General features: G+C 38.8%; 1 protein-coding gene and 1 pseudogene across 1 annotated transcript; one reads left to right on the top strand and one right to left on the bottom strand.

The window, feature by feature from the left end:
* The first annotated feature begins 9,776 nt into the window (after positions 1–9,776).
* On the top strand, positions 9,777–89,223 carry MRC1 (mannose receptor C-type 1). The gene is made up of 30 exons (XM_037150736.2): positions 9,777–10,023; positions 20,487–20,888; positions 24,014–24,187; positions 27,999–28,163; positions 32,793–32,906; positions 35,584–35,730; positions 39,796–39,978; positions 43,026–43,183; positions 44,120–44,230; positions 50,395–50,510; positions 52,502–52,650; positions 54,585–54,784; positions 57,232–57,359; positions 57,958–58,045; positions 59,267–59,411; positions 60,761–60,802; positions 62,053–62,216; positions 65,168–65,235; positions 66,544–66,644; positions 67,321–67,463; positions 67,830–67,944; positions 70,894–71,060; positions 73,314–73,416; positions 76,138–76,370; positions 79,171–79,336; positions 80,144–80,293; positions 85,327–85,440; positions 85,966–86,130; positions 87,355–87,396; positions 88,274–89,223. Exons 1-30 carry the CDS (start codon positions 9,963–9,965, stop codon positions 88,522–88,524), a joined length of 4,365 nt encoding a protein of 1,454 aa, XP_037006631.2. The 5' UTR covers positions 9,777–9,962; the 3' UTR covers positions 88,525–89,223.
* On the bottom strand, positions 57,434–57,531 carry LOC119053254 (uncharacterized; annotated as a pseudogene).
* Positions 89,224–106,729: the final 17,506 nt, after the last annotated feature.

Genomic DNA, 106,729 nt, shown 5'->3' on the forward strand with positions numbered 1-106,729 from the left:
TTAAAGAGTATTACAAGAATTAAAGAGCTAAAATTGATTTTTGGAAAATACACCTGGATTTATTCAATAGTTTTTAGATTATACTTTTCAAAAATCTGAATTGTAGTTTTAGGGTCCCCTTCAAACAAGGAATTATGTTCTCCATTCCACTGTGATAAGTGACTTTTATGTATTAATTGAATTAAACATAAAAAGGAATAATGTTTACCAGATATTTGGCTCAATTTAAGGCTTAGCTCTTTCATTAGAACTGAAGTACTAACATAAAGATTACTGTAATAAAGTCAAGGTACATAAGTAATACCTAGATAAAAGTTTATGATAGAAAGCTATAATTCAAGGTATAAATGTCAAGGCAAAAGAGTATTTCTGGAATTTGGTACCATCATAAAAATAATCACACACACGCCCTGTTTAAAATTAGTTGAAGTTACAAATGTAACAGCAAATACATGAGTTTGTGTCTTTGTGATTTGATATAATGGATATCTTGATGTAAATAATGAGATACATAACTTTGTAGTTTGCCTTCACTATGTTGGAATATTCTTTATTATTCATACTAGGGGCTCTTCACTTTAGATGAGTTTTCAGATGCTAAAAAGATTTGTGAGAGACTTCTGTGTGCAGAGTAATGTTTCACAGAGCCAGTCTCTTCACTGCTCTTTGGGAACGAACAGGTTAAGACTGGATAACTGAGCTGGCTGCCACCCTGCTCTCCACCAAAGCTCCTGGTCACTGTTCCTGCTTAATGGTTTTCCCTCACACTGTCAGAGGTCTATCTGCACCTGAAAAACCCTTAGCTTCTGGCTTTATCACTTTGGGCAAGTTCTTTGACTACTGTAAACCCTAGTTTCCACATCTAAAAGATGAGCATAATAATAGTACTTTGATAGGCTTAAAGAATACTTTAATAGGTTGAGAGAGTTAAATGAGGTAGGGGATGGTTTCTTCACAAAGTCTGATAAACAATAGTAACTTGATAAATGCTAAGTATTTTAAGTGTACCAAATCAAAGAAAGACTAGTAGATAAATGCATTGTTTAATTTTCCTATTGTATTCTTTTTTAAAATTTATTCTTCGAAATTTTTATTGTATTTTTCCATTACCATTTAGTCCCCTTATACTCTTGTTTCCCTGCCACAGTCACCCCAATGTTGTCTGTGTCCATGAGTCCTTTTTCCTTCTTGCTCAATCCCTCCACCGCCTACCCTCCCCACCTTAGTTTGCATCCTGCTCTCTATGAGTTTTTCTCTATTTTGCTTGCTAGTTCAGTTTGTTCATTAGATCCACATATGAGTGAAATCATATGGTATTTGTCTTTCCCAGACTGGCTTATTTCACTTAGTACAATGCTCTCCAGGTCCATCCACACTATTGCAAAGGGTAAAACTTTCCTCCTTTTTATGGCCAAGTAGTATTTTTTTGTGTAAATACTCCAGAGTTGCCTTATCCACTCATTCACTGATGGATGCTTGAGCTGATTCCATGTCTTGTTGGTTGTATATAATGCTGCAATGAACAAAAGGGTGCTTACGTTCTTTTAAATTAGTATTTTGGGTTCCTTTGCATATATTCCTAGAAGTGGGATCACTGGGTCAAAAGTTAGATCTTTTAAAAATTTTTGAGGAAATTCCATACTGGTTTCCACAGTGGTTGCACCAGTCTGCATTCCCACCAACAGTTCACTAGAGTTCCCCTTCTTTACATTCTCACCTGTACTAGGTATTTCTACATTTATTGATGATAGTCATTCTCACAGGTATGAGGTATCTCATTGCTGTTTTAATTTGCATTTTTCTGATGACAAGTGACATTGAGCATTTTTTCATATGTCTGTTGGCCATCTATATGTCCTCTTTGGAGAAATGTCTATTCTGGTCCTTTGCCCATTTTTAATTGGTTTGTTTATTTTTGGGGTGTTGAGTTTTATAAGTTCTTTATACATTTTAGATATTAACCCCTTATCAGCTGTATCAGAGAATATGCTCTTCCATTGTGTGAACTGTCTTTTTATTTTGCTGACATTGTCCTTTGCTGTGCAAAACCTTTTTAGTTTGACATAGTCCCATTGGTTTATTTTTTCATTTGTTTCTCTTGCCTAGAGATATATCTGATAAAATATTACTATGAGCTATGTCCAAGATTTTGCTGCCCATGTTTTCTTCTAGGACTTTTATGGTTTGGGGTCTAACATTTAAGTGTTTGATCCATTTTGAAGTTTTTTTTTGTGTGTGGTCTAATTTCATTTTCCTGCGCATAAAGACATTTGATAAAATTCTGCACATATTTATGATAAAAACTCTCAGCACAGTGGGAATAGAGTGAATATACCTGAGCGTAATAAAGGCCATATATGACAAATCCAGTGGTAGCATCATATTCAATGGGAAAAACACTTTTTAGTTTTTCCTTAACATTGGGAGCAAGACAGAGATGTCCGCTTTCACCTCTCTTATTCAACACGGTACTGGAAGTGCAAGCCACAGTAATCAGATAAGAAGAAATGAAAGGCATCCAAACTGGAAGGAAAGAAGTAAAACTGTCTTTATTTGCAGATGACATGATTCTGTACATAGAGAATCCCAAAGATTCCACCAAGATAAATGGTGGAATCTATTAGAACTGATAAATGAATTCAGCAAAGTAGCAGGATTCAAAATTACTACCCAGAAATCAGCAGCCTTTTTATATGCCAAAATGAACTATCAGATAGGGTAATTAAGAAAACAATCCCATTTACAATTGCTTCAAAAAGAATAAAATACCTAGGCATAAACCTAACCAAAGAGATAAAAGATCTGTGCTCGGAAAATTATGAGACACTGAAGAAAGCAACTGAAGAGGAAATGAACGAGTGGAAGCACGTACTGTGTTCACAGACTAGAAGAATTAACACCTTTAAAATGTCCATACTACCCAAAACAATCTATAGATTCAACACAATTCCTATCCAGATGCCAACAGCATATTTCACAGAACATGAATAAGTATTTCAAAAATTTATATGGAACCACAAAGGCCCCACATAGCACAGTGATCCTGAGGAAGAACAAAGTTGGAGGAATCGTGTTACCCAGTAATATCAGTCTAGGGCCAAAGTACTCAAAACAGCCTGGTGCTGGCATGAACACAGGCACATTGCCATGTGGGATCGAATAAGCCCAGAGATAGTCCCACATCTTTATAGTCAATTAACATTTGACAGAGGAAGTAAGCACATACAATGGGTTAAAGATAGTTCATTCACAAATGGTCTGCGAAAATTGGACAGATATGTCCTGTTGTATTCTTTCATGTTCCTGATTACCCTCAAAAATAATAATTTGAACCATTGAATTTGTAAAAAAAAGAATATGTACAATTTAAGTTTACCTGAGACTAATTTTTTAGCAAGTATTATTATGTTCAGAAATGAGAAATATACTGAATGTAAAGATTAATGTGAGTGTTTACTAATTAGGCACTTGAATGTTCCCTATGAGTTCTCATAGAATCCTATTATAGTACTTTATTAAGACTTTCATTGTAAGTTTACTTTTCTGAGTTGTCCAGGCATTTTTATTTGTTTTTATTTTCATTTATTTATTTAATTATTGTTCAAGTATAGTTTTCTGTCTTTTACCCCACCTCCCTCCCATTTCCACCCCCCCTTAGTTGTGTCCCTGTGTCCTTTATACTAGTTCCTGTAAATCCTTCCCCTTTTTCCCCTGAAATTCCCTCCCCTCTCCCCTCTGGTCACTGTCCCCCTGTTTTGTATTTCAGTGTCTTTGGTTATATTTTGCTTGCTTGTTTGTTTTTTTGTTTAGGTTCCTGTTAAAGGTGAGATCATATGGTATTTGTCTTTCACCGCCTGGCTTATTTCACTCAGCATAATGCTTTCCAGTTCCGTCCATGCTGTTGCAAAGGGTAGGAGCTCCTTCTTTCTTTCTGTTGCATAGAGTTCCATTGTGTATATGTACCATAATTTTTGGATCATTCAAAGCCCTGTGGTTATCTTGTTTAACAATGTATCTTTGTCTTCATTTATCAATCTAACAAATTTATAATACCTAACTCTAAGAATGTTAATACAAATAATTTCTTTTAAATTATGAAATAATTTTTATTAAGAATGTAAAACCAAGTAGTTGATTTATAATATTCCTAAATGTGAAAATATATTACATAAATTTATATTTACCTTTATTGCAATATGTAGTATGAACAGTGCTCATACTGAAAAGCATTATTTACTTAAATTTTGTATCTTATATTTGTGAATGTGTTGATATTTTGGGAAGTTTGAACATTTTATACAAATAATAAGCATATACAAAAGATCCCATGTAAGAGGGAAATTATTATCTAATTTAATACTTTATTTAAGAGTATACACATGTTTATAATAGTCAAGTCTGTAGTATGTAATAGAAATTGCAGCAAATTATACTAATGAAACAGTTAAAGTTATATGGTGTGTTATTAAAAGTTATATTATTAAAATTATATTGCAATTTTCATAGCTTCTAATATCTGTTGATACTAAAGCCCGTATCAGCCTTGAGTCGTTTTGAAAAGCTTACTTTTCATCCTGATCTGGTGGCTGAGTTGGTAGGAGCATCGTCCCATACACCAGAAGGTTGCAGGTTCGATGTCTGGTCAGGAACATACCTAGGTGGCAGGTTCAATCCCTCATCAGGGAGCGTATGGGAGGGAACCAATCAATATTTGTCTTACACATTAATGTTTCTATCTCTGTGTGTCTCTCTGAAATCAATTGACATGTCCTCAGGTGAGGATTTAAAACATTATTAAAAATGAAACTGCCTTAGGACCCAGGAATGACACTTTTGGGAATTTATACAAAGAAATCTGAAACACTATTTCAAAAGAATATATGCACCCCTATGTTTATGGCAGGATTATTGACAATAGCCAAGACTTGGAAGCAAGCCAAGTATTCATCAGTAGATGAATGGATTAAGACGCAGTGGTATATTTACACAATGGAATACTACTCTGTGATGAAAAACAAGATCTTACCTGCTGAAATACCATGACTGGACCTGAAGGACATATGGTAAGTAAAATAAACCAGTCCAAGAAAGACAGGTACCACATGATTTCACTCATACATGGACCCTAATGAACAAAATAAACTAACAAACAAAATAGAAACAGAGTTGAAACAGAGTCACTCTGGGTTCTGTTGCCTGCTGCCAAAAAAAACCCTGACTCTCAATGCCAGACTCTTAAGAAAAGGACAGAAAGTTTTTACTCAAAAATGGCAGAATCCTGCCATTAAATCCCAGTCCCTTTAGGAAAAAAAAAACACTCATAATTACACAGTCCTGCCTCCCCTTGGCAAACCAGGTCGGCCAGGGCTATCATGTCTCAGGAAAAAAGAAATAGAAGCCTATAGCTTAGCTGGGCAGATTCCCATCTGTATTCTAGCTTCTTCCAGTCATCCCTTCTCAGCTATAGGCTCTGGCTCTTGATCCAAAACCACATGGCACTTCCTTGTGCTGGGCTTCTGGGGGGTCCGGCATCCTTTCAAACCACATGGCCAAGATCACTTCCAAGCTGCATGGTTAAGTGAGCAAAGGCTGCCCCACACTTGGGATTAAATCCATACTTACGGATCTTCCTCTGTGTCCCATTTCTGACTCCTCCCACAAAGGGTTACACCTGCCAGTGCTCTGGTTTCTTCTGCCTTTCTTGGCTGCCCTTGTTAGTCTGGGCAAGTGTGACCTTGTGATGTAGGAACCGCCTCCAAGCCGCTGTCATGCCCACCTCACTGGCTCCAAGTGTGGCAGGTACAGCCCCTTAACATCACTAAAACTCAAATTTTCTTGCATTAAATTGTAATGTTAATGAGTTTTTAAGAAATGCATTTTTTCCCTCTGCAATGTATTTTTTAAAAAAGGATTTAGCTACCTTAGAGAATATGTTTTTAAGAACATTTGAGTGGATAAATAGAAAGTTTATACTCTAAATTGCTAAAATTTATAGTTAACATTACATATTTGTTGTAGATGCTGATTTTTTGTGTCTTGATTTCTATCTGTGAAGTTTTCAGATCACAAAATATATTTTTAATTTTACTCTTAAAGTTTTTTCAATTATTAAATGCATCAAATAACATTCTAATGAAATTATTTTGTAAAGTTAAATAAGTATAGTATAAAGTTGTATACCACGCCAAACAAAACACAAAATTGATTACGAAACTGCAAAATTCACAAGCCCTTCAGAAAGCGCACACACCTATGTAGTAGATTACAATAAATCTAAATATATTATCTGAAAAGATTTACAATCAGGGCCAAATTTTAGATAAATGATCTGACACAAAGGTCTCTGACTACTGTGAGGTCATTGTTTTCTATTAAAATTGCTAACACTCACAGGCGTTTTGGTATATTACAGTAAGGGTTGGGAGATGTGAGGAATAAGAGCATGAAAGACAGGTTCCATCTTCTGTGTTTTTAAATGTTTACTCAGCTGCTTCATTGTATCTTCTTTCTTCTGAGTCAAAATTATCTTGACACCATTTGTGCAAATTCACACATAAAAAAATAGGCTTGCTTGAGAGAAGCAATTCTGTACCCATCACCAGTTCACCAGTTTTAAATGATAGAATTTGTTGAGCTGATTTTCTTAGAATTACTTCAGAATAAAGGATCCACTAAGTTCATCTTAGTATGGAATTGAGTGGGTGTGTGGTGATGATGTTTGCGAAAGAGAATGTCTAGGAGGAAATGAAATAGTTCAGTAATTGTCTTGCAAATTAAAAAAAATGAAGGTTTTCTTTATTTTATAGATGCTTCTTTAGCTTAAAGAAAATACTAGTTAGGCACAACCATCATCATTAATGACGAAGCAAAAGCCGGAACCAAAACATAGCGAAAGAATATAAAGAAGATGGTAAGAGCTGAATTTTATTTTTATTGTGGTAAAATACACATAGTGTAAAACTTACCATTTTAAACATTTTTACATGCACAATTCAGTGGGTTTAAGTATTTCACAATATTGTGTAACTATCATCATTATCTGTTTTCAGAACATTTTATTATTCCGAACAGAAATTCTGTACCTATTAAGCAATAACGTTCATTCCCCCTTCCCCCACCAGTTCCTGGCAACCTCTATTCTGTCTCTAAGAATTTGCCTATTCTATATACATCATATAAATGGAATCATAAAAAGTTGTTCTTTTGTGTCTGGATTCTCTCACTTAGCATTATGCTTTTAAGGTTGTGCACGTTGAAGCAGGCAGCAGAATTCCTTTTGGTAGCTAAATAGTATTACGTTATACATACACACACACATGCATGTACACACATTGCTTATCCATTCATGGGCTGATAGACACTTGGGTTACTTCTGTCTTTTGGTTACTATGAATAAATGCTGCTATGAACAAATATCTGGTATTCAAATATCTGTTTGGGTCTCTGTTTTCACTTCTTTGGGGTACATACTTTCAAGGGGAATTGCTGGATCATATGGCAATTCTAGGTTTAAATTTCTGTGGAGGTTCCAGACCATTTTCCACAGTAGCTACACTGTTTTATATTCCCATAAACAACGAGCAAGGGTTGTTTTGTTGCAATGCACTATTTTGCTGTTGCTGCTGCCAAGTTGAACTTCTTTATATATTATGGATATTAACTCCTTATCAGTTATATGAGTAACAAATATTTTCTCCCATTCTGTGGGTTGTTTTTTCATTCTTTTGATAGTGGCCTTTGATGCACAGGGTTTTTATCATAATTTTTATGAAGCCCAATTTATCTATTTTTTCCTTTGTTGCCTGTGATTTTGGTGTCATATCAAAAAAATTCATTACCAAATTTAATCTCATGAAAATTTTTCCTGATGATTTTTCTAAAAGTTTTATAGTTTCAGGTCTTCTAGAACACACAGCTCTGATAGTGGGAGGACGAGGTTTTTATTGTCCCCTCTGTGTCCAGCAAGCTGCCCCCAAAACTTACTCTACCACCCCACTGCTACTTGCCACAAAGTTGGGGAAAGGAAGACGGTAGCCACTAGCACAAGGGAAAGGTTGAGCATCACTAGAATTTCCCAGCCTCTGCACCAGGCTCCCCATTGGATGCTCCCAGTTTTCTACTGGAGTCCAGAGTGCAAAGTAGGTAGTTCAGGCCGTTCCTGTCAGTTCAATAGCTGTTTAGGGGCAATGAACTGGCTGCCACTTTTCTAGCCTGATAAACCTTAATTTCAGTAAAGTCAAGGTCATGGTGTAAAATTTGGGGGAGATAGTTGGCTTTCTTTTGCTTAAGGCCACGGATTTTACCTTTGATTCTAGTTAGCCGTATGGCACATTTATATAATACAAAGAAACCCAGAATGTGACTGTAGAGAAAACTCAATGAAATTTGATTTGCTTCTGAAATTGATATAAATCCAAATTAGGCCAAACTTTTTGAATTATTATTACTTATTTACCTTTAGAAGCCATAAATGGCATATTCAAAATTCATTTTTTTATGTTAAATCACTGAAGCAATGTTTTAGAAACATTTTTGTTTCAAGTGTTCTGTTTTGTAACCAGCCTTTTTGTCTGTTGAGCATAGGCTGAATGGAAAAGAAACAATTTGTCCTGTGCCCTACATTTTCACTATCTTTTGTCATCCTGTCAAAATCATCTTAAATTTTGAGTGTTAAGAACGACAATGACAACAACAAAACAAACCAGCGAGCTGGTTATAATCCACTTCTTAGTAGGAAACAAATGTATACCTTTATCATAAAGATAGTAGATCTTGGAGCTTTTCCACCTGATGATGAACTAGTCCTTAACATTTAAAAAAATACATTTCCAGCAGCTTCTTTCTAATTGCTAACATTTCTCACGTTCTGTCATGGGTCAGCTAGTTACCATAGCTCATTCAAAATGTCCGTAAGTCATGTTTTACTTCTGAAAAATAAAAAAAAAATAGATGTTTAGGAATTAATATTGTGCTTATGATAGATTTGTTGCCATTTTTTTAAAGAGAGAAAGAATTTCACCTGCCATGTAATGAATGTCTCTTTTTGATCAAAAGAGATTTCCCCCTCGCAGGAGGACTCATTCAAGGGAGAAGAGGAGGACAGTGCGTGAGGCCGGGCAGCAAAGCTTTACTGCAGACCCTTTGTTGGAGCTTTCTCTGGCCTTCTCCAGAACTTTCAGGAGAAAGACTTCTGGAGCTTTCTCTCTCCCAGCATTACGGTAATGCCCTCAGCTCTGAGCCTCTTGTTCACAGTTCTCCTGGCTAAAGGAACAAAGCTCCGTGTGCCCAGTTTCTTATGAAGCCTTCAAAGAAAAAGAGATCCCCTAAAAAGCACTGATTATGGAAAACAAGGGGGATGGATTCCAGCCATTAAGAACATGTTTCTGCCATAAACTGTCTTGTTTGGCGCCTGCCATTTCTGTCTCTGGAGAGCGGGGTTGCCTGCTCTGTCCCTGTGTCCAGGGACCCTGGGCTCAGCTGCGTCCTAGAGGGAACCTCAGCCATCTGACCCAGGTAATGGCCTCCAGCTGGCTCTCCACACAGCCCCCGTCGGAAAAGGCTGTGAGACCTAAAGCTGTTTCACTTCTGCCCTGCTCCTCCTCCTCCTCCTCCACCATCACCCTCTGCCCTCTCCCTTCTCCCCTTGTGGTGACCCCTCTCCCACACATGCCCAGTTCTCCCCTTCCACCGTGTCTGCTCCTCTCAGAAGTTAGCTTACCCAGCAAAGTTGTAACTTTGAATTCCTGTTTTCTCCAACCTCCCTCATGTGACAGGATATCTCCTTATTGGAGGTTTTCCCTAATTTCAGAAGCCCTTTAAAAGCGAGGGCTTCCTCTACCGTTCTTTTCAGCAGGCTGCTCTGAGAGTGGAGCAGGGGAAGGGGTGATCCAGCGCCCTCCTTGTTTGGGTCCCTCCGTGGCCTCTCCTCTCCATCACTAGAGGGGAAGGATAAACTCTGGGCCATGAGGCTGTCTCTGCTCCTGACTTTCCTGTCTCTCACTCCAGTCGCTGTGCAGCTGTTGGGTAAGTCAGCTCTGGGGTGGAAGTTTTCCGACGGGGCACCCGGGGTTGATGGCACACCTTACTTTGGGGGGTCCTTGGTGAAGGATTCCTGGTGAAATCCTTGGTGAAGGACTTCAATCCCTGAGGTGAGGAGAACAGCAGAACTCCCCGAGCCAACCCCTCTGCAGGAACCCTGCAGCTTCTGCCTGGGCATGCCAGGCCCGGAGGCGGGGCGGGGCGGGGACCTGCCTCCCTGGGCCTGTCTCCCTTCGACCCCTCTCATCTCCCGTTGTTCCTCCCCTGCCCCACTCTCAGGGGCTCTTCTATGGTTTGTGCATTCCAGTTGTCACTTGCTAGTGTTTCTCTCTAACCCCCAACAAGTCTCTTCTGAGTGTGCGTGGCTGAAAGGGGGCAGCTCTGGTCTCTCTGCTCATTGTGGTCTAAGGGCAGGATCACCCTGGACCAACAGAAGCATTCCATGTGATTTTCACAACCTGTTTTTTTTCCTAGGAAACATTTTAATTATTCTTTGTTTTTACTGCTAGGAAATAGCAGCCCAAGTCATTCAAACTGATATATGTCTGTGTTTTGTCTTCTCTTTTGTTTCTTGTTTTTTGGAGACTGGTAACTTCTCATGAACATATTGAAGAGCTTTCAAATTATTTCAAAAACATCATTGAGTCTCTCTTTTCTTTTCTCTAGACCAGTGGTTTTCAGCCTTTTTCATCTCGTGGCACACATATACTACTGAAATATTGCAGCACACTCCAAAACATGTTTTTTTTGTTAATCTGATGAAAAACAGGTATAATTTTGATTCATTCACACTGATGGCTATTTTGTGTTGTCTCTTGTCCTTTTCTTCATTTGACAGTCTAAGGGAGAAGAGGTCAGTACACCTGACTAAGATAGTCAGGTATTGCACGTTTTACAACTTCGTGTGGCACATCAGTTAGAAGTTGCTCACCTAGACTTAACCTGATTAGATTTCAGAGTGAGAGTGACTGGAAGAACTTTAACTCGCAATTCTCTAGCTCTCTTTTTCCTTTCTCTCTTGTTCTGATCATAAAGGATCTTTGTTAAAGAATGCATATTCTTGTGATTCAAAACAAAATATTTTAAAAGAATTATATGCCTAATAAAAGTTGATACAAAAGTGTTTTTTAAATTGTTATTATAAAACACAAATAGACATTTAGAAGATATTTGTCATTTTAGAAAACGCAGGCTTTAAGGATTAAGAACAACTGTTTAAACTCACTGCCTAGATGTGTCCTTTTTCTGAAATTAATGTTAACTTTATATTCTTACTTCATCAGTTCTTTATTGTTTGGTAAAAAATATTAGAAAGCTCCCAGTTCTCTTTTGAGATGAAATAAGAAGGGTTTTGACTTCAAGTATTTGGTTCCCAATCCCTCTTCATTTCTCTCAAATCTGCAAACACCGACTGGCACTGCGCCAGTGGCTCTCCACGCCACTGCGGGGTGGGGGCAGGCGGGGGGGGGGGCAGGTGGTGGAGGGCACGGTAAGATGGGAGCTCCCATACAGTCGGGAAGCTTTTCAAGGAGAAAGGATCTGGTCACAGAAAATGTTCACTTGTACTAAGCATTGAGTAGTAGCGAGTATAAAAACACAAGCAAGGTCAGTATGGTTTGCACCTTGCCGGGAAGCCACTTATTTCTTTGGGCTTTGGTTTCTTTTGGGCTTCTGTGTACACCATGGGGAGCTTAATATTACCTGCCCCGACCCTTGCTGCAGAGATTCAATAAGTAAGTGTTTAGCACTTGCTATGGTCCATGGGAATGGCTTCATCAGTGTTAGCTAAAGCAGTGACTTTTTTTTCCATGTGGTAGTAAGTAATTGTCCAATAAAGTAGTCTATTAAGTATTTAAGGACAGGCTTCCCAAGAAACAATGCTGAAGTAAGATTCCTGGAGCCCGAGTAGATATTGCACCTCAGTCCTGGCTGCAAAGCTACTTACACCTCAACCAGCCGGTGATGCTGGAGGGGGAGCGGCTTCACCTGGAGGGAGAAGGCTGTAGCATGGGGCTAGACATCATCCCTGAGACCATCCAGAAAGTCTGTTTTGTGAGGTGGATTAATATGTTCCTTGGGGCCCTGCAGTTTAAAACTAGGAGCAGTGAAAATCTCCTAAGGGTGTGCTCCAGCAGAATAGTCTGCTTAGGGGAAAGGTCCCTGTCACAAAAGGTCCTCAGACACAAGCTGGATGACCTGTTCAAGGGCTGCGTCTGAGACCTGGACCCTAACTCAGCTCAGGGCAATGGAAACCTACGAGGCCACATTAGTGGTCACATTAAAAAATGTAAAAACAAATAGGTGACACTGGTTTTGTGAATATATTTTGTCTAGTCCAATACAGCCAACATATTTTTAGTCAACATTAAAAATTAAAATTTTAAAATCTGGGTGTGTTCTCTACTTACAGCACATCTCCAGTCACGCTGACCTCGTGTCTAGCGTGCTACGGACCCACGGGGCTGTGGATACCGTGTTGGGCAGCTCACATACAGCCCCTCATTTTCCTTAAACTGACTTAAGGCTTTGGGGGAAAAAGTGTTTCTCAGTTTGCTTAAAAAGTTTCCCCTCCTTGAGACAGCAGGACGCCTTGTTCTGATGGATGTCTTCCCCACAATAGACACAAATGTGCGAGAAGCAGGGAGGTGCTGCAGATTTGTTTAGTTAGAGAATGAAAAACAAAAATGTCGGTAAGGGAGCCCCTTTCAGTACTTTTGGGGGGAGCCTATAATTCATATTTTAGTTTTTCTTGACTTAAGTGGCACATGAGAAGGGGTGATGTCTGAATAAAAGCAGAACACCTGCTTAGTTAGCAGGAGATGCTAGGATGTATGAATGAATCTTCAGAACCCTTTATTAATTGAGAAAACCATGGAAAGGTCTCCCTTTTTCCTTGTGACGTATGTCTTTTCCACTCAGAACCTCTCTCCCGTGAGCATTCCTGTCACACCCAGGAGCCCAGGGTAACAGATGAGCCACCACCCTCCCTTCGGACCCTCCTTCTTGCCCTGCTATCCCTTCAGCAGGTGGAACTGTGTTCGGTGTCAATTTTAGATCTCAGAGGGGATACAATTAAATGAGAGATGCAGTGAAAGTTGCTTAGACACAGAGATTGGACCACAGCAGGGAAGTCTACCTCAAAATGGGTTAGTTTGGCTCGCTAGCAAGGTGTGTTGGTAAACATAACAATGGTTCTCAGAAGAAAAAACACATTGATGTGTGGCATTTACAGATTTCCATGGTGTAACAATCCCACCACGGTTGATTTCAGACAACCAATGTGACGCCGCTGAGGGCAGAGTTGGGAAAAGCTGCTCTCACTAGCCAGTGACTGTGAAGCAAAAAAAAAAAGAAATGGTGACTTTGATCTCTAGAGCAGTGGTGACATCTTACCTATTGGCTACTATCAAGCATTGTTGGATGAAACAAATTGTATGGTTAGGTTGGTCCCCAGAGGAAAACAGTGAAAATTAGATGGAACAGAAAGGAGAGTAGGAAGAAATAAACAGGGCCCTTTCAAAGAGAACTGAAACTGACATCAAAAGAAAAAAGAATTTGAAGACAAAGTCTTCCAATTACAAACCAAATAAAGGTCACAGGGCACTTTCAGATCCTTAATCAGATCCTCACAACAACCTCTTGAGGTGGAATGGGTGAGGTTACCACGCACTTTTTACTATGTGAGAAAACTGTTAGAAGTCAGCTAGCCAGGAAGAACCGAAGCTAATTCTTGACTGTGGCCTTCTGGCTCTGAGGCTAAGAAGTAGATATAATTTACCAGCTGGAGTGTGTTGATCAAGAAAGAAATAAATGTGCTTCAAAACTACGGCATGTCAAAGAAGGCCTTAGTCGCTTTATTTGTATCAATTGCCTAGAATTTTCACTTGGAGAAGGGAAGAGAAGGCTAACATTTGAGTGTTTTACTATCTGCAGATAATATGTGGTGCACTTTACATAAAAGATCTCATTTAGAAGCTCACAGCAACTCTATCAGAAAGCATCATGATCCCCATTTTACAGATGAGGAAATTGAGGCTAGCTTGATTAATTTAACTGAGGCAACATAGCTAGTAAATGGTGAAACCAGACTTTGATTCCAAGTTTGCTGACCCCGAAGAACATACTTTTCTACATTACATCATCTATGTCCTGAGGACGGAAACTCTGGGTCTCCGTTGTCTGTCCTTTGTCCCTCTGTCTGGGCTGCTGCAACAGCTCTCTGTTTTCTCTAGTCTCATCCGGCCCTGAACCATTTCACACTGTCTTCAATACTGATTTTCTCAAGATAGTGATAATAACGAACTAACATGTATCGAGCAATTTCTCTCGAGAGTGTCAGAACTGCTCTAAGCGCTTTATCTGGATGATCTCATGTGATTCTCACTTCCACCAGCAGGTCCTGTTATTTCACCTTTATTTTTCAGATGGGGAAAAGGAAGACCAGAGTTGTTTAGAAACTCGACTCAGGTCACACAGCTAGTGAAGAGTGAAGTTCTGGTTATGTCATGATCAGATTGACATGATACATAAAAATGAATTAATTAGTTAGCTTGGCTATGCATGGAAAAAGAAGGAGGGGTGTAGTGTCAGTTTATTACCTACAGGCTTTGTTGGCTTGTCTTAACATTGAAGGAGAAGCTGGTATTGTGAAGTTATAGACACAGGAAAGTAAGGAAGGGACAGAGCGTGCAGAGGCAGGAGGGGATGGAATCCAGGGCACGGGTGAGGGGATCAGCAGTCCGAGGGCGATCTGCTGAGACGGGCGTGAACGGACCCAGGAGGGGTGTACGTATTCAAATCTTTAGGGAGGAAGGCAGGATGCTGGCAGAGTTTCTTAATCCTGGCTTCTGTTTCTCTCTTTAAGGTCACTACCCATATGGTTTCATGTGGGTACCTCCCTAAATGCCCAAATGCAGTGACTTAAAATAGTAGGTTCTCTGAATATTCGATGAATAAAGGATTCAAGTGAAAAATAAAATAATTCTCAATTTTTCCTATAATATTTGGTTCAGTATTGCCAAACCTAAAACTGTGATCCTTGTCTACCCCCTCCCCCCAGTGCTTGGCATAGCTTTTTTTTGTATATACTTGGCACATGATAAATCTTTGTTTTTCACTTAATTTCAGTTCTTTGGGGACACATGTGTAGGTTTTATATTCACTGACAGGCTCATAGACAGATTTCTTGGTCTGTGTTGCTTAAGGTACTGACCTCTGACAATGACTTGAATGAAGTAGTTTATCTGGGAGGTGGTCCCAGATAACACTGGAAAAGGAGGGGGACAGTGAGACCACAAGGGAAGGCCCCGACATAGGGTGTGTTAGGGAGCCAGTTACCACGTAGACACTGGGAGCTGAGCCCTACTGGAGTGCTCTGGGTAGCGATGTTATAATATGTGCCTCAGTCATCCCGCCCGGGGTGTAAGGACCTACTTAGGATGTTATTCATCAATTCCCATCGATCCCTGGTGAAGGACTACTCTACTCCCAGGTGGCATTGGTTCTCTGACTCTTCTGGTCCCCACAGTGTGCAGGAATAGGGGACTCTGGTGGTCAGGCAACACCCCCAGGCCCTGTGCTGTGGTCCTGCCACTGGGGAGCAGGGCTGCATGCACTGAAACGGCAAAAGGCAAGAAGAAGTAAGTGGAAGTCAGACAGCATCTGCTAAAAAGCACCCACTGACTTTACTCTTATCAAGCTTCTTTATCTTCCAGGAGTTCTTTTCTTTTTTCATGTCAGCAATTTTATTTATTGATAATGGGGAAGGTCTAAAAATGTATGAGGGAATGTAGCATATCAGAGTTCTATATCTAAATAGTTATCTTTAATAACCTAGTTTTCTTTGGTAGTAAGTTTGGAAATTTAGTGACTTGCTCAATGTTATAGAGTAATTTAAAACTCATTAAAAAAATTCACACCCATGTTATTGGATATCAGTTATTTTTAACTGAGATATTGGATTGAAACACATTGTTTCTTCCCTCAGTGTAATTTGAGTTTTGATTTTCTGCTCTTCAATGAATGAAACACAGGAGAGTGTGAGTTCAGTGTGTCAGGGGACTCGTCTCCCGTTTTGTTTTCAGCATGGTACCCAGAATATATTTGCTGGAAAATAAGTGTGTGATGAGTAAGATAGATGTTAATCCAATTCTGTGAATGAGTTTCTGACGTGTATTAAAAAGCAGGAAACACACATTGGAGCCCACAAATGACACTGCAGGTAAATGAATGTGGCTATCCAACTGTTCTTGTTTGTTCAGCTTCTCTGCAATATTTCTATTGCAAAACAATTAGTATAAACAAAAAAGTAGACTATGGATACATATGTATAAAAGATTAGTGTGGTTTATAGTGGCAAAAATGCCACAAGCTGCTTTTCGTTCAAGTCCTGAATCAGTTTAAAAGGAAGAGGTGTGACATTTTAAACCAGCAACATTGCACAGAAACATGGTAAAAGCGGCACTGCAGGGTGACTCGTTGGGGGAAGAGTAACGTGCGAAGGTAGGACCATAAAAGGGTCATTTTACATTACCTTGTATTGTCTCATGAAGGCAGTATCACTCTTGCACTGCTTCCTAGGGTTAGAGATAAATAAATGAAGCAAGAATAGATGAGTTTGTGTTGAAATCGAAGCTTTTCATTTCCAATCATTCTTGTCATAAGCGTAAACATTTACAAATTGCTCTTCAGTACAAATGAACTTTCAGGGGGAAAAGAAATATTAAATAGACCCAGTATCCTTAATATATTATTAAAGAAAATAATATACCTGGCTTACTAGGGAAGATGCTTCAGATTTAATTCTTTCATTCATTCAACTATTATTTATTGAAAGGTTATTATGCCCCAAAAGGAGAGAATGCAGTACTGAACCAGAAAGATAATCTTTCTACTCACGGAATTTACATTCCAGTAGGGAGAAACAGATGAAATATAAGTAAATTTTTTAAAAGAATACATTTTAAGGCGGTTATGAATATTATATAGAAAATAAAAGTAAAAGTAGGATAATCTGCTTGCTAAGGAGTTAATACTTGAGCTGGGACTTTAATGAGAATTCTGTGGAGAGGGAACTTGAAATGTGACACTTCTACAGTGGAAACAAGCTGGAGGTGTTTGAGGAAGAGAGAGGCCTTGTGGCTGAAGGTGGGAAAGAGAGCAAGAGAGGGAGGAGGTTGGGGCAGAGGGACCTGGCTTGATCGTGCCCTCGTCAGTGAGCTGTGACGTGGAGGCTGGTTATTTTCTCCTAGGTGCATTGCTTTCTTTGATTATTCCATTTCAAAGAGAGAAAGACCAGAGGAAGACCACAGTGGGTTGGTCTAGGGTAGTGCCAGTGGATATGAAGAGAAAATAATGAATTAGGGTACATGCTTCTTAGTAGTCAGGCTTCTCCAGAGAAATAGAACTGATAAGATGTGTGTATGTGTGTGTGTATCTATCTATCTATTATCTATCTATCATCTATCATCTCTCAAGAGATAGTTATTTTAAGAAATTGGCTCATGCAGTCATGGAGGCTGGCAAGTCCAAAATCTACCAATGTAGACTAGCATACTGGAAGCTCAAGAAATAGTTGATATTTCAGTTCAAGTCCAAAAGCAGTCTAGAAGCAGAATTTTCTCTTTGTCAAAGACCTGTCTGTTTTCTCTGAAGGCCTTCAATGAATTGGATGAGGCCCACCCACGGTAGAAAGAATAATGTGCTTTACTCAAAGTCTACTGATATAAATCTTAATCTTATCGAAACTTCATGGCAACATATAGACTGGAGTTTAATCAAATATCTGTGCTATGACCTAGCCAAGTTGACACATAAAATTAACACAGGATATTTTGGAGTGGAGGAAAGAGTCTGCTTTTGTCCTAAGAAGTAAAGGAAAACTGAAGATGCAGGATGGCTCCTACATCTTTGGCTTCAGGATCTAGGGGGATGATGGTCCCATTAATAAGAAAGAGAAGACTGATGCTCATGAAATACCATCATATTTAGAGTAAAATTAAAATCAAACTACAGATGAAAATGAAGCATGTGGAATAAAAGTCAATTATGTATAAAAACTTCTGAAAGAAGAGCACTACTTGTACACAAAAACTTTCAAGCACCTTTTTTAAATGGCTAGTTACCAACTTGTTGGTTGACTAAATCTGGGCAATTAATAAGTGTTGAGTGCTTGACAATACAATGCAATGACTGAAGTGTGATGTGGAAGATATATTTATTGATGATGAGATGTTACTGAACAAAACTCTCTGAAAAGTGGAAGGGAATTCCAGATGGGAAAACAATAGGTGGAAGAGCAAACATGAATTAAATATAAAGGTAACATAGTCGAGCATGTGTATGTGTATGTATATATATATATGACAAAATTTCAGAATTTATTACCTTTTTGGATTAGATGAGTCTAGATTAGCATTTGTGTGTAGTAAATTACAGTAATTGTATTAAAACCTTTTCATTTTCTGATTTCTTGTGTTTTATTGTGAACAAAACACCATATTATTTAAAATTTAATTTTATTGCCAATGCAGAAAGGCACTCATTTTGTCAGGCTAGGAGAATGATTTTTCCATTGCTGTGCTGTAAAAACTGTCAAAACATGCGCTACCTGACTATTCAGTCAGGTGCACTGACCTCCTTTCCCTTAGGTTTTCAAATAAATAAATGACAACAGCCAACACAACAATAGCTATCTGATGTGAATGCCCCACCTCGGACCATAAACACAAAGGCCATATAATAGCATTGCATCGTATTGGTCACATTGCATAATAAGGTTGTGTCTCATTGGTTAATTCTTGGTACCAGGAAATCCTTATATACAAATAAGGGCACCTATTTTTTAAAACATCACTTTGGAGCAAAAAGGGTAGGTAATTACTATTTTTTTTTTTTTGTAAATCAAGATTGTACCGATTTTTCTTGCCAGATCATTAAAAATATATTTTTTGGTGTGCTGCAGAATTTTAGTAATTACTTTATGTGTGCCAGGAGATGGAACAGGTTGAAAATCTCTTTGCTTGGACATGGGCAGCAACAAAATCAGGCCACGCCTGGGCAGCAGGTCAGCTCTACGGGAGGAGACTCAGTCCTGCACTGCTTGTTGGGTTGACGCATGTCAAAGCCAAGGAAGCCAACAGAAGCAGATGTTCTGAATTCAGTCCTTTAAAAAAATTTGTTATTGCTGTTCAAGGATAGTTGTCTCCATTTTCCCACCACCACTTTCTCCCACCCCACCACTCCACCTCCTCCCCCCAATCCTCCCCCCTTGGGCTTTTGTCCTCTGGCAAAATTTCGCAAGAAGTGTTTAATTTACATTTATGGCACAAAATAAAGTAGTGTCTTTGATTTGTGTATTCTTAAAAAAAAGAACAACAAAAAAGCAGAACCTTAACATCAATTCAATTCTGATTTAAGGACAGAAATATGCTTACCAGATTCTTTTTCTTTCATTTTTTTTCTTTTTTGGCAAGAGGAAGTTGAGTTTTGCCAGCCAGCAGCTATATGTTATAAGCATAAACCATCTATACACAATTATTTAAGTCACCATCTCTAAATCACAAGCACAACGAAACAATTACTTGGGAAGTTAGCCATATTAATATTACTTTAGATGATATAAAAAAAGCATTTATTTAACCTGTACTTCAAACTTCATAATTTTTTATACTTTTAAATACATCATTGTATCTCTTTGCTGTACAATGGTGAGATTAAGTATGTCAATGAATTGAAATTAAAATCATATACAGATACTAACTTTTCTGTTTGTGGTAGGTCTCTAAGTTACCCTGGGCCATAAAGCAAAACATTGCTCTATTGCCCAGACTCAGAATACCCAGAAAGCATAGTTCACAAATTTGCTGGACATAAAGTAAAAATAAAATTTCCTAAAATAAAATTATTTTTTAAGTTATGAAAAAACACCCCTAATGTTATAATGAGAATAATTATGCATAAGTTTCATCCATCTCAAAGAGGGTAGGGGCGAGTCGAGCTTGAAAATTCTATTCCAAGATATACATGTATTTCATTTTATCACTTACTGTATTCATATCCAGATTTTCTTTTCTCTGATGGGTATTATTTCTTTTCCTGTTAGCTCTGGTTCATGTTTACTTCATTACAATTATTGTGCGCTTAAGACGGGCCTCTTCCTAATGCTCCTCACAGCCAACGGTTGCCAGCGGCTCTGTGCCGCACTCAACACCGCACTCAGCCCTGCCTGCCTTTCCTGCCTCAGGGATTCCCCGCAGGCAGCTGCGCCGGCTCACCCTGCGCCGGCTCACCCTGCACCGGCTCACGCAGAGCCAACCTCATCCCTCTTCCTGCCAAAAGTCTTCAGGGAAATGGAAATGTTGGGAACTTTTGACCCAAAATGTTGTCTTTGTCACATGTATCTGCTTAAACATCCTTTCTTGATTTCTTCTTCGTTTTTTTCTTGACAGACACTAGGCACTTTTTAATATATAATGAAGATCACAAGCGCTGCGTGGAAGCAATAAGCTCCAGTGCAGTCCAAACAGCAGTTTGCAACCCAGACACTGAAGCACAGAGATTCCGATGGGTGTCTGAGTCCCAGATCATGAGTATTGCCTTTAAATTATGCTTGGGGGTGCCATCAAAAACAGACTGGGTTGCTGTCACTCTGTATGACTGTGACTCGAAGAGTGAATTACAGAAATGGGAATGCAAAAATGACACACTTTTGGGGATCGAAGGAGAAGATTTATTTTTTAACTATGGCAACAGACAAGAAAAGAATATTATGCTTTACAAAGGATCAGGTTTGTGGAGCAGATGGAGAATCTATGGAACCACTGATGATTTATGTTCCAGAGGTTATGAAGGTAATAAGCATGATTTTTTTTTTACTTTTATGTCAATTTTTTCATTTTCTTAGTTGGAAACTAATTCCAGAAAATAAGCATATTCTTGTTTAGTCCCTACTAGAGGTGTTAATTGATTACTTTTGTGTTTTGAACTACTGTGTATCCTATGAGAACATGGCAGTGAGTAAATTTGGTAAAATGTCCTCAGTGATTAGCTATTTGTAATTAATGGGAAGACATTTTTTTAAACTTTAAGATTTTTTTGAACTATGGATTACAATTTTTAGAAATTAATTTTCACCATAGTCTTTGACTAAAAGCCTCCCACTGGACATTACACACTTGAGTAGTAAATGAATTTAACAATGTTTCTTTTCCTTTGGTTTTCCTTGTCCCGGAGAATTGACCCGTGGAACAATGTTCTTTACCAAGTCAGATTGTTTCAAATGGAACCTTGGCATCCTTGATAATTTGGGTTTCAGAATGTTCCTGATTAGTTACCTTATGTGTATTTGAAAAGTTGAGGGATTAATTTGCCATATTTAGTTGGCTATTTTATAAAATGGTAGTACTAGTGGGGCAGGAAATAATTTTACATATAGTTGGTTCCTTAAGCTTTTGAAGGTTGAATAAAAATCACAGTATTTATTCTCTTGGCCAAATTTCATTCTCTGGTGGCTGCACAGAAAAAAAAAAGACTAAACAAAAAGAAGAAGGAACTTGAAGCCCTTTAGAAAAGCCTCATGAGTCACATGGAGTTAAACCACATTCCAGGTTTGGACTCTTGGTTCCTGTGAAGCGTCATCTAGAATGACTCAAGATCAGAGGGAGTGCTTGTCTTTTGGGACAAGAGGTCACCTGCGAAGGCGAATCTAGCTATCATCACAAGTAGAGCCAAGCAGTTCAGATCTTTGTAAGGGGATAATTTATCAGCTTTCCATTTTTCTTCTATATAAAGAGGAGGGACAGTAGATAAGGAAGAATGAGAAGGAGGGTTCAGAAAGAAATTATCCTAAGGCACTTACTGAACACAACGTAGGTTTAAAAGTTACATGAGAGATGACCTATGTGGTATGATCTTTCAGGAGAAACTCGATGGGAAATTACTGAGTAGGATAGAGATGAACTAGACTGCACAGAGTTGAATTCCACAGATGGACAGTAGTCCTAACTGGGGGATTCAACAAGTCAGATTGGTGCTAAGACATCGGACTTCTTATTTTATTTTAAAAGACAGCACTGAGGTTCTGTAGTCCTCTCCCCTTTCTATTCTGTTTTCTTTGATAAAAATATGCATAGGGTTTAGGCTAGTGGTTTTCAAACTTCAATGTGCTTCAGAATCATCTGGAGAACTTGTTAAAATGCAGATTCCAAGGTCCCCATCCCAACCAGATTCTAAATTAGCACATTGGAGGAAGGGCCTGGGGTGGTTAGATGTAGATGCTCCATTGACCACACTTTGCATACTCTCCAACTCTCTCCCTGTACTTAAGATTTTCCTGGTAGAATGTCTAGCCCTTCAGAGTGATCTTGGAATCCATTTATTGGAATATGTATAAACACTGAGAAACAAGGCAGAGTGAGTACATGTTGAGTCTCTAAAGAAAACTGGCTGAGACCAGTGATTATTTTAGGATAACAGAGTCAGAGTTGTGGGCTTAGAAGGATCTCAGGGTTGTCTAGAGGTCTGGGCCACAAGAAGAAGAGTAAACTGACTGCAGTTCTGTGATTTGTCAGTGGAGGGGCTGGAGTGCAGCTTGGTTCTCAGGGCCAAGTCAGTGCTTTGTGAAGTAAGTCAAGTTAGTCCTGAAAAGGTCGTCTCTGACTGATATCTACAAACCCAGCACTGAAAACTCCTTGGCTAGTGAACAGGAGAACTAACCCTGAGGTTGTCTTCTCAGGTTTTCGTCATATGAAGGAACAGGTACCCCAGTGCATAAGAGTGGCATGATTATTTTTGAAACCAGCTTATTCCTTATATAATATGTGATTTGGAAAAACTAATTTTGTAGCTTAATGGGAAAAGGTCTAGAATCAAACCAGCTAATTGACAAAAAAGTAACTTTGAGGTATTTTAAGATAAGCTTGGTTTCTAAGAAGTACCATAGAAGTACTATGAATAAAGGGAAAGGAAAAGAAGTAAAAAAAAAACCCCAAAACCTCACATTTGTTTTACTCTTAAGATGTGTTAGGTGCTGTGCTCTGTGTTTTACATACTTTATATTATGTAAATAAATTTTAAGAACTTTCTAAAGTCATAGAATCTGCAAAACTTAGTTAAGAAAAAAGTATGCTTACCCAAGACCAATTCCACCAAATGCCAACTGGTAGAAGGAGGCTAAATGTTATAGAGTGTCATTGTCTGCCAAGGGGAACATCCCTGCAAAGATAGAAATTTTAAACATACTTGAGAATGAGGTGAGTAGTTTGGTTGTCCATGAAGATGGGAGCTTCTCGAATCCTTTTGGCTTAAGCTAAACCATAATGAACAATGATTTTATGTTTTTTCAATTTCCCTTTCTAGATGAACCCACAGCTTCTTATTTTGATCTGTTTGAATTCAGTTTTTAAAGGGAACAATATTGATTGTTAATGACATGTAATGGTTCTGAGTGATTTCCCTCCATGATGTGGATTAGAGTTATGCTCAAAATCCTACCCTTCCCCACAGCCATTGTCTAGGGACTCAAGTGGAGGCTGGCTTAGTAGGAAGTAACTGTAGGGGAGGTAAGTACTTATTGTGTTTTGGGTTACATAAGATAATGTTCAATCTAGAGAGTTCATAATTCTATACTTCCAACCATGAAGAGGGACGACCTCATCTCTCCTTTGGAGGCAATGCAGAAGTAAAAGCTGACGTCAGTTGAGCTAACTGCATTTTCCCTGCAGGAAGAAAGAGGAAATCTCTTCCCAAAGACAGCAGAAATTAAGTGGTGGTAGAGTCATTTCTCAGTACAGATTATTGTACATACCTAGCAAAGGCCAGGGTAGAGGGAGAAGAGAAATGAAAAGGAATCCCCTGCATGGGAACGTCAAGCGTGATCAGAAGAGTAAGACCAATTTTTTGGTATGGTTCTTACTGAACAGTCAGTGTGCAGAAGCACCACTTCAATTCTAAGTTCAAGTCAATCTTTTTCTTTTAGCCATGTACACACTACTGGGCAATGCCAATGGAGCAAGCTGTGTATTTCCATTCAAGTTTGAGAACAAGTGGTATGCGGATTGCACAAGTGTTGGGTCATCGGACGGATGGCTCTGGTGTGGAACCACTGCAGATTATGACACGGACAAGCTGTATGGCTACTGCCCACTGAAATGTAAGTGCCTTTACCATCGAGAAAAGTTCGGTGCATTTAGTATGGCAGTGTGGTGATAGCATCTTGCATTTATCTAGAACATTTTTCCCCAAGTTATTTCATATTTATTGTTGCATCATGGCCCACCACAAACCATTATAGATTCACTGCCCCTATTTTATAATGGAGAAAATCACTCACCCTAGCAGACTAGAACACAAATATTCTCTCGACACTGGGCTGCATCAAATAGCTCCTTTATTTTCACCAACTACTTTTCTTCAACTTCCGATTTTACTGTCAGTTATTTTCAAAGACTTTAGGGCAAGCAAATGATACTGTATCTAATTCAGTATATGCTTAATACTAGAGGTAAGCATGCCATTCCCCAACTGTCCAATGATGAACCCTTACTAAACTATAGATTAAGAAAACAACTTAAACAATGTCACAAGCATGTGGTTTGACGGAAAGAGACAGAGGGATATGAAGAGCTCCTGAATTTTGTACAAATACAATGAAAAGTACATCTCACTGTGAAAATGAAAGTAATGATACTCTTCTTAAACTTAATTAAGAAGAATGTTTAATTTAACACAGCAATGAGTCAAATGGAAGTGGGTTATTTCTATGCTTGAAGCATTTTTTAAAAGGAAAATTAAAGTAGTATAGCAGAAATGCAAAGTGGTGTTGCATTACATTGATGGGAAGGGGCCAGAGCATAAGAATTCTTGGTATTCTCAATATGCTCAAGAAGCTATAAAGAAAGAGAAAAAGCAGGTTTGGTTGGGATGCAGCAGAGGAGAGCATTGTGTTGGGAGGTGCTGATGGGGCTGAAGGAGGAAAAGCAAGGGTTCATCATTCTACTTTCCCTGTCACCCCACATCCTCTTCCTGCTGCCAGACACCCCTTTCCAGTTCTTCCCCCATAAGTGTCTTCTCTCCTGACCTCGTGCTGCTTCAGACTTTATGCATCAGAGCAGCTCCAAATTTCTGCTATGACCCAGAATTCTCCCCATTGCTGTCCTGTAAAGCGGCGGGTACAGAGGAAGCACACCAGATGTGGTCTGGGGTGATGGTGGGGCCATCTGAGCTTAAAAACAGCATTATTCAGAACTCAACTTTTGGGACAATACATCTACCCACAATCGCATTATGTAAAAACAGCCCAATTTATAAAACTATTTTAGTTTGTCAAGTGAAAGCTGGAATTTCAAGAATCATGTGTATTTATCTGTTTTGATTTATAGTCCACAAACATCTCAGAATTTTATTTGTCAGCTCCATGTATCATCATTATCTTCTGTGTTAGTCTCTATTCTGGGTGAAGACCAAACAAAACACACAGGGTCCCCGTGCACAGTGATGCTGCTCTCTCATTCTTGGGTGAGGGAAATATAGTCACCTCTCTTGTTAGCAACCTTTCAAGATTTGATTGCCGTGAAAAGTTTGTAGATATCTGATCTTTGTATTGGAAGGCAAAACTGAGCTATTTTTTCCTTAGGATAGAGCAATACTTGTTTTTCAGTGATTGGGGAGTGTCTTTCTCTTTTACTGAGTAGGAATTGTATTTTATTAGTCTGTTATTATTGAGTTTCTTAGGGGTATGGATTTCACAGCACCCTGGGCCTAAGTGGTATTGACAAAGGGGTTGTGGGCTGCAGGTATGAGTTAATCAATCATCAAATGGAGGACAAATAGCTGGTCATTAACCACAAAAAATAACCTCACCACTTAGGATGGGTATGTGTTGGAGGCATATCCTGAGTATGTTATAGAATAATCTTTAAGACCTGTTACTTGTAATTTATGTCTTCCAAATCAAATTACATATTTTTCCTATTAAATGTAAAAGGAAAATAATGTAGAAAACTTTAAAAATTGTTTGATTTCAACTTGTATTAAAATCTAACGAACAACATTTTATAATACATATCAGGCCTTTTATAAAGAGCTTTGCAATTTTCCAATCTATTTCATTTTCCTTGCTTTGTGTTCCTTTCAAAAGAACATTTTAATTTCATATTAGCCTTAAACAAACATTCACTATAGCAGGATGAGGTACCAGCTACTGACCTTGTAACACCTGATATATGTCCTTTGCATTGCTTATTATGTTTTCCCTGTGTTTAGACATTTATATTCAAGTATGATGAGAATAAAAAAGAAAAAAGAAAAACACTCCTTACTCTCAATTCTTCATAACTTTCAGCTTTACCTTTCAAGATTAGTTGTGCTGTTTTACTGTGAGAGTTTAAACAAGCTGAGGAGCTACATAGTCAGGAAACCTATACATTCAATGACAAATAGGTTTTAATACCTTGATTTAAAATGCAGTATACACTTTCTTTAAATGAAGAGAAGAGTCACATTGCATGTCCTTTTTTGGTCATTTATATTCCTTTCCTCTGTTCCTGGATAAAAAAATAATTCTCTCTTTTTTTATATCTCATACTTTTTTTTGCCATATTATATGCAAAAACTCTATGTCTCTAAAAATATTTTTTAAACCTTCTATCTTCAAGCAAACCTCAAACAGTCTCATCTGAATGATCTCCTGTGGAGAAGAATCCATTTGGACATTTAAACTAATAAAGTCTCAGACCATGCTAACTTAAGTTTAATATTACTAATTCAAATTTATTTTTTAATGTAAGCATATGTATTGATTTTATACTTAAAACATCTTAGATATTTAGAAGTTTCTGTACTGTTGCCTGAATGAAATTTTGACATACTTTTCTTCCTCTTTGATATGCCATGGGACCGCATGTTTCATATTATAGTTTGTGGTGTACGTGTGATAAAGGTCACTTCCTTGTCAGATTTAAAAAAGTCACAGCAGCATAGGCTATATGCTTTTAGAAAATGACCTAATTTCTTACCAAATGGAATACTTCTCAGAAAATGGAAGCAATTATATAATCCTTTCTCTCTTCCTTGCAAATACATGGAAAGATTATTATTCATATGAGTTATAAGTAGAATTTTATATTGTTAAAAAGACAAAAGAGAAATTCTCATGACATGAAGCTCACAATAATATTTTATTTGTTGATTGATTCTCCAAAGATAAGTCAAGTGCTATAACTAAAATTTATCTACCTATATTATTGGCCTTTCATAGAGTAGAATCAAGCCTATATTGGGAATCATAAAATAACATAAGGAAGCTAAAATATTTGATTTCTGTTCTGAAGGAAGGAAAACAAACAATCAGCATCTACTATGCCAGGAGATACCTACATTGAGTGTATTCTAGAGATGAGAAAGTGAGACTCCAAAAGCTAACAAATTAACTTAGCGCAAACCACTTGTGAGTGACAGGGCCAAGTGCAAGTCCAGATCAGTCCATCTGTGGAGTCTGTGACCTTCGCTCTAGCACCTGTGGCTGTGGTCTAAAACGACCAAATAGAATTTGCAGGCCAAAGTTACTTGCTATGAGAAAACATACACTTATTCTGTCTTCTCCCTTTACTTTTTTCTCGATTAAGGAAATTGGATAGGTATCTCTATTCTTCGTTCCTGTAATAGCCTCATTTCCCAACTCACCTGACCCCAAACGTGCCAATGGAAAAATAAGGAGATGGTGCCTCCTTTCTTTCTTTAGGCGTGTGGGAGGGATTGGATGTGGGTGAGCCTCTGAAGGCTTCCCCTTTTCACTTCAGAAGTGAAGAAAATCTCATAGGCACTTTAAAAATAAGTTAAAGGAGAAAAAAGGAATAGAAATATAAGGGCTGAGGCAATAATGTTTCTAGGATTGTTTGAAGAACATTGTTCTCTGAAAGTCTTTTCTAAACATAACAGCCAATTCCATTTGACTTCTTTTACAGTTGAGGGCAGTGAAAGCTTATGGAAAAAAGATCCCCTGACTGGCATTTCCTACCAGATAAACTCCAAATCTGCTTTAACTTGGCACCAGGCAAGGAAGAGCTGCCAACAGCAGAGTGCCGAACTCCTGAGCATCACAGAAATACATGAGCAAACATACCTGACAGGTAATGACATGAGAAGAAAGAATTGTAAGATCATGATTATTTTCTTTCTGTGCAGCTTAGCTTAAAAGCGGACAGCACAATTGCCTGTAGACATCATGTTAGGAGTCGGTCCCTCAGCAGATGTTATAACAAATTTGTATCTTGGAAAGAAACTGGGGTGGCAAATAGTTTTGGTCTCAAGAGCCAACTTTGTTCTAGCAGTTGTAACAGTTTCTAGGACCTGTGCCGATAAAGATTCATGGTGTTAATCTGAGCTCAGAGTAGAAGATGCCACAATTAATTAGTGATGAAATTCTTGGACATAAAACAGGTGTGCCATGCTGGTCAAATATTGAAGGTCTAACCCGAAGCCAAAGATCTTCTCTTTACATCACAACGTTCATGAAGATAAAATGAGATGCTGCCACCACAAGCAGGGACAAGTCAAGAGCTTCTCTGGCCCTGGCAGGTGTGGCTCACTTGATTGGAGTGTTGTCTGGTAACCAAAAGGACTGCCGGTGAGGGCGAGTTTGGTGCATGGTCCTCACGCATATCATTCCCAGTCCAGGTGCAAGCAATTGATATGGGACGCAAGCAATTGATGTTTCTCTTCCTTCCTTTGGTTCTAAAAACAATGAAATAAAATATCCTCGGGTAAGGATTTTTTTTAAGGGCTGCTCTGAAACGCAGTTCTTTTTGTTTCCTGTCTCTAGAACTCATACACTCTCTAAAGGTTTGCAGGTCTTATTGACACTCTTCCTACAGCATTGTGTTTATTTCTAAAGCTTCCGTGCTTAGAGGACTGTGAAGATTAAAAGAGCTAATGTTTGCTTGAAATGAAAGTATTTGTTTTAGCTTCCACAGTCCACACCTGGGGAACAGAGAGATTAGCACCAGAAAATGAGTGTGGGAGCAAAAGCATTCCCAATTCCTTGCCCCGGAGCACCCTCCTGCCCTCCACTTCACCCTGACACTGCTACTAGATTAATAGATCTCCTGTACTGTGACTGCCATGTTTGAAAACCCTTCGTGGCTGCTCCTGTCCTATCAAATATTTCACAAAACACCTTTGCCTGACATTCAATAACTCATCTGTCCACAGACAAAAGTTTTGAGTTCCTCACCCATGTATCATACTTTCTTGCCTTCACATCTTTTCCCAAGCCCCTTCTTGTACCTAGAATTTCACAAATTTTATACCATTGAAATGCAGTTATCCTTCATTTCCATCTGTTTCCCTTATTTGTTTACTGCTTTAGTGATAATTATTTACATATATGTCCCACTTCCCCTACAAGGGTATAAATATATTCATTTGTTATTTTTATTCATTCATTCATTTAACAAGATTGCTGACATCTGTGTGCAAGACATTTTGCTAGGTCCTAGTGACACAGTAGTGACCAAAGTCAGACATGTCCTGTCCACATGGAGCTTGAAGTTCAAGGGGGGAAACACATACAAACAAGAAACCAAACTGACAAATAAACACATATTATAGTAAGTGCCATGAAGAACACAAACTGAAGGCCATGTGGGGAACAGATTATGCAGGCAAATAGATAAAAATGAGGAATTCCTTGTGAATATTTTTGTTCCTGCCCCCGAAGAGCGTCACACAGAATCTTCCATTGGGGGGGGGGAGTCTTCAGTGAATCTTGCTGACAAATGATGATGGAGTACAATCAAAATAATTATTTAGCAGCCCAGACTTCTGTTTGGATAAGTGGTTAGCTTACAACAAGAGGACAGAAAGAGTGGTAGTTCTCAAATGTGAAGTAGCTTTTTAATCACCAGAGAACTTTGTTAGAGTGAAGATGCCCGGAAGCAAATCCTAGAGATGCTAGATTGTTAGGTGTGACATGTGGCCCAGGAATTTGCATATGATCCACCTCCCAGGTGATTCTAGGGCAAGTGGTTGGGGGACCAAACTTGGCAAAACACTACCTTACCACCTGCTTTATCAGCAATGCCTACAAATTCCACCTGACAAAACACCTGCAGCAGAGTGAAAGCATGAAGAGCATGGGTCGGAACCAGGTAGCCTGGGCTGCAGCACTGTGAATCTGGGGGACCTTGGTAGGGGTCACCTGAGAATATGCCTCAGTGACTCCATTTGTTAAAGAGTACAGTGTGTGTCAACCAATACAAGCATGTCCCCAGCCTTACTTCATTTTCTAGGTTTTCACTTTGTCCAACTCTCTTCAGATGATACTTACATCTACTGGCACACATTTCTCCCATGAGTTATTAGTTTTCAGTTGAACTTGAAGCTGTTTATTGCAATGTACTTTTGGTAGAAAAAGTGTGACATACATTTATTTAGCACAACTTTGTGAAATACATAACTGGGTAAGAAGTATTTTTCTATGCCTAGTCCATTTTTCAGGACTGAATTGTGAACTGCTCCACTGTAATGAAATAGTTCTTGCAATAGTTGAGCACCAAGCTTAACATTTATTTGTTGTCTCCTTTCAGTGTAGGCAGCAACTCGCCATTTTCGTGTGGTGGTTATTGAGGAGATTGAGCATAGAAAAGCAACCTGGCCTCATCATGTGTATTCATAAACTTGAAGATGAGATTATGCCTCAGTATGCTCAATAATTCTCTTTTGGGTGGGTTTTGGAGGTCTTTCTAATATTGGGACAAAGTATCAGAGTGGTTAATATTTATAACCATGTATAAAAATAAGGAGGAGAGGAGACAAAACTAAATTCATGTAGATGAACAAGGAAGAGAAAAGATGATTGAAGACAGCCCTGGTATTACTGTGCACACTCGCATGAGAGAAGAATCTATCAGAGGTAACAGGGTTTCAAATGGCTTTTTTTTTAAGGGAATTTGTTTTTGAGTTGTGTTATATTGACTCAGGGGTTTTACTTGTTTTCTGGCTTTCTGGAAGCCCCAGGACAGTACTCAAGTTACTTTTTAACTCTTCCCCAGTTGCACAGAGGGAAGCAGTGACTGGGGCAGGACCCCGGCTCTGAGCTCCAGCCTCATTTCCTGGCTCCGAGCTCCCTATCAGGCTCCAGTGGCAGGAAATGCTTCCCTAATCACCGAGGGCTATTGTGTCCTTCGGGGGGGCAAACAATCCCCAAGTGACTCAGAGGCTGAGTTCACCTCAGATTCTTATTTAAATCTTATCCAAGCCTACAGAATTTTAGTCAGCATATTTTGAATATTTCCGCTTTTCTGCAAGTCAACAATGTCATGTATTGGGGGAGAAGGTCTGATGAGGAATTTAAAAAGTAAAGCAGAATTTTGCTTTCTTGGAGGGAAGATATTCATGATATTTGGGATTTCTTGGGGTATATCAAGGAAAAATCTAGAAAGTCATGGTGTGAATGGGGATTATGGTCTACTCCATGTTGGGAAACATAACACTAAAATGAAAAAAAAAAGCACCCCTAGTAGTTACTCACGCTTTTAAGGTAAACTTTTTATATGAGGATTATGGAGTAAATATCATGTTTTAAAAATGTGTAAGCTTGGTTTATGACTCTGAGATCAAATTACCTGTCATTTATTGAACAGCTGCCTGTGTGAGATCTTGGCCCACACACATCTCCTAAATAAATATTATTGTCCTCACTTTATAGATGAGATAACAGATTAGGATAAGAAATTAGAAACTTGCCTAATGCATGTTCAGAAAATAGCTGAATTCAGTGCTGTCTTCTCACTCACTTTGCCTGGGTCTCACAAGCAACAAGTACGCAAGGACCTGGGGGTTCCCAAAGCACGAAGTGGAATCCTTAATGAAGCCAGCCCACAGCTCCTTGCTCCAGGGAACTCACTCCGAACTGGCCATCTGCTTTCACAGGATCTGCAGGGCGGATCTGCAGGGCTGGCTGCCTCTGCCCAAGCAGCCCATTCCTCTGCCACCCATTGCCATTTGCCATTTCTCACCCTTACTTCTGTTTCTAACTTCAAAATTGCTGGCACACTGTACTTAATTCTCAATTCCTGAATCAGATTTGTAACTACATATGTGCAGAACTGAAATAGGATATAGGAAGTGAAATTTGGCTTGCTGCTCTGATTGTTTTGTCCCTTTCCTTTGGTGCTGGCTGGAAAACAAATTGAACCTCAACAGAACAAAAATTACCAGAGTAATATTGGACATTAATGCATTCTTTGTTATAATGAAGTTCAAAAGTAGATATATAACCATTTCAAATAATACATGCAGAAAAATTAAGAGGTAAAATTTTAGGGGTGCGGAATCAGTGCTTCTATAGTAATGTTACAGAAAAATATTATAGTAAAAACACTTGATCTCATAGAATTATAAAAGCACGTCAGAGAAAAAAATTGTGGCTGATGCTTTGCTTTAAGTAATACATTTGACACAAAGTCTGAATTTCGTTTCTGAATCCCAATCTTTGCCAACCTGACTTCCACATGGAATAATAATAATAATAATAATAATAATAATGGCAGTAGCTTACATTTATTGTGCACATACTATGTGTCAGGTCCTATTGTAATAATTAATTTAATTCTTCAAAACAAGCCTAGGAGTACCTAAAGCAGATGAGGAGTGTGAAAGGATAGCTATTTCTCTTTAAAGAGCACTTAATTCTGGATTTAATTTCACTTTCTTTTCTGAGTGTGACTTTTGTTTCTGTTTTTGCTTTCACCGTGCAGGATTAACCAGTGCCTTGACCTCAGGACTCTGGATCGGACTGAACAGCCTGAGCGTGAACAGCGGGTGGCAGTGGAGCGAGGGCAGTCCCTTCCGGTACCTGAACTGGCTCCCAGGTAGGGCAGAGCTTGTCTGGGGCCGAGTTCCTCTGAATTTAATTTTTCTCTATACCACGGGGACCTTCCTCAACTCACATGTGGACCTCGAAGAGGAGCGTCGGGACACTGTCAAATGCAGTCCGCTTCTTAGCTTGATTTGGAATCTGCCAACCAGATTTGAATAAACTAAAACCATAAGGTTATACCAGCTTCCTGGGCTGAGGGCTTGTCAGGCAGGATTATCACACAAATCCATACAGGTCTCTGTTACAGCATATATTTTTAGAATGCCCTTGATTTGCTAGGTAGAAAACAATTGGGAATAACCAAGCGTTTCACAGCTTTGTTATTTTCTGGAGGACAGAATTACCTCTACATCATCATAACATTCTGGTAACAGAACAAAACAGGAGACTAAATAATTATTCCACATATACAGCAATTATTCAGAGAAAATGAAAAGGCCAATGATGACAAAAAAATTTCATCTTATTCACCATTACCAATCAGTGTTAGTAACTGCTTTGAGGCACTCAACTGAGTAAGGCTCTGAAACGCCCTCCCCACCCCCATACCAGCTTTGGTTTATTAAGAAAGAGTGGGAAGACATTGAATGATGTCTGCCATGTCCATGGGAAAGGAAGAACCTGTAAGTCACATCCTCATGTACCAGTTCTGCTATGGAAAACACCGACGTGCTGTTTTTCCCTATGATTCTATTTGTTTTTTCAAGCATGGAATGGTTTTTGCATTTGGTTTGTATAACCAAGCTCTCCATTTTTTATATTAGTAACATATGCTATTAAAAAAGGAAAAACCTCGGTAAGGTAATATTCAGAATAGATGCTGAGATATGAGGGGGTTTCTGGAGGCTGTATTTTGGTTTACACAGATGAGATTTCACTGCAGCCTCACCTTCAGTGCGTGGTGCCTGCCGCGTGGCCACTGGAGTCTTACCACTGCGTCCGCTCTGTTTTTCTCCTGCACACGGGCTGTAAACTTTGCTGCGAAAGAATCCAAGACGTGCTTTCTTATGGGTGGATCTGGTTATCTGCCTACTCACTAAGCCAAATTAAAGCGGACAATACCCGCTGGGGTCGATGAGATCACTAGACAACAATAATCATTTATGAGGGGATGAGTTTGTTCTTTTTCGTTGCTTAATTATTGTACAGTATTAAGCAAGGCAGGTCACTTTATTTACCACTCTTTTGGGGAGTGATGACTGTAATATTTAACCACTTGCATTCTAAGAGCTCAATGAGAAAATTTGGAAGTTAACTTCAATGAAGGTGATACATGGAATTGGGATAGTAATAAGAAAGAAAAAGAAATGACCTTCTTCAATAAATCTAATTCCTGAGAAGTAACTACAATTTGAATCACCTTATGAAACAAGAGAGTTTTTTCAAACTAAAATTAGAAACCTGAGGGATATTAGCATTTCCTATTGTATAAATGTTCAATCAAGCATTCAATTGAGTACTTATTACCACATTTATTTAAATATATTCACGTTTGAAGTGAGGTATTTGACACAAATGATTTGGGAGTGTGAATCAAATATATGTATGACTCTGGTAACCAGTTAAAGACAACTAGTTGATATGTTAAAGTTGGCAGTCATATTGTATCGATAAATGTATATAACATCATTAATTAGTTAATATAATAACCAATAGCTATAAAATTTATTATTGTTTCTTGGAAGTTTCTTTTTAGTATTGACACTGACACCTTATCTGTCAGTTCAGTTACATCGTGAGTTTGGCCACAATATCAACACATTTTAAAAACATACGCATCTTTACACTAACAGTTTTTTCTTTGTGTACTATTCAAGCAACTTTCAAAAACATTTGACACAGGCTTTCTGGAGCAGGTAACCTGCCTGCCATCGTACAGGAAGGGAGAGTGAGGTCCAGGTCCGGGCTATAGACATGTCCAGAGTCACGAAGCAGTCATTAACAAATGTGGCCCACTCTTTCTGTCTTCAGGTGTGAAATGGAACTAGCATATATCCAATGTGTTAGCAAAAGTGACTTTATCTGTTTTTTTAAATATTTCCCATAAAAATGGCGTGAGTGGTTAGCTGTTAAAAACATCTGTTGTAGGCTGAGTTGAAAACCTTGAGTCGGAGTTCCAGGTGCACTCAATCAGTAGTCCCTCCCCACGTTGCTGCTTCCAGTGTCCCTTCCCTGTTCTCCTGCCATGGTCTTTCTTTCTGTCTCTTTCTAATTGGAGAACGTATTCCCATCCACACCCCCACCCCCGTCTGGTCCTCGCAGTTAGCTTGGCTTAGTTTTCTTGGTAGGTATTAACGATATTTAATAGGGCTGGTTTTGGACATCACGTGTTGTTTGGTTAGGTGCCTCTCTGTTATACATAACCACCCAGTGTGGTGATTATGTTCAGGTTTTAAGGTCTAGCTTTATCATTTGATGTGAGAAAAAAGTTATTTCAAAGAAGTAGACCTGTATAATCAATATTGTAGGCATTGGAATAATCCAACAATAATAAAACAGTCACCCAATGTGGCTTTTGCTCTGTAATCAGTAAATATTTATTTGTGAATGTGTCAGAAAAGACAGAATGGGGACTCATTAAACCCAAAGAATGAAAATGTGAGCCTGAGGGGGATAGCTATTCGTAACACCTGTAATAGTTCCGCTTAATTTTTTTCTTTCCCCCAAAGGAAGTCCATCAGCAGAACCTGGGACAAGCTGTGTGTCACTAAATCCTGGGAAGAATGCTAAGTGGGAAAATCTGAAATGTGCTCAGAAACTAGGCTACATTTGTAAAAAGGGCAACACAACTTTGAATAACTTTGTTATTCCCTCAGGTAAGTGGTCTATTTGATCTGAAGTGTATAACATATAATAATTTAAAGATAAAGTTATAGCCCAGTCATAACTGTATGAAATGGCAGGCTTGGTACATAATTTATGGAGTAAGCTTAATGATATTCCTACAAAATTTCTTTTTGTTGGTTACTGCTCCTTGTCACTACCATTTCTTGAGTGTGGCGTGGTGTTCACACATGCGCAAAGCCTTTCACAGGACATCAGTGACATCATTTTATGCCCACAGCAGCCCTAGGAAGTAGGTACTATTATTCTCACATTCTAGATGAAGAAAAGAATATTCAAAGGCTACGTAATACCTGCATATGGGACAAACTGGCAGTCCAAGCTAAGAAAGACATATTTGAAAGAGAGTGTTTTTATGTCCTCACTATTTAGGGTCTGTCTGGGCTCTAATGCTATTCAAATGAAGTCTTCACAGAAATGGAATAAAATGTCCCAACAGTAGTAACTGAAATTTATATGTAAGCTAGACCCAAGAAAAGTATTCAATTATGCTCTCTATGATAATTTTACAGAAGAATTAATCTTAGTAAAGGCAAGACTGCATTCTTTCTACAAATGGGCAAAAAGCAAACAAACCACATTTATTTTCACTATCAGATATTTTTAGAGACACACTACTTCAAAGAAATTGATGGCCCTGACTAGTGTGGCCCAGTACATTGGGTGTCATCCTGCAAACCTAAAGGTCGCAGGTTTGATTCCCAGTCAGGGTACATGCCTGGGTTGCAGGCTGGGTGCCTGTTTGGGGGCTCACAGGAGAGAACCGGTTTGTCTTGCACATTGATGTTTCTCTTCCTCTCTTTCTCCCTGCCATCCCCTCTCTCTAAAAATAAATAAATAAAATCATAAAAAAAGAAACTTATGCACACACACACATATATATATATATATATATGGGTGTATATGTCTCAGGAAATTTGACAATGTGTCATCCTTAACTTTTTTCTCCCTGAATTTTAAAAGCAATTTTATTTATTTTAAAATATGACCGACATGGTCAGAAAGTCAGAAAGTACAAGTGATAAATAATAATATTTCCTTTCAACCTCCTCGCACTCCCAGATCTCCTCCCTGAATAACTGTTTCTGGATGTATATCCTTACCTATTTATTCTGTGAATATACAAACAAATATATTTACAATTATTTTTATCTGCTTCATACAAATAGAAGTATACTACATATATATTCTTGACTTTTTCACTTAACAATAATTTTGGACATCACTCTGTATAGCACATAAATAACTTCTGTGTAAGTTTTTATGACTGCAAAACAGCCATCACAGAGAGAGACCATAATATGTATTTTTGAAAAGTCCCCTATTAATGGACCTTTAGTTGACCTCCAATTTTTATTATTACAAACAATCCTATAGTGAATAACTTTATGCACATGTCATTTCATGCATGTGAAAATTCCTAGAAGTGAAGTTGCTGGATCAAAGAGTAGCTGTATTTGCAACTTTAGTGGATGGAGATATGGCCAAAGTCTCCAGCAAATGCAGAGGGGGTCCTGGTTATTGGGTTCAATCATACTTTACAGGCTCACCATGATGCTTATGGCTGCCTCAGGGAGACCTCAATCATTCTCGTATTTTATCTCCTTTATTGTTCCCATGGGAGAAATAGTATTATTCTTCGAATTGCCTCTTCGGAAAAGAGGAGAATAGTTGTTTTATAGTTTTCCTGGCATAGGAAGCAGAATTCTGTCACTTGGTCTTGTTACTTAGTTTCTCAGTTTTAGGTTCCTTATCTATGAAATGGGAATATTGATGCCCATTGTGGACCTTTGTTCATATTCCCAAGCACTTAATTGAATTATTCTTATTTCTCTGCTATTCCTCATCTTTTGTCACTTGCTAACCTTTCATTCCCTTTGGTTTTTGAACTTCTCTATACACTTCCTGGATTAGTCATTCTATCTCATCTATAAAGTCAAATAAATCAGATCTTGGAAAAGCATATCAGAGGTCAAATTACTCAGCACACATGAGTAGTGACCCCTTGGGTAAGAATTCCACCATGGACCCTGTTGGTCTTTGCAGCATTTCCCTCTTTGGCCATAACTCCCGGGTCCCTACAGCTGCGACGTCCAGTTTAATAGCCTCTTAACTGCATGGCCACTGAGCACATGAATGTGGCTAGTTCCATGAAAGTGTAAAATACGTACCAGACTTCTGAGACTCTGCATGCAAAAAAAAAGTAAAAAACCTCATTATTTATTTTTTTTATCAATCACATGCTAAAATGAATATTTTAGATAAATTGGGTTGAATAAAATAGATTACTAAAATGTATCTGCTTCTTTTTAGTTTTGTTTAACCCACAACTAGGGATTTATAATTGTGTATGTGGTCACATGGTGTACCGACTGGCAGGTCTGCTCTGGAGGGACAGACCATCCTTGGTGTCGCCCCCTGGCACTCTCCTTCGTGGCTTCTTTTCATGTTTTCGAGTATTTCAAAAGTTCACCCGCTCAGGTTTAGAAGTCCTGAGCATCCGCTGACATTATTTTCAGCTCCTTAGGAAACAAAACTACAATGTCCCACCAGAGGGCTCCAGAGTTATACTAACATTTTTTTGGTAACAACTGGACATGTGCAAATGTAAATTGCATTGAGGGAATTATGAAAATATTGTACTTTTCTATTACAATAGTGCAGTGTTTGGTCATTAGGACTACCTATTTACTGGAATGACTACTGTGCGCAGAATCCTGGGCTTAATTAAATAGCATGCTGCAGGCCATCAGAACCTTTAGGAGAAAATGAGACTAATATCTTAAACACGTATCAGTGGTGCCCTGTATAGAACTTTTACTAAGGCAGCACACTTACAAACACTTAATATCAAATTTAAATAGATAAACCAGCATTCATTTGGTGACATAATCCCTCTTTAAGCAAAGTATGATGCTAAGTTGCTATTTGAAATAGTATCAGTAAAATAATAATTATAAATTGCTGTATAATTTCAGTTCCTTTCTCAACCAACATTCACTGCACTCATACCATGTGCTAGGCCCTGTGCCAGTTCTGGGCATAGGGGGATGAATACAGTGAGTCTCTGCCTTCCAAGGTCATTACCTTCCCCAGCTCATTACCGTTATATTGTTGTAATGTATAATGAAGATTATGAAATTGGATGATAACTATTAGTAGCAATAATTAGAATATTTATTGGCCACTATTCCTAATTTGATTAAGTGGTCAATATGTGGCATTAGTAATTTATAGTCATGTTATCTCAAATGTTTCCTGGTTTAGAGCCTAGTGAGAACAGGTAGTTTAATATTAGTATTTGTATTACTGTTACTAGAAATGACTGGCATATCTGGATACTTTGGTTCATGTGCTGTGACTTGCCCAGTATGAATTGTGGCAATTTCAGGTTTTGCCTGAAAGACCTCTGAACCTCATCCCTGTGATAACATGACTTCACATGTCATGTCACCTTTTGGCAGTAAGTCACTGGGAGTGGCTTGGTTTGGAGGCTCAGGTGTCTCTCTCATTCTCCTAAGGTTTCGGGAGCCCCTCTGCCCTGACCCATCCCATTCCCTGCTGCAACACTCGTTTCTCATGCCTGCCCAGTAATCTTGCCCCTCCTCTGAGAAATGACTGGCTCCCTGACATCCACAGAAGGGAGATAAATTAAAATCTTTTAAGCAATGTATTGTATGTCAAACCTTTCATGTCTCCAGCCTTTACATAACATGTTTAGTACATGTTTGCTGGTGACAAAACACAGATAAAATCAGACAGTCTACTGTATCTTCATGTCGCCTGTTCTAAGTACAGTTTTTTGAAGAGATTTCTCATTTAGCTGTATTTTAAAATGAAAGATGCATTCACATACTTTCTAGTCTAAAAGCAAACACAATGTAGTGTTTTGCAAGTGCCAAGAAGTAGAAAATAATCTTACTTTTATTTGCCCATAACGATGAACTCTTTCCATATAGAGTGGTAGAAAATGAGGTTACAATTAAAAACCCAAAAACCTCCCTTTTAGATGATTTCCAAACTCTTTTTGTTTGTAGAAAGTGATGTGCCTACTAACTGCCCACATCAGTGGTGGCCATACACAGGTAACTGTTACAAGATTCACAGAGAGAAGAAAATCCAAGCAGACGCCGTGATTGCATGCAGGAAGGAAGGTGGCAACCTCGCCAGTATCCACACCATCGAGGAGTTCGACTTCATTATCTCCCAGCTGGGTTATGGTAAGAGTGCATCAGTAACAGGCTTGACTGCATCTTCCCCACCTGCCGCTCATGTCCAGAAAGTTTAGTCATCAACATTAAATGTAATAAATTCAAATTAATAATCAATTATCAATTTAATAATAAATATGTATCATCCCTAAAATGTAAAAATAGTATAGTTTTTAAAGAAGTTTGATCACTAAGATAATTTATTTTTCTTTCACTATGTAATCCATTTGGGATACTTTTAAAAATGTTATTTTTGTATATATATAGTCTATTCAGAGCAGCTACCTTAAACTTGTCATCAGTATTTCACTTTATTTTGTGGTTATTTGTGTGTGTGTGTGTTTTTAAAGCTATATTTTATTTCACAAGAAGTATGAAGCATTTCATACTTGGAATTTTTATTCTTTATTAAGCTAACTAATGCTTCTAGAATGCTGAGTGATGAAAGAAATGGTATATTTTATTGGTATAGTTAGATGTTGGCCCAATCTTTTAAAGAAATTTATATGTCCATTTAGATACATCATTCAAAAAGTGTATACAAAACATAGTAACTTAAATGATGTACCATTTTCAAAAATTGAAAGAAGTTTGTAAAAGAAATGTGGGTAGAATGAGTTGGGAATGCTGATATGAAGAGGACGGTAAGGAAGAAGCTGATGATAATGAGCCCTGCTTGGTACTTGCTGATTAAATGATGATCCTTTTCTGCTTCCACTGATGAGACTTTTGATGAGCTGCAGTTGCTCACTCCCAGCAAACAAAACAAGAGGAAATAGACAGTGGAGATGGTGGGGGCTGCTTCCTGTCACTGACTGACAACTGATAGGTGTGGGGGGGAAGGGGACGGAAAAGCAATTGACAAAGAGAACAATGGAATGGTGTCAGAGAAAGAGTTAAAAGATCCCCAGACACCACTAACTCCTGGCCCCTGTGCCAGATGGAATCCTTCCTCCTCTGCTTTCCTCGTTGAGCTTAGTAGCGGTGACAGTAGACTGTGCAGCCTCTAAACAATTTCTGTGTTATTCTATATTTACCTGGATGGTAATAATGTAATCAAAACTGATGCATTTGAGTAGAGTAATATCATGACATATAAGTTATAAGACTTATCATAGGAAATAAAATTTGCAAATGACTCTGTGGAAAACAGTTTAGTTAAGAGGCTGCAGGGGTATATGGAGGGAAGATAAATGTCTTCTTTATTCTGCAAAAAGTAAAATAAAGATGCTACAGCAGTAATGTGCAAATTTTGCTGTATTTTACGCAATAGAATATGAAATTAGGAGAATGTTATGTTTATTGCTATAGTTATTTTGGGAAGTTAGGTGATAAAGTTTGCTTTTATTCAATTTGAGAATTTATAAATTTTCACCAAGGAAACCTGTCCTCCTTTACTATTGAAAAGGATTTCTTTAAAACAATGAAAGTAATATTAATAAAAGTATAGTTAAAAAATTGAAAGAATTGTTTCTAATCAAAAGCCTAGGAAACCTTTTGTAGCTAGTGGAAATATCTTTTATGTCAACCATGGAAAGGTAGTGGATGAATGGGGAACTGCACACATAAATCATGACCCCATCAATTAAGACAGCTTCTGTAACTGATTTATAAAACTCAGCCTAACAACTTGACACTTACTTCTTATATGTTTTTAGAGGATCAAGATTGTGTTTCGGAATTACCAAAGCTAGAGGAAAAGAACAGTTTAATATGAAAACTGTTTATAGAAAAGTCTTAATACTTTATTGTATGTGTGGGACTGGAGAGTTAGGTTTTCATTAGTCTTGAAACTACATCCTTAGGGGATGGGTACGTGAGGTCATCTTGAAGCCTCTATTGGTAGCACAAAAAGATTATGATCTGCTAAATTCGGTGACAGGAAGAGGGATCATCCTGGCGACTGTCAGTCACGTTTTGTGGCACTGGAAACATCTGCAGGGGTTGGCGCCGGGCCAGTCGGGGACTTCTCCAAAAGCAGAGCTGAGTGACAGCTTGAGGAGGAAGGGGCAGAACTGTTAGGGAAATGCCTGTGCAGTGGGGCAGTTTTCTCATTTTCTGCTCTACAGAATCGTCTTTAAAATCCTTTGGCAGGTAATTCTATTTTAAACATAAATCAAGCATTCATGATGGAATTCACAGTAGCACAATTAAATAGATATTAAACTGTGTATTCTTTCATTTTTTTAAATTTGGTGTTGTATGTTTTCAGTTATAAAATCCCAGGCCTTCAACATTGTCCCATTTTAGTTAGGATATGTAGAATTTCAGAAGTATAACTACTGATCAAATCAATAATGAAAGTTATAGAATTTTAAAACAAAACAACCACATTTTGATTCTAGACCTGATAGTTTTTGTTTTAACCTATATTTGCTATCTGGGTTCTCCCAGTGTTTCATGGTGAAAATGATTCCAGATTCATTTATATTTATAGACTAATACACAGGTGCCAAAGGTTGGACCACAGCCCAGCCTTTTGGTTTATGTATCTTTTCACTGTGTAGCTAGGTCATTTTTACTCGATGACAACACAATCAGTAAAATAAAAGTGTTTTTTACATTTATTATTTTGAAACATAAATAACACTTAAATAGTAGTCAAACGGATTTATATATAAGTGCTGTCTTTCCAGTGTGGTGAGTGCAGTTGGTATGGTAGGTTATTGACCATAACAGCAACAATAACAACAGCAACGACAACAACAAAAGCTTCACAAGATAGAGAGTAATGATAGACTCACCTCAATTTCATTTTTGCAGCTCTCAGGAGATATAATTTGTAGTAGTACAGCAAAAGAATACAGTCGTATTCACAGTGGAAAGAGTACATTGCACAATTAGAGTAAAATTGACAACATGAAGTGCAGCCGGCATCTCAGCCTATAGCATGTAGGCCAGGTTAACACTCAAGAGGATGGTCCTTTATGATAGTTGCAGTGTTGATTGACTAGAACTATTGTTGAGAGCAGAGGGTCTTCCTTTCTTGATAACTTCCTGATCTTTGGAATGGAAACTTTGTGTGTAAGTTACTCCTGTGTCTTTCTTTTTGGTAGAGCCAAATGATGAGCTATGGATTGGCTTAAATGACAAGAAGATTCAAATGTTCTTTGAATGGAATGATGAGACCCCAGTAACATTTACCAAATGGCTCCGTGGAGAACCGAGCCATGAAAACAACAGGCAGGACGACTGTGTTGTGATGAAAGGCAAGGTGAGGGGTCATGAATGACTGACATCTAGCACAAGCTGCAGGGAACTTTTCCCACTTGTTAACATGGTTGTTTAGATTGTTTCTAGTCTGGGTTAATTGACACAGATCAGGCTTGAACCAAAATTCAGATTCAATTTCTTGAATCTCAATTGTTTAGCAAAGTCAAATCTTCAAGAGGCCCAGAAAAGAAACCAAGGGAAACTTTTAGGTCATGGCTGAAATTAACCAATCCCTAATACTATCGTTCCTACGTGGGTCCTAAATGGTGCTGTATGTACACACCGCTTGACAAATCAATTCTGAGCATTGGTTCTACTCAGCTTGTTGCTCTGAGTAGACCTAGTCAGAGCTACTCTGGGTCCCAAAGCCTGGAATCTGTGTTTGGAGAGCTACATTCATGTGTAGTGTTTTTGTTTTTTTGTTTTTGTTTTTTGGTTACATGGTGTCAAATATGAAAAGATCCCTCTAAACCACAGGTGGCAAACCCAAGGCCCGCTGGCCGAATCCATCCGGCCCTCCACCTTGTTTTATCCTGCCCAGCACCTTGTTTCCACCCGGTGGCAGCACTGAGCTTCTTGCCCCTAGTTAAGGAGCAGTTACATTTCTACAGTCCTAAAGTTACATTCAGCCCTTTGTAGGCAACCGGGAGGCTGACGTGGCCCCCGGTGAAAATGAGTTTGACACCCGTGCTAGACGGTGGGTCAGACAGCTAAGATATAAAAGCACAGGGGCTCCACTCTCACTTTACATCTTTGTAGTCAGAGTCCAATTTGCTGTTTACTGGTAAAACATCAATTTGCCTTTCCTTTACACGGATAGCACTTTCCCTAACAACCTCAAACTGTTGTTTTCCTTTTATGGGGCACAATTATAAGAAAATAGCATCAAAGTCCAACTACTGGTAAGCACTAAGTTTTTCCCCTTTGCTTTCCACAGGACGGGTACTGGGCAGATGAGACCTGTGAGCGGCCTCTTGGCTACATCTGTAAGATGAAGTCCCAAGCCCAAGGGCCAGGAATAGTGGAAGTAGACGCAGGCTGCAAGAAAGTGAGTACAGATTGACACAGTGATTTCAGATCAGCAATATTACATGATACCCTTCATTTTATTTTTGTCTGAGAAAGTACTTTATTACTGTCACAGATTGACAAAATTTTCACAGTTTTGTGTCCTTGTTCACCCCAGTGCCTCTTCAGGTGTTCTCGACAATTATTGTGGGTTGTTTGTGGTCAGTAGCTCCTTTCAGAATGTCATGGGAATTGGAGGAAAGAAAACAGGGAATAAAATGACCCAATGAGTGGAGCCTGGAGAGGGTAGTGAAGGCAGGACATGGGACAAGGTGTCACTGAGGTATTGGTCTGTGACCCTGTGGGTTGTCAAGGACATTTCCAGTAGATCACCTTATGTCGCAGATGGAGAACAATCTTTAGTCATTCTTCCATTTACAATGTTTCTGATGAGCCTCCTTCTGGTGGGGATTCCTCGCAGTAGATCCCTGCAATGAGAGGCGGGGGATCTAAACTCTAGCTGGTCGTAGCCAGCACTGACTCCTGCAAACTGAATGAGGCTGTGCACTCCTACTGTGCATCCACCTCACCTGCACAACAGTTAGTAATACTTCCCCGTGGGTCTTATGCTTCTTTGAGATTAAAGTATGTGATCTCTGTAAAACAATTTCTAAAAGCGAAAAGACACTACAAAATCCTGTGTGTAGGGTTATCATTTTCCTGTTTAATTGCTGAGTCGTCCATCTTCCGCTTTTTTCCTTTCTCACTTCTCTTGGACAAAAATAAAGTAGAAATATATTTTCTTTCCAAGAGTGTCATGTCATAATCAAATCATGGCAAATACTAACGGGCTGAGAATCCATGAAAGATAATTAGGAACAGCACAAATAAACCATAAAGAAATCTGGGGCAGATACAGAAAAAGTACAAGCTGCTAGAGATATAAATGATCTTAGCGATGGTGAAAATTCCACTTTTAATTTTTGCGTTCTGGAAGTTTCAGTTTAGAGAAGTGATAACTCTCTTAGAGTCACACAGGGGCAAGACTAGATTCCTGTCTTCTGTCCCCAGGTCACCGCACTTTCACTACTGGTTTTGTTCCCACTACACTTGGATATTGTGTGCCTGAACATATGCATGTGCAGGAGACTGTATTGTATATTATTGTATTTTTCTGTAAGCAAGAAACACTTTTTAAATTTTACTACTTCCATACAACCAATCAAAGTTACACATCCAGTCTACTAATTGTTACATCTGTAATCTGATATAGTTCAATTTAATCATTAGGATGGTAATAGAAAAATAGGAAAATATTTTAATAAAAAGCAACTGTTGAGTGCAATTATAATGCTCTCATTGATTTAAAGGATAAATGTTATATTCTTAATTAAATTGAAGAGGCAGCTGAAGCTCAGAGTTATTAAATAATTTGACCAGTTTGAAAACACCTGTTCTAGGCAATGATTTTTCTGAAAGAGCTTGGAAGACTAGAAAAAAATCCACTCACCAGCAAAGAGATATAAGATAGTGTCTTTTTTTTTTTGAGCGGGAGTCTGGGCCTGGGCCCTGGGTGGTTGGCGTAGGGGTCTTTTTGAGAATTCAGAGTGACAGGCCTGTTGCCATACTGAACTGGGATTCCGTTTTCAATTCATTGCTTACCTGCGTGGGAAATACTGGGCAAGAAATTCACATAAGGTGGTCCTGAGATGCTCGAGGTCCAGGATGGCTGACAGCAGCGATTGCGATTCTCCTTATTCAGAAGTCGCTTTTTCCAGGCTGACTGGGAATCCCAAGGATGAGTTCGAAATTCAGAAATATCAAGTACACCACCAGGAGGTTTAGATAGAGGAATTAATGGATATGATGTTAAATCGAGTGCATTTTAAAATGTTTATAGAAATAAAAGGTGTAATGACTCCATGGAACGGTCACCAAGTTTTGTTTGTAGTGTTTTATTATGATTCAATTCTAAATGTTTTTGGTTTCTTTGGCCCAAAAATGATTTAGAAGTGTGTGTGTGTGCCTGCGTCTGTGTGTACATTGATAGTGATGGGGGTTTTGTTTGTTTACTAGTTTCTAAAAAATTGGGAGGTACTATTGATTTTAATTTCCCTCCCTTGTGAACATATCAAGCTCTTTGTTGTTATTTGTTGAGATTGCCTTTGTGGTGTAGCTTGTAATTAGTTTTTGTAAATATTCCATATGTACTGGAACAGAATGACCTTTGACAGTTGGGTTCCCAGGTGTATATATGTTGACTAGATAAGATTTAGCAATTATATTATCTAGATATTTTATGTTCCTGATATTTTGTCTGCTGGACCAAATATTCTTCTTGTAGTTCTGCCAATTTTTGCTTTTACACTTTGATCTGTGTTATATGTTCTTGATAAATCAGTCCTTTAATTATATAATTACTTTATCATAAAATTATTTTTAAATAATATTGTTACAGAAGATATCTTTTTGCTTGGTATTTTCCCTAGAAGCTCTTTTCCAACTAATTACTTTTAATCATTGTATTTTAAGAATGGTTCTTATAAATATGTGTCTGCATTTATATCTTTAATCTAATTTGAGAAGCTCTGGCTTTTAACTGGCAAACATATGAGTTTAGATTTGTTTTACAGACTCTTATATTTGGATTAGTTTCTACAATCTTATTTTATACTTTGTTTTGTTGACCATTATGTTTTATTTCTTTTTCTCCTTTCCTGTACCCTATTGGTTCTATTAAATATCTTTATCCCATTTTCCCCTTCTCCACATTTGGAAATTATATGTTCTACTTCTACTGTTTAAATGGTTAACTTTATGTTTTTAACATGCATCTGACTTAAAGTTAAAGTTACTCAATATCTCTCTCTGCTTCCTGAACAAACTGAAGATTGTTATTCTATTTAAACATTTTTAAAAAGTTTAATCTTGAAAAAATGTTAGACTCACATAAAATTGACCAAAAAAGCACATAGAATTCCTCTCTGTCACCCAGTCTGCTTTCTCAAATGATAACTTCTTATCTAACTATTGTACATTTATCACAACCATATAACTGATGTGAATACAATACAATTAACTAAACTACAGATCTCATTCATATTCCAATATTTAACTTTCCACATCCAGTTAGTTATTTTTGCCATTGGTACAGGCACTTAGACATAGATTGACAAGACATTCATTTATTTGTTTGCTCAGAGCAGACTTTCAGCCCACTTGTTCCTTTTGGTTGTACATTCCTTCTTGCCAAAGTAAATCTTTCACGAGCTCTCTCACTGGTGATCTGGGAGATGAAAAACTGCTGTGTTTGTCTGAAAATGTCTTGAATTTATTCTTGCCTTGTGTAATAATTTAGATAGGTCATTTTAGAACTGTAGACTGACATTTTCTGATAGTCTTTATTTTATTTTCTCCTTTCCTTGAGTTTTGCCATTGGAATTCCTGTTAGAGAGTAATCCTCCCTTTTCAAAAAGTGGGGTAACTATATTTTCTGATCTTAAGATCTCATTGTCTTTGTCATTCTGCAGGCTTAGTAAATGTGTCAAGATTTGGACTGATTTTATTGTTTCAGTTTTATTACTAAATATGCCCCTTCATTCTGAGGACTTATACTTGTATTAATTCTTAAAAATTATTCATTGTTAATTTTATTTGGTGCTTCTGAAATATACTTTAAATTGATATTCTCATTCTATTTTTCAACCAACATGTCTTCTAACCTCTTTTCATATTTTAATTTCTCTGCTATATTTATCCAATTTGCTAATCATTCTAAAACCCTATTTTCTACATTTAATCTAGCCATTGTTTTTGAGAAATATTTCATTTTAATTTTTTTGTCTGTATTTTCTCCCCCCTCCTCCTCCCCCCTCCACATTCACCTCCCTCCCTTGCTTCCACCCTCCTCCTTGGTTTTGTCCATGTGTCCTTTATAGTAGTTCCTGAAAACCCTTCTCACTGTCCACTCCCCCCTCCCCTCTGGCTATTGTTAGATGGTTCTCATTTTCAATGACTATGGTTATATTTTGTTTGCTTTTTTCTTTTGTTGATTATGCTCCAGTTAAAGGTGAGATCATATGGTACTTGTCCCTCACCGCCTGCCTTATTTCACTTAGCATAATGCTCTCCGGTTCCATCCATACTGTTGCAAAGCGTATAAGTTCCTTCTTTCTTATGTGGTGAATGGCCATGGTGAACTATAATACTCTAGTTGCATTGTACAATGTAAGGAAGACGTTTGAATATGTCTACCTGAACTACATTTTGATTTTGTTAATCTTAATTTTTTTCTTAATAATCAGTTTGAAAGCCATCTGAAAAGTAAGGCTGCTTTTGTTTTTGTTTAGTTTGAATTTCTGAAATTTTGTTTATTTCAATTCTTTTAATCCTCACCAATAAATATTTTTAATGACTTTAGAGAGAAAGGAAAAGAGATAGAGAAAAACACTGACATAAGAGAGAAACACCAATCGGTTGGTTGCCTCCTATCCGTGACCCAGCTGGGGTCTGCCCCGCAGCCTCAGCACTGCCCTGACTGCAGCCCTTTGGTCCTGGGACTACGCTCTGACCACCGGAGCCATGTGTGCTGGGGCTGTTTTCAATTTCGAAGTTTAGTTTTTCACTTTATATTTTTCTTTCCTTGAAATTCTGTATTTTTGTGGGTTTTCAAATCCTCTCATTCTTTGTTCATAGCATTTTGATCCTTCATTATTGATTCCATTTCTTTTTAAGTCATTTTAAACATACTTATATATAAGTATTTATATATAAATATTAGAATATTTATATATTTTTCCAGATGTTTTATTATGTTAAATTATTAACTCTCACTTAACATGAGACATTTTCTCACAGGGTTTGTGGTTTTTGATTATAAGTTAGTCCCCAGCCCATCTCCACCCCAATTCTCAAATGCCATGGTCTCATGTGACCTGGGTTAGGAAGTATTTCTGTTGTGAGTTTTGCACTTTCTTCTCTGAGTGCCTAGGAGATTCTCTTTTTGTAGATCAAGTTTGTTTTCCCCACCTCCCTGTGGCCTCTCATACAGCATGAATAGTGTAAAGTCGGGGCTAGCACCCATCTGTGGCACAGACTTGGTATTTATTTTCAGATTTATTTTTCCCTGCTCCAAGAACCCCAGGCAGATGACAAATATCTCTGTTATTTCCCCATTCTGTGGGTAAGATTTTTTTGTTCTCTTTTCACAGGGGGCTACCTTTAATGGAGATTATTTTTGTGCAAGAATTTCAGTTCCATCTCCTGCCTCAGATAAACTGATAGTTAAGGTCCTAATCTGTGTGGACATTGAAGTCCCAGCCCCTAGACTCTGGTGCCTTAATCTAGGTTTGTTACACTCTAGACAACTCTCAGCTAGTGCATTCTCCAATTCAGCCTTTAGTTTGTTTGTTTGTTTGTTTCAAAGATTTTATTTACTTATTTTTAGAGAGAGGGGATGGGCAGGAGAAAGTGAGAAAAACATCAATGAGTGAGAGAAATATTGATTGGTCACCTTTCGCATTCCCCCCACCAGGGACCTGGCCCACAGCCTAGACCTGCACCCTGACAAGAATCTAACTAGTGACCTTTGGGTTTATAGGATGGCGCCCAACCCACCAAGCCACACCAGTGAGGACCCAGCTTTTAGTTTTCTACTACTTTCTTGTGCCTGGAGGTTTCCCCTTCTCCCTCTCAAACTCTAGCATGGATTTTTTGTTGTTATGTTTTGATTCAGCATTTCTATGTGTTTGAAGTGTAGGAGAGGGACCATGCCAAATCATATTGTCAGAAGTTTGATAGCTACTCTCCTATGACCAGATGATCAGCTTTATATCTGGCATCGACTACTGGCTTCAGGAAGCAACAAGCCCTGCTATTCTGCCTCTTATTTCCTGTGGTTCCCTATTCTGAAGTTGAAGTCTTCACCATTAGGTTTGGTTGCTTTGATAAATATTTCACAAATCATTTTGTTGGAGGAGAGAGAATGACAGCCCTCCACCTATTTTGTATCATGATTTGTCTTAGGAGGAATAAAACACTACCATTTCCTGTCTTCATATAAATGATTTTCATTGCATTTCAGATTATTCACATTTGTGTTCTGTTAGTTCTCTTCTTTATTAATTTGTGTTTCATGACGCAGGGATTATTAATATAATATTATCTAATACATATATGTGATAATCTGCTTGATAATACTAACAGGGCTGGAAAAGATATGGCTTCTACTGCTATATGATTGGACACACCCTTTCAACATTTGCAGAAGCAAACCAGACCTGTGTGAATGAGAAGGCTTACCTGACAACTGTGGCAGACAGGTATGAAACAATCTGAACTCTATTTGAAGATGTCAAATAATGAAACATTTTCAGAAAAGCCCAGGTATCAATGTGCTCTCTACTTCTGAGTGAATTACATGGGATCATGGGGTATGATTTGTAAACGCAGAAGATTAACAGACATATTCTTATTTGAATTCTTAAGTGTAAACATTATAAAATATTTTGTTACTTTTAGTACTAAATGCAATATTCAGAACTGTTTATTAATACTGTAGTATGGACATACCTTTTTCTGATATGTCCATTTTTTGAAGCAGGAAAAATAAGTAAAAAGTTTCAGCCGAAAAATTCTATTTTTGTCTTTACCACTTTTTTTCTACCAAAAAACAAGGCAGAAAGGTTTACTGAATATTTTATTCATTTTTCCCATTCTTCCTTTGTTTTTTCTTTTCTTTGCCAGGTTTACTAGCTTTATAGGTCAAGAAAATCATATGGAAAAAGAGAATTTTATGTAACTTTTGACATCTGGAGTCCCATTCATTTTTAAGATTTTAGTGTTTATTTATTTTTCTCTACTCTTTGCAAAGCTCTGGAATAAGCCCAGGAGAAGCTTAAAAGAAAATTTAAAATGTCCATATCATTTTCAGTGAAAAGTAAAATATTATTGAGTTGTAGTACAAGTCATATCCATTGGCCTCCCAAGGCAGACTCAATACAATGTAGAAGATGCTCTTGATATTAGAAACCCGTTGATAAAAATGAAGGATGTGCTGTCATTGGCACAGTCTTTACAAAAGGCCTTGTAGTTTAGCCCACATCCTTCTTTCATATACAGTTGAATGTCTAGTACATGGCATCACCCTGATATTATGCTAACATCTGACAATCAGAACACAGGTACTTTTATCTTGAGACACAGAGATGAGCTGCACATCTCTAAGTAAGGTGGGGATGCATCTGATCTGCACTGATATTGACCCCTTGGTCTACTGGAGCAGAGATTCCCATATGTTTTATAGTTTAGGTTTATTTTGTGTGTGTGTTTTTCATGATATTTATATTCAGGAGCTCACTAACTCTGTGGTTAAATTTGTTTTTTAGACTTTTAAGGGAAATTGAGTGCAGAACTTTGATTTTTGCGGGGAGCTTGTTCAGTTTAGGAAATGGAATTAGTCAGTCTAGGGTCAAACAAATGTTCTGTAATGGAAGCTTTCCCTGCATGTCCCTCTCTGCTCTCTCTGTATCACCCACCTCCCTTTGTTCCTGGAAACTTTGGGCACCACATGGCTTTTGCTCCATAGAGAGATTCTTGCCTACATTGTCATCTCATTGTCTGGTATTTGTCGATTAAGACAGACTTTGGTTCCTTTACTAGCCAAATTGTGTTATTACAATATTATGCCTGATACATAGATGAGATCCAAAGGGAGAGAAAATGTTTGAATTTGTAATTTTACTCCCAAATATTTCTAGAGATTGAATCCCGGCTTCTCTGTAATTCTTAATAATTTTCTGTTTCTGAGCATAGATATGAGAAAGCAATTGAGGAGGAAATTCACCCAGATTTTTCCATTTGTATCATTCTTGATAATACTATGACCTTTCAATTTACTTAACCAAGTATTGTGCAGAGCATTTGAAATATTTGAAAAATGGACTGATTTTTAAACAATGCATTTTAAAATGTTAGAGTTTTTTCTTTTTCATTTTCAGAATTCTCTTACATTTTGAGAATGGCAGAGAGGCTGGTGAGGAATAGGGAGAAATAGTTTGAGTATATTTAAATGATTTTGTTCACTCAGCTGTGTGATATCTTACCTTTGTAAGATCGATCACCTTTCCCTAGTGAGCATTTGCCTAATATAAATAACATAAACATAACAAAATATGTTTGAGTTACCAACGAAATCATAGGGCAAACATAGAAATGAGATACATTTTATGTTGATAATTAGAAATATTTATGTAGATATTTCTAAAATTTAGTTTAATTAGTTTTTAAATTTTTTATTATTATTGCTTTTTAGATATGAGCAAGCCTTTCTAACTAGTTATGTTGGATTGAGGCCTGAAAAATATTTTTGGATAGGACTTTCTGATGTACAAAACAAAGGGACCTTTCAGTGGACCATTGAGGAGCAGGTCCAGTTCACTCACTGGAACGCAGAAATGCCAGGTACGTGCAGAGCTTCGGTCTGAGCTTCGAATTCAGTGTGCACATCCGGTGGGCAAAGCCTGTCATTTCCTTATGTGCCTGTCCAAATGACTGTGTAAATTAACTGTGCTTTCAGTATTTTATATTCTGTTCTATTTCTGTTTTTCTTTTTTTTTTAATGTTCAACTAGTTTGTAATGGTCTAAGCAAATGAGGAAATCTGCGATTATTGATTACTGCTCTATTTGAAAAATGTTTATGAAATCCTGAATGGTTACAGATATCCCAAATGGTTAGCTTATTTCTGAAAGCTTAAAACCCTGCTAAAGGGATGTACAGCATTTTAATGCAACTATGAATAGAGATTAGTACGCTTGAGTTGGTAGTGGTTACCTGGACTCATTTCTGCATCTTGTATGTGCCACCTGCTTAGTCCTTGATATGTGTTGGGTTTTAGTTTATCCTCATGAGAAACTTTCAAGGTAAGTTTTAAGTGTCTTCATTTTAAAGACACAGGACTCAGAAGATTTAGGTGACCAGGAAACTTCAGACCATGACTTTGGACTAATCTGTGGAATTCCCAAATCTGTGCTGATTGCACCACCACCTGCCTCCCTCTAAATGCTGATTAGCTTCCCTAGTAAGTGGTTTCTGCAATAGACTCTCAAAGAGTCTTTGCCTTCTTTACACACTGATGGCATAGCATATGACCTTACTCAGTGTGACAACCCCTAGGGCAAAGAACTAAAGGAGAAATAATAGCTAAAGTTTATGAATATACTACTTACCCTAACAAGTCCTAATCTTCAGGAGTTCTTTTAATTTGTATTCTCACCTTACAATAAGGTAAACCGATCAGTAATTTGAACAATGTGATTCTTTTCTAATTATTGAATATTCTGAAAAATAGTAAGATTTCAGTTGATTTTTAGAGAACCGGCCAGTATATTAAGAGCCGAGTGCACACTTAAAAAATATTGATAGGAGTGGTCATAATTACTCCAGGACAAAGTCCGTAATTTTGCTGGTGGTATTCATTCAGCTGTAGGATATGGGGGAATTAATCCTGGAAAGTCCTTAGGGAATAGGAGTGTGGGAAACTGGAGCCATAGGGAGTCAGGTATCTTAATGAAAATGTTTTGGAAAAGACGTACCTCCCCAGAACTTTGAGAGTTACTCCAAACACTTAATGTTCTTTATGTTTTTATTGTATTTTTAACCGTCCTCTGCCCCAGCAATCACCACACTGTTGTCCGTGCCCATGACTCCTTTTTCCTTTTTGCTGCATCCCTGCCCCCCACCCAGAGCCATCAGCCTGCTCTTCATGAGTCTGTCTCTATTTTGCTTGTTAGTTCATTTGTTCATTAGATTTCACATATGAGTGAAATCATGGTATTTGTCATTCTCTGACTGTTTATTTCACATAGTGTATCACTCTCCAGGTCCATCCGTGCTGTTGCAAAAGGTAAACGAAAGGATAATAATAAAAGATGACCTCATCTCAGCAGAAGGAATTCTACTGTTTTCAAAGCTCTGTCTTAAGTAATTGCTATCTGTAATAATCAAAACTGTGAAACAGAATTATAAGCTATTGAGTTTGATATAGACTTCATTTTATTTTATGTACTTTTCTTACCCATGAAAAAATTCATTACAACTCTGTAAGGTAGGTAGGTAGTGATATTTGTATTTGAAGGTGAAGCAACAAGTTTAGGGTGATTGAATAACTAAACTAAATTTCTAGCTCAGGTATATCTCATTTTGAAGTCAACTTTAATGAAGCACAAAAAAGCACAAATAAATGGGTAAATGTCACAGGCTCTCTCCTCTGCATTTCTGCATCACATGCAGGTTTGACCACATGATTTGCCACTCAGGTTTGAACTGTCTCCTGTGAGCATGGCTGGCTGTCAGCAGCATCTGTTAAGTGAGTTTTGCTTTATGTGTTGAACACAGGGAGAAAACCAGGTTGTGTTGCCATGAAAACTGGGATTGCAGGGGGCTTGTGGGATGTTTTGAAATGTGAAGAAAAGGCAAAATTTGTGTGCAAATATTGGGCAGAAGGAGTAACGCGCCCTCCAGAGCCCACAACAACACCCGAACCCAAGTGTCCAGAGGATTGGGGCACCACCAGTAAATCAAGCTTGTGTTACAAGGTAAGTCACAATTGCAAAGCTAATACAGAACTTGGAGTATGTTCCAACCTAAAGAATCAGCTAAGAAATTGATACAAAATGAAACCAAAATCCACCATGCCCAAACTTCACCTGTAGAAATTCTGATTTTATCGATCTGGAAATGGGGACCTGGCATTGTTAATTTTTAAAGAGCTCCCCTCGGATGAAGGCTAATGACCAGCTGCACGTAGACCAACAACAATAGCCTTCAGCACACACACGGTTCACAGCAGCCTTTCTTCTCATGCTTTGCCTTCATCACTCACTTCTCTGCCTCTCTCCCCTCCTTCACGCTTTCTGGCCCTAGTCTGAGCTTTCATTTATTTCCATCTCAATGAAAATTTTTTACTCCCCCCTCATTCTTTCCCATTGCATCTCATTTTTGACCTGTTCTTAGAGATTTTTTTTTTAGTTAACTGAATTGGTAAATGAATCTGCAAAATGCCACATGGGTATCCTGAAGATAATGCTCCATTGTCCTGATGTAGCCCCTGCTTATTACGTCTCCAGGAGATGGAGCCGTTGCTGGGTGGGAAGGAGCACAGGGGGGTTCAGTGCCTTTTAAATGACTATTTGATATTCTGCTATTATTTTATACAATCCCAGGCTAGATTATACAGTTTCTCCTTATGCAAACAAGTTCACCCATACAACCAAACACCCCAATGAATTTATTTGAGCCTTTTTTCTCTTTGTCTTATAAGTCCTATTTTTTCTCGAGAAGGTTAGGTTTAGCCAAATGCAGAAATGTACTTATCTTAATTGATGATATTAGTCTCTAAAATTCCTCTCTCAGGACCTCTGTGATTTAATCCTCTGAATGGCATATGGCCGTGGCGTGCCTTCTAACACAGGCAGGGGTGATGAAGAACTTGAATTATCAGTGTGTGTCAGAATGACGTTGCTTAATCTTTTCTAATTTGAGGGGTATGGCTAGTTGGGTAGGAAACTCCCATTAACAGCAATAGAGACAGATGAATTGTCCAATCCAGATTACCTAGTCTGGGCTAAAAGCATAATGTATACATAAGAGAATGTATCGGGCTCAAAAAGGAGAGACTGTACATTAATTAACTGAGGACAAGCACAAAGATCAGGTATTGTTGACGGGAAACTTTTGCGCTGCCACCCAAACGTCAGGTTTATTTTATACACAGGTGTTCACTCAGAATGATAGGCTATGGAGATTTGTTGCAGGATTTAGAGAGAAACAGCAGAATTCTCCAGAGCAGGGGAGCAAACCTAGGTTTCAGGAAGTGTTATCCAGGTGTATGTTCAACAAATCTATAGATGTGCTTCACTGAGACATCTGTGGCTTTAGAGGTACTTGGGGTAGGGTTTGTTTGAAAATCTTTGTATAGATTAAGAAACGGGAGTTATTAATAAAATTCATCTAATAGGAAATTGATTCAATAAAATAAAATCTTATATCATGGTCTAGCAAGTTGAGGTAGTCATAAGAGTCTTTGGGTTACTTAAGTGGAAACTTGCTCAAGATACCATTGTCCGGAAAGCTCAAGTTAGGGGGTCAAGGTGAAGGTTGCCTTGGGTGGCGTGATGGCAGCTGGGCAGCCACAATCTGTTGGAAGCACATTCCTTTTTCCACGGGCCTTGGATGATAGGGCTATGACTCATGAAAAACAATGAATGAAAATCATGAAAGTGTGTGCAGACAATGAACTCCTAAGTTCTTTGCATACTGACAAGTGTTGCCCAGACCATCAATGGGTTCCATATTCACTGCAGTCCTCTGGGTAATGCGACATATTCCTTACGTTATTAACCTATTAAATCAAGTTTCGCTTATGGCCATCTTTTTAGATGCTCTGACAGGTGAGTGTCAGAGTATGTGCTGCAATCATTGTGAAAATATGCATCTGTAAGGAAAAAAGACAAAGCAGTTTTGAAGGACGTGACCAACGAAGTTCAACTGCTTTCAATTTAAGCAGTTGAAAAGCTGCCAGATGATTTATTGTTTAATCCCGACAGCATACCAATCTGCGGCACAGCCTTAGGGAAGCTGTTTTCCTTAAAACGCTCTCTATACATGTTTACTTCCTCTGTATCGGAAGTTTCTTCAATTTTTTCCATTTTAGTGCTACATTGCACACTTAACCAGATTAATCCTGTCTTTTATAATGAACCGTGTGCTTCACCCATATGCCTAAAGTTTCTAAGATTTTAATCTAATTTCTCCTGTGCTATCAAATAATTTTATTTTTTAAGTGTTCCCAACAAAATCACTCCCTAAATTTTGTTACCCAAATATTGGCTCATAAATTTTAACCAAAGGAATTAACATTATTTTGGGCCATTGCAATGTCTTGCTTTTTATTAAAAGAAAATCTCATCAAAAGTAGATAATTATTTCTCAAGTCAATAAGCTATTCAGTGTAAAATAACTTCTGAAACCACATCATTTTTAGCTGTTTACCAAAGGAGTACATGAGAAGAAAACATGGTTTGAAGCTCGAGATTTCTGTAGAGCTCTGGGTGGAGACCTAGCAAGTATCAATAATAAAGAGGAAAAGCAAACTATATGGCGATTAATAACGTGAGTATCTTCTTTAGATAATACTCCTTTTTTGGTCTACTTGGTGCTAATGATGTTGAGAAAAAAATTTTTTATGTCACACGGATTGTGTGTTGTCACAAGGATTGTGGGAGGCACATGTCACACAAGAGCATGAACACCCAATTATTACACTTATGAACTACAAAAGGATCAGAGAAAACTTTTATGTTTTCGAAAGTGTTGGCTCATGGTGTTGCTTTGAATTCATATATCATACCCCAGATCCATGGGCCATTTTAAATCCAGTTTTACATCTAAGTGCCTTAATATTATAACTATAAATGCTGTGACAAATGGGAAAGTACAAGGCCCGCAACACATATTGTTAAATGAGTCGCTGAATGACTATCTTTCAGTGCTTTAAACTTATTTATTCTCAAATGGTGGCTTCTTTTAAGTATATTTATGGGTTGTAAAAAAGTGAGCATCTATTGAATAATGCTTATATTTAATCATTGAATCTCTTTGCCAGTGTACTAGTTCTTGATTTGGAGGTGACTTTCAAAATTTGATTAGTCCTCATGGGTCACCAAAGTTGTTTCACACGTAAACTTTCTTTGTGTCTTATGTGTTGCAGGGCCAGCGCGACCTACCATGAGCTCTTTTGGTTGGGGCTGACGTATGGAAGTTCTTCCGAGGGCTTCACTTGGAGCGATGGTTCTCCTGTGAGTGATTGGATTTACTGTATCATATTCTTCCCTTCTCACATAGTATTTATTTTAATGTTATTCTTTGGCTTAATCCACATTTTTGGTAAGACTGGTTATTATGATAGCTAGAGACATTTTTCTATGAAAAAGAAATGCTATGTTAGGGTTATTATTCTGCCCCTCCCCAGTGTAGCTCTCCGGGTCGCCCCGGATGTGACCATGTCGACCAGATAAAAAAATTAGCAAACTCACTCTACTCGTTTACATAAAATAATATATGCATTCTATCATGTGAAATTGGCATGCACATAGTTAAACTTCTTAAAAATTTAGCGTTCTGTAGCCTCTTATAGAGCCTCAGTAGCCTCTTCTGGAAACAACTTCAGATATTTCATAATGACCATTGGCCAGACTTCTCCAGTCTCAAGAACGGAGATGTGAGAGGCTCGGGCCTGGGCTGACTCGCTCGTTAGTCCTCAGGAAGTGATTTTGTGTGATGTCAGTTCTGCCTCCTCTAACAACCCACTAGCAACTTTTCAAAGACCTTGGATAAGATGGTCTATTTGATGACCCATTGATTTTTGAATATTATATATTATATCCCTGGAAAATGGGTCATAATGCTTAGTCCAAAACCCTGTGGACTATGATTTCACACTGAAAACTCCTGGGGAACCTAAACCCAGCTCCCTATTTACTTCCATTGTTCATTTTGGTAAAATCCGGTAGCTTTGTTAGTAACATGTCACAGGTCTGTTTCTTTTGCAAAGGAGCTAACGCAACTTTTATGATACCCATCTAATAAAGAGAAAGTTGCCAACATCCCTCTGAAATATTTTCTCTTAAGAATGTGTTAGAAATGCAGGAACTCCCAATCCTGCTAAGTGGAGCTCTTGGTCAAGTTATTCCTACTGTGTACAATATGAACTCCACTTTTGTGACCCTAGAGTCATTCTATTCAATGAGAGTAAAGAACATTTTGTAATAATCAACAGCATGCGCTACTCAAGTTTAAGTTCCCATGTATTTAATATATGGTCTTTAAATAAAAGGTCTTTAATAAAAGGTCTTTCTGACCCATGTTTATCAGACTTGCTTTCAAAGCAAAGCTATGGTAAAAAAAAAAAAAAAAAAGAAATGGATTTAAAATTGTAAATATGTCTTTCCTTACCTATTTGGGTAAAAGATTGGCACTGACATGATATAAATGGCTGCTATGTAATGTTTCTAACATAGGTTTCCTATGAAAATTGGGCTTATGGAGAACCTAATAATTATGGAAATATTGAATACTGTGGGGAGTTGAAAGGTGACCCTAGTATGTTCTGGAATGATATTAACTGTGAACATCTTAAGAACTGGATTTGCCAGATACATAAAGGTAGGATGACTTGTTTCTCCTTTTGTCTTCACTTGAAGAACTAACTCACAATATCCCAGTATCTTCCCTTTATTAGTGGAACCAAACAAACAAAATTAAAAATAAAGGAACTGGCAGGAGCCATCATTTCACAGGATGAGAATGAAGTTGCTGAACACAGACAAATGCTCCGAAGGAACAGAAGATCAAAAGGCCACCCGGGAATCCTAGATTAGAGTCACATCCTCCGAAATAGTTCCCATGAACTATGATTTCTGGCTCAGTTTCTGCAGTGGTAGGAGTGAGTGCTCTACTCTGTGAGCAGAGCAATGAATATGCTATTTTGGGGGGTGGAATTGCGCCTTTTGACCTACATTAGATACCCAGAAGGTGAAAAGTTCCCTAAGCCTGAATATTCTAAGTATCGATATTCAAGGAAGTGTCTAACACAAAGAACAAATACCATGTTACTAGTGGTCAAAAAGTAGCAGTGTGGTCAGTCATGATCTTGGCTCAGAATGTTCATGTATCCAATTCAGACATGGAGTTCAGAGGATTCAGATTCTTTTTTGTTTGTTTTTATCTTCACCCGAGGACACGTTTACTGATTTTAGAGGAAGGGAGGGAGAGAAAGAGGGAGAGAAACACTGATGTGGGAGTGAAACATCTATTGGTTTCCTCCTGTATGTGCCACGACTGAGGACCAAACCTGCAACCTAAACATGTGCCCTGACAGGGAATCGAACCCCTGGCCTCTTGGTTTACAGGAGGATGCCCAACCAACTGAGGCACACTGGCCAGGGTTAGATTCTTATATTAAACAAACAAACACATGAAAACAAGCATATAGACCCACCATTGAACCAAAAATGTGCACTTGTCTTTGTAAACAGACAAATGGAACCACATTGCCCTCTGCAAGGTTGGGTAACCTTGCCACTGTCTCGATTCCACTGCTAGAGACACTGTGTTGCTGGTTCATTACATTCCTTACTCCTCCTGCTTAGAGCAGTAGACAGAATTAAGGGGAGCATTTTAAACCCAGGTCTGGGATTTGAACCTGGGCATTATGACTCCAAAACTGGTGTCCTTCTCTCCCTGTTGACACTGTTTATGGTGCCTGATAACTCTGTTTCAGATTTCCAGTGACTATCATTGTGCCTGCTTTGTTTATCTCCTGACCCCTACTTCTGTTTTTTTTCATTCTCCTCCTCCATAGTGTGATGGCAGAATTGGAGAGTTAATGGGAGAGAGGGGAAAAAAGGAGAACCCTCAAGTTTTTAGCTATATTGACCCATGAAAATGGTGAAAATAGAAGAAATTGTAGTAGCAGAAGTGCAGCATACTTTACATTAATTTTTCTTTTTTAGGACAAACACCAAAACCTGAGCCAACACCAGCTGCTGAAGACAGTAGGTGGTTTTTTTTTAATTTTTCCAAAATTTTCTGATCTCTATATTCGTAGTCCTTTTTCCCTCTTTCCTCTTCCAATGAAAAAAACACTTGCCCTAAGAAGGTGGATAGCAGAAGTTCTTCAAAGGTTTGAGAATCCCACGGAAGTTTGCCTCTCTCCAGACAGATGCTCCTGAGCACAGGCATCAGGCAGTTGTCAGCACATCTCAGGGCTAATGACTCAAATGCAAGAGCATATGTTTCTTCTTCAGCCCTTGTATTAGTTTCCAGTGGCTGCTGTAACAATTTTCCACAAACTTGGTGGCTTAAAGAAACAACCATTTATCCCCTTACAGTTCTGGAGGTCAAAAATATAAAGAGTTTCACTGAGCTGAAATCAAGGCATCAGCAGGACCATGCTCCCTTCAGAGGCTCAAAGGGAGAATCCATTTCCTTGCCTGTACCAGCTTCTAAAGCTGCATTCTTTGCATTTGTAGTTTCATGGCCCTTCCCCTAGTTTCAAAACTAGAGATGTGGCATCTTGCTTCACTGTCACATTACTTTCTTCTCCTGTAGTCACATCTCCCCTGCCTCTCTCTATCAGGATGCTAGTGATTACATTTAAGGCCCACTCACATCATCTAGGTTAGTCTGTCCATATCAAGATCCTTAATTTAATCCCATCAACCAAGTGCCTTCTTCTGTATAAGATAACATTCACAGATTCCAGAGATTGGGATCTAGTTATCTTTGGGGGCCCTTATTGAGCCTATGACAAGGCAGAATCAGAGTCCTATGGTTTGGCAGAAGCCTTAGGAACCCTCCTGGTTTGTGAATTCTTTTGGTTCTTTTCCATGATATACTGAAACCCCTTAGTCCACGTGTTACAAGTTCCTTGTTATATTAAGATGAAGGCTGCTTTCTCACAGCCTCCACTCCTTAAATTTGGAACATCACATTGCATGGATATAAATCCTTCCAGCTATGTGATCCTATTGATGAAATGACAAAAGAAGTTCTTCTATCCAACAGAGATACATGGAACTCGGAAAGAGAATTTGTGAGTTTTTACAGAGTTCATGGCCGGTGGCAATATGGCCTCAGGTAATTCAGTCTGTATCTGCATGAGCATCCTGCTTATTCTGGCCTCTCAAAGCCACAGATGCCTCTGATACAGCTGCTCTGCCCTTTTTATTTTTGTTGACCACACATTCCAGATGGTTGCATTCACCAAGGTGAAATTCGTCATTGTTTTTTGTGAATTTTTCAGATCCACCAGTCACTGAAGATGGGTGGGTCATTTACAAAGACTACCAGTATTATTTTAGCAAAGAGAAGGAAACCATGGACAATGCACGAGGATTTTGCAAGAAGAATTTTGGCGATCTTGTCTCTATTCAAAGTGAAAGTGAAAAGAAGTTTCTATGGAAATATGTAAGACAATGATTAATTTAAGACTGGACCAGTGACATGGGATAAGCAAAGATAATGTCTGCAATTGGTATCCTATGGTGCAATTTCAAACTATGTGCTGAATTTGCACCTTCTCAGGGCAGGGGTAAAGATGTAAATCCCAGAGGGGAGGGGGGTGGCCATAGCAGAAGGGAATGACCTGATTCAGTGCAGAACCACAGAACCCAGAGCCACTTTGTGGTCTGGGTTTTGTGGGGGATCAGACTTCACAGCCTTGAGTTTGTTAATTTGACTTTCAAAGATTGTAGTTCCTAACTAGTTGTTCATGCCAAGCCTTTGTGTATAGTACAGGTTGACTATTAATTAAAAAATTTATGTTGACCAAATTGTTGTTTAATAGATAGGACAGTTTAATTATTTTTTTGTGTGTGTCTTTATTTTATTTTTAATATATTTTATTGATAATGCCATTACACTTGTCCCATTTCCCCCCCTTCATTCCCCTCCACCCTGCACACCCCTCCCCCCACTTCCCCCTTTAGTTCATGTCCATGTGTCATAAGCTCTTTAGCTTCTGCATTTCCCATACTACTCTTGCCCTCCCCTGTCTATTGTCTACCTACTGTCTATGCTACTTATTCTCTGTACTTTCTCTCCCTCTCTCTTCCTCCCACTTGCCTGTTGCTAACCCTCCATGTGATCTCCATTTCTATGATTCTGTTCCTGTTCTAGTGGTTTGCTTAGTTTTTGTTCTAGGTGTGGTTGTTAATAACTGTGAGTTTGTTGTCCTTTCACTGTTCATATTTTTATCTTCTTTTTCTTAGATAAGTCCCTTCAACATTTCATAAAATAAGGGCTTGGTGATGATGAACTCCTTGAACTTGACCTTATCTGAGAGGCATTTTATTTGCCCTTCTATTCTAAATGAAAGCTTTGCTGGATAGAGCAATCTTGGATGTAGGTCTTTGGATTTCATGACTTGGAATACTTCTTTCCAGCCCCTTCTTGCCTGTAAGGTCTCTTTTGAGAAATCAGCTGACATTCTGATGAGAACTCCTCTGTAGGTGACTGTCCCCTTATCTCTTGCTGTTTCTAGAATTCTCTCCTGCATTTTAATCTTGGAAAATGTAAGTATGATGTGCCTTGGTGTGTGCTTTCTTGGGTCCAATTTCTTTGGGACTCATCGAGCTTCTTGGACTTCCTAGAAGTCTATTTCCTTTGTGAGATTGGGGAAATTCTCCTTTATTATTTGTTCAAATAAGTTTTCCACTGGTTGCTGTTCCTCTTCCCCTTCTGATACCCCTATAATTCAGTTGTTGGAATGTTTAAGGATGTCCTGGAGGTTCCTAAGCCTCTCCTCATTTTTTTGATTTCTTGATTCTTTATTATTTTCTATTTGGTTGTTTCTTTCTTCCTTCTGGTCCACTTCATTGATTTGAGTCCCAGTTATCTGTTCGTCACTATTGGTTCCCTGTGCATTTTCCTTCAATTCACTTAGGGTAGCCTTTATTTTTTCATCTGATTTGCAACCAAAATCAACCAGTTCAACAAGCATCCTGATCACCAGTGTTTTGAACTGTGCATCTGATAGGTTGACTATCTCTTAGTCACTTAAAAGTATTGGCTCTGGGGCTTTGATTTGTTCTTCCATTTGAGCCAGAATGTTTTGGTCAGGTAGTACCTGTTATATATGAGGGGCAGAGCCTTAGGTGTTCACCAGCGTGGGGCAACCTAGTTGCTGGGTTGTGATGCTGTATGTGGGGGCAGGGTCAGAGAGGGAGCAGTGGCGCTTGCTCCTCTCTCTCTCTCAGATTTGAGTCCCCTCTGCCGCTTCCCACAAGCAAATTCCCACACCTTCTGGTGCTGGTTCCCGGGTGGGTGGGCTTGTGTACATTCTAGGACGCTGTGGGTCTCTCCAGCAAACTCTCCTGTGAGGCTGGGAGAGTTAGATAAAGCCCCTCAATTCTCAAAAGTTTTTCAAATTGGTGCTTTTAGGCTTTATTTTCTGTTGCTGGGGCCCTGGGTTGTGCGATCTGTCTCACTTCCCCTTTTTTGCCTGATTTATCTGAGTATGAATGTGTGACCATGGTCAGCCAACCATCTTGTGCACTGGGTTTTCTTGTTTCCTCCCTGCACCCTGGTCTGCTAAACACCACCTCTTCCAGCTGGGACCCCACTCCAACGGCCACCGACTCCACCCATCTTACAGGTCTGGATGAATGGTTCATTTTTGTTGGACTTTGGTACAGTTCAATTTTCTGTCCTGGCTGTGTTTTTGTTTCTAAATCTTTGTTGTTCTTAAATTTGGTTGTGTGAGGAGGTGTAGTATTTCCACGTATGCCTCCATCTTGGCTGAAAGTCTCACAGTTTGATTATTCATATAAAAGTCTTTTTTGGTTGTACCAAACTTGTCAGCTAAGAGTGAAGGTGTAATCTGTTCTTCTCCAAGAGTGTTTGGCTTAATCTTTCTCTTTAAAAATCTTCATGGCATCCTTGTTTTTGCCAGAAAAGAGGCGAGAGAGAGAGAGAGAGCAGAAAAATAGCTGAACCAGTAGTAAAGAAATAAAAATTCATTTGATTACTAAGGTAGTAGGATGTTTGAAATTCTCAGAATATTTCATAATAATGCACAAATATGTATGTTGGTGAAGAAGTCTTTTTTTAGAGGCATAATTCCAAATGGCAGCTTTGTTTTAAAGATGGCCTTCGATAGCCTAATTGCTATAGACATTCGATATTATAAAAAGGGACTTTAGATATTTGCTTTATAAATGTAGGTTGTTATATAATATGCATATTTGCCTTTTCATTTTTGTGAAAAACATAATGTTGAATATACCATAAAATTTCTAAATAAATCCCTTCTTAGAAAGAGTCTCAAATAGGTTACCTTATTAATATGTAGGTTTTATTTAAGAATTTGCTTATTATGTAAGTATACATTGAACTATATGTACACTTCTATGTTTTAGGTAAACAGGAATGAGGCACAGCAAGCATATTTTATTGGTCTATCTATCAGCTTGGATAAAAAGTTTCTGTAAGTAAAAAAAAGTAAAATTACTTAAGATAGTGATCTGATAAACGTGTAAGTTATTTTGAGGATTTTTTTGTCGTTGTTGAATGTACTTTTAAAAAGTCTTCCATGGTTCTCCAACTAAAAAGCATTTTTAAAAAACAGAAAGAATTTAAAGTAATACTGTTAAATATTTTCAGCATTCTAATCTCATGTAAGTCAAAACCAGATTTAATCCTGTAAAACTTGAGCCATCTTTGTTTTTGAATGCTATCACCTGTTAGTAAATTGTCTACTAACATGTACTATATACACATGAACATTGAATTTATTTTTAAAGTTATGATTCCCACTTGGACTCCTTGGTGCATGGAACCAAAAGGTCCTTTTATGTTGCCTTACTCACTGCTTGACCATCACCATGTTGAGATACTTTTTACTGCGTGAGAGGCTTTCCCTTCAGAGGAATGACGGCTGTTTTCCATGGGAAACAGGGGCCAGGAAAAGCGGTGAGAGGAGGAAAATAGTAAATCTGGGGGTATCTTTCCTTCCTCATTAATATGCATGTTCTCCTACATTTGAAAAGCAGATGTGCCTTTCTGCCTTGTGCACAGATGTTTTAACCACATATGTTTCCTGCAACCATTGCTTCTGTTCTCTGTGGAATGAGACCTAACCTTACACTCATTATTTTTAAAGATTAGAAATGACTGATGCTCCTTTGCATAAACACCCATTTTAATCATCTCTAAATTAAGAGATCTCTTCAATGATTTCTTGCTCATTTACCAGCTAAATGTCTCTGAATTTCTATAATGAATATTAAAATATATATTGGTCCACATAAGAAAAACCAGAATAAACATGAAATTTAGAGAATGGGCCTCACAAGAAACTCCATATTCTCAGCCTTTCTGTGGGTGGTTATGTTTTGTAAGAATGATTCCTAGGAAGTACTATGAAAAGATTTATGCTCTGGCCCATTTCTGGAGTAATTGGCGTCTCCATTTCTTCTCCCACTTCAAGACTAAAGGCAGTTTCTTCCAGGGAGGGTGAAGAAGAGAGAGTAGCCATGGCATCAGGTTGCTACAGAGGAGCACAATGCACCAGAAGCACCTTTGGGGGTTTCCTGTTAGTCTCTCTAAAACTTCTCTTGACACCATCTGTCTAGAACCCTCTCTCTAGAACTGCTTTCTAGTACCCTCTCTTCTGTTAGCCTAGGATCCTGTGGTCCCTTCTTCTTGGTTGGCTTGCCCATTCCCACCACTAGACTGTATAACCAGTTATTCTAATGATTGGATTGTTGCTAAATGCCTGAATTTTCTTTTCCAGTTGGATGGATGGAAGCAAGGTGAATTATGTGGCTTGGGCCACAGGTGAACCCAATTTTGCAAATGATGATGAGAACTGTGTAGTCATGTACTCAAATTCAGGTAGTTAATATGCAGATCTCCTTGAATTTGGCTTGTGGTATGATGTGTCATTTGCTATCTCCCTAGGCTGAAAGTAGTAACTTGTGTACTTAGGCAAGAAAAAGAAGAGAGAATAAAGGACAATTCTAATTGTAGCAGCATAATCATTGAATTTTTAAGGAGAACAGATGCTTAACATTTACTCAAATAAATGACACAATCTTCTCACTTTTCATTTTGTGATTTTTTTTTAATGTTCTGATTTGAGGAAAATATCCAGAATGTTTATCTCCTTTATCTCTCTCTTCCACCTTTATCTGCAATATGGGAATAATGGCAAAACCTATATGTTGAGAAAATTAAGCAAAGTAATACATCTACAACACTAAGTAAATGCTTGCTACATATAAAATTAATGATAAGATTATTATCATTTGCTGTAACTGGCTACTTAGGTAACATATATGCAATATCAAGTATATGCATGGCTCATAGGAAGCTTTCTATAAAGTTCAACTTTATTATTAGTGTAAGTGAAAGCATATTGCAGTGATCTTTTTGAGTCACTTATATAAATTATAATTTGATTGTACTCCAAGTCATTTTTGAGAACCCTTATAATATATAAATGCATTTTTAAAGAGTGTTTTTAATCATAAACATGTAAATCTAATGTCACTATTTTGGTTTTTGCCAGGGTTATGGAATGACATTAATTGTGGTTATCCAAATCCTTTCATCTGCCAGCGACATAACAGCAGCATCAACACCACAGTTATTCCTGCCACACCAGTGCCCTCAGGAGGTTGTAAGGAAGGTTGGAGTTTCTACAACAACAAGGTATGAAGAACATGAGTTGCAGTCTTGATATCAATCCACATGTGAAGAGTGACAATGCACATCTTTCAGCTTAAAGTTAACTTTTGCTTCCTTCATCAGTTAGAAAATTGTAGGCAAGAGTAGATCAAGATTCTCATGCCCGGTTCTCTATGGAAATTAAGAGTATATGTGAAGATATGAGCCACTCGTTGTACCCTTTGTCCCAGAAGAGAAAAGAGCTTTGAAAAGAATGTTTGTAATAAAACTCACTTAATTTTTAGATCTCTATTTGGTTTTGAGGAAATTTATATTTAGCTATAATCTTCATAAATAATTTTGATGTCTTTCAGTAGTCTTTTCACTATGGGTTTTTTTCTTTCATCCAAGTGTATCAAAATCTTTGGATTTGTTCAAGAAGAAAGAAAAACATGGCAAGAGGCAAGAAAAGATTGCAAAGGGTTGGGAGGAAATCTGGTTTCCATACGCAATGAAAGAGAGCAAGGTATGTGGGCCACTGTACAGTCCATTATGCACTGGAACATGGAATTTTCCTCATAAAATAATGTAATATTGTGATAGTACATGATATTTTTAGAAAGGGGAAAACTTGAGCACATATTGAGAACTATTTTATTCAGTTGTAGGCACTATTCTGCGTATAAAGTCCCTTTTCATTGTCAGCTCCACACTGTGAAGCAGACATCCTCACCCCCTCGTGAACGGGAAAGAGGTATTTACAGAGCCCTGAGTCAGGGAGCTCTCTGAGTGAACAGCAGGGCTGGGAATCAAGCTGGGTCTTCCTGCTTATCTCCCATTGTTTCCACCAAACCATTCTTCTTTCCAAAGAGGCAAGGAAATAGAGTCATTCTGGCAATAAAATGAGAAATTACTGATCTCCCATTTATTGCTCGTCTAGTCATGTTACCACATAATACATGGTAACATGTTATATATAGTGCAGTAGAACTATAGTACAGTAGTACATACAGTAGTACAGTAGTACATCTATAGTACAGTAGAACTCATTTTTAAATATAAACTTTGGACAAATTGAGAAAAGCATTTTGATAAAATGTAGGCGTAAGCCGGAGCTCTGCAGAAGAGCACTGTAGGGAAAACCTTGCTGTCGCCATATAGTGGATTGTCAAATCCATTACGTTGCTACCAGGCAAAAGGTGCCTGATCACTTTTGCATGGACTTTCCTGGGCCACCTCATCTGAAACAGGTATTAGGTTAAGTCTGTGACCTGTCACTTTAAGGAGGATGTTGACCAGTTCTGGACCATGCAGATGAAAGTCACTAAACTGATGAAGGGTTTGGAAACCTCAGCAAGTGGCAAGTGAGGAATGTTGGAAAGGCCCCTCAGGTTTCACAGCCTGCAAAAGAGAAGATGTGGACTTTCAAGGACCAACCTGGTTAGTTCCAGAAGGAGGACCCAGAACCAATGAGTGGCAGTTATAGGGAAATAGATTTGGGCTTAAATTTAGGAGGTCATTTTAGCAATTAGAATGCATTGGATGAGTTTTTCAAAGGGCTGTGAAAACACTCAGACTGGAAAGTACCCAAGTGGATGCTACAGAGGCCTGTCCACTGAGGAAGATGCTCAGTGAGTACATGCAAATCGATGCGAAAGTTGTCGCTAAGAGATGTGGTCTGGGTAATTTCTAAGTTCCTCTTTGGGTCCAAGAATCCTTGATGTCATTTACTGGAAAAAATGGCATATCTCAAAATATATAAGAAAAAAAGAGACCCTAGACCCCTGTGTGGCACTCCCCCACATGTTTATTTCACTCCTTTAGTGCTGCTCCACACTGTCTTGGGATGCATGGACTATAAATCTATCAAGCAGATTTTACCGATGGCCTTTGACAAGTTCAGCAACTTGCCAGACACTGAGAGAAGAGGGTCAAACCAGAGCATACAATAAAAGGATTTTAAGAATATAATATTCACATTTCTCTAACTAGCCTACCACATTTTGGGCTTTGCTACCTAGCACAGAAAGACAATAATTGATCCCTCTCTTAACCACAAAGGGCTGATTCCTGGCATAACAAAATTAGAACCTGGGTAATAGATATGTGCAGAAGGAAACAATTTTCACATAAAATAACATTATTCCTGGCAAAACAGGCACACGTTGTTGAATTCTTATTGTGGTTTTTGGCCGAAAAAATCTGTGCTGACATATTGGCAGGTACAGCTTTCCCTCGTTGAATTTCAAGTTGGTGATAGGGTGAAAGTTATGACTTTCTTTAGGATATAAAAATATCTACCCATGCTCTTGTCTCTTTCTGAAAAATATTAGAAGACAAAAAAATTTGTGCCTTTAATTAATTGAGAAATAAGCCAGATTTTGAGCAGGATGATTGAGGCATCTACTGCTCAGAAAAAGAGTAAACAGGGAACAGTGGTCTTTCCATAAAATTATTTGTTTTTGAATAAACAGATAATTGTGTCCCTACAGGCTTCTTAGTATTTTGCATTTTCCATTAGCAACCTGAGTGCTCAGTCATTCGGTTTTCTATTTGCACCCAGCAGCCGTGTTTAAGCACAAATGTTTAGGAATTGTTCTGTAGAATTGGTGCTTATATGCCTAGGGGCCCACAGGTGCCAGCAGGTGCCCTCCCGGGCACCAAAGACAGCTGCAGTGGGAGTTGAGCAGAAGGGCTAACACGGGGGGGCGGGGGGGTAAGGGCACAGGCACAGTTCAGCCTTTGGATATTTTCCTGCTTCTGGATGTTTTCACCCTCTCATCTGCCACGGAAATGATAAGGAAACAAGAGGCCACATTTGTTCTATATCCTCCGAATTTAGCTAGATCGTCTCTCCCAAAGATGTGGGCCCTTTGCCTCAGGGTGCCCCCTGGGTCTGAGCACACTCACTGGCTGCTGACCCCTGGGAGTCAGCGGCCCAGGTGGAGTCCCAGATGGGCAGCTCTCTTGGTTTGACAAACCACGGTTGTGATAATTTGGCAGCCTAAAGCATCTTTTTGCATACTATTTATTTTAAAAAGTTTTCTGGATGAAGAGCCAGCCATCTCTACCCCTTGGTAATTCTAATCAGATTATTTTATTTATAGAATCAGGATGCCCACTAACTCTTAGGATGACTGTATATGAATTAGAACCTTGTACCTCCTCCACAACTTAGATGGGAGCAGGGGGCAGCCCGGAGGCTCCCTTGTCTCAGCACCCGGTGCCCTTGGGCAGGACACACTGGACGTAGTGGCCCAGATAAAACCTGGACTTTTATTGTATAAAACTTTTCAAAGTCCAAAGCTGAGTCAGTCATACAATGCAAGGTTAAATGTGTGTGTTTTCATGGTGAGTGCTTTTAAATAGTATTAAAGGTACTAATCACATGCTTGATATTTTAAGGTAATGGATTTTGAATATTTTTCAGTATTTTTCCCAAAGTTAAAATTTACATTGTGATAATTTCTTTCAGCATTTCTCACCTATCAGATGAAGGACTCCACTTTTCATGCCTGGATTGGCATGAACGATATCAATTCAGAGCACACGTTCCTTTGGACGGACGGGCAAGGGGTTCACTATACCAACTGGGGGAAAGGTTACCCTGGCGGAAGAAGGAGCAGTCTCTCTTACGAAGATGTAAACCTCGCTTTTATGTCTCCTTACTGTACCCTATCAGTTTGCTTAAAGTCACATTACTAGCAATTAATCTTCCATGAAAGATCAATCAGAGTATTGACTGATACTCTGATTCATTCTTGCAGATTTTAACTATTTCAGACTGAGCCAGCCCTGAAGGCAAGGGTACAAATTTAGTCAAGAATTCTTCCACTTGGAGGTGGGTGGTGGCTGCAGTGAGGGACGGGAAAGCCAGCTCCACCGTGGGCCTGTGCCAGAGCCAGGACGCACACTGCATCAGCCGCCTCTACACCCTTGAGGCTGTTGTAGTGTTTAGGGTGTAGCTCTGGAAGCTAATACTACTTCTAAAGATGTCATCCTCCTCCTCCTCATCATTACTGAGCGAACATTTGTAGAATGTTTACTAAGTGCTTTTTAGTACAGTAACCTGAGAGACATGATTGTTCCTTTATGTTACTACTTTTAATCTCATATCACTGAATAGTCAACAAATCAGTGTTAAACACCGTACTAAGCATTATGAAAAGTGTGAGACTTTGTTTTGACCTTAAAGAAGCTCACACTTAAGCTAGACCACAGTATTATGCAAGAAAGAAGAAAATAAAGAAATAAAAGCGCTGGATTAGCATCAGCTATAAAGTACAGTAGTTAGGAAGAAAAAAAAATTTACTGTGGGGTGAAGTGATCTAACCGGTCAACACATATCTGCAGAGCCCTTCCCTGGGTGGAGGGAAGGAGTATGAGAAAGATTCACAAGGGGTCTTTTTTTCTCAAGAAGTGTAAAGTGTAATGATCAGGGGAACTCAGCAAGAGGATGGGTAAGGCCTTGTGACCCACGGTGGGCAAGGTGAAAAAGTCTTCCGCAAAAAGGCGTATGATAGGTTTGGTCAGGAATAAATGGCTTTAGATGTAGCAGGGGTTTTCTACAGGAAAGAAATAGCAGTAGACTGAAAGGCAGAAAGCAGAATTTGGAGAAATTTAGATGCCCTATGAAAGAGTTTGGACTTTGTCAGAGAGGCCGTACAAAAAGGTCTGAGCAGGATATGATCAAAATGATGTCATGTTTTGGTAAATTTAATATGTATTGGGTTTTTTTTCGCATTACCTTTACCCCCCTTTTCACCCTTCCCTTGCAGTCCCCACCCGGTTGTCCATGTCCAGGAGTCCTTTTTCCTTTTTGCTCAATCCCTCCACCCCCTGACCTACCCCGCCCCTCCCTGGCCACCAGCAGTCATCCTGCTCTCCAGTTATGACTCTGACGTCCTTATGATACTTAATTGGTAGCTATATGCAGAGTGCATACATTCTGGTGATGGGTGATTTTCAGTGGGGAAATTCTTTGACTCCTCTTTACGTCAATGAGAGACGAAAACTTAAGAAGTGAAAGTAGAATGGAGTGAAATAGGTTTTTCTTAGAAAGATATCAGGCACAAGAGGTGAGTTTGAGGTAAAGCACAAAAAATTATTATTGCACAAGTGCTTTGTTTCCAAAATATAAAGAAAAGCAGAAACCACGGAAACAAGCAAAACTTGTAATCTCACCCTTCAAGAAAAACACATTGCTCATTTTTTTGTTGATTTTATTCCTGGACTTTTTCTTACTGTGTATACAAATATAAAGTGTATATTTTTTAAAAAATGAAATTGAAGCATAAATACAGTGTTGTTACAACCTCAGGACTTGGAAAGTGGGAAGATAAAACACAATTTCATAAAAAGAGAATGGATGAGAAATTTTCATAGGCATTTTGTGGCGGAAACATTCTTATTTGTGTACAGGTTTTGGGGACTGGAGCAGAGACTCCCCGCCAGGACAGTCAGTGGAAGATAAAAATAACTAGGAAGGGAGATGGGGATGAGAAAAACCTTTGAAGTGTAGGACTGGGGGTTCCTGATAGCGAGGCTCCAGGGATAATGAGGTCGGAGGCAGGGAGGTGGAAAGGCAGCTATAGCAGCGTTAGCTGTGGATCAGGGAGTTGACAGAATTTCTGATGGCAGAGTTTCTCAGATCTGTCTCCAAAATGTATCCGACCGACTCTGTTCGGTTTTCTGTTAAACAGAAAGAGGTCAGTGACAGGGATCCACACGGGAGGCTGGTGCCGTGTGTGCAGAGTAAGGATGAACTGAGCATCCTGCATGGACATAGATGAGGGCAATCTTAGAATCGGGAGGTTAGGGAGGAGGGGTGTATCTGGCTTATTAATGACTTGACTTAAATAATTGGTAATTCCCCCCCCACCCCCGAATATACAGACCGACTGTGTTGTCATTATGGGAGACACGTCAAAAGAGGCCGGGAAATGGATGGATGCCACCTGTGAGAGTAAGCGAGGCTACGTGTGCCAGACGCCCCCCGGTGAGTCCCGCCAAACCTTGCCTGCCGGCGAGAGCGGCAGCTTTGCAACAGCGTTTAGGAAATGACCTCCTCAGTTTTTTCTCTCAACCTTAAACTGCTCAAAAAATGTAGTCTTATCTTAAAAAAGGATTCCCTGGCACACCAACAGGGTTTGATTCTCACTTTAATCCATGTACCCATATGACAGACAAAATGGGTCAAGTTTTCTCTCATTTATTCATGAGTGCCCTCTCATTCATTACCAGAAAATTTTGTGCAGATTAAACTTCAAGTTGAAAGTTTTACTTTAACAAAGACGTCAGAGTAGGAATAGCTCAGCTGAGCTTGCATAGTTTGAGAACCATTGGCACAAAAGGTCACACATACCTCATTCTTTGTTGTGTGTCTTTCAAAATACAGCTTTGTGACTTGTTTCCTTTTTTCAGCTGAGGAAGCCTGACTACAATTACATGAAACTAAAACAGAACATTTGGGTATTTACAGAGAGTCGAGATTATGGTTGTACGCATTTCAGTCTTTGCTGAAACTACAATAAAAATGTCTAGCTACACAAGATGAATGTCAGAGCTCAAGAAAATCGACTAGACATGGGGCGTGAGGGTGGGTGGGCTTGCTGTCCTGAGTACAGCTCTTGGAGGATCAGTCTGAATCAACAGGTACTTCTCCTTCCAGAGCTAAAAAAATTTTCTACCTTCTGGGGAATCAGGGAACTAGTGTCAGCTATGACTAATGCCAGCGAGGACTGATGACCACTTCAGATGCTTGCAGATGAGTGAAAAGAACTGCAGACATTCCGCACTTTTATTAATCTGACAGCTGGTGCACGCTATGTCGCTTCTGCACGTGAGCAATCTGCAACCTTCTTCATCACATGGCACCTGTGAACTGATTACTAAAATTCCACGACACACCAAATAATATGTGTCTTATATTTTTTGCCGACCTGACCAAAAACATAGGTATAATTTTGATTTATTCCCACCAATAGCTATTGTTGTGTTTGATATATCTAAGGGCAAAGAGGTCAGTGCCCCTGACCGAATAGTCAGACATTGCATGTTTTAAAACTTGAGGTGCGCAGGTCGAAAATCTCTGCCCCGTACCGTGCCCCAGAGGATCGGAGTCTGAGGCCCAGAAGTGCCTCTGCCCCTCTGTTCTTCGGGCACCTTCGAGAAGTGAATGATGATTCACAAACTTACTTAAAATCTTTTTCTTGTGATTATAAATGTAAGTGATAGAATATTTGCCACCGATGAAAATATTTTGAAGATTTTTAATGACTTTAGGCTTAAGGAAAGGTCTTAAAGTGCGAGCTGAAAAAGAAACACTATAAAATTTTATACTGTCAATTATGCAGAAAAAAAAACCAAAAACCCCAAACCAAACCTCACTATGAATCCTCTTAAAAGTAAGAACAAAAAAAGACAATGAAGTGCATCAAAATAACAATAGTGGTCTAATTTGGATAGTGGGATTAAGGGTGATTTTTCATACCTTCACTTATTACTATATTTTTTGCATTTTTCAAAATGTATATATAACATATACAAATACATGACTAAAATATATAAAACATATAAATTTTAAAATACATCTCTTCTTCATTGGAAATTTATAAAATACAGAAAGAACGTAAAGAAGATGAAATACTACCCACAATCTAAACTTGCAATATTTTAGTTGTTCCTTATCAGGTTCTTTATGACTGTTTCATAAACAAGCAAATCAGTCAGATGAGCCAAGTTGCCTAGCTGTTTTTTTTTAGCTCTACCTCAAGCATCATTCACCACTTTTAGTGGTCCAGAAAACTTCCAACCATGTTTTAGACAAACCCACGCTGGGAAATTGAACATTTTAAGGACCCTCACCTGCGTCTCATGGTCTAATGCTACTTTTCCAACACAAGGTGGCAGCAACAGCAGAAAAAAGGGGAGGCCGCTCCCACTTGCTGGAATCTAGTTGTTGCCTTCCGGACATAATCATAACAAAGTTTGGCATTTGTGTAGCAACAGAACAAGGCAGATGGTGGGTTGGGCTGGTGCAGAGTGGGACAGGCAGAGAGGTGGCCAAGGCAAAGTCACTAGGGAAGGATATCTAGAACCCTGGTGAAGGACACAGGCCATCACAAGTAAGAGGACAGCCTGACCCTGAGATCAAGGGTAAATGAACTAGGGACTAGTGTATGACTTTATTCTAGAACTTAAACCCATCTCTTGAGGTGTGTTACACACAGGAGGGCTCAAATAGATAAAACCAGCTATAAATTCATGGATAGAGTGGAACAGATGGGGTAGGGAGAGGTAGACTGTTGTTGACCTTGAAATCTGACCAAGGTAAAAAAACAAAGATTAGGAATGATAGGATGATAGATATTCCTTAATTTATGGGATTAAACTGTGTCTTTTTTTTTCATCCAGATACTAAACTAGATCTCATTGAATTTTCAAGCTTATTTTTTTTAAAGTTTGGAAACTCAATTCTATAATTACCTTGATATTCTAAATACAATTTGAAAATTATTTAATTCAATCAGGCATACTGATTAAAAATAGAGCTTTGTTTTCAAGTGTTAAATGGCTCATAAAATATTTTTAACATGGATGGTTTGGATTTGTGCTATATTGATTATTTTTATGATCTCTGAAACGTAGTAGTCGTGTACTGATGACCCTCAGGTAGTGTTTATTGAGAATGCTAATGAAAATAATCTTTGTATTCCAGATCCTTCCTTGCCTAATTCTCCAGCAACAGTTCCAACAGACGGCTTTGTTAAATATGGTAAAAGTAGCTACTCACTCGTCAAACTCAGTGTAAAATGGTATGACGCAGAGGACTATTGCAAGCATCAGACTTCTTCCATAGCTAGCATTCTAGACCCTTATAGTAATGCATTTGCATGGATGCAGATACAGACATTTAATGAACCTGTGTGGATCGGCCTAAACAGTAACCTGGTAAGTCACGTGTCTGACTTGACATGTTTGACAAACTGTGATTGTATATGATTCTCTCTCTTTTCTTCCTGTTGAACACTTGTTACACGTAGGAAAGTGTGCTGGGGTATAAGGATGATACTAACATGAACAACACCCAGTCTTTCAAATATCCAGCACTTCCAAAGATCTAGCAAGCTAGTGATATATGACAGAAATCGAATAAAGACTTATCTAACTTATATGAACTCTCATATTGCTTTTTTAAAATTTCTTTTTACTTATAGGCGACATACCCTATTATGTGAGTTTCAGGTGTACAACATAGCGATTCAATGTTCATATACCTTGCAGAGTGATCACAATAAGTCTAGTAACCAGTGTCACAAAGTTGTTGTGATATTGACTCTCTTCCTTCCCTATGCTGTGCATTTTATTCCTGTGGCTTATTTTATGACTGGAAGTCATTACCTCTTCATTCCCTTTCCTGGCACTCTCTTCCCTCTGGCAGTTACCAGTTTTGCCTCTATCTATGAGTGTGTTTCTGTTTTTTTCTTTGTTTGTAGTGTTAGATTACACATATAAGTTAGTAAAATCACATATCATATAATATTCACCTTTCTCTGACTCCCTTATTTCACTCAACATAATAACCCCTAAATCCATCCATATTGTTGCAAATGGTGAGATTTCATTCTTTTTTTATGGCTGAGTAATATTCTATGGTATGCACCGCATCTTCTTTATTCATTCACCTATTGGCGGGCAACTCTCATATTGCTTTTGAACATTAAAATTAATTCTGCATCTAAACGGTTTCTTCCTAGTGTCATGCTTACAACTATGCCGCAGGATTTAAGAAAGCAGGTCAGGGGCATAGTTCCTGGGTGATGAGAATACTTTTTATTTTTTGTGGCAAGCCATTGTAAAGTTGTTTTCAGTCCTGAGGTTGTGACAGCTTCCATCCTCGTGTAAGAAGTTTCATGCAGTCAATTCCCTATACTCCATGTTGGCGGAGAATGGGGTGGATGGAGAGATGAGTCACAGAACTGAGTGGTGATGGAGTTACCGGAGCATTCCCAAAATGAGTCTCTCTGATGCCCTGTGGTCCACCTATCCTCCATGCATACATCTATTCATCAGCTAGTCAACTAGCAAACTTCCTAGAAGAACCAGAGGTGTTAACAAGTAGTGCAATTGAGAGATTATACGAGAAGTATCAAAGAGAGGTGACACCAAAGTCTACAAGAGGAGAGAAAGGGATCAATTGTGCCACAGGAGAGGATCAGAAGAGCTTCTTGGAGAAGGTCAAACTTTATAGATTTTGCTTGGGATGGTAAAACATAAGGAAGGAGTACCAAAAAGAGAGAAAAGGATAGAAAGGGATGAAACTCTTGAGTAGATTGATGTCAGATTTCGTAGAGCTTCTAATGCCATGAGGCAGGAATTGAAATTTACACTTCATGCAATGAGTACTTCCTAAGTAGGGAATTTAAAAGTAAGTAGTTCCATAATGATTTCTGTGATTAAATTTAGGCAAGAAAGTTTTATGTCTGTGTTGACTAAACTTTTAGTAATTAATTTGCTTGATAATACACTCATTTTCTTCTCACAGATGTGGTCCCAATTCTTTTACGAGTTTAAAATAAGCTTTTATTTATTTTAAGAAAGACTAAATGGCTTTCTCCCATACAGACCTCTATAACAAATAGAGTACTATTATTTTCCTTACATCTATGGAGTTAATGATTTTATAAGTATTATTTAATTAAACATGGTAGAATGCTACAAAATTCTAACTTGAAATAACACATGCTTTTCATCGTGTCACTAAATTTATGGTAATTGGCTTGGTAAATTAAATAATGCAGTTAAAATAGGACAATTGTTTAGATTGCTCAAAAATTTCAATTAATTTTATAGATCATGTGGTCTTAGGCATTACCTATAAAATCTCTTCTAGACATATATTGATAGATAATATTTTAAGCAAAGATTTTACTTAATTTATTTTTAAAAATAGGGTAAGGGAAGGAGAGAAACATCAATCAGTTACTTTTTGCATGAAACCTGGCCTGCAACCCAGGCATGTGCCCTAACCAGGAATTGAATTAGTGACTTTTTGGTTTGCAGACTGGTGCCCAATCCATTGAGCCACACCAGCCAGGGCTTAATAAATAATATTTTCAATGTTATCAATTAATTTTTGTGCCTATGAGTTTGGCTAAATTTAATGAGAAATCCAGTGTGTAAATTGAATAAAGCAATCAGCTTTTTAAACAATGCCATCATGGTCAGTTATGGTTGAAAGGCCATGTAAGTGGAAGGTGAGACCTATGCCCCTCTATTCTTTACCTGTGGGACCTTACCTAAGTCACCTCTCACTGGCCTGTTTCAACAGCCAAACATAAGATTAGAAGAAATGTGTTTCTCTCCAGGGTCGATTAGTTCAATAAAAATTACTTAAAGTTTATTATTATTTCAATGGTGATATAATAAATATTTTATTTAGAAGATAAGACTTTTATTTGGCACTGAAAGCTTACAAATAAGAAGAGTTTCATAGATATGACATAGGGCTTTATGTCCATTTTTCAGATTGTCTTCCAAGGATGTATTTAGGGTTGTCTTCTTTTTAAGAAAGACTGTATTTACTGAATATGAGTTGGTAGAAACAACCCACAATATTTTTAAAAATTCCTAAATGTTGAAGGTTCTTTGTGAAATCTTGGTCTTAAATATACTTTTAACTCTTCACTTTGCTCTTCTGGCATTTTACAAATGAAGCATGGCCCACATTAATGGTGTTTTGTTTTTGCAGACCGGGGGTGACTACGTCTGGATTGATAAATGGAGGGTGAGGTACACTAATTGGGCTGCCGATGAGCCCAAACTAAAATCAGGGTGTGTTTATCTGGACCTTGATGGCACCTGGAAGACAGCACATTGCAATGAAAGTTTTTATTTTCTCTGCAAAAGATCAGATGGTAATTGAATATACAAAAGCAATCTAGGCATTTGCAATTTTCTCAATAAGCCAATACATACCACTGTCAATATTATTAAATTATATAATGTCTTGGGGAGCTTAAGAATAAAATAAAACATATTCCTTCACCTAACAAAAGATTGACTTGATAATAAATAAATATACATAAATTGAAATAGCGGAGATAGAAATTTTTCTTCATTGCAAGAGTCTATTTGCTCTTTATTAATTTCTGAATTTTTATAATTGAGATTATTCTTTGAATCTATGAAGGATTCTCTAGGAAATTATTATTGCTTTTGATGTTGATAGCATAAATATATCAAAATAATTTTATCAGAATGCATGTAGATTCATCAGCTGGTGATATTATGGTGATAGTGTCCTGCCTAGCATGCAGTCTTAAAATCGAACAGCCACAGCTGAGAAGGGTAATGGGGATGAAGACCCACCCCTGCACCCCCAAAAAAGTGTCTTGACGGGGGACTGTCTTTGCAAATTATTTTTGGGTCACTTTGTTTTTGGTATTTAATGTATTTCTGGGTCCCTGTTGGGCTACATTCTTAATTATGAGTGCGATTGATTTCCACCATTCTTTAGTGAATTCTACTGAAATATTATTTAAAATGAAAAAAGATGAAATAAATAGAAAACCCAATAATAAAAATGATAGATTCAAATGATTGGAACTTAAAAAAATAATGATAGGCTATGAAATTTTCCATAGCTACCATTATATTTTTCTACACACTGTAGCAACTTCAGATTTTACTTTATTATTATTTTTATTTCTCTTAATTAACAGAAACCCCTTCCACTGAACCTCCCCAACTGCCTGGCAGATGCCCGGAGTCAGATCACTCAGCTTGGATTCCTTTCCATGGCCACTGCTACTATATTGAGTCTTCATACACAAGGCACTGGGGCCAAGCGTCTCTGGAATGTCTCCGCATGGGTAGGTGCCGCGTCTACTGTAAGGAGGTCCCACAGTCATCTAGTCCGGGTTGCCCTGATGCTAATAACAGGGTACATTGAAGACAGAAGGAATGTAAAAATACCTGCTTATTTTTCTGAACAATTTCTATTGTAACAGAATGGTCAGCGTCATGTAATCCCCCAAATGCAATATCTAATATTGGAGCCTCAAAAACCTTCACAAATTTGGTAGCAAATAATCATCTACTGAGCAGTACTTTCTTACTTTTGGCCCTAACATACGAAACTTTTAGGATTCTCGTTCTCAGCTATTCAGAGTATTGTATTCACTGCTTGTCACTAGTAAACTCAGGCTTACAAGTGTTCAGGAACACCTTTGCTTTACCTTAAATAGACAAGCATTTAATCTGGTTATTTTATTTGTGAAGAAAAACAAAAGAAAACTCACACATGACATAAGTGAATAATTTTCCCCTGAAATAAAAATGCCAAATAAAGTTAATTTTTCGGGTACATTTAAAAATTCACTTAGTTAAATTTCATTGAATAGTTTACTATGTTCTTTTACTAAATTTTGATTCCGCCCTGAATCAGGGTTCTTTTTCTTTTTTTTTTTTTTAAGATTTTATTCATTTATTTTTAGAGGGGAAGGGGAGAGAAGGAGAGAAACATCAATGTATGGTTGCTTCTGGTGCATCCCCTGCTGGGAACTGGCCTGCAACCCAGGCATGTGTCCTGACTGGGAATTGAACTGCAATCGTCTGCTTCACAGGCCCGCGCTCAATCCACTGAGCTACACCAGCCAGGGCAGGGTTCTTTTTTAAATATTTATTTATTTATTTATTTATTTATTTATTTATTTATTTATCTATCTTTAGAGGGGAAGGGAAGGAGAGAAATATCAGTGTATGTATGGTTGATTGCCTCTCATGCATTCCCTGCTGGGAACTGGCCTGCAACCCAGGCATGTGTTCTGACTGGGAATTGAACCTTGATCCTTTGGTTCACAGGCCTGCACTCAATCCACTGAGCTACACCAGCCAGGGCTGAATCAGTGATCTTCATCCAACCATGGTGTGCAAGAGCTCTAGCCTCAGATCCTACAGGTTCACTCAAAAGTGAACCTTGAGTTTTGACTTTTTACTTTAAGGTTTATATTTTTTCAGCTTTGTTGAGGTAAAATTGATATAAAACTTTAGTACATTTAAAGTGTATAACATGATAATTTGTTACACATACATTGTAAGAGGACTCCCCCCGTCAAGTTAATTAATGCATCCATCACCTCACATGGTTACATTTTTTCTTTTTTGGTGAGAACACTAAAGTTCGCTTTTACCAAATTTCAGTTATACAATACGGTGTTATCAACTGCAGCCACCATGCTATATGTTAGATCCTCAGATCTTATTCATCTTCTAATGGAAAGTTTGTACCCTTCTACAAGGCTCTTCCTATTTCCCCTGTACTGCTTAGCCCCTGCCAACCACCATTCAACTCTCAGTTTCTGTGAGTCCATTTTTTTTAAGTTCCACATATAAAGCTAATATGATGAAGTATTTGTCTACCTCTGTCTGGCTTACTTCACTTAGCATAAAGCCCCCCTGGTTAATCAATGTTGTGGAAATGGAAGGTTTTCTGTCTGTTTAAAGGCTGAGTAATATTTCATTTTATATCCATCTCCTTAATTGTTCAGTAGCATCTTGTTTAATCTCCATATATGTGTGAGTTTTTGTTTTCTTCTTGTAATTGATTTCTAGTTTTATACCATCATGGGCAGAAAATATGCTTGATATGATTTCAATCTTAAATTTACTGAGACTTTTTTGTGGCCTAACATATGATCAGTCTGAGAATGTTTCATGTGTGCTTGAGAAGAATGTGCATTCCTTATTTTTAATATCTGTGGCTTCTTATTTTGTTATTTGTCTTTTATTGTTTATTCTATTACAATTGTCCTAATTTTTCCCCTTTGGCCACCTCCACCCAGTCCACCCCCCTTTCCCACAGTCAATCCCCACACTGTTGTCCATGAGACATTCATACACGTTCTTTGACTAGTCCCTTCCCCTTCCACCATTTCTCCCTTCACTCTTTCCTTCCTACAGCTATCAGTCTGTTCCATGTTTCCATGTCTCTGGTGTTATTTTTCTTTTCTTGTTAGTTGATTTTGTGAATTAGATTCCTATTATATGTGAGGTCACATGATACTTATCTTTCACTGACTGGGTTATTTCACTCAGAATAATAGTCTCCCATTCCATCCATGCTGTCCCCAAATAAAGGACCTCCTTCTTTCTTTCTGCTGCATAGTATTCCATTGGACATACATACCACAGTATTTTAATTCATTCATCTACTGATGGGTACTTGGGCTTTTTCCAACACATGGCTATTATAATTAGCACTGCTATGAACATAGGGGTAGGTAGATTCTTCTGAAATGATGATTCAGGATTCCTAGGGTATATTCCCAGCAGTGGAATTGGTGGGTCACAAGGCAGGAAATTCCATACTGTTTCCACAGTGGCTGCACCAGTTTGCATTCCCGCCAACAGTGCACTAGGGTTCCACTTTCTCCTCATCCTTGCCAGCACTTACTGTTTGTCGTTTTATTAATGATGGCCATTCTGACAGGTGTGAGGTGATATCTCATTGTAGTTTTAATTTGCATTTCTCTAATGGCTAGTGATACTGAACAGTTTTTCATGTCTATGGGCCATCTGTATGCCCTCCTTGGAGAAGTGTCTATTCAGGTCCTTTGCCGGTTTTTTAATTGGATTGTTTGTCTTCCTGGTGCTGAGTCATATGAGTTCTTTGTATATTTTGGAGATCAAACCATTGTCTGATTTATGATTGGCAAATACGTTCTCCCATACAACTGGTTCCATTTTCATTTGGATGATTGTTTCTTTAGCTGTGCAGAAACATTTTAATGTAATGCAGTCCCATTTTTAAATTTTTTCTTTATTTCCCTTGCCCTGGGAGATATATCAGCAAACATATTGCTACACGGGATGTCTGATATTTTACTGCCTTTGTTTTCTACTAGGACTTTTATGGTGTCATGACTTATTTTGTCCTTTATCCATTTTGAGTTTTGTCTGGTGTATGGTATAAGTTAGTAGTATCATTTCTTTTTTCACATGTACCAATCCAGTTCTCCCAACACCATTATTGAAGAGATTGTTTTTACTCCATTTTATGCTTCTGCCTACTTTGTCAAATATTAATTAACCATAGAGATGTGGGTTTATTTCTGGGCTCTCTATTCTGTTCCATTGATCTATGCATCTTTTCTTGTGCCAGTAGCAGGCTATCTTGATTACAGTAGCCTTGTAGTATAGTTTGATATCAGGTATTGTGATCCCTTCCACTTCATGCTTCTTTCTCAGGATTGTTGAGGCTATTTGGGGTCTTTTTTGGTTCCATATAGTTTTTCAAAATATTTTTCTAGGTCTGTGACATATGCCATTGGTATTTTAAGATGAATTGCATTGAATCTATAGATTGTTTGGGTAGTATGGACATTTTCAATGATGTTAATTCTTACTCATGAACATGATGTATGCTTCCATTTATTTGTATCTTCCTTGGTTTCTTTCTTCAGTGTTCTATATTTTCTTAGTATAGGTCTTTTACATCCTTGGTTAAATTTATTCTAAGGTACTTTATTTTTCTTGTTGCTATGGTAAATGGGATGTTTTTCTTAGCTTCTCTTTCTGATGATTTATTGTTGGTGTACAAGAATACTATTGATTTCTGCATAGTGACTTTGTAACCATTGCATTGCTGAATTCACTTATTAGGTCAAGTAGTGGTTTGGTGGATTCTATAGGGTTTTCTATGTACCCTTTCATGTTTTCTGCAAATAATTACAGTTTCACTTTCTTCTTCCAATTCAGATACTTTTTATTTCTTTTTGTCTGATTGCTGATAATCATGTCTTTGCCCTCTACTATCATTAAAATCTTAGCAAGTTTAAAATATCTTATGTACTTTATATTTTACTTAAGTATAAAATGAGGTACCAATAGTACCCACTTGATAAGGCTGTTGTAAAATTTTAGTAAGATCTTGCTTATAAAGCCCAAAGCAAAATGTCTGGCATAAAGTGCTTAAAGTATATTCATTGTTACCATTATAAAGCTATAGCTATTTATTCTAAAATCTCAAGCTGACACTTAGTCTTAATCTGATGTGTGTTGTTAATGTCATGGTCATTGAACCAGCCTCTCAGTATCTGTCTTCCTACTCTGTACAGTTCTTTAACAGCTGGATTCATACTCCTGCAGTGCATTGCATTGTTCTGTTGCCTGAAAAAACTAAGTGTTCTTTACCTTAAATATTAATTTACTGCCATTTGTAGTAAGGCCTATCCCGTCTTTTTTTACCCATTGACCATATTAGTCCAGCCAAACTGCATTATCTATTAACACTATTAATTCCAATAGATCTATCCCTCTACCTGTCTATCTATTGTCTATCTGTATCATATCACCATAAACCAATATAGAGGATTGCATGCATCTGTGAGTCATCTCTGTTCCTGAAGAAGCTCTACGCTTCCCTTTTTTCTTGTCTTTCCTCTTATTCTTCCTCTTCCTGAAATTATTTTCTATCCTTTCTGCTTGAAATCCTATGCTTCTTGACATCTTAAATTCTATTTCCTCTGTGTTCCCTTTCAGTTGCTTCACCTAAAACAAATCAAAAGCCTATTGTACTTATTTTATTTTCTGACACATCCTTTCACTCTTGACTCACAATGACCTACAGTATTATAACCCTATTAAGACCTTCTATATCCTCCTTCTCTTTGCATCTTCTGTAGCAGCTCCTTTAGTGCTTGTGCACGGATGATGCTTTAAAATGTATTTTCAGAATAGAAACCAAAATTTGAAAAGGATAAATGTCTACCCCTTAAAATTTTTCCTCTTAAGTGGATATGTTAGAATGATTTATATTGCTCTTAATATAAATACTGTCACTACAAAAATATTTTCAGCTACTTAAGTGTATTCCCATCATATTTGTTCTTTTGTATTTTTGCAGGTTCCTCTTTGGTTTCCATTGAAAGTGCTGCTGAATCGAGTTTCCTATCATATCGAGTTGAGCCACTTCAAGGCAAAACCAATTTTTGGATAGGGTTATACAGAAATGTTGAAGGTAATTTTTGCAGGATGATTATTTAGCCACAAATATTTCAAACTAATGTATGTTAAACAAGGTTTCAGTTTCAGAAACTCTTGCCTTAAATAATGGTTAATTTGTGGAGAGTTTTAAAATTAAAAATATTTTCATTTGAGATAAGAACTGGAATTTTCGATGACACATATATTTTTCTATCTTGAAAGTTGCTAGTTAAAATAATATTTTTTGCAGTTAAGTTAGTTTAAGAAGCTTTAAAAATATTTTCTGTCTTTTGCCAGAAAAAATACATAGGGCGAGATAAGTATACAAGTTTTATTAATCAGAAATAAATTTTCAACTAAAAGTGCATAAGAGACACAATCTCACTATCCTTTCCTGTAATAATTAGCCATTATAATATCATCCATTAAAAGTCTGGCTGTAAACAAATATTGATTGCAGTATAGAATAATATACTCAGAAGTTTTACATGGATAAGTTGAACTTATTTTAAGATTGGATTTTTAACTTATGTTTTCATTGGCTCTATCTGATAATCAGGAAAGTGGATATGGATGAACAACAATCCAGTCTCCTTCGTCAACTGGAACACGGGAGACCCCTCTGGTGACCGAAATGATTGTGTGGCTTTAATTGCATCTTCTGGATTTTGGAATAATATTCACTGTTCTTCCTACAAAGGATATATTTGTAAAAGACCAAAAAGTAAGTAGGAATTTGCTCTATGATACATATGTTGACAGGCCACCATCACTTTCTAATACTAAGTTGTCAGGTGTGGGATTATAATATGATTACAGGTTTCTTGCAAGCTCTCCCCTGTGTAAGTAAAATTGACAGCTTACTGTGGTGGTCAGTTGCTGCCTGCAGCTCTGAGTGAGCATAACATACTCCCCACCTGCCCAGCTGGCATCCTGGTTTGATTTATCAGTCCACTTATAATGGGATAGCCATGCATATGGGTCTGCAAAACTGCAAGCAGTTTGGAGAGCCACGCCACAAAAACTTACGGCATGAGAAGAAAAGGTGAAAGAGTCACCTTGGCAAATGGGAAGGAGCAGGGTCCTGGGAGGGAATCAGAATTATTACAATAAATCATGTAAGGTTTAAGGAATAAATCTCGTAAGACAAATTAAGCCTCCTTCTGAGACCTTAGAGGCAGACCGTGGAATGACAGGGATTGGGTGAATTAGTAGTGTTATTTGCCCATAATGTGGTACTATCCGGACTTTAATATTTTTATGCCATTCCACTTCACATAATAGCCTTCCCAACATGTGAAATTATTAATTAAATGATATATAAATAAATTAGATAAATACTCCATCTCCCATAAGTTTTTATTATTTTAGAATTTTATAGTTATTCAGGCTTTTAAAACTCTGTTCTAAAGATACCACATACCTTTTGGTGCAGTACTGGGATCTATTTCACTTTCATTCAAATGTTTGTAATACCTAATGCTTCCATGGGCCAATTTCAAAACTACTAGCCTAGAATACATTGCTTATGGGTAGAATGGGTAGATTTTTGAGGGTAAATATCAGTGGTTCAAATACAAATCTGAGGGCTGTACAGGGGTGGGCAAAGGTAGGCTTACAGTTGTGAGTACCCAAAATACAGTTTATTCCTTACATTATTATTTAGTAATTATTGTATTATTTATTTCTATTACAACAGTATCCACTTTTACCCATCCTGGATTTTTAGATCTTCCAACATATTCAAACTCACCATACAGCTGTAGGATGCTGCTATGGAACAGACAGATCTGATCTATCTGTATCATGTCATATCACACCATATCATGTCACATCACCATAATCCAAACATGGAGGATTTAATATATCTGTGAAACAAATAATACTATCTATATGCAGGTATTGTGGGTTTTACAAATATTTAATACGTTTCTCATTGTACAAACAGTTGTTGATCCTGAACCTACCCATACGTCAATGACAACAGAAGGTAAGACCATTTAGACATTTCGAGTTCCTTATTAGTAATGTATCAATATAGTCTGTTTAAACAAACCATAACAGTCCCTCCCTACACCCCTAAACTCTCATTAGACTTGCTCGTGCTGCACCAGCCTCTGTATCATGTCATCAGCCTCCCTTGACTGTTGCTCTAGAAAATCAGGCTTTGGGGACAGGTTGGTGGGTTTACCACCGATGCTTTCAATGGCATTGATTGCTCTGTTACAGAGAATTGCCTTATAAGAATCCATAGGAGAAATTTCTCCCAGTAATTCATGTGGTTTTGTTCTTTTTTAAGCAGTAGTTTTCGTTTTAATTTTATACATAACTTGAATTAGGTAACATCCTATTTCACTCATTTGCTTGGCTGCTATAAAACAGAGAGATTTATGGCTTGCTGTAACCTCCTCGTTAACGTCAGGGTTTCTGTTAGTTAACTAATTAAACTGATGAGCCCATATTTCTACTGTTCTTATTTTCTCTTTTCCCTAATAGCTTCACTTGCATTTTTATTGTCATCAGCATCATCATTATTATCCTATTTCTCTTCATATAATATATTTGTAAGCAGCCTTAAATTATTTTGAAGCGGGCTATTTTAAAACATTGTTTACCATGGAGCTCCATTGTTTATCATGGAGCTATATAAATAAATGAAATAGTCTTGCAACTGAATAATAATCATAACATCTAAAGTAATCCTCTACTCTGTTTCATGCCTGCCTTGCTGTTTGACAAGTATCACTGGAGAGAATATGCATTTTAGTTTTTAAAAAAAAGGAAGTTATATTGTTCTCTGAATTCTCCAGAGAATTCTATCATCTACCTCCCTCTACTTTTTTCCTAATGGTTTTATTTACTTCTAGCTGCCCCGAGGAAGATGGGCCCTTCTAAACAGCCATCCAGTGTAGCCGGAGTAGTCGTCATTGTGGTCCTCCTGATTGTGATGGGCGCCGGCCTCGCTGCATATTGGTTTTATAAGAAGAGACGTGTGCATTTACCTCAGGAGAACACATTTGAAAACACCCTCTATTTTAACAGTAGAATAAATGCAGGAATTAGTGATACAAAAGATCTTGTGGGCAACATTGAACAGAATGAACACATAGCTATCTAGTATTGCAATGTGACTTAGATATATTTGAATTTCATGAGATTGTAATTGAAATGTTAAGGTCTTTCATTCAATCTGATTGTTTTGTTTAAAATTAGGATTGTGTTGCACTGGTCTGTGCCTTTTCTTTGCCTAATTGAAGAAATAATTGCTCGTTTTCTAGCCTGGAAAGATATTTTCACAAAAGAGAAATGATATTGACTACCACTTTAAAAAATGTCTTAGGTGAATACATATGATGATAATGTCAACACTTACGCACCATTGGTGTGTAACTATTGTCAACTGAATGCAGATTATCTGAGCTCCAGAAGCAACCAACTAAGCTTCCTGAAGTAGTTTAAGGAGCTCCCAAAGAAATGTTACCTATTGAATAATAATTCAGTAATTAGAGGGCCATTTAAAAAAATTAAGTCCAAGTAACCTCAGGTGGCATAAAAATTTAGTCACTTTGTCTTTTTAGCAATTTTAATTTTCAGTCCAATTATTTAGAATTGTATTTGTACATGAGCAGAAAGAATAAGGCCGCTGAGAATCTTGTTTTCCCCAAGCAGGGTTTTGAGGCTGAACATTGCAAAGGTATTCTTTGTCCTGTTATATGTATATCAGGAATGCAAAGATGTGAAATAAAAATGTAAATTAGCATAACTGGATGTACTTAGATAATGTGAAATAAACATCAAAGGCAAGGTCTATTTTTAACAGATTTGTATTTTGGTGGTTTTGCTAGGTGCATATTTTTTTAAGTGAAAATTATTTATTCATTTACTTTAAGTAGACTCTTAAATAATCTTACTAGTAGAGAAATTCTTTAAATTAAACTCTTCATCTCTTTAAAACAAATAGGTTGCTGAAACACTAAGTGTAAAATGAATTTTACCATAATGACTGGCATAGTTCTCCCAGATCTTCCCTGATAACATTGACCTACCTCAGAATACAACAATCAGAATCAGTGTTCTTGGCAAGTAGATCTGTGAATATCTTATTGTCACTTTAACAAATTCGTTTTGCTTAAGAATTTTGCCTTAAAGTTTTACATATGTTACGAATGGAGTCCATTGCAGGTATCACATCTCACACATGTACCACACTGCCAGCTCATCCTTGCCTCCTTTCCCAAGGTGTTGTTCTATCTATCCAACTTTCTGTCTATCTATCATCTGTGTCATCTATTGATTGATTTATTTTTAAAAATTGGTTCATGCTACTGTGGAGGCTTGGTAGGTCCAAAATATACAGGATAGGCCAGCAGGCTGAAGACTTGGAGAAGGGCTGCAGTTTGAGTCCAAAGGCAGTCTGCCTGCAGAAGTCTTCCGGGGCTTAGGCTTTTGACTGATTGGGTGTGCTCACCCACACTCTGGAGGGTGATCAGCTTTACTCAGAGTCCACTGATTTAAAATGTTAATCTCATTCAAAAAGAGAAAAAAAGCACCTTCACAAAAACGTCCATAATAACGCTTGACATATAAAATCATGTCACACTCCTTTATGGCAATGGTTTTGTCATTATTTTTTATAAGGGTAATAGAAGGATAATGCAGTCTTTAGCCTGATTGGTCACAATTTTTAAACATCTTTGATAGTTTAGAAAAGGTCCTTTCATTCATACAACTTGTTATTGATAGTATGGTATAAATTTTAGGGCTATAGTGAAATATGGAAAACCTCTCTTGAATTTCATTCGTATACAAGTACTAATATTTCAGGGCACTCATATTGAGGGTTTTTTCTGTATGTGCAATGAATCATCTTAAATACTGTTAAATTTGGTGGTACTCACTAATCAGTTTGTTGACTTAATTTTTATAATGGAATAGTGACAATTTTTTGGTGAGGTTGGTATTTTGTGTCAAGTCAGCTAAAATTGTATATCTTTTTTTCTAGTATGTTCATAGGATTCATTTCTCTTCATTCTCTTCATTAACTGAGTTACAATATAGCCTAAGAGTCTCTTCACTACTTCAAATCAATTGATGCTGACATTGGAAGGGCTCCCTGAATTGGCTGGAGATCCTGGCTGTACTATGGGGGCTTTAAAATATTAAATTTATTCATGGCAGGTCTGCACAATTTGGTTCTGGCTAAGATTACTGATCTCATTCAACCGGCTCTGTGGGTTGAGTGTAAACCAGTCCCATCCCAGCCTTCTCCTTATGGGTCTGATTACAGCTCATGCACACAGAGTTCTCAAGGAGATTTAAAGACCATACCAAAGCGACCCGGCTCTTTTTTCTGTTGACTTAGTTTTTCCGTTTTGTTTTGTTTAAGGGCAAGAAAGTTCAAGACTCTCTGGGCATGCTCCTGATTTGGGGTTTTGGCATAGATTCTCAAACTGTGATGGGGAATAAGAGCCACATGGAGAGATTCTTTAAAATACAGAGTCTTTTGGGCAAATGCTTCTGATTCTGATTAAGTAGAGCTGGGTCAGAGTCCCGGAATCTGCATTTCAACAAGCAGCCCAGGAGAGTCGACCCTGATGAGCACTCACTTTGGAATCATTTTGCATTGAGAAAGCATTTCCCCAAAGCTGTTAGAAATCTTACATAATCCATGGGGTAAAAGTAATGTAGCCAAATAGCATTGGAATTAACAAAAGCTGTGGATTTTCCATTCTGCCTGTTAATTAACCAGGAACTGTGGATGCTGAAATCCACTTATGTACTTCTTTTCCTGATCATCCTTATATTTTGCTATAAACTGAATGCTTGTGACCCCCCCCCCAAATATATATGTTGAGACCTAATCCCTAGTGTGATGGGGTTAGCAGGTGAGGCCTTTTGGGGGTGACCTGGTCATGGCAATGGAACCTCATGAGTGGGATGAGAGTTCTTATAAAAAAAACTCCCCACACAGTTCCCTCAGCCCTTCCATCATGTGAAGACACAGGGAGAACACAGCCGCCTCTGAACTGGGAAACAGGGCCTCAACAGGCACTGAGTCTGCTGACTCCTTAATTTGGACTTTCCAGACTCCAGAACTGTGACAAATAAAGTTCTGTTGTTTGTAAGGTCTGCGGTATTTTGTTATAGCAGCACGAGTGGACTAAGATGTTCTCCCAATGCCATACTGTTCCTATATCTCCGTTATAATTATCGTTAATAAGTATGTATGAGTTGAGGATTTGCTTGTCTTATGGAATCCTAGAATATAAATTTACTCCAGGAGGGAAAATGTCAGAAATTACATGATCTTGGGAAGAATGCTAGATCTTTGTGAAAAGAACAATTTCCCCATGCTGTGAGCAATAACAGAAAATTATTTGTCCCCATGGAGACTCCCATCTCATAAAAATGTCAGTCACCCTGGGTCAGAGTTGGCTCATCTCATAAAAGGCAGCAAATGGAAATCTTCTAATGCTCTTGACCATCAACTTCTTTGAGAAAAATGGGAACAAATGCTTTAAAATGAATTCTGTCTTATTTTCCTTCAACTTTCTGGAAATCAGTCAATCTTGCCTCTGAAGGGAATAGGGCAACTGGTTAAGGACCTATCATATGCCGGGCACAGTGGCACATATTCAAATGAGTTCCAGATGGTCCTGAAGTACCTACTGCCGACTGCCACGTGCCACCCTAGGGGTTTATTCCAAAGCTCACAGACCCTGGCTCTTAAGCTGGAGGGGCAGGGAGAGGGGACTTGCACTTTTCATGAGAGGAGAAGGGAGGGTATGAGACTCACGGTCTCTAGGAACCTACTTCTCTGAATAGGACAGTTTGCTCATCTGGCAAGGTTTGACTCTTTCAAAGAGAAACTGGGCTAAGAGGTGGGCTAATCCTCTACAGTCTCTACATGGCTAATGTTACTGATCTGGGTCTCATAATGAAAAGGCCGGATTTTTCTCTGGACATGTCTAGGCTCCTCTTGGTGCCTTTGCTGCTGTGTCAGTAGGCTAGTACCCACATGGCCATGGGTAACATATGAATTGTTTTTGTCGGAATAGTCTGTTCCCATCACCTCTGCAGTGAGCCACCTCCCCATATGGACAGCAGCTCAGCCGATACACCTGTGTTGGTCTCAAGCACCTGTGGTGTAGTGTCACAGATACTGGGGCTCCTTCCTTACCCACAGGGCCATACCTCACCTGGTATGGACCCCAGACCCAAACCTGCAGAGCATGATGGAAGCAGACCCAGTCTGGGACCTTCACCTGAGCAGCTGACACAGACTCAAGTTCCATCCAAGCCATAGAGAGTCCGGCACAACCTCCGGGGGCCTCAGCCAACAGGACCTCCTAAAGCCACAGCCTTCCTCTGAGCCTCGCTGCAAGATGTGTCTAGTCACCGTACTTGTCTCACTCCCTCCTGGTTCTTATTCAAAAGCCAGATTTCTTCCTTGAAAGTCAGCAAAATCTCAGTACTATGAAGTTTCCATGAAGGCAGAGAAGAGCAGAGGGAACAAGTTCGGGGAAGCCAGGCAGGATCAGGTAACCTTTCCTGAGGTTGATCTTTGGAAAATCCAAGCCACTGCATTCCTTTGGACCATCTTCAACCAAGTGCATTCCCCAGTGCCAAGCCTCAGGATATCAAAGAACCACTTACAACATATTCCCTTCCTCATAAGACACAGCATGATGTAGCCAAGAGGGCATCTCTGCCAACACATAGGCTGAGACAAAAAAAAAAAAAAAAGGAAAAAAGCCTAAAGACAATGAGAGTGTGTTCTGGGTAGAAAGAACCACAGTCCCTCCTCCTCTAACAACCAACCAACCCTCCTCTAGTTATCAACCAACCAAAGGAATTGGTAGCTGCCATCAACCCTAAGGAGGTCACAGAAAAGAGGAACAAAGTGAAAAATGCAGTTTCAATGGCTGTAATAGATACAACATCTGAGTTGTTATCAGCATCTATAATTCATGCATTTTCAGCTCTGACTTTTTCTCTTCGACTAATGCAATTTCAGTTTCCACTGTCTAATATCAAAGTGTCAAGTTGTAAAATTCTGTGAAGAACTGAAACAGAAAAATGACAACAATATAACCTACAAACTCAAAGGCTGTGCCAGAACCTAGCCAAGAGCTGGTGGTTATAAACACACACTGTTCTGAAGAGACCTGTCGTAGCATCACAGCTGCCCAAACATCTGGCACATCTGCCAAAGGCATCACCCTGGAGACACTAGTCGGCTACTTCACAGTTAGCTCAGAGGACAGAACTACAATTATTTGGATGGTCAACACCATCACCCCCCAGGATTCATGTCTAGGACATCACAAGGAGTCACGTCAACAGCAAAGGTACCACCCTTACTGACCATGGAAGTGAAGGCCACACCCAATATCACATGGAGACCATCAAACCTGACAACTTTCAACAAGGAGGTTGACATATTTTGCAGATTACTGATTACAAAAATAATCCAGGGTTGAAGCCATTCTCAGCGCTTTCTCGGCAGAGCTAGTAAAGATGCTGAAGGTGCCATCGGCCCTCCATGGCTCCAGCGTGAGGTGAGGGGTTCCCCTAGCATGTGCTGTACTCACCCTTATCACAGTGCTCACCCTGTTGCACTTCACTGGACTGTTTCCCAGGCTTTCTTCCTCTGACAGACTGTGGCTGTGGGCAGTGATCATGTCCCATTCACCACTGTAGCACTCACGTATAGTGACGCAGGCAGGTGCTTAATACATATCTGAGTATGATGCCATGAAAATATATAAATCATGCGTAACCATCATCAAGCACTTCCTATAAGCTGTGTGAGAGTCACCGATTATATTACTCTTTAATTTAATGTATGTGAATCCTCATGACAGGTCCAGGAAGGTAAGTTCTGTGGTTACCCTCACTTTGTAGTTGAGGAGACTGAGAGGAAGATTAGAAAACTGGTCATTGGAAGGCTGGGGAGGGGTCCCAGAGAGTGTGTGGGGAGACGGTACAAAGGCCAAGAGACACAGAGTGAATGAGACGGAGGCCAAGCGCTCAAGGTGGGGTGGCCCCATTTCTTGGCCTCCAGTCTTTGTGAATCCCTTGTTGAGATTATCTTTTTGTTTTCCTTTTGGTTTTTCCAAAGTTTAATTACAAGGAAAATCCCTGGATTGAGTTCTTTTTCTAATTGGATTTTGTCCATTAAAAACGAAATACTTCTCTTTCTCCTTAATCAGAGCGGGCAGTTCCTCCTCCAGCCCAGGGCACACCCTTCCTTCACTACTTTCTGTCGGGGTCGTTCACCGTGAGCTGGGCCTCCCACGTAGACCAAGTGCACCGGAGAGCAGGGCCTCCATACCACAAATCTGTGCATTTCACATGACCTATGGCTTGCACATGGCAGGTTTTAAACAAACCCTCACTGAATTAAGCTGTTATTCATCGAATTAAAGACTTTCAGGAAATTGTTTCTGGAAAATATACTGTTAAGGAAACTGTTTCTTTAATAAATGGTAAGGATAACTTTCATTAACTTTCTAACATTAACTCTTCTGGGATTATTGAAAAACAAAACAAAAAACAACAAAAACAAAAAACCCTCTGTAATTCCTGCCCTATTCTGAACCAGAAGTTGAAATGTTAGTGCACCTCTGTGTCAGAGACTGGGTCAGGGGTTTTGCACAGAGAAGGCAGAACTGTCTGACATCAAGGGCTCCTCCTCTTTTACGTAAAAGCCAACGTTCTTCAAAGACATTATGCCAGGAGTCCCTGAGGATGATGGGAGAGAAGACAGGGAGAGAAGGAAATATCACTCTCACAAGCCTTGGGTCAAAGAGGACCACAGCCTAACTCACTGCTTTGAAGCGGCAGACTGGGGTGACAAGTCCCCAGAGGACTGCCTAAAATTGAGACAGAGGGCTGTTCAGTCTTGGCAAAGATTCAGAGCCCCGTGTACAGGGTGGGAGAGCAGAGGCAGAGAACAAAAGCAGACCGCAGGCATCAGGATGACCTTGTTCATATTAAAGACTGCAAGGCATATCACTGTTGTCTGAAGGTATACAAGTGTGTGCCTTCGGTGTAAATCAACAGAAACCTGGACAAAAAAGGTCTCACAGAGACCCAAACGCCAGCAGCCAGGACTGCTGCAGTGATTTGGACGATACCTCCAGGGCCCAGCTCCTTCTTCTCTCTTTTTGCTCCTTCCCCTTGAGTGGGGAGGTGCCTCGTTCTCTTGTTCCTTCCTCACTGGGGCCACATGTGGTGTCACTTCTGCATTCCAGGAGGAGACCCTCTCGGATGTTCCCAGCACACTTCCGGTCACACTGATCTCGGAACTGTACCATGTGACCCGCACTTCTGATGAGTCTAGAAAAATGAAGGTTTTTAGTTGTGTACTTTGCTGCCTCAAATAAATGGAATAAGGAAGCATGAATATCAGGTAGAATCCAGCAAAGTCTGCTGCAGGAAGACCTGAGGAAAAACAAGAAAAATGAAGGAAAGAAATAAAGAGTGGAAATTAATGAGATGGAAAGCAAGCCATAATGAGGATCCTTGAAACCAAACTACAAGGTGAATTTTTGAAATGTTTAATAAAATAGATCCACCTATAGGAAGACTGACAATGAAAAATAATGAGCTTCAAAATAATGCATACGACATGATTTAAATGATGTTAAGAGAATAATGCAAGAGTAACTGTGAAATAATAGAAATGAATATGTTTTCTCTGATGGAGAGGTCACATTTAAAAAAATACTCAAGTATTGTTTTCTGCAGTTTGTTTAAACTTAGTGATCGTATATGGCTTCTACAAGAAGAAAAATATTGTTTGAAAGTTGCATATAAAATGTTTTCTAAAAATCATTTTACTATCAGCTTCCAAATCAGACAACCTAAAGCTATACATTCAAAACAACGGACGTGTTGTAATTGTTGGGAACCCAGTGACGTGGGCGGTGTCCCAGAATCAGAGATGTGCAAGACCAGTCCCTCACCTGAGGGAGCTGCCTTTTCAGGGGAACAGTCTGCTTTTCCTCTAACACAGCAGTTGAGACAAGGAGCAGCGTTTGTTTCAGATGTCTGGTAAGGAGTAGCCTATTGATAGTATCCTGAAAGAGGAGAGCCTAAGGTTCTATTTGTTTTCAGTTCTACATTTTCTAAAATTGTCTTCTTTGAGAACCTTTGGGCTGAAGAGGCTTGGGGGAGAAAGCAAAAACCAAAATGTAGCAGAGCATTTCCTTCACAGTGGGCTCTGGGCTGATTCCTCTGTGGGCCAGCTCCATCGCTGCACTGTGAAAAGAGGCTTGGATTTACAAGTAAACACTCGGGTGTTGTCCCAACAGACAGTTGCTTAGGAGTACAAGCACCAACTCTGATGTTCACAGGCCCAGGTTTCTGGTGGCTCCTACAAGCTGTGTGGCCCTGGGTACTTCTGAAATGTGCAGTGGGAAGTTCATTACGTTCAACTGATTCTGCATGAGAAAATACACATGTCGTTGCTTAGCACAGTGCCGAGGCCTGAAGGGTACTCAAAAGTGTTAATGAACATTTTGTAATCATTATTTGGAAATGTTGTTGTGCTGGAAAAGGGGAAAGGAGTCGGTGTAAAGGGGCGCACGGGGTGAAGCCAGGCCTGGAGGAAGCCCAGAGCTGCAGGACCTTGTACTGCAGCTAGAGACGGTCCCAAGGGGGCAGGCAGGATGCAGAGCACACGCAGCCCTGCCACCAGCTCCCAGCCTGCTTTCCTCAGGACTTTTGCTGGAAAATCAATCAATAAATAATGTAATTTAATGCATTGTAATTAAAATCAATACATAGATCTGTAATGATTATATGCATAGAAGTGAGTGACAACGCTATACAGGGCCCCGCCTGCAAACCCCCCTGTGGGGCACGTGGCCCTCACGATCGACACACACGAGGTGGCTCTGCCCTTGTTTCCACCTCTTCTTAAGTTGCTGCCGTCCTGTGTTCTGTGTTTCCTGGTGAGGCCCTGTAAGTTCTTTCTAGGTCAAGGCAGGGTGGATATGCAAGTACGTTACTACACTGACCTGAGGAAAAAGATGTTTGAAGCTCAGGCCACTCAAAAGGCAAGAGTCGAAACTGAATAAAGGACAGACTGGTCTGTCTCCCCACTTCCCTCCTCCCTCTGGGCCACTCCATCTTCCCGAGACAGCACAAGTGTCTGCAGTTGGGAGATACCGCACTGCAGAATGGGAGCAAACTGCCTTGTGAGTATCAGTCAGGAGTAAATTAGCTCCTTCTTTACACTGTTGGTGAGTTAACATGTGAAACTCATTACGCTCAGAGGTTGGTTTGGATTGTAAACGTAACCATGTTTCAAAAAGGCTGATTTCAGCCTGCCTGGGGAAGCCGGCAGGTTGGGCGCTTGGAGTTAGAGCTACAACTGAAGTCAAGCAAAGAAGGAGCTGCTGCCATGTTCAGCTGAGTATTTTGTTGTCTTTTTCCTCCTCTGTCTTGTCTTTGCCTGCCTCAGAGCCTACGTCCAGGGCTTCTTTCTGCCCCACCACATTGCTGTCTCACCCGAACTGGAACAGGAACCTGCTGCTGGGTGACCAACTTGTAGGTTTTCCTGGGGGCAAATCACTGGCTTGTGGCAGTGAGAAGAAATTCACTGTGGGAGACTTGGGACTTGCAGCTGGGACGGTGGGGGTGCTGGGGGCCCTGAGACTAGTGGTGTCTGAGCATTCCTGGGGGAGATGACTCCCCGGGCCCCTGGTACAAGGGAGTCTATAGCCAGAGGCCATCCGAGACCAGGAAACACAGGGCTTCCAGGTTGGACATCAGCACGGGACGATCAGGAGAATGGCCCCAAAGTCTCAGCGGGGCCACTGTCCTGTGAGTACTGTTTGCAGCAAATCAGGATCCAGTTCTGTGGCAGCTGGGCAGGGACAGCTGATTTCAAGACCTGTTAATTAAAGCTGGGCCAGAAAGTGGGGGCTCAATTCCAGAAACTGGGTTCTGGGCCTGCTGCTCCTTCTTCACTTCTCTGTCTCCACGGATCTGCAGCTGGGAGGTCTTGACCAACTCCTCGTCCTCTGCTGGACTGGCCGTTCTGGACTCTCACTCCATTTGATCTCACCATAGGGCTTAAGAGAAGCAGGCCAGGTCCCTGCTGTAGAGAATTTAGGAAGCTACATGTGCCCTGTGTTATGGAATTAAGGAGAAGCCAACACATTTCTGGCAGCCTCTATACCACCAATATTTCTATCAATGTTACCAGCACTCTTTTAGGATTATTTCACCCTGCCATTCCCTACTTTCATATCCAATTAGTAATTGAGGGGACTAATTATCCCAACTGCTTTCTCTTCTCACACCCTGTTTCCTCACCAGTAGCCACACTTCTTCCCATCAATCATCCATGAACTTGAACTCAGTCTCTCCCTATCCTGCTCTGTTCAGCAGTCATTTTGTGTTTCTATGTACTACGGGCCATTGATGTGTACTCTGTCCACCTCAGAAGTTTGCATTCTAACTTCTCCTGGCTCCTATAAAATTTACCACTTTGTTCTTTCAGTGATTTACTCACTAATAATTTATTAAAAGCCCATATTATAGAGCCTGAATGGCCCTATGTAATCACTTGTACCACAGACCCTGGGATCATAATATGCACAGCTAATTAACGTTCCCCACTTGTGCCCTGTTGGGTGGGTCGGTTGGTTGGAGCATCATTCCTTACACCACAAACATTGTGGGTTTGCTCCCCAGTCAGCGTGCATATGGGAGGCAGCCAACCGATGTTTCTCTCTCACATCAATGTTTCTCTCTCTGTGTCTCTATCACTCCCTTCCTTTCTTTGTTTTTTAATCATTTTTTAATTGTTATTTATTTCTTCCTTTCTCGCTCTCAAAATAATCAATGAAAGCATATTCTTCTGTGAGGATTTAAGAAAGAGTTCCCCACTCATACCCACTTAATTCCCAGCTAAGAGCATCATTTCATCAACAACTACTTTTCTTCTCATTTGAAAATATCTACTTATGGATTCATTTGAAAGATGGCAGCCGAGTAAGTGGAAGCTGAGCCCACTTGCTTGTGCCCTTAGCATGGATTTTCAGCTGCTCTTCTTACAAGTGACCTGAACAGTCAACAGAATCTCAGCTGATACGAATTTCTGAAGCCAAGCAGTACAGGGGATGCTTTGCACCATCTGGCAAGAGATTTTATAAGCTGAGGGGAAAATGCCTTGTGCAAGGCACCTGCAGCAGAGACGAGAACAGACAGAAAATGCAGCACAGGGGCTCCCTCCCCTCCCAGAGCAGGGGCTCTGGTCCCACACAGGGAAACCACCAACCTTTATTGGGAGAGACTTGGGAGGATATACAGAGTCAGGGAGACTTAGGCTACACACACACACACACACACACACACACACACACACACACACCCCACCCCCACACACCCGAGCAGCACGTCCACAGCTGCAGCGCCAACCAGGAGACTTCCAGAGAGAAACTCGGTCTCCTAGAACTGTGGGAGGCACTGGCAGGCTGTGGACAACCCTGAGTGAGAAAGACTTTTTGTTCTTTGAGGAGGTGAAGTGTGTAGAGAACCAGCCCAGAGCTCGGTGCTGCAGTGTGGGGGTTGCATAGAGACTCTTTTGGAAGAGGAGCTGAGGAGAGACTTGGCAGGGACCTTGTGCTCACAGGCACACACAGTGGCTCTCCTGACAAAGAAACCAGAGTGAAAGCACAGTTCCATCCTGCAGAGTCCAGCTGCACAGGAAGAACAGAAAGTGGCACACTGAAGAGACTGTGGGGCCCAACCCAGCAAAACTGGAGAGCACAGGGCCATGAAGAGCAAAGAGTTTGGGCCTGAGTCTCTTGTGAGAGAGGCTGGGGACTGGACCACCAGGAGCTGAATGCCTAGGATTTGTTGCAGCCTGTCAGGTCCCCTCACAGGCAGGCATGCCCGAATCCCACCTGTGGAATTGCAGGCTCTGTGGATCAGGGAGGCCAGGCTCAGGAGCCTGCTATTTGGCACGTATCCATCAGGGAAAGAAAGAGAAGCTATGAAAGGGCCCTTTCTGAGCTTCTGTCAGACACTACAAGTGACAATGGTTCCTTGGGCCCTGATCCACTGAAACCTGGAAAGCAGAGAGATTAGAGACAGGTGCAAAAAGGGATGCTCAGGGCCCTGCCCAGCCTCAGCTTTCACCATCAGCACCAAGCAGGAAAGAGCTGACCCTTTTACACAGATTGGCTGCTCATAGGAAATGGAGAGCTAATTCACCAGAAACTATACATTATTGGAAATCATCTGGGATGGACCAAGACCTATGGTGCATGGGGGAAACCCTCCCACCATCTCCCCTGAAGACTAAATAGTGCCCCCCAGGAGTAACCCAGGGATTCCACCCTCCCTATAGGACCAGAGGCCCTATTAGGAGGCCAGTAGATATGGTACTGGCAGCGCTATCAGACATTAGATGAGCCACTTCTGGGTCTTGTGCTGATGGAAAGCTGGCAGGGAGGAACAGTGGGGACCAGCCAAGCCTTAAGGGGATAGCCACAGACTATGGATCACTTGTAGTCTTGAACAGGCTGCCTAGGATCAGAGTGGGACACCACCTGACATTGCCAGGGGTGGATCCAGGGAGAGAAGACAGTGGTAAACACTAGATTCTGCTCCGGTGAATTCTACTGCGGTCTTCTTTGTTATCTGTGTTATTTTTTTTCTTCTGCATAGCTCTGAAACTTTTTTTAAAAGTTTGGCCCTATTATTTCACTTTTATTATTTTAGTTTATTTTAAAACTCATATTTTACTTTTCCCTTCTCTTACGCCATCTTGCCTTCTTCCTTCATCTTCTTGCTTTTACTTTAAATTTTATTTTTTCCTTTTCTATGACTTGTTTCTGTTCCACACTCTTACTATTTCTCCTCCTTCCAACATCTCAAAACCATTTTCTTGCCATTAGTTATCTCACATTCTTCTCCCTTTCTTATAATATCCTTATTCTCTCTCTACCTGCATTAATTTTTGCTTATTGGTTGTCGATATGGTAGTCGTTCTGGCATTTCTTCAATTTTACTCCAAGATGTTCATTATTTTTGTATTTCAAATCTCAGATTTTACTGTTCCTCTCTCCCACTCCACTTTTCCTTCCTCTTGCCCTTTCTTTTTTGTTTTATATTTCATTTTTCCTTCTCTTTGCCTGGTTTACATTACTCACTCATTATTTCTTCTTCCTCTATCATCTCAAAATCATTTTTCCTTCCTTTAGACATCTCATAATCATTTTTCTTCCATTTTTCCTTTTTTATCCCTTTCTACCTTTATTAATCTTTGCTCATTTGTCATTGATATTGCTGTGGTGATGTTTTTCTTCAATATTGTTCCTTCTTTTTTCACTGTTCTTTTTTATTTTAACCTCAAAATATATTCTTCTCTTTTCTTACTCCATTTCGCCTTCTTCCCTCCCTTTTTAATTTATGATGTAATTTTTCTTTCTTTCTTTGTCTTGTTTCTATTCCCTATTCATCTTTTTCTCCTCCCTTGACCTCATCAAAATCATTTTTCTTCCAGTAGGTCATCTCATATCTGCTCTCCTTTCTTATAATAGTCTTAATCTCTTTACATCTTTATTAATATTTGCTAATTTATTGTTGACAGTGTGGTTGTGGGTTGGGAGTTACTTTTGCAGATGTCTCTTTTTGTTTCCTGGCTTGTTTTCTTTTGTTCTGGCAGCACCTGTACAATAGTGTACAGACATGGTGGGTGGTGTAATTCTCAGTCAGCCAGCCAAGAGGAAGACCCTACCAAAGGCAACCCAGCAAGAACCCAAACCCGATTACAACAAGAGAGCCCACATAAACAGCATCCCAATAGCATCCAGCTCAGGGGATAAAGAAGACAGCATCACTGAGCCCCACCATTCTTCTACCAAAGAAGGCCATACCATGAAGACAGGGAGTCAAAGCATATCAATCTAATATGCAGAAACAAACAAAAGAGTTATCTAAAATGGAATGACAAAGAAACAACCCCCAATTGAAAGGAAAGAAGAAATCCCCAGAAAGAGTGCTAAATGAAAATGAGGCAAACAATCTATCAGACATAGAGTTCAAAATAATGGTTTTAAAGATGCTGAAGTAGCTCAATGAGAACTATACATAACTCTATGGAGCTACAAGGGACTTACTGGGAACTACATCAGCATGAAAAAGGACATAGAAACTATGAATAAGAGCCAGGAGGAAATGAAGAATACACAAGAAGGAATTAAAAGCAGGCTAGAAGAAGCAGAGGATCAAATCAGTGACTTGGGGGACAAGGTAGAAAAAAACACCCAAACAGAGCAACAACAACAAAAAGACACACACACACACACACACACACACACACACACAAAATGACAGTTTAAGGGAGCTTCAGGACAACCTAAAATGTAATAATAATTATATCATAGGGATACCACAAGTAGAAGAAAAGGAAGAAGGGACAGAAAACGTTTTTTAAAAAGTAATGACAGAAAACTTGGTGAGGGAAAAAGTCATGTGTATCGAGGAAGGACAGAGGGTCTGAATCAAAATGAACCCAATGAAGCCCATTCTAAGACACATAATATTAAAAAAGGAAAAATTTGGAGGACTTCTGCCAAGATGGAGGCGTAGGTGGAAGCACTGCACCTTCTCACACAACCAAATTTAAAAACAATAAAGTTTTAGCAACAAAAACGCAGCCAAACCACAGAAAATTGAACTACATGAAAGTCGGACAACAACGAACCCTTCAGCCAAACTGGTAAGAGGGGTAGAGCCAGCAGCAGAGCAGGGTCGGGCAGGAAAGATCCACCAGACCAACCCAGGCACATGACCCAGGCGCTCCAGCAGCTGTGGGTGGATCCCAGGTGTGGAGTAGCAGCCGGCGGACTCACTGAGGGCTGACCACAGTAACACATTTGAGTGCAGATAAACTGGTGAAGGAGAAAAGCGGTGAGACAGACTGTGCAGGCCCCAGTAGCGGAAAGTGGCAGAGGGGACCACCATTGTCCCTCTCTGACCACGCCCCCACATACAGTTTCACAAACCAGCTACCTGGGTGGCCCCACCCTGGTGAACACCTCCTGGTACTTAACAGGCATGAACAGACCAAAACATGGCTTAAGAACAACTCAGAGCCCCAGAGCCCATAAATCTAAGTGATGAAGAAATAGCCAAACTTTCAGATGCACAGTTCAAAACAGTGGTGATCAGGATGCTCACAGAACTGGTTGATTTTAGTCACAAATTAGAGGAACATATGAAGGCTAAACTAATTGAAATGAATGGAAATGCACAGGAAACCAATAGTAATGGAAAGGAAACTGGGACCCAAGCCAAAGGAGTGGACCAGAAGGAGGAAAAAAATGACCAAACAGAAAAGGATGAAGAAACAAGAATTCAAAAAAAACGAGGAGAGGCTTAGGAACCTCCAGGACATCGTTAAACGTTCCAACTCCGAATTATAGGGGTACCAGAAGGGGAAGAGGAACAGCCACCAGTGGAACACTTATTTAAACAAATAATAAAGGAGAATTTCCCAATCTGGCAAAGGAAATAGACTTCCAGGAAATCCAGGAAGCTCAGAGAGTCCCAAAGAAGTTGGACCCAAGGAGGAACACACCAAGGCACATCATAATTTCATTAGCCAAGATTAAAATGAAAGAATTCTAGAAGCAGCAAGAGATAAGGGGACAGTCACCTACAGAGGAGTTCCCATCATACTGTCAGCAGATTTCTCAAAAGAGACCTTACAGGCAAGAAGGGGCTGGAAAGAAGTATTCCAAGTCATGAAATCCAAAGACCTACATCCAAGATTGATCTATCCAGCAAAGCTTTCATTTAGAATGGAAGGACAAAGTGCTTCTCAGATAAGATCAAATTCAAGGAGTTCATCATCACCAAGCCCTTATTATATGAAATGTTAAAGGGACTTACCTAAGAAAAAGAAGATAAAAAAGATGAACAGTGAAAAGACAGCAAACTCACAGTTATTAACAATCACACCTAAAACAAAAACAAACTAAGAGGACAGCTAGATCAGGAGCAGAACCATAGAAATGAAGATCACATAGAGGGTTAGCAACAGGGGAGTGGGAGAAGGAGAAGGGGGGAGAAAGTACAGAAAATAAGTAGCATAGGCGGTAGGTAGAAAATAGATGGGGGGAGGGCAAGAATAGTAGGGGAAATATAGAATCTAAAGAACTTGAGGCGTGGTCATAAACTAAAGGAGGGAATGGTGGGGGAGGGATGTGCAGGATGGAGGGGAATGAAGTGGGGAAATAGAACAACTGTAATGGCATAATCAATAAAATATATTAAAAAATATGAAAAAAGGCAAAATTTAAAGACAAAGAGAGAATCTTAAAAGCAACAAGGGAGAAACAGGTAGTAACAACAAGAAAGCTCTGATAAGGTTATCAGCTGATTTTTCAACAGAAACACTACAAGCCAGAGGGGAATTGCATAAAATATTACAAGTAATGAATGCAGCGGCCTGTAATTAAGAGCACTCTACCAAGCTAGGCTCTCATTTAAAATGGAAAATGAAATAAAAAGTTTCCCAGACAAAAAAATGGGTAAAAGAGTACATTTCTACCAAACCATAATTGTAAGAGATGCTAAAGGGACTACTTTAAGAAGATGAAGAAAAAGAGAGTGAGAGAGAAATACAGGTACAAAGGGAAAAATGATAATGAATAAGTACCTATCAATAATAACCTTAAATGTAAATGTATTAAATGTTCCAATCAAAAGGCATAGGGTAGCTGAGTGGATAAGAGAACACAACCTATATATCTGCTATCTACAAGAGACATCAGAACAAAAGGTTGAAAGTTAAGGGATGGGAAAAAATATTCTAAGTAAACAGAAATGAAAAAAATTTGGTGGGCTAGAAACATATGAGACAATAGACTTCATAACAAAGGCAATAACAAGAGTCAAAGAAGGTCACTATATAATACTTAATGGAGTAGTCCAACAAGAGGATATAACCCTTATAAACATATCTGCACCCAACATAGGAGCACCTAAATACATGAAGAAAATCTTGGAGGACTTCAAGAAAGATATCGACAGCAACACAGTCATCATGGGGATTTTAAGACTCCACTGTCAATAATAGATAGATCTCCCCCCCCCAAAAAAGAATCAACAAGGATATCGCGATATTGAACAACACTGTAGATCAAGTGGGATTAATTTATATATATGACCTTTCACTACTAAGAAGCAAGCTATACATTCTTTTCAAATTTACATGAAACATTTTCAGAGATAGACCACATGGTAGGACACAAAACAAGCCTCAACAATTTTCAAAAAAATTGAAATCATATCAAGCACCTTGTTGGAACACAATGGCTTGAAACTAGTACCAACTTCAAGGAAAAAATTCAAAGACATTTAAATATATGTAAACTGAATAACATGTTAGTAATAATGAATGGGCTAACAATAAAATCAAGAAAGAAATCAAAAAGTATCTGGGAACAAATGAAAATGAACACATAATAGCCTCAAACCTAGGGGACATAGAAACAGGAGTTATGAGAGGGAAGTTAGTAGCAACACAGGCCTACCTAAAGAAGATAGAAAAACCGCAAATAAACAACCAATCCCTACATCTACAAAAAGTAGAGGAACAACAACAAAAACCCCAGAGTGAGTAGAAGGGAGGAAATAATCAAGATCAGAGTACAAATAAATAACAAAGATTAAAAAACAATTCAAAGAATCAGTGAATCCAGGAGCTCATTCTTTGAAAAGATAAACAAAATTGACAAGACTTTAACCAGACTCATCAAGAAAAACATAGAGAGGACCCAAATAAAAAAAATCAGAAATGAAAGAGGAGCAGTTACTCCTGATATCTCAGAAATACAAAACATTGTAAGAAATTATTATGAACAACTATATGCCAAGAAATTGGACAGATAGGAAAAAAATAGACAAATATCTAGAAACATACAATCTTCCAAAATAGAATCAAGAAAAGCAGAAAGACTAAATAGACAGATAATAACTAGTGAAATTAAAGCAGTAATCAAGAAACTCCTGGCACACAAAAGCCCTGGACTGGATGGCTTGGCAGGCAAATTTACTAAACATTTCAAGAAGAATTAACTCCTATCCTTCTCAAACTATTCCAAACAATTCAAGAAAAGAAAAAACTCTCAAACTTTTTTTAGGAAGCCAGTATTATTCTGATACAAAAACCAGGTAAAAACACAATAAAGAAAGAAAACTACATTTCTATATTATTGATTAATATAGATGCTAAAATCCTCAACAAAATATTGGCAATCTAGATCCAGCAATACATTAAAAAATCA

The sequence above is a fragment of the Artibeus jamaicensis genome, unplaced genomic scaffold (assembly GCF_021234435.1).
Source record: "Artibeus jamaicensis isolate MK-2021 breed Jamaican fruit bat unplaced genomic scaffold, CSHL_Jam_final contig_867, whole genome shotgun sequence".
NCBI lineage: Eukaryota > Metazoa > Chordata > Mammalia > Chiroptera > Phyllostomidae > Artibeus > Artibeus jamaicensis.

Bases quoted from the DNA above. Each gene is read 5' to 3' on its own strand.
- MRC1 (XM_037150736.2), top strand. From the start codon at position 9,963: ATGAGGCTGTCTCTGCTCCTGACTTTCCTGTCTCTCACTCCAGTCGCT. The intron at 60,803-62,052 runs GTAGGTGGTTTT...TGAATTTTTCAG, and splicing joins AACACCAGCTGCTGAAGACA to ATCCACCAGTCACTGAAGAT. The intron at 62,217-65,167 runs GTAAGACAATGA...TCTATGTTTTAG, and splicing joins AGAAGTTTCTATGGAAATAT to GTAAACAGGAATGAGGCACA.